The sequence below is a fragment of the Mercurialis annua genome, linkage group LG2 (assembly GCF_937616625.2).
Source record: "Mercurialis annua linkage group LG2, ddMerAnnu1.2, whole genome shotgun sequence".
Classification (NCBI taxonomy): Eukaryota; Viridiplantae; Streptophyta; class Magnoliopsida; order Malpighiales; family Euphorbiaceae; genus Mercurialis; species Mercurialis annua.
In genome coordinates, this window is record NC_065571.1 from 53,137,154 (window position 1) to 53,276,529 (window position 139,376).

General features: G+C 30.9%; 21 protein-coding genes and 3 long non-coding RNA genes across 26 annotated transcripts in view; 15 read left to right on the forward strand and 9 right to left on the reverse strand.

Annotated features, from left to right (window-relative positions):
• Window positions 1-424: 424 nt before the first annotated feature.
• Window positions 425-1,304, reverse strand: LOC126667194 (uncharacterized). Its single transcript, XM_050360157.2, has one exon. The coding sequence runs from the start codon at window positions 1,158-1,160 to the stop codon at window positions 582-584; it is 579 nt and encodes a 192-aa protein (XP_050216114.1). The 5' UTR covers window positions 1,161-1,304; the 3' UTR covers window positions 425-581.
• Window positions 1,305-12,474: 11,170 nt separating this feature from the next.
• LOC126670341 (probable flavin-containing monooxygenase 1) lies at window positions 12,475-16,637 on the forward strand. Its single transcript, XM_050364045.2, has 5 exons — window positions 12,475-12,966; window positions 13,620-13,860; window positions 15,077-15,255; window positions 15,399-15,748; window positions 15,891-16,637. The coding sequence occupies exons 1-5, from the start codon at window positions 12,523-12,525 to the stop codon at window positions 16,234-16,236; spliced, it is 1,560 nt and encodes a 519-aa protein (XP_050220002.1). The 5' UTR covers window positions 12,475-12,522; the 3' UTR covers window positions 16,237-16,637.
• On the reverse strand, window positions 16,405-18,041 carry LOC126670342 (peroxiredoxin Q, chloroplastic). Its single transcript, XM_050364046.2, has 4 exons — window positions 17,735-18,041; window positions 17,518-17,655; window positions 17,350-17,439; window positions 16,405-16,836 (listed from the first exon to the last, which is right to left on the reverse strand). The coding sequence occupies exons 1-4, from the start codon at window positions 17,930-17,932 to the stop codon at window positions 16,618-16,620; spliced, it is 645 nt and encodes a 214-aa protein (XP_050220003.1). The 5' UTR covers window positions 17,933-18,041; the 3' UTR covers window positions 16,405-16,617.
• Window positions 18,042-21,258: 3,217 nt separating this feature from the next.
• Window positions 21,259-24,922, forward strand: LOC126667933 (beta-galactosidase 15-like). Its single transcript, XM_050361086.2, has 11 exons — window positions 21,259-21,555; window positions 21,662-21,870; window positions 21,975-22,134; window positions 22,232-22,375; window positions 22,457-22,651; window positions 22,741-22,828; window positions 22,917-23,035; window positions 23,133-23,927; window positions 24,016-24,230; window positions 24,331-24,607; window positions 24,711-24,922. Exons 1-11 carry the CDS (start codon window positions 21,388-21,390, stop codon window positions 24,819-24,821), a joined length of 2,481 nt encoding a protein of 826 aa, XP_050217043.1. The 5' UTR covers window positions 21,259-21,387; the 3' UTR covers window positions 24,822-24,922.
• A 1,512-nt stretch (window positions 24,923-26,434) lies between these two features.
• Window positions 26,435-28,879, forward strand: LOC126667934 (methylthioribose-1-phosphate isomerase). The gene is made up of 9 exons (XM_050361087.2): window positions 26,435-26,690; window positions 26,801-26,856; window positions 26,934-27,092; window positions 27,200-27,299; window positions 27,405-27,547; window positions 27,640-27,745; window positions 28,046-28,184; window positions 28,265-28,533; window positions 28,611-28,879. Exons 1-9 carry the CDS (start codon window positions 26,616-26,618, stop codon window positions 28,674-28,676), a joined length of 1,113 nt encoding a protein of 370 aa, XP_050217044.1. The 5' UTR covers window positions 26,435-26,615; the 3' UTR covers window positions 28,677-28,879.
• Window positions 28,880-28,942: 63 nt separating this feature from the next.
• LOC126667936 (protein STRICTOSIDINE SYNTHASE-LIKE 4-like) lies at window positions 28,943-30,771 on the reverse strand. The gene is made up of 6 exons (XM_050361088.2): window positions 30,547-30,771; window positions 30,136-30,348; window positions 29,993-30,060; window positions 29,589-29,825; window positions 29,366-29,498; window positions 28,943-29,277 (listed from the first exon to the last, which is right to left on the reverse strand). The coding sequence occupies exons 1-6, from the start codon at window positions 30,685-30,687 to the stop codon at window positions 29,014-29,016; spliced, it is 1,056 nt and encodes a 351-aa protein (XP_050217045.1). The 5' UTR covers window positions 30,688-30,771; the 3' UTR covers window positions 28,943-29,013.
• A 5,454-nt stretch (window positions 30,772-36,225) lies between these two features.
• Window positions 36,226-37,101, forward strand: LOC126669305 (uncharacterized). Its single transcript, XM_050362748.2, has one exon. The coding sequence runs from the start codon at window positions 36,381-36,383 to the stop codon at window positions 36,855-36,857; it is 477 nt and encodes a 158-aa protein (XP_050218705.1). The 5' UTR covers window positions 36,226-36,380; the 3' UTR covers window positions 36,858-37,101.
• A 2,907-nt stretch (window positions 37,102-40,008) lies between these two features.
• Window positions 40,009-42,440, forward strand: LOC126670632 (cation/calcium exchanger 4-like). The gene has a single exon (XM_050364408.2). It carries the CDS (start codon window positions 40,426-40,428, stop codon window positions 42,310-42,312), a length of 1,887 nt encoding a protein of 628 aa, XP_050220365.1. The 5' UTR covers window positions 40,009-40,425; the 3' UTR covers window positions 42,313-42,440.
• A 981-nt stretch (window positions 42,441-43,421) lies between these two features.
• LOC126666984 (copper transporter 5) lies at window positions 43,422-44,068 on the forward strand. Its single transcript, XM_050359925.2, has one exon. It carries the CDS (start codon window positions 43,565-43,567, stop codon window positions 43,991-43,993), a length of 429 nt encoding a protein of 142 aa, XP_050215882.1. The 5' UTR covers window positions 43,422-43,564; the 3' UTR covers window positions 43,994-44,068.
• A 1,604-nt stretch (window positions 44,069-45,672) lies between these two features.
• Window positions 45,673-47,062, reverse strand: LOC126669574 (protein LURP-one-related 6). The gene is made up of 3 exons (XM_050363080.2): window positions 46,718-47,062; window positions 46,090-46,329; window positions 45,673-45,989 (listed from the first exon to the last, which is right to left on the reverse strand). The coding sequence occupies exons 1-3, from the start codon at window positions 46,943-46,945 to the stop codon at window positions 45,846-45,848; spliced, it is 612 nt and encodes a 203-aa protein (XP_050219037.1). The 5' UTR covers window positions 46,946-47,062; the 3' UTR covers window positions 45,673-45,845.
• Window positions 47,063-50,079: 3,017 nt separating this feature from the next.
• Window positions 50,080-50,902, forward strand: LOC126670059 (uncharacterized). Its single transcript, XR_007638633.2, has 2 exons — window positions 50,080-50,271; window positions 50,676-50,902. It is a non-coding gene; the product is annotated as an uncharacterized LOC126670059 (long non-coding RNA).
• A 6,694-nt stretch (window positions 50,903-57,596) lies between these two features.
• On the forward strand, window positions 57,597-58,419 carry LOC130015180 (uncharacterized). The gene is made up of 2 exons (XR_008790235.1): window positions 57,597-57,788; window positions 58,193-58,419. It is a non-coding gene; the product is annotated as an uncharacterized LOC130015180 (long non-coding RNA).
• A 2,472-nt stretch (window positions 58,420-60,891) lies between these two features.
• LOC126669878 (uncharacterized) lies at window positions 60,892-64,880 on the forward strand. 3 transcript variants are annotated; one of them, XM_050363512.2, is made up of 9 exons: window positions 60,894-61,074; window positions 61,868-62,122; window positions 62,322-62,387; window positions 62,558-62,600; window positions 62,992-63,046; window positions 63,490-63,538; window positions 63,833-63,900; window positions 64,324-64,432; window positions 64,560-64,880. In XM_050363512.2, the coding sequence occupies exons 2-9, from the start codon at window positions 61,922-61,924 to the stop codon at window positions 64,671-64,673; spliced, it is 705 nt and encodes a 234-aa protein (XP_050219469.1). In that variant the 5' UTR covers window positions 60,894-61,074; window positions 61,868-61,921; the 3' UTR covers window positions 64,674-64,880. The 3 variants fall into 3 exon arrangements, with proteins under 3 accessions (XP_050219470.1, XP_050219469.1, XP_050219471.1); XM_050363513.1 differs by lacking the exon at window positions 63,833-63,900 and having other exon boundaries at window positions 60,892-61,074; XM_050363514.2 differs by lacking the exons at window positions 60,894-61,074; window positions 61,868-62,122; window positions 62,558-62,600 and having other exon boundaries at window positions 62,316-62,387.
• Window positions 64,881-67,844: 2,964 nt separating this feature from the next.
• Window positions 67,845-70,903, forward strand: LOC126666725 (guanine nucleotide-binding protein subunit gamma 3). Its single transcript, XM_050359582.2, has 5 exons — window positions 67,845-68,781; window positions 69,501-69,553; window positions 69,715-69,759; window positions 69,861-69,905; window positions 70,290-70,903. Exons 1-5 carry the CDS (start codon window positions 68,569-68,571, stop codon window positions 70,855-70,857), a joined length of 924 nt encoding a protein of 307 aa, XP_050215539.1. The 5' UTR covers window positions 67,845-68,568; the 3' UTR covers window positions 70,858-70,903.
• Window positions 70,904-73,802: 2,899 nt separating this feature from the next.
• LOC126668074 (subtilisin-like protease SBT1.8) lies at window positions 73,803-76,789 on the reverse strand. Its single transcript, XM_050361293.2, has 2 exons — window positions 75,096-76,789; window positions 73,803-74,721 (listed from the first exon to the last, which is right to left on the reverse strand). Exons 1-2 carry the CDS (start codon window positions 76,705-76,707, stop codon window positions 74,045-74,047), a joined length of 2,289 nt encoding a protein of 762 aa, XP_050217250.1. The 5' UTR covers window positions 76,708-76,789; the 3' UTR covers window positions 73,803-74,044.
• Window positions 76,790-86,079: 9,290 nt separating this feature from the next.
• Window positions 86,080-87,993, reverse strand: LOC126667732 (RING-box protein 1a-like). The gene is made up of 5 exons (XM_050360788.2): window positions 87,792-87,993; window positions 87,649-87,699; window positions 87,516-87,575; window positions 86,592-86,663; window positions 86,080-86,460 (listed from the first exon to the last, which is right to left on the reverse strand). Exons 1-5 carry the CDS (start codon window positions 87,919-87,921, stop codon window positions 86,423-86,425), a joined length of 351 nt encoding a protein of 116 aa, XP_050216745.1. The 5' UTR covers window positions 87,922-87,993; the 3' UTR covers window positions 86,080-86,422.
• Window positions 87,994-90,023: 2,030 nt separating this feature from the next.
• Window positions 90,024-91,916, reverse strand: LOC126667731 (RING-box protein 1a-like). Its single transcript, XM_050360787.2, has 5 exons — window positions 91,730-91,916; window positions 91,589-91,639; window positions 91,446-91,505; window positions 90,456-90,527; window positions 90,024-90,322 (listed from the first exon to the last, which is right to left on the reverse strand). The coding sequence occupies exons 1-5, from the start codon at window positions 91,857-91,859 to the stop codon at window positions 90,285-90,287; spliced, it is 351 nt and encodes a 116-aa protein (XP_050216744.1). The 5' UTR covers window positions 91,860-91,916; the 3' UTR covers window positions 90,024-90,284.
• A 4,713-nt stretch (window positions 91,917-96,629) lies between these two features.
• Window positions 96,630-100,186, reverse strand: LOC126667730 (serine/threonine-protein kinase RIPK). Its single transcript, XM_050360786.2, has 5 exons — window positions 99,480-100,186; window positions 99,254-99,389; window positions 99,023-99,159; window positions 98,784-98,907; window positions 96,630-97,361 (listed from the first exon to the last, which is right to left on the reverse strand). The coding sequence occupies exons 1-5, from the start codon at window positions 99,873-99,875 to the stop codon at window positions 96,805-96,807; spliced, it is 1,350 nt and encodes a 449-aa protein (XP_050216743.1). The 5' UTR covers window positions 99,876-100,186; the 3' UTR covers window positions 96,630-96,804.
• Window positions 100,187-112,975: 12,789 nt separating this feature from the next.
• On the forward strand, window positions 112,976-115,600 carry LOC126667943 (uncharacterized). The gene is made up of 3 exons (XR_007638312.2): window positions 112,976-113,144; window positions 114,387-114,474; window positions 115,194-115,600. It is a non-coding gene; the product is annotated as an uncharacterized LOC126667943 (long non-coding RNA).
• Window positions 115,601-117,995: 2,395 nt separating this feature from the next.
• Window positions 117,996-120,767, forward strand: LOC126667942 (thiol protease aleurain-like). Its single transcript, XM_050361095.2, has 8 exons — window positions 117,996-118,284; window positions 118,352-118,473; window positions 118,563-118,678; window positions 118,894-118,967; window positions 119,073-119,337; window positions 119,748-119,879; window positions 120,140-120,275; window positions 120,460-120,767. The coding sequence occupies exons 1-8, from the start codon at window positions 118,088-118,090 to the stop codon at window positions 120,495-120,497; spliced, it is 1,080 nt and encodes a 359-aa protein (XP_050217052.1). The 5' UTR covers window positions 117,996-118,087; the 3' UTR covers window positions 120,498-120,767.
• Window positions 120,768-121,668: 901 nt separating this feature from the next.
• On the forward strand, window positions 121,669-127,321 carry LOC126670717 (protein FIP1). The gene is made up of 14 exons (XM_050364529.2): window positions 121,669-121,877; window positions 121,955-122,042; window positions 122,157-122,259; window positions 122,393-122,442; window positions 122,865-122,931; window positions 123,256-123,328; window positions 124,465-124,520; window positions 125,101-125,197; window positions 125,319-125,403; window positions 125,550-125,612; window positions 126,346-126,405; window positions 126,694-126,786; window positions 126,895-126,957; window positions 127,050-127,321. Exons 1-14 carry the CDS (start codon window positions 121,822-121,824, stop codon window positions 127,173-127,175), a joined length of 1,080 nt encoding a protein of 359 aa, XP_050220486.1. The 5' UTR covers window positions 121,669-121,821; the 3' UTR covers window positions 127,176-127,321.
• A 363-nt stretch (window positions 127,322-127,684) lies between these two features.
• On the reverse strand, window positions 127,685-133,735 carry LOC126669428 (uncharacterized). The gene is made up of 15 exons (XM_050362890.2): window positions 133,425-133,735; window positions 133,011-133,256; window positions 132,759-132,883; window positions 132,451-132,667; window positions 132,078-132,203; window positions 131,642-131,898; window positions 130,553-130,660; window positions 130,168-130,309; window positions 129,914-130,079; window positions 129,208-129,365; window positions 128,729-129,052; window positions 128,533-128,607; window positions 128,332-128,401; window positions 128,100-128,257; window positions 127,685-127,981 (listed from the first exon to the last, which is right to left on the reverse strand). The coding sequence occupies exons 1-15, from the start codon at window positions 133,701-133,703 to the stop codon at window positions 127,832-127,834; spliced, it is 2,601 nt and encodes an 866-aa protein (XP_050218847.1). The 5' UTR covers window positions 133,704-133,735; the 3' UTR covers window positions 127,685-127,831.
• A 1,910-nt stretch (window positions 133,736-135,645) lies between these two features.
• On the forward strand, window positions 135,646-137,564 carry LOC126666772 (protein OXIDATIVE STRESS 3 LIKE 2-like). Its single transcript, XM_050359633.2, has 2 exons — window positions 135,646-136,160; window positions 136,811-137,564. Exons 1-2 carry the CDS (start codon window positions 135,850-135,852, stop codon window positions 137,256-137,258), a joined length of 759 nt encoding a protein of 252 aa, XP_050215590.1. The 5' UTR covers window positions 135,646-135,849; the 3' UTR covers window positions 137,259-137,564.
• Window positions 137,565-138,662: 1,098 nt separating this feature from the next.
• Window positions 138,663-139,376, forward strand: part of LOC126670392 (uncharacterized) — a 1,315-nt gene continuing 601 nt past the window's right edge. Inside the window, exon 1 of the mRNA XM_050364105.2 lies at window positions 138,663-139,376. This exon is cut by the window's right edge and continues 601 nt beyond it. Within this exon, the coding sequence (XP_050220062.1) occupies window positions 139,120-139,376 (257 nt within the window). The 5' untranslated portion in view covers window positions 138,663-139,119.

Sequence of the window (139,376 nt, forward strand, 5' to 3'; positions counted from 1 at the left end):
TTAGCGGAAGGTTAAGTTCTAATTGCCAAAAATTTAGAAATTAACTAAGTATTCAAATATACTTAAAAAAACCCTGGCTCCTTCACTGATGTGAACCAAGACACCTAAAATAATCATCATTCAGTAGTGTGGAGATCTTCCAAATTCGGTGAGGTAACCTAAGTTGTTTTGGTTGGATTAATTTGTTTTCTAAATGACTTAAAAAGGAAAAAAAAATAAAGCACCTTATACCTTTCATAACGCAATCATTGTAAATAATGACAACAATAAATATACAAACTTCAATCTCTTACATTTAAATAAAATATTTTTATTATTAAATTAAGTCCAATTAATCTATCATTAGAATTATTTTTCTTTAGATAGAGTATAATATATGACATAAATTGTATCGATAATGAGCTGAATAAATTATACAATAAAATGAAAAATGCAACCATTTTGATTTTCAAAAGCTTTCTCTGACCCATCGTATTTACATTTTGATTAGCTTTTTAGCAATCGAGAAGCTAACAGAAAAGCTTCTTCTGTCTACAACTTATAATTTCTAAAACGTTCTCACCTAACCATAACCAAACAACTCAGCCTGAGCTGTACTTTCCCCTTCTAACGACGTCGTCCCATAATCTTACAACGTTGCCGTTAATCACCGTCAAATCCTGACACCTGTACCATCCCATTTCTCCCATTCTCATCTTCAAAACTCTCTCCGCCTCCCAACCGCCACTTCTGTATCCCCACTCCTCCACCACCGTCAACTCATCGCCGCCGCAGACGGAACCACCATCGCACTCTCTATCATCTTCATAATACATTATAAATTTATTGTTAGTCCCTTTTGTAAGATTGTCTTCTTCAAAAACTAACGGTTTTGATGATGGAGTTGGTGAACAGCTAGGTAAATCATCTATCGTCGTAGCCGGTTCATCCGGCTCCGATGTTACATCAACCGGCGGAGAACTCTCATGACCAAGGCGGCTGTCATAATTAATTGAGCAAGCGGCGGTGTTGGTGATGGTGACAGTACTTCTGATTCTCCAAAAGCTGACAGCCGCCGTGAGTAGAGCGAGCCATGTCCATAAATTATTAACCACCGTAAGAACACCGAAGTTAACGTAATTAAACGCCAAAGCTTCGACCGGAGAATCGAAGACGTTCATTTTTCGGATGAGAATGAGCTAAATGGTTTAAGTTTGGTGTAAGAAACAGAAAAAGAAAAAACAGCGGGTATATAAAAGCAAACGCAAAGAAATCTGAGCCGTTGGATTAAACAAGTTGCACGTAGGATCTGATTATAGATGCTGAGAATCGAGAACAAAAAGATGCTTTATTTGTTAAGGTAGATCCAAATTATATACCAAAATTCTGTGCTATTAAAATAATATTTAAAGTTACACGTGTAAGGTCATTAGTGGATTTAGTCTTCCCTGTCCGTATCCTTCTTGTGACGGTGACCAGTTTGCAAAGAAACGTGGCTGTGAGGTGACGGTAGTTACACGTGGTGAAATGTGGGAGTGTCTGTGAGCAATTTTACTGCGTTACGTTCACCTTTTCTTTTCTGTTTTAAGTAATGAGTATGTGGTTGAGGTTGGTTAGGGTCAATACAGCAGCATTACTGCTGTGTTTGATGAATCAAACCATAAGTTTTAATAAATTCAAGGTAATTTCAAAGGCAGAAGAAAGTGGTTTAATTTTTTAGTTTTTTGTTTTTCATTCATAAATTAGAGAGTATGCAGTTTTTGCCGTTAAATAAAATCAAATATGTTGGCAGGGATGGAGTAAATGTTTTTAATTTTAGTTCTCTTATAAATTTATAAAGGTTTAATTGTACGAAAAATAATTAATTTTAACGTCTTTTGCATATTTATCATAAATTTTTAATTTTAATAATTTGAATATAAGCTTTCATATTTTTGCAATTAAAACACCGGTTGAATTTCCGACTTCAAACTGCTTATATGGATATCGGAGCATGCCACGCGGGAACGATCTTCGCCACCCAATAAACGTACCGTTTTTGGTTTAATTGCACGAAAAATCACCAATTTTCACATATTTTATATATTTAACATGAAATTTTAATTTTGACAGTGTCGAATATGAACTTTCATATTTTTGCAATTCGAGACACCGGTTGTTGTTTTTGGATGTTGAATTATTTATTTTTATGTACTTTTATTCATTTAATCAGAAGCTTTTTTTATAGGAATGATGTTTAATTATTTAATAGATTATTTGTATGAGAGAAATAATTTAAGCAATAGACTAATAATCAAATAAATTATTTTTACTATTGACAGTATTCATTTTGTTTTTTATAATTGATTAAATTCTTCGATAAAGCACATGAAAATAGATGATCTTTTTGGTATGTACAATCAAAAATTGAAAATTATAAGTATTTATATTTATAATTTAAGAAAACAATGACACTTTCTCGCTATGTATAATTTTGGCTAAATGAACAATTATAAAAAAACGAAAGGAGTATTTGTTTTACAAGGCGGGCTGCGAACAATGCTATGATCATAATTATTCAAGCGTCTCCTTTTATGTCAGTTTATCACCAATTATTTTAATTTATTTTTATATTTTACACTTGTAACTGTTTAAAAATAATAAAAAAAATTGTGTAAAAAAGTTAATAATTCTTCTGATGAATAAAAAAATAAATATTTTTGCAATGTGAAGATAGATGATCAATTTATAATATGTGAATGAAAGAATATGAAATTGAAATTTATGCTTATATGAAGTAAATATTTTTAAAATGTGTCAATTATTTTTCTCTTAAAAGTAAGCTACTAAATAATTAAATAATATTCATGTAAAGAAAAAAAAATTCTAAAAAAGTTAAATAAATGATTAAAAGCACATAAAAAACAGCACGAATTGCAAACATATAAAAGTTCATGTCTGGCATTGCAAAATTTAAAAGTTCATGTTAAATATGTAAACTACGCTAAAGTTGGTGATGTTTTGTGCAATTAAGCAAAAATGGTGCGTTTAATAGGTGGAAAAGTGTGTTGTCACGTGGCATGCTCCGACGTCCACATAAGCGATTTGAAGTCGGAAATTCAACCGGTATTTTAATTGCAAAAATGTGAGAATTTATGTCCGATATTACTAAAAATAAAAGCTCGTGATAAATGTGTAAAAGACGTTAAAATCGGTGATTTCGTGCAATTAAGCCATTTATAAACAAATAATATTATCATTTTAATTTTTTAATTTTTTTATAATATTTATTAGGCTTATTCACCAAAAAATGTCAAACCTTTGCGTCTCGAGTCAGATTTAGCCAAATCTTTAAAAACCACCAAATTTAGCCAAACCTTATATGTTATGTGTCAATTGTAGCCATTTTTGAATCGAACCGAAATTGTTGCCCACATGTCATCCATGTCATCTTCAACTCAGCAGAATTTGCTTACATGACACATTTCAAACCACTAACCCAATTTAATCAAACCAAATAATAAACAAAAAAAAATCAAACCCAACTAAATCAAATTAATTATTAATTAATTACTAAAATTCATATTTTAATTATCTTAACATTATAATATTTTAAAAAAATTCACCGTCTACTTCGACCTTGCCGTTTTTCCTGAATCCGATACATATTTTTTTTATCGAAAATTCAGACCCACCGCCACCACTGTGGGTCTGTGAGAACAGACCCACCGGTGGTCAGTTCTCACAGACCTACCACCACGGTGGGTCTGTTCTGAACAGACCCACCTGTTTGTTCAGAACAGACCCACAGGTGGTGGGTCTGAATTTCCGATAAAAAATTTAAAAAATTTTATTTAATTTTTTCAGAAATTATGTTGAAAAATCATTTAGGCATCGGTAATTTTATATTATAACATAATTTAGGTATCAAAATTGCGTGATGTTAATTTTTTATTTATAAATAATTAATCATTTTAAATATATATAGCGGAGTCGGAAAAAATGGCGAGGTCGAAGTAGTGTGACAGTGATTTTTTTTAATATAATAATATTAAGATAATTAAAATATGGCGAGGTCGAAGTAGTTGGGTTTGATTTTTTTTAAGTTTATGATTTGGTTTGATTAAGTTGGTTTAGTGGTTTGCAATGTGCCATGTAAGCAAATTTTGCTGAGTTGGAGATGACATGGATGACATGTGGGCAATAATTTCGGTTCGATTCAAAAATGGCTACAATTGACACATAATATATAAGGTTTGGCTAAATCTGGTGGTTTTTAAAGATTTGGCTAAATCTGACTCGAGACGCAAAGGTTTGTTATTTTTTTTGGTGAATAAGCCTATTTATTAATTCAATTAAGTAGTATTTTTGTACTTATTAATTAATACACTATACATTCTACTTTAGAAATCATTTATATTTTATATACAGATTGAGAAGATATAAATTTATTTAATGTGATTTAATTTTCATCAACTATTTTTGCCTTTTGTTAAATTATTGATTTTTTAATTATTTTCTGTAGTGAAAGAACATGCGTTGCAAAATGAAAATAATTCAATATATTACTCTTCATGGTATTTGTTGTATTGAAATTTTTTCTACTTGATTATCTTCTATATTATACTGAAAATAAAAAATTAAAAGATAACAATTAATTAAAAAATTATTTAGATTTTAAAATAAAAAAATACTTTAAAAATGAGATGAAAATTAATAATATTTTTATATCTATCAAGTTCAATATAAAAAATATAAAATAATTAAATAATGAAATATCTAGTACATTTTTATGGACTAAATACAAAGCATTCAAATCACATATATTTATTTATTTTCAGCCATTTTCAGCACTTAAATCTTTGCTGGAATGACTAGGCATGTTTTATATAAGAGATTTTTCGTATTTTCAGCCACTTATTTTTGTTCATTTTTTTGTCATCCATTTTCAAAAGTCTCTGGCTTATATTGCAATTCAATTAGTGACTGTTGCACCGCGATTTAAACCACAGCTGTCAAATTAAAATTCAGCCAAAATTTAAATATTTAGTTAGTAAATCATAGAGTCAAGAACCAAATAATAAAATTCTTAATTAAAAAAAATGTGCCTAAACAAATTATATATGAAATTTCAGTTTGGGCAACCTCCGATCACCGTGGACAATTTATAACCTCTAAATACTTAACTCTAATCCCTTAGTGTAGGTTTTTTTTTTCCCAAAGTGAGAATATATTAATGAAGATGTAAATACAAACAATGAAAGTCATATCACAAGGATCTCAATATGATCTTTCAAATTTGAACAACCAACTACTAAACAACAATCCAAGATAAGCAAAAAATAATCGAAAATAAAGATAAATCTATGACATGAATCCCGATAAATTTAACACAACAAAGAACTATGTTCCCGTTGGACGGGGTACTTAGATCATCCTTTTTCCGATTTGACAAGAAATTCGCTCTATCCGACGAAGCTTAGCATTTTTGATTCATCTTCAAGAATATTCTAAAGAGATAGATTTAAAAACCTCCCCAATGTTTAGATTTACAAGAACTTGGATCTAAAGTTCGAACAAACACTAAATAGTCTTGAACGATCTACAACATCGGATCAAAGAGGTAAGAAAACAAACCATAACAATTTATTTCATAAGATAAAATTTCAAACCATAAAAAACATCTTAAAAAAAGTCTTATTCAATCAACAAAGAGTAGATCTATACTAAATAAAACTATGGGCGGAGAGAAGATGATTTTCCGGTGACCGGAAAAATCATCTTCTCCCACCCTCACCAAGAACAAGATGAAGAAGATGAACTTTGTTTAGAGAGAAGGGAGAGCAAATTTTGTTGAGAAGTCACTTTTTATCGGACAGTTTCCCTTAGTGTAGGTTTAAATATGAGCAAAGTGTCATCTGGATCTTCGAATTTGTGTTTCAGAATCAAATAAAATAATTTTAACTTTTTTAATTAATTAGATCTTAAAACTAGCGCATCCCAAAACTTGTGTTTTGGATCAAATAGCTCTAATATATATACTTTTTTTTTTTACCAAAGATAGAATTCATTGATGAAGAGTAAATTACATTGAAAAGTCATATAACAAAGTTAATATATGATTTTTCAATTTTGATCTAAAATACTAACAAACAACCCAAAATACAAGCAAAAAATAAATCGAAATTAAGCAAATCTAAACATCGATTCCGCATAAAAAGACCGAACAAGAACTTAAGAGTGAAGTTCCGTTAGAGCGGGTTTTCGATTTGTCCTTCCGATTTGACCGGAAAACCGCTTGATCCGTTGAAGCTAAGTATTTCCGATCCTCATCTTTAATGAAGTTCTAAAAAGTTAGAACAATACCCATCCAAAAAATTTAGATCTACAAAAAATTGACTATGAAGCTTGAACAATCACTTGAGATTCTTGATAGATCTAAAAACACACACCATAAAAACATAAAAACATAAACTTTCAAGCAAAAAAAACACTAAAATCCATACCGAAAAAGCTATTAAACGGATAAATTTATTGAAATAAGGCTTAAGTTTATAAAAGATTAAACTTTTATGGGCGGAGAGGAGGCGATTTCCGATTGAGATCGGAAAATCACCTCCTCCCACCCTTTAAGAGATGAAGTAGAGAAGAAATTGTTTAGAGAGAAGGGAGAGAAAATTTTTTTTAGAGAGAGTCTCTAATATATATACTTCAAACACATGATTTATTTAATCTTTAGATATAAATTTAAAAATTAATTGACTAAAAATGTAAAATGTGACTTATTTGATTTTTAAGGCACAAATTTTCAGGTCTTGTTAATTAAAAAAAGAGTTAAAACAACTTATTTGACTTTTTGACATAACTTCGAATGCCGAGTTAACCCCTTTTTCATTGGAATGTGAATAAAACTGATAAAACTACTAATCAACCAATCAATTAATACCTAATTCAGACTTAGGTTCAAAATCATTTGATCTATCTAATCAGCAATTTCTCAGTTAATTAATCAAACACAAATCATGCTTTAGGAGATCAGTCTAAAACAAGAATTACATCCAATAATTAAAACATGTAAACAAGTCATTCCATTCATTTCCAATCAAACAACGATCATAAGTTCATATCAATCCCAAAACAAAGGGATTAACTATTCATATTAACAAAACATAAACACATAAATAAGAATAAGCAATAAAGATGATTGAAACGTAATTATCCGGATGTGTCACTTTTAAATAATAACTTCAATTAATAAGATAAAACTTCATTCAATGTCAATAATCATACATAAACTTCAAGAACAATGAAGAACATAAATGCTGGAAAATATTCTAATGGAGGTTCAAAACCCCAATTTTTTTTTTCTTTAACCTAAAAATGGATAAAAGTGGCCTTATATAGTGTTAGCCAAAAGAGGAACAAAACATGCCCTAGTACAAGTCTAATAGGGACTAAAATAAAAGTGGGCCAAAACAAAGCCTTTAATTCTTATCTCAGCTCAAATGAGATTTTTAAGTCATTTTTTCGATCGAGACACTAGGATTCTCGATCGAGACCTTCACAAAATTAATGCTTCTCGTTCGCAAAGGGAGCTTTTCGATCGATCCCAGCTCTTCCTAAAGTTGTTGATTGATTTTTTCTTCATGTCTTGATCGAAATATGTGACTTTTCGATCGAAACCAATAGTTCCTCTACCATATGCTTTAAGGATTTGCCAAGTCTAAACTTAATTTTATTAACTTAAAATATGAAAATTAACCAATAATGATAGTATATATCTAAATTTAAAGATATAAAAAGTAAATATAGTAAAATAAATAAATTATTGTATGTGTAAGGGATTTGTTCATACTCATGAGCTCACAATTTTTTTATATGATAATCGCTCCCAAATATTAAATTCAATTAGTTTGAATACAAATTTTAGTCAAATTTTGTAATTTTGAACTATTTTTAAGTAGATCTCAAATTAGACTGTAATTAATAGAATATTAGTTATATAAAGGTTTAATCACCCAAAAATACCCATCTTTTTAATTTTTGTTATTTATGGCTCCATCCTTCAAAAATTTAATTTTAACGCATTTTCCATTTTTTACTTTTAATTGTAGCTAATTGTCCAAATTGAAGCGAGATAAAGACTAAATATTCTCTCCTGTTACTTCATCTTTAATATTTATTATGGTTGAAATGTAAATTAAAATAATATAAAATAATATAAACAATATATTTGATTATTTTTTTCATTTCAATTTATACAATTGACTACAATAAAGTGAAAATGGAAAATGGACTATAATTGAAGATTGTAAAAGATGTGGCCATAAATAAAAAGTAAAAGTATGAGATATAAACTGCAATTTGTCTTTAGACTGGTAGCAGTACTATAAACACTAAATTGATTTTACAAATAAAAAACACAGAAATTAGAAAAGAAAATAGAAGCTGATCGAAGTTTATAACAGCTTCGCCGTGGTAAAGGGACTGTGTATGCATTTAGGTTTGAAATTTAATTATTCAAAAGCTGCACTACTTTCTTTCATTAAGCAGTACATAATACTTTTGTAAATAAATTACTCTGTAATTAGCTAAATATATGTATTTAAGTAAAATTACGTATATTTTCTGAGTCATTTAAATCTATCACAGATTTAAAATCTAGCAAATTTTGCTGACTAGACTAATGAAAAATGGCATGGTTGAAAATTATTGTAAAAGTTAATTACATACTAAATTACTTTTTTATTTTCTTTTTCAATTTTATCACGATTTTTTTAATGAAAAGGATCAAATCTATTATAGATTTTTATATGAAACTTGCTGAATTTAAACTATGATAGATTTGAATTTTTTTTAAAAGATGGTGGTTTTATATAACGAATTTTTAAAGGTTGTGCTAAAAATAAAATAAAAATATAGTAATTTAATATATAATTAACTCTATTTCATATCAGTTTAGTACTCACGAATGATCGATTTGATAAAAGTAAATAAACATTTTATTGACATTCTATATTTTTGATATTAATTAGTAGTTTAAATTTATTTATCAAAGTTTGATGAATTAATGTTTTATTATTATCATATAATTTTTAATTGAGAATAGTTGATTTTTTTATTTTTTATTTTATATAAGTGAATTGATTATATTTTTTTGTAATTTTTTTTTATGGATTATAAAAAGGGCGAATAACTATCACTTAACCTAGAAAAATTGAGAACAAAGTAGTCGAACGACGAGTAGATTTATTAGATCTATCATTGAATAAATATATATTTGAAAAACATTATTTATAAATAATACTCTATTTGTCCTAAATTAATAGACAATTTATGATAAATACGGATGTTAATTTGTTATTATATTTTATAGATAAAATGGGTTAATTAATGTAGAAATATTACACTTGTTCTGATTTAATGCAATAGTAACTTTTATTTGTTTGTGTTTATTATTTTCTTTCAAGACATTCTACTAATTAATAATGATATATTTGACAATTACTTAATAAATAATAATTGAATGTTTATAATTTGGAATAAAAATATTTAAATATTGACTATCAATTTGGGACGGAAGGAGTATAATTTAAATAGTAATATATTTGTTGAATTTTTATTAGGTAAATACAAATACTAAAAAAGGGTATTAAATAATTGTCGAGTAAGTGTGAACTAAACATTTTTTAATTTGAGGAGAATTGTGATGATAATTTACTATATACTTTAATTTAAGAAGTGATGAATGGTTTGAATCGAAAGACATCTGACTCTTGACCAGGACTAAGATATATTTAGTAATTAAGATCTGAATCCATTTAGGGAAAGAATGACCAGCTTTTAAAATGATCAGTTTTGGTACTTAGTTTTATTTCAAGAAATTGTCAAACTTAGATTTTCATGTTTCTTTATTCAAAATTAGACATGCTGTACTTGTCTTTGATTATGACTTTTGTTTTTGATTTTTCCTTTAATTTTCTGTGATATTTCCATTATTCCTCAATGTTATTAAAAATCATTGTTTTACAATTGGTTTTACTTACTTTGCACTAATAATATATTTTATAGTAGGGGGAAACTACTAAGGCCATGTTTGGTTTATGGAATGGAATGACATGGAATAGAATCGATATTCCATGAGGAATGAAATAGCTATTCTTTACTTTTTAAGAGGAGTAGTTATTCCACAAAATCATTTCCATAGAGTTACTATTCCATGAACCAAAGTGAGGAATAACTATTCAATATAGAATAGCTATTCTATTCCGGACCTGTTTCATGAACCAAACATGGCCTAAAGGGTATTGTTTGGCTAAAAAAATGCATGATTACAAAAATTAAAGAATAATAATAATGAAAATGATTATTTATATATGTTTAGTTCAATAAATTATATATAGTAATGAGAATAAGAACTAATTTATATTATGTTTGTGAATATTATAATTAAATAAAACTTTGAATATATAAATTAAATAGTCAATTATATGATATATTAAATAATATTTTTAGAATATTATTGAAATTAATTTTTTTATTTCATATTTTTTCGTTTTTTTAAATAAAATATTTTTTTAATTATATTGTTGTTTGTAAGATATTTTAATAATTGTATCTTATTTATTAAATAGCCATATTTATTTATTGTTAATTTGATTTTCCTAAAAATGAAAAGTCAATTTTCATAAATATGAGAAGACCAAGCTGTCTTTCTCTTTTTATTTTTCAAAAACTCCGAAATCCTAATAAGCTTTTTCATTTTTATTCATTTGAAAGGAGGTCTTTAGTTATTACTAATTCAATTTTTCTAATTTATGCTTTTAATTTTGAATAAAATTTATCTCTTACAAATTTTAATATGTTCTAGAATCTAGAAGTTATTTCTATTTTCGTGTCCTAAGTAAATTAAATTTGATGTAATCTAATTTAACAATAGTTTAATTTTCATTTTTTTAAAATGAAAAAATGTCGAGTTTTGACGTGCAAGTTATCTCGATCTATTTAATAATTTAAGCCCCATTTTGAAGAAAGTAGATATATCACAAAAATATAGTTTGAAATTGTAAAAATGAAGTTAAAACTGTTAGATGTAAAAGTTGTGCAATTAAAATTTAGTTTTATCATGACAAGTTAATCTAATTTTTCATGATTCAAAGGTTGGAATGGATATCTCAACAATAACTTTTTACTTTTCAATATTATTAGTTCGATATCATATGACTATTTTAATTTAATAAAAACATGTATTTTCTTTTTATAAAAATGTTTATTGATAACGCATGACTATTTTGATTTATTTAGATGAATAAACTGGGTCCCTTTAATTATTAAATTTTATATACTAGCCGATCTTAACTTTTAATTAATAAAATTATTTTTTACTTCAATAAAAAAAAGTCAATTTCCATAGCTAATGGAAGGAATGAGTGATAATTATTACTGAAAGAATAATCACATTCAATGAATTCTTTTCGTTTAATAAAACAAACACCGACTGAAAACCTCATCGACCACCGCTTATTATTCCCATTCTTTTCTTTTTTCACCTTTCACGTAATGTGTAATGTAACTTATATTATCAAAACTTGTGATACTTTGATATGTATATCTATCATTTTTCTTAATTTATCGAGAATTTGAGAGAATTCATACGAGTCCTTTCTCAATATTTAAGGCAACTTTTTTTATATATGCCGGTCAAATATAAAATGCATGAGTTTGAATATGCAGAAAAATAAACCGACTACTAATTTTTTTTCAAATCGATAATACCGAGTGAAAATCCGGTGAAAATCGCTGAATTGACAATTGGGTAGTGACACGTTAGCGATATTTACCGGATTTTGAATCGATTTGAAATTTTTTTATAGTTGAAGTACGAAAATGACGATTTTAGACGACGTGATTAAAATAATAAAATATATAAAGTTGATAAATTTTTTGTGACATTATCATTTAAATTTAATGTATTTTTTGCATATTACACGGCCAGATTACTAATCGGATTAAAATGACCAAATTAGTAATAAATTATTAACAAACTGACCTTCTACTGGCAGGTAGCTAGAGTGGGAATTTAAACAATTAATCTACCATGGATCAATTAAAATGATAGTATAAGAATTATATCATTACATTTAAAAAATGGAAGCAAGAAACTATATATCATGCATGTTATGCAATGGTTAGGCCATTTCCTGGAAGAAATAAAAACAATATACAACATGCAAATATAATATGTTAATATATGAATTAGGGTTTGTAAGATACAGAGAAACTCACAAAAACTACATATATATCAATTATCATACATAAATTCCTCAAATTAGCTAACTGCATGAAACCATGTACTTGTAGAAATTTCCTCCTCTATATCAAACCAATTTCACACATGTATTATAATATTTCGATAAGAAATAGTCTCTTTTTTTCAAGTCCATTCACGTGCTATAAATATCACTACCCATGCAATAAATTTCCTACACAAATATTATTCCTTCAAAAAACCATTTACATATTTCTCTTCATAATCTTTGAATTAATTGAGCTAATTGATTCAAAATGGCTCGACAAAACAACCTTATAGTCTCCAAAATTGGCATTATTGGAGCTGGTGTGAGTGGTTTAGCCATGCTCAAGCAGCTGGCTCACCATAATCCACTGGTTTTTGAGGCAAGTGATTCAGTTGGTGGAGTCTGGAAAACTTGTTCTTATAATTCCACAAAACTTCAATCTTCTCGTACTGATTATGAGTTCACAGATTTCCTTTGGCCTAACAGAGATGATCCAAATTTTCCTTCTTATCTTGAGATTTTGGATTATTTGAGATCTTATGCTGAGTGTTTTGACCTAATGAAGTACATTAGGTTTAATTCTAAGGTGGTGGAACTCCGATTTGTCGGTGACCGGAAGGCTGCCGATTGTAGCGGACATTATGGAAGCCTCCTCCCTGGTCAGCATGTTTGGGAGGTGGCTGTGCAAACTAATCAAACAGACACTATTCAGGTACTTTTCTCTTTTGCTATTTTTACATATTTTCTTCCAACGTACATATAATTCATCTTATCTAGATTAATTAGCTTGCATTAAGTATTATTTAAATTTATTTTAGATCAGTTAATTCTTTTAATTATTTGATATGATATTGTATTATTTATATTTCCAACACTGTATAGAGTCACTTTAATTTATTTAATTTCTTAGAGAGCGTAGCATGCAATCACCAAATATTGAGTTAATTTTGCTTACTATCAAATTACAATGTTCTCACAGAGCAATAACCGGATTTCAATTTTTTTTTTGTTTCGGTAACTAAATATTTATTTTCTAAGTGACTTTAGGTAAATAAATAATTTGCGCGGTGATATATTACTTATGTGGACAACGGAAAAATGTGTTTCTTTCCCCCCTTTACTACGTTATTTAAAAGTTAATATCCATTTAAAATAAAATTTACAGTTTGATAATTTTAAAGTAAATAAAAATGAGGTGAATATTTTATTTACATAAATAAAAGTATATTAAAATCATTTAGTTACCATCGATTTATTTAATGGGAAATTTTAAAGCTCAATTACAATTTCGTAAAAATACTATAGTTCAATAACCGTAACTTTTTTTGTTCAGCCGATAATCATTATTTTTTTTCTTCATTTCAGTGGTACGCATTTGAATTTCTAGTGGTATGCACCGGAAAATATGGTGATATTCCGAAGATCCCTAAATTTCCAAAAAATGGAGGTCCTGAAATATTCAAAGGGCAAGTTTTGCATTCACTTGATTACTGTAAGCTGGACAAAGAAGCTGCTTCTCACCTTCTCAAAGGAAAGAAAGTTGCGGTTGTCGGCTTCAAAAAATCAGCCATTGATTTAGCTTTGGAGTGTGCTCAGGCCAACCAAGGTATACTTCCATCATTAACTATTTAATTAAAATTTTATCTGCACTAATTGTTAAGTATAATAATAAAATTATTGTAGTAGTTTCACCTAATCTTTTAATTTTTTGGCGAATGGATTATCTAACGTGGTACTTGTTTAATCTCTTATAATCTAAATATATAGGGTTTGATCTTTCCCAAACGCTCATTTAATATAATGGATTCAATATTTAAAAAAAAAGAGGTTTGTAGTTGCTAACTCGTCGCATAATAGCTTGAATTTCTAGCTAAGTTAATTATTTAACCCCATATTATGTTAAATTTTTTATTGTCAAAATATTATTCTTGGATACAATTATTATATATTTAAAAAATAAGAAAAAATATAGATATTGTAAACTTAAAATAACTAATTTCCATGTGGAATTTTTATTATGGTTGAATATAAAAGAGATGAAATATGTAAGAATTCTGTTATATAGCATGTGTTCTATGGATGGAATTTGCATGGTTTTCCTTTTTATACAAGTCAATACGACAAGAGAAATTAGTTAGCATTTTGTGGTCGAGTTTAGTAATAAACAATAAAGTTCATTTTTACGATCTGGAAGTGTCATGTTTGGACTTTCTTGACTCCTCACACACGTTTTCAAGTTTCAACTGTTTTAATTTTTACGTTATTTTGTAATTTGAATTATAACAAATTCAATTTTGACTCCGGTAGTGGTATCACATGAAACACACATGAAGAAATAAAAAGAAAAGTAAAATAAGCATGCGTCAATCATCAACAAGCTTGGTTTATATATTACCCACATTAAAGTAAGGATTTGAACTTTTATAAATTTACTACTACTTTAGTGTTTGGATTTTTCTTTTTCTAAATTAGTATTTTAACTTTTAGGAAATATAATGATAAGTATTGTTAGTCATATCAGAATCATCGAACTACTAATAAGATAAAAATCATAAATTTATTGATATGATTTGCTATTTGAATTCTATATAAAAAAATATGTACCGCTTACACACACTATTATTATTTTTTTAGCTAATACAACAACAAAATTTAAATAAATATGGAATTTTCTTTTATCGTTTTAGCACACTGATTACCAAAAAATAAACTAAAGTGTTAAATAAATCAAAAACTCAAACAGTAGGTGATTTCATTTAATTATGTTTTTTGGTTCCATTCTTCTATTTTAAATGGTTAATAATTCGGTAATTGTTTTGCAGGTGCAGATGGGCAGCAATGTACGATGGTGGTGAGGACATTACATTGGACTGTTCCTCACTATTGGATATGGGGTTTGCCATTTTTCTTGTTCTTCTCCACAAGATCTTCTCAGTTCATCCATGAAAAACCTAATCAAACCCTCCTCAACTCCCTTTTTTGCCTTCTCTTTTCTCCAATCGTAAGTTTCATGACATCCGAAACATTAAAACGGAAACGCTGAAACAGAAAATCAACATTTAAAAAAAAAAAATATATAAATATAAAATTTCGGAGTTTTACGAACAAGTTTTTTGTAATTAACTCAACTAAATTATTTTGCAGAGACATGTAGTTTCCAAATTTATAGAGTCCTACCTGCTCTATAAGCTTCCTCTGCACAAGTATGGATTAAAACCAGATCACCCTTTCATCGAAGACTACGCGTCGTGCCAGATGGCGATCATGCCGGAAAACTTTTTCTCCGAGGCTGACAAAGGCAACATTCTGTTCAAAAGAACATCAAATTGGTGCTTCACTCAGGATGGACTCCAATTTGAAGATAACACTAAACTGCAGGCTGATGTTGTGATTTTTGCAACTGGTTATAATGCAAAGAAAAAGCTTCAGAATATCATACCAGAACCTTTTTTTAGTCTGTTAGAGTATCCTTATGGTGTAATGCCCTTATACAGGTTAACCTTACTTCTCACACACTCGTACATAATAATATTATTCTATGTAGCACGGAAACATAAATATTTAAAGGGAAAACAGTCTGCGAGCAATACAGAATCATTAGACGATGCTGAGGATCTTTAATTCTTTTTCTTGCAGAGGTACAATTCATCCTTTGATTCCAAACATGGCTTTCGCCGGATTCATAGAAAGTGTTTCAAACCTTCACACTGCAGAACTGCGAAGCATATGGCTGGCAAGACTAATTGACAATAAATTTAAGCTTCCTACTGCAGAGAAGATGCTGAAACAAGTTTCTAAGGAGATTGAAGTTATGAAGAGGACAACAAGGTTCTATAAGAAAAAACATTGCATCTCTACTTTTAGCATTGACCACAGCGATGAAATCTGTGACGAAATGGGGTGGAGTTCCTGGAGGAAGAAGAACTTGTTGGCTGAAGCATTTAGCCCGTACGGCAGCCAGGACTATGAGCAGGAGGAGTAATAATAGCATAAAGCATAATTATTATCTAATTTTCATTCTTTAAATTTAAAATAGAATAAGCATACTACTTCCTTTTTCATGGTAATCAATCTTATCAAGGAAAAGTAGAAACGAAGTAGGTCAATGTAATGTAATTCTTAATGTTTTAAAGCATAGGAATATGAGAGGTCTCAAGAAATTGCAATATTCATTCAAAGAGAAATAATCAAACTTTTCTGTACTTTTTAACTACAAGAAGCTGCATTTCATTTCTTCCGAATGTATACTTATGCGAATATTAACGGGTACAATAGTAGCTACAGGGACTAAGAACAAATACACCAATATGTTGCATGCCAAGAAATGTAATATAAAATTGATACAACATACAGAATTGTAGATTCAAATGCTTTGAAGTAGTTTGAGGGTTTCATCGATATGCTTTTCGGGTTGGAACTGGTTGTTGTAGATGAGTTGAACCACACCTTTCTTGTCGAGAACATATGTTTGTCGTCCCGGTAGTGTTCCGAACAAATCTCCAGGAATTCCCCATTCTTTTCTTACTTTGTTTCCTTCATCACTCAGCAATGTGAATGGAAGTTTGTACTTTTTGGCAAATGCCTACAACCATTCAAGGTTTTTTGTCAGCTTTATGTATAATTGTCATATAAGCTCAGCCGTGTTCTAAAACAGAAATATAAACTCGATATTCCGCAAGTATGCAAGTTCACTGGCCTCAGCTCATTTGGGGACTCATAAAACGGAAACTACTAATCCCAATAGTTTACAACAAAAAATCTGATCTAATAAAAGGAAAAGGAGATTTCTTTGACTTAAGTATCAATTAAATACCGAACTTTCACATAATAGGTAATTAACATCGGAATCAACTTTTTCTTATCACTAAATCCCTTAAACTCGTCAATTTTTATCAATTAGACCAACTCAGCTGCGCTTTGGGGTTAAATGAGCTATTGGGGGCTAATTGGCTAAAATTTTGATTTAATTGATCAAAATTTGAACTAATTAATAAGTGCAGGAAATAAATTAATAGAAAATTTAATTTTGCTGTTAATTGGCTATCATGTGAAAATTCAGGAGCAAACTAAAATTAAAGTCAAATTAGTTTCAAACCTTATGAGATGCTGAATCATCACCACTAATTCCAATAACCTCAGCTCCTGCTTTCTTGAACTTCTCATAAGAATCCCTAAAAGCACAAGCCTGCAAACACATCAAATTCATTTCATATCAAACATTAAATTCTGGTGACTAAAATTAAAAATAATCTCAATTAATAACCTGTTTGGTGCAGCCAGGGGTTTCATCAGCTGGGTAGAAATAAACAACAGCAGGCTTCCCTTTAAGCTTAGAGAGGCTGAAAGGCCTCCCATCTTGATCTTTCAATGTAAAATTTGGTGGCGCCTGTCCTTTACTCACCTGAAATTAACAAAACAACAAACAGAAATCAAGAAATGAATCAGAATTCCAATTTTTTCGAGCTGGGAGCAAAATGTACCTTAGCAAGAATGGTAGTTTTGACAGAGGAAGAAGATGGGATCGAAGGTGAAGCAGAGCGAGAGAATTTGAGGCCATAAAATTGAGAGTGGGAAGAATTGGAGAGAATGGGGAGGTTTAGAGAAGGCAATTGGGGTCTGGGTTTTTGAGTGGGAAACAGAGAGGGTAGAGAGTGATTAGTTACAGAGATGGACGCCATTTGGTATATTATTGGTTTCTTTTTGGGTGCAAATATTAAAAAGGTTTTGAAATTAAGAGGGGAAGATAAGGAGAGGAGGTATACTAGAGGTTGCAAGGAGATGGGGATGGGATTGCCTTTTGGCGTGGCCAATTGTTCACCCCAACACACTCACAGCTATAATAAGGGTGTAAACTAGTCTAGCCCAGTACAATTCACACTTTAGGGAAACTTAGAAATTTACCTAAAACACAAAAATAATAGGATTTTATGTATCAACAAGGAAAAGTTAGAACAAATACATCACGGTTTTAATATTTTTATGATTTTACTCTTTATGTTTCAATATTTCTGATTTTACTCTAACACCACATGCTGTCTCTCTCTCTCTCTCCCTTTTTCTCTGGTTCTTTTTTCTCCTTTCTTATTCCTTCCTTCTTTATTATTTCTCTGCCATTGTTCCGCAATCATTCCGCCATCGCTCCGCCGTCGTATTCTGATTTTACTCTGACACCACATGCTCTCTCTCTCTCTCTCTGGTTCTTTTTTCTCCATTCTTATTCCTTCCTTCTTTATTATTTCTCTGTCATTGTTCCGCAATCATTCCGCCATCGCTCCGCCGTCGTATCAACGTCGCTCCGCCGTCGTATCACCGTCGTTTGACCGTTATTTGAGATTTAAATCATCGATTTTGTAATTTTTATGCTTTATTTTAACTTACAGATCTAAAAAAATGGATCTTACAATTTTCCAGTTTTCAAATCTAATAATCTGTCGAAAAAATGATTTTCATCAGAAAAAATAATTTTCTGCAAAAAAAAAACGATTTTCTGCCAAAAACAATGTCTGATTATCATGTTGTTATCATAACACTGCAGAAAATAAAAAAATTTCTATAGAAAATAATGCTTGATTATCATATTATTATCATAACATTATCATGACGTACTTTATCATAACAGTATACTATCATAATATTATCATAATGTACTTTATCATAACATTATCATGACTATCATAACTATATCATAACATTTTATTATACCTTATCATATTATTATCAAACGGTATTATATTATTATCATCAAATTTATCATACTGTTATCATAACGTTGTTTATCTTTTATCATAACTATATCACACTATTATCATAACTGTATCATACTATTATGATAATCGTATAATGTTATGATATTGATATGATAATCATCATACAGACATGTTAACGTTAATGATAACGAAATGATAATCAAGCACTTTTCTTGATACTATTATTATCATACTATTATCATAACTATATAATATTATGATACTAATATGATAACATTATGATACAGATATGCTAACTTTAATGATACCGATATGATAATAAAGTATTTTTTTTTGACAATTTTTTTTTGCAGTGTTATGATAATAATATGATAATGTCATAGTGATACCAGTATGATAATCAGATGCTGCTTCTGCAGTAAATCATTTTTTCTGTAAAAAAATCGTTTTTTCCATCATAAAATTGTTTTTTACAAATTTTTAGATCTGAAACTGAAAAAATTAAAGAGCAATTTTTATAAATCTGAGAATTAAAATAAATCGTAATGATCACTACGATCTAAAAAAAATCGCGAAAACTAAATATGAAAGAACGGTGGATCGATGGCGGCGTAATGGCAGATCGACGGCGGTGTGATGGCGGAGCGACGGTGGATCGATGAAGGAACAACAACGGAAACAATTGAAAAGCAGAAAAGAAAATGAAAAGGAAGAAGAAAATGGAGGAGAAGAAGAAGAAGAAGAGAGAGAGAGAGAGAGAGAGAGAGAGAGAGAGAGAGAGAGAGATCAAAGAACAAAAATAAAACTCACGTGTTAGAGTAATAAAAATATACTTAGAGTAAAAATAATAAAAAAAATAAGTATTATTATAATAAAAAAGAGTTTAGAGTAAAAAAAATAAAAGTGCTAAAAAGGTGAGGTATTTTCTCTATCTTTTACTTATTGAGGTAAACAATACTATTATTTTAAAAAATGGAGTGTTTTCTCTAATTTTCTCCACACTTTAACTCTGCTTAAATTCAATAAAAATTAAAATAATTGCTAAAGTTATTATATTATATTTTAATTTTTTTCACTATACAATACATAATTCAGTCAATTAATTTATTATACACTTAAATTAAAACACGTGAATGCTCAATGTAGTAAGAAATATTTTTATTATTTTAAGTATTTAAGATGAGCATAATTGGCACTCAAAATTAGATTTGAATAGCTCGAGCTGATCAAAATTAAATTCTAATGTAAGGACATAATTGTTATGCAGTGTTTTAAAAACCGGAAAACAGTTAAACCGAGAATTGACTAGTGGTCCAGTCTAAAACTGTAAAAACCAAATTTTTTAATTAAACCGGATTGAATTGGATTGAACCGGTAAAAATCCGAGCGTTGATCCGGTGAACCGGTAAAAAACCAGTGAGCTGGAATTTTTTTTAATTTTTTTAAAATTTATTAAACAGGTTGAACCGGTTATTGCACCGGTTGAACTGAGAACCGGTGGCCTGGTTCAGCAATCAGTTCAGTTTTTTTCAACAGTGATGATATGACTTTAAATTTAGTAAAATACATAATGTATTTGTTGGGAGATTGGTAACGACGGAATAGGAGAAAATCAATTAGGAAATCAAATTTATATTAAAATAAAAATCGAAGTAACTGAACACAAAATTTATGTGGATCGTCAAAAACTACTCAAGAAATGAATGTACGAATTTTTATTCACTAATAAATTAATATTACAAAAGAACGGTAATATTTCTAATGCCTAAAATCCAATAATAAATACATATAATGCTTTTGATTGTACTAACATGGCTTACACTTTTAACATAAAACTTGTTTATTTATAGAGTTCAAATTAGGTAAAAAGAAATAAGAAGTACTAAAGCTAATATAGCTATACTTTTCCAATACAAAGACGAATAATAACATATATAATTAATTATACAACACAAATTAGGATAAATTAAGACAATTGACCACAAACAACTGCATCAATTGCACAAATCAATAAGACCAAAAACACAGATGATATAACTTAACTAATCACAAAAAATAGGACTAAAAAAATAAAATAAAGGAATCATAAATGAGATTAGAGGGGAAAAAATAGATATATAAACTCCCTGAACTTAAAAAAACATATAAAATAAATCAAATTAAAAATTGGCTGAAGTAGGTATGTCACAAGTTGATTGAGTTGCTACTTCGTTGGGATATTCTTGAGTAGTTACTACTGGATAAATAAGAATTGGATTATTATCTATAACGTGTTTGATGTGGATAAAATTAAATATCCATAGTTTGGATTTGGATTTGATAATGATACCGAGTCCTTTTCCTAATTTGTTAATCACTTCCCTATAAATAGCCACTCTTCCTCAATTATTTTTCCTCACTCTCACACTTTATCTCTATTTTCAACAATGGAGATGGTTTCTTCAAGATGTTTAGTCGCAGTTTTAACTTGTTTTTTCATGCTTTCGTTGGTCTCTGCTACCATCGTTTCGCACAATGGCCGAGCCATAACCATCGATGGCAAACCTCGAGTTTTGCTTTCCGGTTCTATGCATTATCCCAGAAGCACACCTGGAGTACGTCAATTTTCTTTTTCTTTTTAGTTCGTTTCAGTCGTTTTATTTTTTATTTAGTTAATCTGCATGGTACTGTTTTTGCTGACATTATTTTGTATATATACAGATGTGGCCTGACTTGGTGAGGAAGGCTAAAGAAGGAGGATTAGATGCCATTGAAACATATGTGTTCTGGAACTCACATGAACCGTCTCGTCGTGAATATGATTTCAGTGGCAATCTTGATCTCGTAAGGTTCATCAAGACAGTTCAAGCCGAAGGATTATATGTTGTTCTTCGTATCGGACCTTATGTTTGTGCTGAATGGAACTATGGGTATAACTTTATATAATAAACTTTAACTTACATATATATAAATTAATATTGTTTTTGTTTAATTTGTAACTAATATGATTTGTTTAATTATGTTTTTATTTCAGAGGTTTTCCAATGTGGTTGCATAACATGCCTGGTTGTGAACTGCGTACTACAAACTCCGTATTTATGAATGAGATGCAAAATTTCACTACTAAGATTGTTGACATGATGAAAGAAGAAAACATGTTTGCCTCGCAAGGAGGTCCTATCATTCTTGCTCAGGTATATTTATATTAATTAATTGAAGTGTTTTGTTTATTTAATTATTTTTAGTAACAAAATAATTGATTTAATTATTTGATGGATTAATGAATAACAGGTTGAGAATGAGTATGGGAATGTAATGGCATCATATGGAGCAGCTGGAAAAGCTTACATAGACTGGTGTGCTAATATGGCTGAATCACTTGATGTTGGAGTTCCATGGATTATGTGCCAACAAAGTGATGCTCCTCAACCTATGGTATGAAACGACGTCGTTTTGCATTCTCTGCTTTTTTTTAAAAAATTTAGGAACAGTTTCTGATTGTTATTTAAATTACAGATCAATACATGTAATGGCTGGTACTGTGACCAATTCACTCCCAATAATGCAAATAGCCCCAAAATGTGGACTGAAAATTGGACCGGTTGGTTTAAGAGCTGGGGTGGTAAAGATCCTCATAGGACTGCTGAAGATCTTGCTTTTGCTGTTGCTAGATTTTTCCAAACTGGTGGCACTTTCCAAAATTATTACATGGTTAGTTTGTTTCTTCAATTTGATTTTATTATTAAATTCTAAATCCTTGTTATAATATTCTAATAGTTATTTTGATATTGAAATTTTAGTATCATGGTGGTACTAATTTTGGAAGAACCGCGGGTGGTCCATATATCACGACTTCTTACGATTATGATGCTCCCCTTGATGAATACGGTAACTAATTAATTTATTATTGTTTTTAATTTTTAAGCATTATCTAATTACCACTATATTCTAATCAATGTTCAAATTCTTGTAATAGGAAATTTGAATCAACCAAAATATGGACATTTGAAGCAACTTCATGATATATTGCATTCTATGGAATACACACTTACACATGGCAATATCTCCCACATTGACTATGGCAATTCTGTCACGGTAATTACATAAACTAATCATATATATATATCTACATATTCTTTAATTAATATGTGATTTGTAAATATTGAATAAAATAATTTGTTTGGTTTGACAGGCAACTATTTATGAAAATGAGCAAGGATCAGGATGCTTTTTTGGCAATGCAAATCAATCATCAGACGCAACAATTGAATACCAAGGAACCAAATATACAGTTCCTGCATGGTCTGTCAGCATTCTGCCTGATTGCAAAACTGTGGGATATAACAGTGCCAAGGTTAAAACTCAAACCACATTGCTCGTAAAGCAAATGAATCAAGCTGAAGATGAACCATCGTCTCTTACATGGTCGTGGATTCCAGAGAACACTCATAGAACTTCTCTTTTAGGAAAGGGTCATGTTCATACTCATCAACTCCTCGATCAAAAAGCTGCTGCTAATGATGCCAGTGACTATCTCTGGTACATGACCAGCGTGCACCTTAAGGAAGATGATCCAGTTCTGAGCAACGACATAAGGCTTCGAGTTAATGCTAGTGGCCAGGTTCTACATGCCTATATAAATGGAAAACACATGGGATCTCAGTTTGCCAGATATGGTGTTTCCCATTACGTGTTTGAAGAGAGTGTGAAACTAAAACCAGGAAAGAATGTGATCAGTCTACTTAGCGCTACAGTTGGACTACCCAATTATGGTCCCATGTTTGATTTGGTTCCAACTGGAATTCCTGGTCCAGTGGAGTTGATCGGACAAAAGGATGGTGACGTAGTTGTTAAAGATATATCATCGCATAGATGGTCGTACAGTGTCGGACTAGACGGGTTCAATCATGAATTATACACTTCTGATCATTCTTCCAGATGGATGGAGCAAGATCTTCCTACAGACAGGATGATGACTTGGTACAAGGTGAGGGTTGATTTTGTTTTTAAACAGAGTTGTTTTGTTCTGTTTTGTTGTTGCAAATTGGTTGATTTTTGTTTTAAAATTTTTGTAGACCACATTTAAAGCTCCATTAGGAGAAGATCCGGTGGTTTTGGATATGGAAGGTATGGGAAAAGGTTTTGCTTGGGTCAACGGCAACAATATCGGTCGATATTGGCCGACTTATCTTGCCGACGAAGAAGGTTGCAGCCTGGAACCGTGTGACTATAGAGGTTCATATGACAATAACAAGTGTGTCACTAATTGTGGCAAACCTACTCAAAGATGGTTAGTCACATTTTTTCACTTTTCGTACTTTATTCTAATTTTAATATAAACATAGTTATCACCTTATCATATGTTATAATTGATTGTAAATTTGGTGTAGGTATCATGTGCCTCGATCGTTCCTTGTTGATGGTGAAAACACACTGGTTTTATTTGAGGAATTTGGAGGGAACCCTGGTAGAGTTAATTTCCAAACTATATCAGCAGGAAAAGTTGGTATGAGTGCTGCTGAAGGTGAAGAAGTTGAGCTTTCTTGCAATGGTAAATCAATTTCTGGAATAGAATTCGCCAGCTTTGGTAATCCTCAAGGTTCAAACGGTGATTATATGGTTGGAACTTGCCAAGGATCTAATGATGCTTTATCAATTGTGCAAAAGGTAATTATTTAAATTAATTTCATTAATGAAACTTTGTGTTTGTATAAATTTAAATTAATTGGAGTAGTTAATTGATTTTTGTGTTTGTATTATGTTGTTGTAGGCATGTGTTGGGAAGGAGAGCTGCAAGATTGAAGCTTCTAAAGATTTGTTTGGATCAACAAATTGTGGAGCTGATGTTGTCAACACTCTAGCTGTGTTGGCTGTGTGTTGATTAGATTAGATCCTTAGTTTTGAGATTAGTATAGGACTTTTTTTATCTTTATTTTATGAGTTTTAGTTTCAGTTTCATGTGTAGGTTTTTCACTTCTATTTTTTTTAGGCCAAACACATATTTAAGTCCCTGCACTATAACTTTTTTTCAGAATGGGTCCCTGCATTAAAAAAGTGTAAAATTCTTCCCTACACTATCAGGAACCTCTATATTAAGTCCCTCTGTTATGTTCTGTTAGAGCGTGAGATGCACGCAATTGTCTCCGAAAGTGGTCCTATTTAATTGATTGAAAAAATTATTAAATGGCTGACACCTCAGCTAGGATTAGTAAAAATTTAAAAACAATTTGAAGGGTCATTTCTTACTTTTTTTAACATCTGTTTCCCTAACGCCATTTTATCTACAATTGCCACAAGTACACATTCGTCGGCGGCACCCCATTCTCAGTTTCTGCATCAACTTCCATTTTTATTCCTACCCTCACTTTTTATCATTTTAATTTTCAAACCCCACAAGAATTCAACGCCTCCACTATGGTTTCACCACCCAGTTCCTTCTTCTCACCATCAGCCAACCATCCTTCACTCCTTATCATCGCCCACGCCCTCAGCTCCTTCACGTCGCCTCCTCCACCCCATCAGATCCTTAACGCCTTTTCCCTCTCTGTCAAACAGTTAAAAATTAAGAAATAGTACCTGAAAGAACAAAGGAGAAGGGGGTCTGAATTTATGAGAAGCAGCGGTGAAGAAGTTGAGCCGGTTGGTCTGATTTTTAATTTGCTTATTGGGTTATGCTTAGTGGGTTATGAAAGCTAAGAAGTTCGCAAAACATGTAAAACAGAGCCGAAGTGAAAGACTAACGGAAACGTCGATGCAGCATAATTTGTTTTGTTATGTTCTTATGTGTTGATAGGGGTGGGCAGCGGATCCATGAAAAATCAAATGGAACCGAATCAAAAACTATTGGTTTGATTTATTGAATAATAAGAAATTTTTTTATTAAATTGAGCTCTTCAGGTCTAGGTGCTGCTTTTTGCCTCTTAGTATTAGACCCGCAGCAGGTCTGGTGTTGTAACCGGCGGCTGGTAGAGAAAAATTGAGGTAAGGTGAAGTCTCCAATGAGGTGAGCTCCATTTTAGTTTAGAGCGAGTTATGAGGAAGTCGGTTAAATTAGTGAATGAGAGTTTAGTTGTATTCAATTGTGAAGTTAGGGATTGTGAGAGTAAATGAGGAAGGCACTGTTGTGGCGGTTGTTGCTGGTCATGAAGTAAAGGCAGAACTGGAATTTTCAAGGAAGACGAAGTGAAGAGGACGATGTCGTTTTGAATATTGGAAGTTGTGGATTGACGTGGTTAAAGGAGAAAAATTATAGTTAATCCACGTGTATAATTTTTTGTGTTCTTAATAGACGGTGTTTGTATTCCGTTAACTTGTCTTGACATAGGGACTTAAAGTAAAGGTTTCTGAAAGTGTAGGGAAGAATTATACATTTTTTTACTATAGGGACTCATTTTGAAAAAAAGTTATAGTGTAGGGACTCAATTATGTGTTTGGCCTTTTTTTTATTATTTTAATATAAACACATTTGATTCTCCTTCCATTCACTTTAATTTATTCTTCTCCCAAACAAATAACAATTATAGTTTGCTGCAATATTCAGCTACTTTAATAAGTAATTGATATTGATTAATTAATTCTAATCTTACTTCCGGATCATTTTTCCCGAAGCCTATAAAATAAGTTCAGCAAACTGCGTCAAATACGCATATAACTGTACATAATTTAGCAGTCAAAAATGGCAGAAATAGAAGCCGACAACACTCTCCGAGCTATATGTTACAATCGTGGCTCTCTTAAGCTCCTCGACCAGGTTTTATCCTATTTCTTTTTCTGTTCAATTTGAATTGGAATTTGAATTTTTGTTGCCTATAAGTAATTCTTTTTAATACAAATCAAATTTTTTAATTGTTTGATTAACAGAGAAAACTTCCTCTCGAGACTGGATATCTTGAAATCAAAAACACATCCGATGGATGGTAATTATTTCTTTAACCGTTTGTTTTATTTTCTGGGCTGCAATTTTTTTGTGCAATTTGATTCAAATTTTGTTTAGGTCTGCTATACGAGAGATGGTGGTTCGTGGAGCACCTGCTATTGCTGTTGCCGGAGCTCTTTCTCTTGCAGTTGAAGTGTTTAACTTGGATGGTTTTAGTGGCACATCTGATGATGCTGCCTCTTATCTATTTAAAAAATTGGATTATCTTGTTTCAAGGTGATTTGTTTAATTAAAATCTTGTAATTCTGCTTATTGGCCATCTGTTTAAACTGAAATTTTAATGGGAAACAGCTGAATTTAGAATTGCTTTTCGTTTTTCGCAGCCGTCCAACAGCGGTGAATCTCGCAGATGCTGCAGTTAAACTTAAGGAAGTTATATCTAAGGCTGCTGCCACTGCTTCAGATTCCAAATCTATTTTTGAGGTAGTGTAGTTTTATGTTCCGAGTGTTAAAGTTTAGGTGTATGCGATGTCAAAAATTGTGTTGATTCTTAATTTCGTTGCAATATTTTCATTGTCTGCCTGATAGGCTTACATAGAAGCTGCTGAAATCATGCTTGAAGATGATGTTGCTTCAAATAAAGCAATTGGGTCACATGGAGCAAGTTTTATTCAGAATCGGCTGGAAAACCCTAAGAAGCTTTCTATTTTAACCCATTGCAATACTGGCAGGTTTTTCTCTCGTCAAATGTGTGTATATGTAGCTTATAGTTCTTTAAGAAAACGGCGAGGAAGTGTTTACAGTTGCGTTTTTATCTTGGCAGCCTTGCAACAGCTGGATATGGTACCGCACTTGGTGTGATACGTGCACTTCATTCTGAAGGTGTGCTGGAGAGGGCATATTGCACAGAGACGCGTCCATTCAATCAAGTTAGTATTTAGAAATCTATTGATCTAATGTATCCCATTTTCCAAATAAATTTGCAATGAATGTTCTTATCTAATTCCCATATGAGAAGCTGTAAAGACTAGCTTTCTTGTTCATCGTACAAGTTTGAATATTGAGGGTGGGATTTGATGTGTTGAAGTTATAGGTTGGATTTAGATGTGCTGTATGCTAAAGTACTTTAACTAAAGCATCTATGAAACCAATGATTAAGATTGTGAGCGGTAATGTTCAATTAATCATGCGTTTTTGTTTGTTCATGAACTTCGATAAATTTTATGCAGGGATCTAGACTCACAGCTTTTGAGCTGGTGCATGAAAAAATACCTGCTACTCTAATAGCAGATTCTGCTGCAGCTGCACTAATGAAAGATGATCGAGTGAGTGCTGTAATTGTTGGTGCTGATCGTGTGGCTTCAAATGGTAAATTATACTGAAATTTATGCATTTGCGTTTGTGTCTTAATCCGAAGAGTGTTTCACTAATGTGTGATAAAATTGCAGGAGATACTGCTAATAAAATTGGGACCTATAGCCTTGCGCTGTGTGCAATGCATCATAATATTCCTTTTTATGTTGCTGCACCTCTGACCTCCATTGATTTATCCCTTTCTTCTGGAAAACAAATTATTATAGAAGAAAGATCGCCTAAAGAATTATTAAATACTCGCGGAGGACTCGGAGAGCAAGTTGCAGCATCCGGTATCTCTGTTTGGAATCCAGCTTTTGATGTTACCCCTGCAAAATTAATCAGTGGGATCATAACAGAAAAGGTTGATTCCTGGTTCTCACTAAAGTTAAAAAAATGGTTGCATTGCTTTATATCTGATGATTTGTGTTCTCCAAGCAGGGTGTCATCACTAAGATTGATAGCAATGAATTTGACATAAAGAGTTTCGTGAAGGCCACAGCCTAGAAGTGGCATCTCGGAAGCCACGAGGTGGATGCTCACCGATGTGGTAAGCATGTTTATGGGATGGAATGTAATATAGCTGCTATCATAATTATGCGCTTTCAAACACTTGAAAATAATGCTGGATCAGCCTTCTGTAATGCCTCTGAGTGTTGATTGTATTAAAACCTTTGGCATTTTTACAAAGCTTCTGGTTTTTAAGGTTATTGATTTCACTTGCTTCTTATTTGCATAAACAATAGTTTTTAATAGGTTCCTTGTCCCATGTATGAATAATAAATTATCAAATTATTAAAGACTTTTTAGATTCTGTATTCCTGGACCTGCATATGACTAAAAACTATATTGGAAGTTTTCCGATGAAGTCTGTATACAGACTTCCTAGGTAAAGATGATCCTCGTACTCCATAGCTGATGTGACAAAAGACATCACTTTTCCGTCAGGATCATCGAACTTTCTGATAATTTTACCATCAGCTGCCACATTGACCACCATTGCTTTCTTTGTAACACCATTTACTAATCCAATCAACTTCGGAGAGGATGCTATCAAATGCTTCAATAGCTTGGAGCTATGCACAAATTCCAGTCCATCCGAAGCCACCTGCACAATGTCGATTCTATCAGTTTCAGGCTTTACTTCGAACATGAAGTATTTGTTGAATAGTATGTTAACTGCAAAATCTGTCCACCTGCAGCAAACCGATCCAGAACGAGCCGTCCGGTGCCAGATTAATATTATCAGGTCCACCGGGAAGGTTGTCAACAAAAACCTCTGTTTTCCCCTTATTCTCGCCTTTCAGCCAATGCTTAAGGCATCTAAATCTGATTATAAAGAAAGAAACATAAGAAATGTTGAACTAAATAAATAGAAAAGAGAATTTAAGAAAGTAGTGAAGGAAATTAATTAATTACTTCCAAGATTCACAAAACACCAGATAATCTTCTTCTTCTGGAAGAGCAACACCATTAGGGAAACTCAAATCATCAAGAAAAACTGTAGTCTCATTCAATGTTGGATCGTACTTTAGCATCTGCCCATGAGGCCTTGCTTCAAGAACATCTAGATACCAATTATGGTACCCAAATTTGGTGCTTGGGACACTAAAATAGATGTTACCATCCGATGCTTCAATCGCTTTATCTGCGAACCTAATGGAATAATTTATGCATTTATTAGTATAATAATGACATAAATGTGATTAACGTTTGTATAAATAAATGAATGTGCTCATGTAATGACTCGAACTCCAGATCTCCATAAACTCTCGTAGAATGAGAATACCAATCAGACCACTCTCTTGGACTTGATATGTTACCTTATTTTTGACCCATTAACGTACGATGCAAGAACCGTTACTCCATCTTCCGTAACTTTAAGCAAACCCTGAAATTTTAACAGTACAATTAAAATTCGCAAGGAGAATCCAACTTCAAGATTCTGTGTAAGAAATCATCTTACTGTCTGATCATCACAAACAATAACACCGCCATTTTTGGATGCAGTAATACCAAGTAAAGAATCACTTTCGATTTTCTTCCAGTTCTGCCAAGTTTCATTCTTATGCATTTTTTTAATCCAACCATCTCTTACTGCTGTGAAAAATACACCATTTTTATCCACACAAACATCCTCAGGACCCTGTAAAAACCCTTCTCCAAGTTTCCTCACCTCCTACATCAAGAAAAAAAAGAATAATTATACAATGCAATGGTCATGTCATTGTCATTCCTGTAACAAACCGATGAGACAGGCTAGTTGTAAAAATGAGGTGGTGCAACCGTTGTACGGAATAAACACTCATAAAACAAACTATATTTAAAAAAAAAAAAAAACTCTGATAAAATATATTAAGAAAATTTATGTATTTACCTGCAACTTCTTGTTCGTGGGAAGCGAAGAACGTGGAGGAAGACGAAGGATTTCAGGATTAGAAATGGGGGAGAACAAGTAGACTTGAAGTATAAAAGCAAGTAAAGATGCAGCCACAAAAGCTGCCAAATAATTTTTCATGGTGTGTGTAAGTTTGAGTGATGAAGAAAAAAACAAGTTGATAAATATAGATAATATTCTTGCTGAGAATCTGTGACTAAAATGGTTTCAACTTTCAAGTTCATGCTTGTTTAATTACGTAAATGTATTTTGGACTCAAACGGCATAAAACTATGAAACCATGTCATTTGCTAATTGACTTGCTTTTCTTGGACTTTTGCTATATTTTTCACCTCAAAAAAAGACTAAATTGAGTTCAAATATTAATCCTTAAATACAATTCTTATTCCTTTTACTCCATAACACTTAAAATTTCTATTTAACTCCAACTCAAGAAAATAATTAAGTTAATATTAATTAATTAAAATGAGATCAAATTGACATTTTAACTAATTAAATAAATAAAATGTGAATTAAACTGATATATGAACCAGTAAAAAAAAGAAAATGATTTGACATTTATATTTAAATAAATCAAATCAAATCTTGTTGGCTATTTATTAAAAATTGCTTGTCCTTCCGTAAAATGTGCAATATATGTTGAGTAAATTTATTACTGTTTTACTTATTTGACCTAGTCAATAGGTGGGTGTTAATATCTGATTTTGTATTCAGATATTTAGGAGTTAGTTTTTAGACATAAGGTATAAAAAAAATAAAAAATTGATGTTTTTTATTTTTTTTAGCACAATTAAATCCTTATATTTTTAAAATTGAACAATTAAACTCTCGTTGTATTAAAATCGAAAAAATAAACTTTTTTAATTTATTTTTGGGACATTTACCCTCTCAAATTTACAGTAAATATTTTAAACATTAAACTTATTTTTAAACTATTTTCCTATATAATTATGAAAGACATGTCGGCCATTAATGAATGTTTTTAATAGTGTTGTACGAAAGGGTTTATTTGTTCTATTTAAAAACAAAAAGAACTATTTCTCAAAAAAAAAAAAAACTTAATTATATCTATAAAATAAAAAAGTTGATTTATATTTTTATGAAAACTACAAAGATTTTTTTTATCATTTACCTAATTTTTATCTCAAAAGTAGTTCCTTTTTTTTTTTCCTAGCCGTTGGTGTAGTACCTGTTTAAAGGCTTAGTTTGATAAATAAACTACAACAACAATTCCTCTCAATCTATAGCTCTTATTTTATAACAATATAATCGTTTTTATAAGGCCTAATTATTTTTTAAATTCAAAATTTTATATTTTTTATCAGTTACGACCAAAAATTTTAATTTTTATAATTATGTCCAATTTGATTTTTTTTTTTTGTAATTGTAATCAAAATGTTGGGTTGTATTTTTTAAATCTAAACTTTTGCAACTTTTATCAAATACGACCAAATTCTAAAAAATCTCTAACTTCTTAAAAAAGTTAATATAAACGTTTTGTCACAATTGATTAAAAAAATATTTAGATTTAAAAAATAAAATTTAAAATATTAGTCATAATTGCAAAAAAATATATTCCAAATTGGATATAATTTTGAAAATAAAAGTTTTAGTTGTAATTGACAAAAAACACAGAGATTTGAATTTAAAAAAAAGGTTAGACCTTTTTATAATGTCATTCTTAATTTTTTAATTTTTATATTTTCATGCATGACATTAGAATTTAGTGAATATAAGTTGACGTGAAAAATTTATAATGAACACGATATATATATATATATATATATATATATATATATACGCTATATGATGGAGATAACACTTAATTAAGATCTATTTGCGAAAATTCTATTATTTTGATTTACGCGTCATCTGACATGAAATCTACGTGGATATTAAATTCAAAGTCACCTTAACCCTTCGTTAACTGAAATTTAAAATTGTGCATGAAATTATAAAACTTTAAAAGAATAAGCATGATATTATAAAAATAAAAAACAAAAGGCTTAATGTATTAGAAGACCCAAACCTTTCTCAAAAAAATTATAATTCTAATTCTAATTAAACATTCAAAATTTTACAATTTTAATTTAATTTCAAATATTTCCAAATAATTTTAGCCAATTCGCTTCAATTGAACTGAAATTGAAAAAAAAATTGAAGATTTAACTATAGAATTATAAATGCTCGAAAAGAAATTCATGAATTGTACATTTGCATAGTTTTTTTATAGTGTGAAGGTCACGTGAGACTGATCACACGCTATTAAATCTAGGCTTAATCACTTAAAAGCCCTCGACTTTTAATATTTTTTTTTCAATTGCACCCTGACGTAGGAAAATCCTCTCAGAACCCTCCCCCCCCCCCTCCTTTAGATTCTTTTTCAATTGTACCCAAAATGTTAAATTGACCTCTTTTCACATGAAAAAATATTTAAAATAATCTTTTATTTTTGATCTATATTCTAATTAAACACTAATATTATTAATAATGTAAAAAATCATTCTTTCTAAAATTATATCTAATAACTTTTTAAAATAAAAACCATAAAAATTTTCAATTTAGGGTACAATTGGAAAAATATCTAAAGGTGGGGGTATTTTGAGAGGATTTTCCTACGTTAGGGTGCAATTGGAATGAAATTTAAAGGTGTGAGGGTTTTGAGAGAGTTTTTCAATGTCAGGATGCAATTGAAAAAAAGTTTAAAGATTGAGGGCTTTTGAGTGATTAGACCATAAATCTATTAAAATGAATTGACTAACATCAATATGAACTTTTAAAATTAAGCCAAAATTGTAAGGTTTAATTAAAAACTTTTATTAGGATAGTAAAAGTCAAAAAAGTTTGAATTTTTATAGTCTAGTAGGCTCACACAAATATTTAAGTAGTAAATTCCATTAGAAGTCAGGCTTTATTTCTGTTAGGTCTAATGTTTTAAAAAATTCCGATCTTTTAGCCCCTTTTCAATCATACCCTGACGTTGAATTTGTCAATTTTACCCTATTTTGTATTTTTATGTTTCAATTGTACCCTGAAAAATTAAATTAACGTATTTTTCATTTGAAAATTTGTTTAAAACATTCTCCATGTCTAGCTTATATTAATTGTACGTTTTTAAAATTTATTTAAATTTAGTTAAATTAATTAAGAATTTAAGTTAGTGTTAATATGATTATGAGTTTTAGTTAGTTTTTAAAAATAAAGGACTTATTTGTACTTTTTTGAATAAAAAAGAATTTAATTTCATATTTAAATTTAGTTAATTGAATGATTTCATCATTTAAGTTAAAAAATTAACAAAAATTAAAAATTTGGGGTACAATTGAAAACAGAAAATTCAAAAGTGGGTAAAATTGATAAATTTTCAACGTCGGGATGGAATTGAAAAAAAAAATTAAAGGTGAGAGTTTTTTGAGTGATTAGGCCTTTATGTTAACATCCTTTTTTCTATTTTCAAATTGTTCATCTTGATTATGCATTAGAAACACTGTTTCATTATATCAAGTAGTAATTTTTGTTATATGTAACTTCATCACTATTAATGAAGATTAATTTATGTTCTTAGGCCACAAAAAAGTTCAATTAGCCAATTCTTGTTTGTATATTGTGCATGTGCTCGTATCCTTATGAACAAAACCTAGGTCACGCTCAACAGGAAGTAGGACCACAGCATTATAAGACTTTGATATTATAACATAGAAATTCCTAGATAGACTCACTCAATCACGTCATTCGTGTACTAAATCTATTACATTATGATACGTCATTAAAACAGTAATTTTATCGTAATATTATTATTTAAATGTGTATAAAAATAACAAACAAAATTACGATAGTGCCACTATTTTAATGGTGTGTCATAATATAATACGCTAATTCATAAATGACGCGATAAACTGATTTTATCTAAAAAAATATTCAACTTACAATGTCTTTAATTCAAATGTATTTATTTATTTTTGATTTATTTAAAAAAATTAGTATAACAATGTTGCAATATTTTTTTTTTTCAAATCAATTGAATTAAATTAGTCGGTTTGGTTTAATTTTTTTTCATTTAATTTATATCAAAATTTATTTTTTGAACTATTTTCTTAATTCATTTGAACGGTGGAAAAAGCGCTGAAATTTGTAAAGAAATAGATAAAAGATGGATAATGAAGAAATATTGAGAAGAGATAGTCCAGCATCAATGTCTATCTGCTTAAGTCTTGAATTGTGGACATCAGCAGGCAACAAGGGAAAGGCCCAACGCTTTCATTAGACCAGACATCCGTCATGTGTTCTTACGTTTCTCTATTCACTTCTTTGAGATTTAATTTAGAATAAATTACTCTAAAGTCCTCTACGTATATTATAATTTACAATTTGATATTTTATATTTAAAAATTAAATAATTTGGTGTCTCTGTTTTAATTTTGCAAACACTTACAATTTTATATTAAATCGTTAACAAAATTAAATATGAGGTATCAAATCATTTAAAAATGAGGTTTCAAATTGTTAACATAATAAAAAATGAGGTACAAAATCGTTTGAAAATGAGCTTAGATGGCTATGCATCTCTAAGTGCATTAAGAGATTGTGGTTTCGAACCACACATTTGACTAACAACTAACAATTGAGACTTTAAAGAATTAATTATCATCTCTGATAGAAAATAATATCAACCAGAACTAACAGAAGCCTCAAATTGCTGACATAATTAAAATTGAAATATTAAATTATTTAATTTTCAAATAAAATGTACTAAAATATAAATTATGACTAATATAAGGAGTCTTAGAATAATTTATTTTTTAATTTAATTTCCAAAAAATAAATCATATAACTCCCAAGTAGTATTTGTAATCTTTTGAGTTTTATTTTTTCTTTTTCTGTATATAATCCGTAGATCAAATGTTAAATTTAATTTAGTGTTTTTGATTTTTTGACATTTAATTTATTGCAATATACTTAGATTTTATCTTAATGTAATCAACCTTTGAAAGAAAAATAAAAAGGTAGCATTTGATAAACTAATATGATGTAACAACTATTAAATTTTATAAAATATTAAATTTAATTATTTTATCTTCATATTTTAGAAGTATACAAGATAGAAACTATTATAATTCTAATATTTGACGTATATAAATATGTATAAATATTGATAATTTTACGTGATTCACATTATTTATGTTAGATACATCCCGTACAAAATTCGACATCATGACGGTACGATGCCGTAGCTGACGCTTTTGACGTTTGTAATTTTCTCTTTGAAAATTTCGAGTCCTTCTCCATTAATTTTCATAAATCTCCAATTATTTAAACATATTGTCTCTAACATGATAGAACTCAAGATCTCTAATAGCTCTCTAATTTTTTTTTTAAAATATAGCTATAATCAATTTTAATTTATAATTTTAAATAATTATAATATATAGATTATAGAACAATATTTAAGCTGTCTTTTTTAATTTTGATTTCTGGCTACGCGGTTTATTAGATACATTACCTAATTGGATTAAAAACTCTTTAAACTTACCATAATAAACACAAATCCCAAAACCCTAATCTCACAAATTGCCATCTCCAATCCAAAACCAAACCAACAAACAAAAATATTTTTCCAATTGAATCATAGACAAAAACAAAAAACAGAGACGCCCCACATATAAAAATCACCCTTTCTGCTCAGCCCCTACACACCATAATATAAAACACAAAAACAAAAATATCCAACAAAAAATAAAACAGAGACACAGACAATTCTTGAGAGCAAAAAAGAAATTCATCAATCACTCAATCAATCCTTCAATGTTCAAGAAATGGCAATTTCAACTTCAGACACACAATTGAATCCAAACCCAACAACAATAATCAAACCCATTCAACAATTAGAAGTAGAGTCAGTCAAATGCTACTCTTGTGGCTTCACAGAGGATTGTACTTTTGCTTACATTTCCAGAGTTCGTGAGCGCTACCATGGCCGATGGATTTGCGGGTTATGCGTAGAAGCTGTGAAAGATGAAGTCTTAAGATCCGACAAGCTTATTTCTACTGAAGAAGCTTTGAACAGACATATGAGTTTCTGTAATAAGTTTAGAACTTCTTCTTGTTCTAATTCCTTGAGTGAAACAGAGCATCCTATCTCTGTTCTGGGTCGAATTCTTCGACGCAGTTTGGATTCTCCTCGACATGCTCTTCGATCAAATTCTAGCAGCGTTTTGCCTGACGTTGATAAAATTAATAACGGGTCTTCGTTGGTTCGATCTGGGAGTTGTTTTTCCGCTTTGTCTCGTTGAATAAATTTCTCGATTCGTTGGTAGTTCAAGAAAAGAACGTAACTGCAACTTTAGTAGAATACTGCTTAGCGTTTATATCATTTGAGCTGTAGCTCACTGGTAATATAGATTTTTCACTGTTTGATTCTGTGTATATACCAATTAATTAATCATGTTGATTTAGTATTTCTTGATATCTTTCAATTCTTTTTGCTGTTGTTCTTTTCTTTAGTGATATGAAATTATCAAATTCAATTTTCATGAACGGTTGAATCCAGTAATAAATGATAAATTTCTTGGCTATAAAATTCAAGAATATATAAATGAAGATGGTGGTATTAAATGGGTCCATTTAAAATTCAAAAATGGGACAGTAACTGTTGAATTGCTGATTTGGAAGGTACCCTAAATTAGGGAAATGGTTGGCAGAAAAAACAAAATTAATGGAAGAAATAAATATGGGAGAATGAAGTTGCCAAGAAAATTCCTGTAAAGAAACAAGACAATGCTGAAGAATGAATTAAGAGGAGGTTCACTGGCGGTTTTTTGCTTCAGCAAAATTTTGACTGAACGGTCAATCTTTATAAGAAAAAATTGGTAACGAATTGAATGAATGGTCGGTGCTTGGACCGACAATGAACACTTGGAAAATATCAAGAAATTTTATTTAGAATATAATTTGTTTCGCAATTAATCTTTTTATATTCCTGCAATGTTCTTTTGAAGTATGATACTTCTTGAAAGAAAATGTGAAAACTTTTAGAAGGCAAATAATGCGACAACTTTGAAAAGGCTGATACGAAAACTCTCAGATAGTTTACTAAATTTCAGCTTTACTGCATAATATATATACTACTCTTTTATGACTTCCAAAGGCTTGAAATTATGTCAATTTCATGAGTCACTAAAAGTATGTATCTTAGTACTTAGTGGTTTGATGTTATTGATAATTTTGAAATTGGTCTCACCTAACCTAATTATAAATTGATGTTCTCTTCTACTTTATGCTCATTTGCATGAATAATTTTTCCACTAATGGAAGTTCCACCCACTCATGGAGAAATAATGTCCATGTGAGCCAAGTAGGTAGAGCTTTCCTAATCCTATACTATATATTACTAGTCTGTTCTTTCTATTGTTTTTATTAATATGGTAAGGTAAACATAAAAAAAATGGTAAGGTGAAACTAATGACAAACTAATATGTTCATCATATTGTATTGAATTAATATTTTTATAATGATTTATATTAAAAATTATTTTTTAAGTTATAAATTAATTGTATATGCTCGTGAACCGGATTTGAACAAGTATGCGCCATGCGGGCCATGCTTTCGAGCCAGAGAAGAGCTTTATTTTTTACATATAAATTTTATCATTTAATATTCAATATCTCATTCTGACTCTTATATTAGATTTATGCGGGTTCAAATCAGTTTTTCGATCCTATGAAAATATAATTAATTATAAAAATCAGTTTGTGTGTGAAAACAAGGACTTATCACGGACTCGGGCCGTACTTGGTGCGAAAAATAAGTGTCCAAGTCCGATCCAAGCAGGCAGGGCTTGGACGGTGCATGCAGGTATCATGTATCTGGCCCAATGATAAGGGCTTGGACAGGGTAGACAGTTTGAAATGGATTTTGGTTAGAAAATTCAATGACATATCCAACTGATTCGCTTCGGATATGATTACATAGAATACATGCTCCTAGTGCTAAACATACAAGCAAAAAAATGTAACCTGTGCCAGGGGGGGCTAATTTACAAACTGATCCTTACAAAAGACAACAACATAAATAAAAGATTAATGTGATATATGTTCAATATTCGTAGAATTGAAGGACTAGTGTCATGAGGCACAAACCCATTTTGACTCATATCTTAAAGCAAAGAGGTAGAAATTGGAGTTTAGGAAGTTGATGTGAGTACCATTTGGAAGATAAACACAACACCACAGCACAAGTGTAAACTTTGCAGAAGGACTAATGGCATCATTTCTATGAATTATATAATCTCTAGGGTAATGACATGATCACATATAATGTAAGAAGAAAAAGAAAACAAAATAAAGAAAGATGACATTTTCTTTAATTATAAAATTGTCATGATCTAAAAAATTACAAGTTTATTTTAAATATTTTAAGGGAAAAAATAACCAAATTGGTTCGTACAAGTAAATACCTATTTAGTCGACGAAACCGAAAAAACTTTTATAGACAAAATGTTCATATCTATTCATAACTTTAGGCATTTTATTCAATATACCATATTTTTAAAGTTGTGTTATATATATTATGATTTTTTTATCTTTACTAAATATATCCAAGTTGATATGATGCGATCGATGTTATATACGCCACGTAAGATTAATTTTATGCACATAGATATACAGCATCACGCTACATCAAATTGAAACTGATTGTAAAATATATTTGACAAAAATCACAAAAATTATGATAAATATATCACGATTTAAAAACATGATAAAATTGCAGGTAAATATAAACATTTTGCCTATATTATATGTATTTTGGGGCCCTTTATTATCTTGTTCTATTATATATAAAGGCTCGCAACCCACGTTTTTAAGTTAATATTGTTCATCAATAAATTTCATGATGAAAAATTTGCTTTCTTACAAGTTCTCTACTTTTTTTATGATGTTGATTTGAATGTATAGATTATTGGTTGGATCAAGAAATTTAAAATTATTTTTTGGAATTGCATGTTGCATATTTTTGATTGATTAAGATTTGTGAAGCTTAATTAAAGATCAAATTTAACATAGAGAATTTTAATAAAGTTTTGAGGAATATGATGTTGTTTAGTTGTCTTTTATTTTCCTTTAATTAGATTTTAAAAATGTATATCTGAGATTATTTAGATGTTCTAAATAAAGTGAATATTTGAGAATTATCCCTATTCCCATTCAAAATTAAAATGAACATGAAAAATTAAATTAACAATTTTTTTGTTACAAACTAATCAAATACTTTTATGTTTTCTAACAAACAAGCCCATCTCAATTAACTTTCCAAAATCTGATATTTTACCATATTTTATTTAATTAACCTCTTTTTAAAAGCAGGTTTCTTTCCGTGTTTCCATGTTTATCAACTAATCTGAGATTATCTTATTACCCAAACAACATAGAAAAACCCAAAAACAAAAGATTAAAAACTTAAACTGTTATTTTCCATCAACAGAAAAGAAAATTAGAAATAAAACACTAACTAACCCATAAATTAACATTTAAAATAAATCACCTGAGAGGAAATTTTAGCAAATAAAATACCACAACGGCACTGCTATATGTTCGTCCATGGCAATCCGAATCACCAAAAAAAATCAAAATTATATAATCTTCATCACTGCTCGTTGCACGTACAAACCCAAAAAAGATTGGACAAGAAGCTACCGAGAAGCCACCTTTTTTGTTCTGTCGAAGGTAACCGCCACAGTTCCCGCGCTTCCTTCTTCTGTCTCATTCTATGTTCAGTTATGTTACTGTCTTTTTAACCTCCGTTTTATAAACAACCGTTAAAAAGATCAGCCTTACACTTCCCCTAACACACAGAACCAAAATTATGGTAGTACCCAGTTCCCAATTTCGTGGGATTTTTAATGGGGTTTGTTTTTCTGCTTTTCTTTTCTTGATTTGTAATCAATGGAACTCTGTTCAGAATCCATTAAGAAATTCTCATTTGGGTTCTGTCGGTTTGTTAAGCAGGAGCAGGAGAGTTTCTGAAATTAATAGTAGTGCTGTTTTTGTTAATGATGCTAGTGTGGTTCCTCATCATGATCCTAACTTATGTTCTGGGCTGCTTGATCATAAGGATTTTGATGATCCCTGTGAGTATTTGATAGCTCATCCTGAGTGCACTTCTGATGGGTTTTTTAATTACGTTAGGTTTTACTATTGTGATTGTAAAGATTATACTTTTCTGGCTTATATTGTGTTGGGTGTATGGTTAGTTGCTCTGTTTTATCTTTTGGGAAATACTGCTGCGGATTACTTTTGTTGTTCTTTGGAGAAGTTGTCGAGTCTTCTTAAGTTGCCACCTACTGTTGCTGGGGTTTCTTTGTTGCCTCTGGGGAACGGAGCTCCGGATTTGTTTGCGAGTATCGCGGCGTTTGTCGGTAAGGATGCTGGTGGAGTGGGGTTGAATAGTGTGTTGGGTGGAGCTGTGTTTATTACTTGTGTTGTTGTTGGTGTGATTTCGCTTTTGGTTTCGAAACGGAGGATTCAGATTGATAAGGCCTCATTTATTAGAGATACGTGCTTCTTTCTGTTGACTATTGTGGCGCTTGGTGTAATTTTGATTGTTGGAAAGGTGAGTGTTGGTGGTGCAATTGCATTTGTTTCGCTCTATTTAGTGTATGCATTTTCTGTTGTTGCAAATGAGATTCTGAAAAGATATGCATGTAGCTGGAGATTGAAGTCTGTGAGACCGTTACTTCCGGTTACTGAATTTTTGGGTGGAAGTAGTGACGAGGATGAATCTGTCAATGCCCCGTTGCTCGCATCCGACTCAAAAACTGAGGTGCCCCAACTCCAGGATAATCTTCCACATTGGATGTGGGGTTCGCAAGTGGCAATTTATTCAAATGATGTTTTAAAGGATATTCCAGATAGCCCAAAAGGCGAGTGGGGCTGGAATGAGGAGGAGACGGCGAAATGCCACAGTTGGAGATCATGTTCAAAACTGTTTTACTTGCTAGAAATGCCATTGACAATTCTGAGAAGATTGACAATTCCTATAATTGAGGAGGAACGATGGTCGAAGGGTTTTGCTGTTGCTAGTGCTACATTGGCGCCAATGCTGCTGGCGCTATTGTGGAATACTTGCGATAATCTCGGTTTGCTGGATCGAGAAGTTTCATATTTGATTGGTGTTTGTTGTGGTGGTGTTTTTGGTGTTCTTGCATATCGTTATACTAATACTAACGAACCGCCCCGGAAGTTTGTACTTCCGTGGGTTATCGGTGGCTTCTGTATGAGTATTATCTGGTTCTACATGATTGCGAACGAGCTCGTTGCATTGCTTGTGGGATTAGGTGAAATATTCGGAGTCAATCCGTCACTTCTGGGTTTAACTGTGTTAGCTTGGGGAAATTCAATGGGTGATTTGATGTCAAATGTAGCTTTAGCAATGCACGGAGGCGACAGTGTGCAGATAGCAATGTCAGGGTGCTATGCCGGCCCTATGTTCAACACGCTTGTTGGGCTCGGACTTTCGATGCTGTTTGGAGCCTGGACTAGTCGATCAGAATCATACAATGTACCTGAAGATACCAGTCTGTTTTATACAATGGGATTTCTTATCGCAGGCCTGATGTGGTCACTTATTGTGTTGCCACGGAACGATATGCGGCCGAACAAGATGTTAGGGATTGGCCTTATAACTATATATTCAATGTTTCTAATTTTCAGGCTGACTACGTACATGTGTGGTATGACAGTAGACGAGTAGGATTGTATTAGCTGTTTTCAAGTAGTAAATTTTGATATTTTCTCTAGTTCATCCCCTGCTTTTGTAAATTGTGATGAACTTGATAAGGTTGTTATATTGAATAGCTTATCAGAACTATCATTCCATCAGCATCAGGAAAAAATATGAATGTCAGTAGAGGAAACGATCTCATGATCCCGACATCGTATATCAAAACTCATGAACGTCTGACTCGTAGTGAATTACATTTAGGATCAATTCATATTCCCTCGTAAAAACGTATAAAATGTTTTCTCCTTGCATACTGTTTTTGGTGCAATCGAACAGGTAATTCTGTTAAGACCTAAATACAGGTAATAATTGGTGTGATCTTATTTTCTAAAAAGTCACATTTCTATTATGTTCATTGTAATTTCTGCCGCTAATACTGTATTTAGAATTAAAGCACAAACTGGTGTTTATTATTTTTGTGTCATCTTGTATGGATTGTAACAGAAAAACTGAAATGATCAGTGGTTCACCACTTGCACAGGGACCATAACTTTTCCATTAAAAGACACCTTTGGATGCTTCCTACTCAATTCTTCTTGTCTCTTGACAGTTTTGGTTCTGTTCATTTTTAACTTATTCTTCAATATGTTTACTATTTTTTTTTAATACTTGGGCAGGTTTGATACCTAGTACTTATACTATTTGAGCTATAATCATCTTATTTGATGTTTTTCTTATAAATTAAAGAAAAAAATAATATTTATAATACTTGAAAAAAATTAAATTGATAATTTTTATATTTATATATTTTTAAATTATAATCTTAACTTTTAAAAAACCAACCGAAATTTTTTTTAATACTTTTTTCAAGTGATATATAGATAAAAATATACTATCTTATGTTTACTTAAGTTTTTTTAACTAATAAACAATAGGTCGTGAATTGAATTATTCCTAAAAGCTTTCTCTCTTCCTCAATTATAAAAAAGAAAACAATATTATTAAAATTTAATTATATTTAAATTTAATTAATAATTCATAATAAAAAAAATTAAAATATGCGCTTAATGTATTTTTTAACAGTTCAATAATAATTTAAAAAAATTAGAACATAGTATAAGTTTTCCTAATTTAGCTATGAATTGATTGGATTGCACTGGATATAAGGAGGCCTTTTATTCTCAAACCAAAGACGACGACTTTACTTCTCATTCTCTCCTCTTCAACTACCCACTCTACTCACAAATTTTCTCCTTCTGCAACTCAAAAATTAGAAGAAAAGATGATGCATATGACCTTGTACTGGGGCATAAAAGTAACCCTACTATTCGATTCATGGAAAACCGATTCATGGCCGAGTTACCTCGTCTCTCTACTCGCTTGTTGCCTCTTCTCCGCTTTCTACCAATACATGGAAGATCGTCGCATCAAATTCAAAACCCTAGCCGTCGCCGTTAACAACACTCCGTCGCAAGGGGTGCCGCTTTTGGGATCCTCAAAACTACGCCGTTTCAGCTCCGCGAAATTCGCTTCTGCTATTCTGTTTGGGTTTAATTCGGCGATCGGGTATTTGTTGATGTTGGCTGTTATGTCCTTTAACGGCGGCGTTTTCTTGGCTATTGTTGCTGGGTTGTCTGTTGGGTATTTGTTGTTTCGATTCGAAGATGAGCAGCGTGTGGTTATTGTAGAGGATCCGTGCCCTTGTGCATAGTTAATTTTGTAATTTTAATTTCTCTGTATTATTATAATTTACATGATATTGAGTGAATCAGCTCTCTTTTTTTCAGATCTCAGGTCTGTAAACTTTTTTTTTTTCAGTTTTTGTGTATTGTTTATCTGAATTAAGTTTGTGTTTAAGAAAAAGATTTGATGGCGTATAAATTTGGTTGTTTTCTAAAATTGGAGTGAAGTGCATAAGCAGTGTATAGATTAGTTTCTTTTACAGGGAAGAAAGATTCTAACATGGAATTCACAACAGTTTAGCTAATAAAATTAGCTAAAATTGTCAATTATGGAAGATATAATTAATGTTCATCATGCTTTATGTAGATCAAATTCATTAGACAAACTTTCAAAATACATTTAAATAATTGCTGACTATGAATTTCAGAATCTGAGAGTGAGACGATGGAAATAAAATTGATCGTAATTGAGCTGATTATGAAATTGACCGTACTTGCCTGATCTGCCTCGGCTCGATTCGTTTATACCGATTTTGTACCCTTGTTTCTTTTTATCAGTGATGACTCGAATTCAGGACTTATCGGTTTTAAGTGAGGCGTTCTTACCACTTGAGTTAATCCATCTCGTCGCATTGGAACTATTAAAGTTTCATGTAAATCCAAAAAAAATGTTTTGACTTCGGATTAATCTAATATTTGAACTAAATTTAAATAATGTTATTAGACTTAAACTAGACCTAAGTCGGATTAAGGTTCACACTTTAAAAGTTATGTACGGTTAGATTCGGTCCAAATCCGCTAAGTGAACATGTGTACTTATAACTAATGAATAACGACTGAATCGAACTATATTTTTCATTATAGTCAATTTACATAAACCATTAATAAAAATTAAAATATTAAGTTAATTAAATTATATCTGATGTAATTTTAATTTTATTTATTTATTTTTAAATTTTTTAATTTGGTTGGATGTAGATTTTCTTGAAGCAAACACAAATAAATCCAACGGAGCACATCACAAAAGAAAGAGTTTGGATTAGCAAGCCCAAATCTCTCTTTCTTGCGGAATCCTGTTTTTTTTTTTCCTTCCTTAAATAAAGTAAACAAAATCCTTTTATGTTTTGAAGAAGCAACTATAAAACACTCACAAATCCGATTCCTGTTCGGAAAAGGAGATTTTATATACTTCTATAAAAAGGCCAATGTAATCTCAACTAATGCATCATAATATTGTTTTCAACTCTTATTAATTACTGCAGAGAAAGCATAATAATGTCGATCTTCAGTTCAATATCTTCGATTATTACTCCTGATTTCTTCGCTAATGAGTTTGGTGTTTCTCTGTCACCTTATTTTTCCGTCAACAAATCCACCATCCCTACCGGTGGTAACACCAACAATCCAGCCGCTACATCATCGGGAAAATCAAATAACGCCGCCGCAGAGATCAAAATCCCCGACTCAAAGAAAGATAACGGTAACACCAACATGTCCGTTCCACGATCCCGGCAGCAGCGTGTTGCCGGCCCAGCTTTGGCTCCCTGCTTCGATGGCTTAAACATGTTCGAGACCTTTGTTTAAATTAGCTCTAATACTAATTAGGCTAGTTAAATTTCCTATTTATCATGTAATAGTTAGTTCTGAGTTCTTATTTCTTTTTCTACATTTACAATCTCTGAATTCTCAAAGAAACTTACATTAATTATATTTATTTATTTAATCTAATTTACAAAGTATCAACACAAAAATAAACAGAAAATTACATACTTACATAAACTCCAATGAGTGAACAAAATTAATAAAAATGGACTAATTGAGTAAGTTTTTAATGTGATTTAATCTGTAATTAATTTTTTTAGTTTGTGTATAGATAAATCCTCAGCAGCTGGTAGATTCGCCGTAGATGTAATCAAGAACAGATATAATTCCAAAAACAAAAGCTTGATCAATGCCAGGTTTCACCACTACATGATACAGATCCTTGTTTTTCATAACCTGGTTTACTTCCTGCTTCACTCCAATCTTTTTCACATATAATAAAACAAACTCATTAATCAATTAATTACCACTTGATAAACTTAATTTAACAGTAATTAATGAAACTTTAATGAGATTTCCTAACCTGAGCAATAATGTTGCCAAAATAGTCAATAATACTGCAGTCTCTGTCAGGAAAATAACCTCTGATCTCAAAATCCCAGTGTTTGTTAGATGGCTCTGTAGAGACTCTGATTGCCTTGTTCCTCAAGAAACAAGACTCTTTCGGCTCCTTCAGGCTAAAAACCGGCTTCTCCGATCCTTTATAATCAAAACCGTATCCTCTCCATTTCTCGTGAATGCTCAACGCTTGAACAATTCCTCCCTACACCTCAATAACAAGCTTAATTAAGTGCGCAACCAGTAAGAAACAAGGCAAAATGTATGTATATATCTATCAACAACTATAACTCGTTTGATAAATATATCGTGATTTTATTACTCTGTTAGTTTAATCTATTATTTTTCCGAGTGCTACTATGTTCAACCTTAATTTGTAGTCGTGATCGATGTTGTGTATGTTAAGTCGGATAAGTTTTGTACGCGTGAATATAAAATATTGCTCTACGTCAAATTCTAAATGGTTTGTGCGTATATTTAGTAAAAATCGAAAAAATGATAGATCAAAATGGAATTTCTTTAATATTATGATATATTTGTCAAATGAGCTATAATTATGAGTAGATGTCCATTTTCGAAAATGTTAATTATACCTTTCGGCGAACAAGGAGCAGAGGATCACCATTGGCATCGCGAAGAATTAACTCTCCTTGTTTTCCTAAAACTCCGCACCCGTCGACTCTGAAAACAACCTTCTGGCTACAATCTGTGACAACAAACCCTCCGCCATTCACTGCCTGAGGCCTTTTCCTAACAATAAGCACTGCCTGAGAGGAGGCACAGTATAACTTGCTAACGATTGGATATTTAGCAGCAGTCATCTCTATATCGTAGCTAATGAAAAAAAAAATATTATATGAGTAATTATGAATTGGATTCTTTGTTGATGAATGTAAGAATTACTGCAAATACAAGATGCTTAAGTAAAGAGAAAAAAAATATAGTTTGCTTTAGTTGTTGCAAGATTTAAAGGGTTTGGTAATGCTTTATTGACTATGTGATTGGCGGAGAATATGGGGCATATTACTTGTTGAAAATGATTAGTAGCTTTTTTTATCCTATGATCTATATTGCACGGAAATGAAAAAATGAATCAGAAAATATTAAAGTATGCAAAAATTATTTTATTTTGTTCCTTTTTAATTATTGTTTAAACTTATGTAGACAGATTAAGAAACGTAATCAATTATGTGTATAAAATACTATACTGCACCTATAATATTAGTTCCTTCAATCAGTTGTTAATTCGTATATTTCTAAAATAATGTATGTACAAATAAGGGTATGATAAAAAAAATAGTTAAAATATATTATCAATTGAAATGCTAAATAAGTTTAAATAAAAAAACGACAATTTAAGGAACGACGATAGAACTAATATTATTTTCAACTCTGACTAAATGACATGTGATTATCTAGCCCTTTGATCTTCCAAAAATTTGAACTAAACCTTTTTCTAACTCTTGTTTTGCTACCTCCTTTTCTTAAATATTCTAGGCAACAGTCTGAATTAAAGTATATCTAAATGGATTTTTGGAAGAATAATATTATAAATATAGTAGAGTTTTGGAATTAAAGATAAGTGTAGATGCACCATTGCATATAATTGATGCATTATAGTTAAGGATAAAGGTGAGTATGCAAGTTATTTTCAATAAAGTGTTGAGAGTGATTTTTGAAACTTGGGTAGCTTATTGACTTGAAACAGAATATTTCATGGCCTAACTGTTGTATAATTTCTTCCAATTTCTTGAAGCAGGTAGGTATCTTTTTCAACTGTAAATCTGTAATTGGACCAATGCTTGTGAAACTCTAATAGTAGTACTACTTAAAACTTAAAAGATAAAATAAAAGGCTGCTTTAACATCACTTCATAATAATTAGAGTATGCTCTGCATTTTGTTGCTAATTATAAATTTACCTTTAAACAACTACAATATCGTTACAATTACTTTTAGACAATATAGTATTTGTAATAACCCGTAAAATTTTAATATTTAATTTGCGAGTTTCGAAAATACTTTGTGTCGTTACGTATTTATTATTCGTTGGTTTGATTTGGGTTAGGGTATTTTTTTGGGTTTGATTTGGCCTAGGGCCTTTTTCTTTCGGTTGGGCCTTTGATTGGCCCAACCGAAGCTTCTTTTCACAGGTCTCGTTCGAGACCTGTGAAATTTTGCTGGTCTCGAACGAGACCAGCTCTTAACGTGCAGAGGCACGATTCTCTCAACTTCAGCCCCGGATTCCTCGTGATCCTTCCTCTATTTTAAAACGTTTTGAAAACCGAAAATCTTCACCACACTACATACTACCCTAGCCTCCATCCTTTCACGAAAATATCTGAGATTAGACAGTGAGAATCATCCCCAAACTCTTGCTGCCATCGATAAACTTTTGGTTTCAAAGTTTCAGTTTTTGTTCAAATACGGCATCTCCTTTCATAGTTGATATTTCCTTCGTTACAGAACTAAATTGAATTCCGTTTGATTCCTGAGATTGTAGACTCAACCATCTACAAGTCCGAGCTTAGTTTTCGCACAACGGTACGTTATCTTTCTCGTAATTGCTGTAACCGTTGCCGCGTTTACGTAAATTCTGTTTTTGAGTTTTAAATCGACCTCTTGGAATTTCAATTCGTTTGGCAGCCGTTCGGAAGTCGAAATCAATTCCGTTTGTTTCCCGTGAAAGTAGACTCACGCATCTTCGTTTCTACACCTTTCGTTTGTTAAACGGTACGTAAACGAACCCGTAATTATCGCCGCCGTCTCACCGTATTATATTGTTTAAAACTGTGAATATTGATAAAAATAGCTACTGCCGTATGATTCTTGCTTCTTTAACTATGATTTTGTTTTCCTTTTGGGGTTATGATTATGCTAGGCTATGATCATAAGTTTTGGTGTTAGAATCATTAAACTCTTAGCAAGTGTTTATCGTTCGGTTTTAGGATTCATCGTTTTGTTTTCTCGGTTTCAAGTTTCTGTAAATGGCTTCTTTGGATTTGGTTTCTCCTAATTGTGTTGGCTTGATTTATGTGGGCTTACATTGATTCTTGTTGGAATATAAAAGGTGAGGAATTGTTGTTTTGATCAATTAATAAATTCTGAGTTTTTGCCTCTGTATATGCGTGAGGTTGAGTGAGTTAGGGGAGGAAGATGATTAGGTGGCGGGGAGTTGTTGGCCTATTTTAAATTCTTAGGGTAAAAAGTTCTTTTAAGCCATTGATTCTTTTTGCTTAAAACATATTGATTCCTAAACTTAGTTTAGTAACTATTTGATATTGATTTTTGATTTCAATTTGCGAAGTTGGTTTCGACTTATCAATAAACGTCTTAAATAATATTATTATTTATAATTTGAAATTACTTTGGGCTTTAATATTTTTAAATTTAAATTAATATTAAACTTATTATGAATTATATACGATTTGATAATTTACTATATTAAATAAGAATTTGGGGATTTTATTTTATTTCAAAGTTTATCAAATTAATTATATTATTTTTTGGCATAAAAAATAATATTTGAATATTTAAAAATTAAATTAATAATTATTATTAATTATTATTTAATTGATTAATTTGATATTTTTGGCTTAAAATGCCTTTGTGATTAAAGTTATATTTTTGCTTTGTTTGTTATTTAATTAATTGAGATAGTTGCCGGTAATATTTAATTACTTGAGTTTCAAGCTATTGAGTTCTATTTTTATATTAATTAATATTTTATTTAATATTAATTATGAACTGTGGTTTACAAACTCTGGAATTTTAGTTGGGTCGGTTTGGACTTGGGTCACCGACATGTGGGTTTAGCTTGGTAGTTTTTGAAAAACTCGGCTAACCCACTATTTGAGGAATTGATTTTATTTATCAATTAAATATTATTTTAATAATATTTTCGGATTGAATTTAAGTACGAACTCAATAGTCTTGAATTAATTACGTCATTATAATTTATTGAGAATTGTGTTCTTCTGTGATTTATCTGGTTATTTAATTGTGCTAGTCCTACGTGGTGTCTAGTGATCTTAGAGTTAGGGGTCAACGGATTTTAACCTATTTATTATTTTAGACCCGTCGACTGTTCGTGCTTCGGAGTCTACGCAGGGTTAGCTGTTTGCCAAGATCACGTGGATAAGCAAGCAGTGAGTTTGTAGTGCTATTTACCGCTTTATTAAGTACCGCATCGTATTTTAATATTATAAATGTTTGTGAACTATTTTTACGGATTATGGATCTGGATTGAAACGAGCTACTCGATAGGCTTGTATCGAGACTGTGTGCACCGGTAAGTACTCTGGGAAACGGCAGACTAAAGTCTTGCTTACGCTGGTATATTTATATGACGAGGATTTGTTCCCGTCCACTCTGGGTTTATCGGTATGCTAGGTCATACTTACGCTGGGATCATTTCAATACTGTTTTCCATAATCATAATATATTAGTATAAAAATGTTTTGATTTAAGGGTTTTTAAACTTAATAAATGTAAATAGTATTGCGAACTCATCTCAGTATATCTGACCCCGTTGATTTCCCAAATTTTCCAGGTTTATGATTTGAAAGCTGGTCCACTCCGACTCTTTGATTCCTCGGAGGTTTTTATGTTATTAAACTAGTTTCTTTTTTTTTTCGAACTCTTAGACCGCAGTAGAACTAGTTTATACATTACTTATTATTGTACTTTGGGATTGTCGATTGAGCGACTATTTATATTTGCCATGTTCACTCTGGAATATTATTTATTTATATATAAGGCATGCTGTTGAACCTTTCAGATATTTAAGTTATTTATATTATTTATTGTTTTTCCGCAAGGCTTGCTACGGGTTTTGGTACGACCATACCCATACCCTAGCGCCGGTCACAATCCACGAAATTGGGTCGTGACAAAGTTGGTATCAGAGCTTTGGTTTCAAACCAAGGCCTTATGCATGTTAACTGTTATGTGTTTTTGGCATGATAAGTTGATGTCGTGTCTTAGGAACTACTGCGGAAATAGGATTCGTGTCTTGTCTTTTTAAACGTCATCATTTGTTTTCAAACTTTCAGCCTACATCCTATAGGTGATGTCTGTCAGTCTTTATTTGATGTTGATGCAATGATTGACAATTAGTTCCACTTAGATGTTACTTGCTGTGTTTTATCTTGTTGAGGTTAATTCACTTGGGTGATTATAAATGTTTTTTATTTCTCGGGAAATCATAGGTTGGCAAATTTTTCTAAAACTCATACATGGGTATGATGTGGTTTAATAAGCCTTGGCGTTTATGCCTGAAACGATTTAGAATATATGGTATTGTTACATTTATTTTACATGATGCGTTGAATTGATTTTGCCGTATTAATAAAGTACATTTTGGCTTTGGCCTCGATTGTTGGTTTCAAATGTGATCGTATGCTGAGCGTTTGCCTTGTTTTCTATAAATTTTGGGGTTAAATTTTAAAACGTGTTTTGGTGGTCATACATTACTTTGACCACATGTCATTTTAAAATTTTCATTGAGAATAATTGTTTATCTGATTTGTGTGTAGACACAGAATCATAAGAGAAGTTTGGTTTTAAAAAAAAAAATTTAAAAAGTTGATTTTGGTTAAGTTACCAGTAAATAGAAATTCTGGTATTTTGAAATATTATGTTAGGCTTGGTGTTAACAAGCGATGATTTCAAAATGATATTTTTATGTGATGATTCATTGTTTTCATAATTTTAACGTTGAATTTATTTTACCATGTTGTGGTATATCAACATTTTAGATTTTGGGAATTTACGAAATGTAGGTGTGAGATCAAAGATTTCTCATTTGAGATTTGAGATTGCCGTGTAGTAGTTGGGTTATGTTGAACTCTCAATTTTGAAATGATAGAAATTTGATTAAAAATATTTTTCAAGTTTTACAAATATTTTGAATACGTTTTATAAACGATTGTTTTGGATTCGACTTGGGTCATCCAAATTTAGGAGTTGAGTTTGGTAGTTGTAATGACTCGACTACCTCGATGATTTTAAGAATTGAGATACTTGGGTATCCATTTTAAAGCAACTGATTAATAAAAAGAGATTTTTTTACAAATTGTGATTTTGTTTTAACCGTGGGGCTCAACAAAATTTGGAAGTTTTCGTATTGACTTTAAATTTTAAAACGAATTTTGAAGCATACTATTAAGAGACGATATAATTATAGGGTGATTTTGTAATGAGATTTCAAGGATGTGTTGTGACATATCCCGATTTGTTTTAAATATGTTTGAGTTAATTATGTTCAATGGTACGTTTACATAGGTTACGATTTTCAGATTTGTTTCATGTGAAAAATTTACGTTGTTTGACTCACTTGTCTATTGGGCTAAGTTAATTGTTTTTGTTTTGTCTCTTCGTGCGGAGTAGCGCGTGAGATGACTAAACCACGTGGTTATGATTGGTTTACCTCGATTTATAGTTTGACCTTTTAGTAAGACCTTCCTTTAGACCTTGTTTCCTTGATTCGGTTTAGGTTTGCGCGGATTTTTGCTGTTTCTGTTTTGTGGATCGAAACCATTGGTTTTTGATATCGAGGAATATGAGGGAAGAATTCCCTAGGATTGGCTGATGATATCTGATTATCCTAGATTGGATACTAGAAGACTCTAGATCGGTGTATTAATGCACTGGTGTTTCCATCAAGCCTGATGATGCGATGCGGGAGCTGGCGGTAAATTTGGTAGGAACATTTTGATGTGTTAATTCTTTGGTAATAAGTTTCAACTAGGGTTTAGGGTAGTTTGATATTTATGCGGAAGAGTTGTAACGAAATTTTAGGATGAGTTGTTTTATAGCATCGAATGTTGCTAGGTTACAAGTAAGGAATTTTGAGAAATATTTTGAGGATATCGAGTGCACATCTCACAGATTGTAACGTCTAGCAAATGTTTTATTGAGAAATGGATTTCAAAGATTGATTTGCTGAAATATTTGAAATATTTTCAACTCGTAATTGTGCCCAGACACATCATGAACATGCATTTTGAATGTCACGAATAGGTTTGCATTGAACACAGAGTATGTTCACTAAATATAAGATAGATTAAAAATTGATACATACATAATAGTACATGCATCACGTGCATAGAAATTATTAGGGTTGGATGCAACTCTTTGGGGATGAGAGATGTCATCACTCTGGCGCACAATTATGTAAAATGGATTTTATCGATAAAGTGTTTTGAGAAAGATGTTTTGAAACAAACTCGCGAGTTCCTTTGGGGTAAATGTATTTATAAAGTTGTGAAATTTTAAATAATTTTGAAACTGTTACCGGAAGGTAGCTAGACAAATACTCTGTGATGATGATGATGGTTTCTGATGTTTATGTTGTGAGTTAATGGTCGGTAGAATCAGAATCTTGTGGTTATGAGTAAGAATGATTTTGAGGTTGCGCTCGAGACATAGTTGTGCCAAATGCGGTTTATGGTTAGAGTCAGATTAAGAAGAGTTCATGATAATTTCCGATTCGTGATTTAAGGATTTGTGAATTAAGGATATTGGTTATGCTCATGTGTGTATATATACTATATTTTTGTTTTAAAAAAAAAAACTTTATCTTTCCAGATTTGAAATTTGTCCAAAGTATTTTGGTAAATTGATATAAGGAATATTTATAACCAAGGAGTTTATATTGCTGATTTTACTTTCTGAGGAAAGGGAGAAATTTTGCCAAAATTGATTTAAAAAGGGATAATAAATTTTCCGTTTAAGCGATTTCTTCAAATTGTGTTTTGTTGAGGAAATTTAGAAGCGATTTAAAATTTTGGGATGCTTGAAACATCAATATGTATTTTTAATACGGAGGATTTTGCCACTTTTGGCCTTCAAAGTATAAACTATTTAGAAAGTTTTTAACAAGTTTGAATTAATGAGAACGTAAATTTTGTCAATTGAACTGTTTTATAGATTTGCAAATGTATTGGAGAGTAAGAGGAAATTTCCGATTTAAATGTGGAGGTTTTAGAAATTTTTCAAGAGTTTGCAAAACCGATTGTTTTTCAACGGTAAAAGTCGAATGAAAAAGGAGGTGTAAGACGTAGAGTCTTTTAAACAAAGTAAAAAAAATTTTCTGTATATAAAATATTTGGTATTAAAAGATTTTATACCCACAGGAGTTGGTTTCGAGCATAACTAACTATCCAGTCGTCGAAAGCTGGTCGTTTTGATCTCTCGTTGTACACGAGGCTGTAGTCAATTGATTGAATAATTTTGAGGATTCGAGTTCGATTTGGTGATATGAGATAGTTGATTTAAAAATTGAAATCGCGGTTAATAGGTTTCTACAACCATGATTGGTTGATCGATTTTGTTATAGAGGGTATTATCGTAATGATGGATATCGTTGGGTCAGTTGTTGAACCCTTGGTAAGGGTGACAAATTTTATGTTGTCAGATGCAGTCAATGTGCAGAGTAGTCATGGCGTTATGTTTCTGAGTGATTGGAAGAATCATTATGATGGATATTGTTTATCATTGATATAGAAATTTATTTTGTTATCGTGAGAGGGGTTCGCTTTTCTCTGAATTGCGTTATGGGTTTTGGTGTTGTTGATTCACAAGTCAATAGTATTATCGAACTGGTACTAATCGTTAGGATTAGATGATTATTATAATGTTTGTTTTGGAACCGAAATATTATCTGAAGTTATTGGGTTTTGTTGTCGGTCATTTTGATATAGAGATGTTATATGTGGATGTAAGAAGTTATTTTAGAACGATAGATTTTAACAGCTATGTTGCGGTGTTATTGTTTTGATTGAGGCAAAAGAGTTTGGAATTTGGAGAACAACAGCTTAGTTAGCGCTTAATCTTATATTGGACATTGAAATTTTATAATAGATAAGTTTCGAACTGGCTTTGGAAACCACTCCGGTATAGAGTAATTGTGACTCTCGAATGAATAGTTGTGTTATGTTTAGTTGGAGCATCTAATTGCTAAAAACATAATTTGGTACATATGGGTGTTGTGATCGCTCATATTACGAACCAGTGTCAGTTTTGAGATTCGAGATTCGTTATTTCTTATCCTGAGTATATCAGCTGAGTATTGTGTAATAGAGTTTGTTTTATCTTAGTTGATCTCACCTAGAGCTGCGTTATTGCCTAGTGGAATTTGTGTCGGTACTTTGGTGACTTTTGAGTATGATCGCTATCTTTTACAACTGGAGGTTGTTTTGAGGGACAACCTGTTGAGTTTTGGTTACGCGCGTGCGTATGCCGTTGGGCATGAAATACCATCAACTACAAATGCGTTGGTTTCTTGGTTTTGATCTGTTATTTAATGACAGAGGTCGTTTGCAGTTTCGTTTATTTTGTCGTCCTGGGTTACGATAGGTATCTTGTGGATGCGTTCTCTTATCGGCTTGGTACATTTGTTCAGCTACTCGCAAAATTTTATGTTACGTGGTACGTCGATGGTTTTGTTTTAAATTCGAGGACGAATTTTTGATTAGTTGGGGAGAATGTAATAACCCGTAAAATTTTAATATTTAATTTGCGAGTTTCGAAAATACTTTGTGTCGTTACGTATTTATTATTCGTTGGTTTGATTTGGGTTAGGGTATTTTTTTGGGTTTGATTTGGCCTAGGGCCTTTTTCTTTCGGTTGGGCCTTTGATTGGCCCAACCGAAGCTTCTTTTCACAGGTCTCGTTCGAGACCTGTGAAATTTTGCTGGTCTCGAACGAGACCAGCTCTTAACGTGCAGAGGCACGATTCTCTCAACTTCAGCCCCGGATTCCTCGTGATCCTTCCTCTATTTTAAAACATTTTGAAAACCGAAAATCTTCACCACACTACATACTACCCTAGCCTCCATCCTTTCACGAAAATATCTGAGATTAGACAGTGAGAATCATCCCCAAACTCTTGCTGCCATCGATAAACTTTTGGTTTCAAAGTTTCAGTTTTTGTTCAAATACGGCATCTCCTTTCATAGTTGATATTTCCTTCGTTACAGAACTAAATTGAATTCCGTTTGATTCCTGAGATTGTAGACTCAACCATCTACAAGTCCGAGCTTAGTTTTCGCACAACGGTACGTTATCTTTCTCGTAATTGCTGTAACCGTTGCCGCGTTTACGTAAATTCTGTTTTTGAGTTTTAAATCGACCTCTTGGAATTTCAATTCGTTTGGCAGCCGTTCGGAAGTCGAAATCAATTCCGTTTGTTTCCCGTGAAAGTAGACTCACGCATCTTCGTTTCTACACCTTTCGTTTGTTAAACGGTACGTAAACGAACCCGTAATTATCGCCGCCGTCTCACCGTATTATATTGTTTAAAACTGTGAATATTGATAAAAATAGCTACTGCCGTATGATTCTTGCTTCTTTAACTATGATTTTGTTTTCCTTTTGGGGTTATGATTATGCTAGGCTATGATCATAAGTTTTGGTGTTAGAATCATTAAACTCTTAGCAAGTGTTTATCGTTCGGTTTTAGGATTCATCGTTTTGTTTTCTCGGTTTCAAGTTTCTGTAAATGGCTTCTTTGGATTTGGTTTCTCCTAATTGTGTTGGCTTGATTTATGTGGGCTTACATTGATTCTTGTTGGAATATAAAAGGTGAGGAATTGTTGTTTTGATCAATTAATAAATTCTGAGTTTTTGCCTCTGTATATGCGTGAGGTTGAGTGAGTTAGGGGAGGAAGATGATTAGGTGGCGGGGAGTTGTTGGCCTATTTTAAATTCTTAGGGTAAAAAGTTCTTTTAAGCCATTGATTCTTTTTGCTTAAAACATATTGATTCCTAAACTTAGTTTAGTAACTATTTGATATTGATTTTTGATTTCAATTTGCGAAGTTGGTTTCGACTTATCAATAAACGTCTTAAATAATATTATTATTTATAATTTGAAATTACTTTGGGCTTTAATATTTTTAAATTTAAATTAATATTAAACTTATTATGAATTATATACGATTTGATAATTTACTATATTAAATAAGAATTTGGGGATTTTATTTTATTTCAAAGTTTATCAAATTAATTATATTATTTTTTGGCATAAAAAATAATATTTGAATATTTAAAAATTAAATTAATAATTATTATTAATTATTATTTAATTGATTAATTTGATATTTTTGGCTTAAAATGCCTTTGTGATTAAAGTTATATTTTTGCTTTGTTTGTTATTTAATTAATTGAGATAGTTGCCGGCAATATTTAATTACTTGAGTTTCAAGCTATTGAGTTCTATTTTTATATTAATTAATATTTTATTTAATATTAATTATGAACTGTGGTTTACAAACTCTGGAATTTTAGTTGGGTCGGTTTGGACTTGGGTCACCGACATGTGGGTTTAGCTTGGTAGTTTTTGAAAAACTCGGCTAACCCACTATTTGAGGAATTGATTTTATTTATCAATTAAATATTATTTTAATAATATTTTCGGATTGAATTTAAGTACGAACTCAATAGTCTTGAATTAATTACGTCATTATAATTTATTGAGAATTGTGTTCTTCTGTGATTTATCTGGTTATTTAATTGTGCTAGTCCTACGTGGTGTCTAGTGATCTTAGAGTTAGGGGTCAACGGATTTTAACCTATTTATTATTTTAGACCCGTCGACTGTTCGTGCTTCGGAGTCTACGCAGGGTTAGCTGTTTGCCAAGATCACGTGGATAAGCAAGCAGTGAGTTTGTAGTGCTATTTACCGCTTTATTAAGTACCGCATCGTATTTTAATATTATAAATGTTTGTGAACTATTTTTACGGATTATGGATCTGGATTGAAACGAGCTACTCGATAGGCTTGTATCGAGACTGTGTGCACCGGTAAGTACTCTGGGAAACGGCAGACTAAAGTCTTGCTTACGCTGGTATATTTATATGACGAGGATTTGTTCCCGTCCACTCTGGGTTTATCGGTATGCTAGGTCATACTTACGCTGGGATCATTTCAATACTGTTTTCCATAATCATAATATATTAGTATAAAAATGTTTTGATTTAAGGGTTTTTAAACTTAATAAATGTAAATAGTATTGCGAACTCATCTCAGTATATCTGACCCCGTTGATTTCCCAAATTTTCCAGGTTTATGATTTGAAAGCTGGTCCACTCCGACTCTTTGATTCCTCGGAGGTTTTTATGTTATTAAACTAGTTTCTTTTTTTTTTCGAACTCTTAGACCGCAGTAGAACTAGTTTATACATTACTTATTATTGTACTTTGGGATTGTCGATTGAGCGACTATTTATATTTGCCATGTTCACTCTGGAATATTATTTATTTATATATAAGGCATGCTGTTGAACCTTTCAGATATTTAAGTTATTTATATTATTTATTGTTTTTCCGCAAGGCTTGCTACGGGTTTTGGTACGACCATACCCATACCCTAGCGCCGGTCACAATCCACGAAATTGGGTCGTGACAGTATTTGTACAATCTTTTTAGCCAACCGGTAAATTTGAGTATATTTTAATACTCCATCGGTCTCAAATTGATACCTCTCAAATTATAGACCATTTTTTATTTTGAGTAAACAATTTTGGAACTAAAAGTATCCCTTATCTCTAATACATATGCATAGTTATTTCCAAATTAATTAATAATTTCATATTCCAACATAAAATAAATAGCATTTTATGCAAAATGCACTAATAAAAAAATCAATTAAATATATTGTTTATATATCTAAAAAATTGTAAAAAAAAATAGAAAATAGAAAATTAGTCAAAATAATAAACTTCAACTGATTTAACTATATTTTTTTAATTATCATATTCATCCAAATGACCTATCATTTTAAGAACGGAAATATGCTATATATAAGTATTGTATTCATTAAAAAAAATCTTGTGTAACCACTGTTTTTGACAGGATAAAGGCCCATCATATTTATTTGCTGGAGGCCCATCCTAGAAAATAAATTGATGGATAGTGAACTCTCTAATAATTAATATATATGGTGGATTAAAAATTTATTAAATATTAGAATTATTAATTTATTAAATATTATATAGGACATAATGTTGAATTTGGTTTCTTGAAATTTTATTAATTATTAGAATTATTAATTTATTGAGTATTAACTATTAGAAAGTCTACTGTATGTTACCTTTTTATTTTATATTATATAATTAGAGTGGTAAGTGCTTGATGTACGAATATTTATAAACAAAAAAATTATTCAATACAACCGTTGTAATATGTCATTCATATAACTAATTTTGTTATGAGTTAGAATGTGAAAATTTTAATAATTAAAAAAATAAGTAATATTTATAAAAAAATTATTACAAATACTCGTTAGCTTGCTATATAAATAGAATAGGAATTCCCTCAAGTTCAAATCAACTTGAGAGGACCATATTCGCGATCTACACTGTTCATTATAAAATGAACGGTGTAAATTAAAAAAATACAATTTTAATTAAATTAATCTACACCGTTCATTTTGTAATGAGTACGGTGTAGATCGCGAACATAACCCCCTCAAATTCAAAATAAACTTGAGGAAATTCCAAATAATTATAGTATACATTAAAACTAAGAAAAAAACGACATCATTGCTAAAACGACAGAAATAACGGAATCAAACATTTTGGATTGGGGACATTTAAAATGGTTGGAAACGACATGATATTGAATTGCAGAGCCAACACTACTTTTTTTTTTTGGTCAAAGCCAACGCCTAATAAGCCAAAAGAGGGTGGAAAAATAAGATTTTAACTTCTTCTATGTATTAAAGTGATACCTCAATCCTTAAATTTTATTCTTCAACAAATTAATTACTTTTAGAAAATTAACTAAATTTTAAATTGTGAGATCTTATTAATCTATTACTATAATAAATGTATTAAACAAAATTATATTTTATACAATCATAATTATTTTATTTTGTTAATTGGGGATAGAAAAAAATATAGTAGTGGCTACAAAAAAACTAAAGTTATAAAACTATGTATATTTATTCATAAAAAAGACTGTATATTTAATTTTGAATTTTAGAAAGATATTTAATATATATATGCATACATTATGTGTATTTTAAAAATTTAAAGATATATATAATTAAAAAAAATAAAACTTCACATATATAAAATATTGCTAAATATGATATAAATATAAATGATAATTTTTTTATGACAAATAATAACCTTTTTTTATTTTTATATCTAAAACGTTATGACATAAGTTACTATTACAATAGAAGTGGTTGTGGAAAAAAAGAGTTAAAATAAACACGTGTGTGTGTATATTTATATATATTAAATGTTCATTAAAAAAAATTCTTCTCATGAATAAAAGTTCCATAAAAAAATGAGTTTTTTTTTTGAAAGAAAAATGAGTTTTCTTTAGTTAGAGTTTGTTTTATTTTTGTGAGTTTCTTTCTTTCAAAAGTTATTTTTAATCGTTTTGATTGTTAAATATTTAAAATTTAAATTAAAAGGTATTTAAACATATAAAAGAAAAATATTTGTGTCCAAAATAGTTTAATATAATATGATTCTTTAAAATATCAATAAAATTGATAAAACTGTCATCATAGTTTATAAAATTTTATTTATTTTTTAAATAATTAGAATGATTAAAAAGATTAAAAATATGTCCTAAAATATGTCAAAATATTTTTATCAAAAAAATAAATGATAAACTTAAATAATAAAATGTGATTAAGATTTGATAAATTATTATTAAATATATAACAATAATGCAACCAAATTAGTATTATCATTAAATTAATATCTCTGTTAAAAAAACAGTATAAAAACAAAATAAATTCAAAATCAAATGAAATAAATAATCACTTTCTCTCTATTTATACTTAAGATTCGTTACTTCCTCTTCGATCTGCCGCTATCGTTTGTCGCCGGCGTCGTTCACCCGTTCGCTGCCGCGCTCTGTCCTCTTCTCCGAACCGCCGCCTGCTCCTTTCCGTTACTCCGTTGCCGCAGTCTGCTCTCCGACAAGTAAGTGCTGTGGTTAAGTTTACAAACTGAATTGTTGTTGTATAGGTTTGATTTCTGATTTCTGCAATTAGGGGTATGCATCAACTATTAAAATCTCACAAAATGAACTCAAATTAGCAAAAGAAATAGTAATAATTAGAAATTTACAAAAAGATTAAATTCAGAAATAATAATCAAACCATCTCTTTACAAACTAAATCAATTCAATACGACAAGATTTATGTTTCTTATGAGATTTTTGTTTGGACTAATCAAAACTCAAAAGAATGCCAAGATGTGTAAGAGGTGGAACTCCCTAAAACCTGATTTTAGCTATGGTTTATAGATTAACTGAACTTTGTTTCCAACTCAAATGTCTTAACATCAACTCATTATTATAAAGCTGATACTAATAACCTTACGATATTGAGTTATTCCACCGGTGATGCCGTGATGGACATCAATATCGTAGATTCGTAAATGTTCTCTGACTTGTTGCCAATTTGTATTATAAACATTAATTGAAAGACACAAATGTATTATAAACAATGATTAAAATAATCCAATATTTTTCCAACCATTTCGAAACTTCGTCTGGTTCGGTTTCTGCACAGCCCTAATCTCACCAGGTGTTATAAGAAAATTTATTTTGTGGAAAAAATAATCATGCACCGTTAGAAATGGCGAATGGATTCATACGATATATGCAAATCTTAATTTTCTCATTATTAGGAGTTTTTTTTTTTGTTTCTTCGATGTATTAAATTTGATCAAATTCTTTGTAAACTTTTGGCAATTAACTGTGAATATGCAGTTTGACAAAACCTTTAGCGCAAGGCTCAAGAAGAGAGCTTTTTACTTCACAAAGATGGAGGAGAAGATGAATAGTAGTAGTACTAAAGCATCAGCGCTAGAGACTTCACGTTCTCCATCAGTATCAATTCTGCAAGCATTTTCGGTCCATCTGATCTGTGCACTTGGTTTAGCAATAGCTTTATGGGCGGTGGCTTACAATATCTACTCTATAAATCTTGTTTCTGACCCTTCACATACCCTTTTTCTTATATGGGTACTTTTGTTTATCCTGCTTTTGATTTTCTTTTCTATTTTACACATTATTTGTTAAAGTGGGAAATCCCACATTGGTTGTGTGTGTGAGTGGACATGTGTTTATATATTGGTTGGGCACTTCCACTTAACACCAATTGGTTTTAAGATGGAATCTAACATTATTGCTTCTGATTTGTTTCTTTTACTTGTTTATTTAGGTTGTGGAGACACCGATCGTTATTCTTCTTTACAGTTGGTTTCGATTGAATCCTGAACAATGCTCGGTATGTTTTTCTTTCTGTATAATTTTTAAATTTTCCTTGTTTGGTTGTTGGGAAATTGTTGGAATTCTGAGAAACGTTGAAAAAGATTAAATTTGTTGGGTCAAAGGTTACACCCTTGTACGTTTCATTGTAGTTATTAGTTAATTTGTTTTTTGAATGTGATTTTCCAGTACTTAAAAGCAGCAGCACGAGGGGTGGTTGCTATACCTGTTGGTTAGTATATATAATACTCTTCGTCGAATTAAATTCGTGATTAATGCTACATGAAACTGACATCAACTTTACAAGTATAAAAGTTTTGGAATTGATGAGTTCTTGATGGCAGTTGATTTTGATTATGCCTTGATGATATAAATCTTTCCTTTAAAGTTCTCATCGTGCTATATATATGCTATTGCTACGCCTTATCAGTCACTCCTATTCAGCTTCTTGTTTATTTTGTTGGATCAGGGCACTGATAATTAGATCAATGTTTATATGCAGCAGATTGGCATTTGTGATTCCGTCTTTATGGCAAATTTAATTCACCCCCTGCTATACATTTGTTTTATTGCTGTTTTATCTGGATTCACCAATCTTATATTCTTTGTTTTGAAATCTGTAGGAGCTCTAGTGAATGCTCTGGGAGCAATTGTTTTGGGCGCTCCTGTTGGTATCCAGTATGTGGTATAGGGATCAATGTGTTACTTCTGTTTGTTTTTTCTGAAAATGTAAATCACAGTTGAGGTTTGAACCTCGAAGTGAAGGGGTTCACAATCTCTACTCCCTTGAAAGAGTTTCATTATAGTCAGCCGTCAGGTACTTAATTCCCCTGCTTGTTTCAACTTCTTTTTATTAGTGATAAAAAAAGAAAACTTTTTTTTTGTCATTTTGTTCTGAAAGTAAGTCGATTGTAGTTGAAATTTTGCTGGGGTATTAAGTTTACATTATGGTGGTGGCTGTCCAACTCAACTATGATTTATGGTTTCAGAATAACAAAGAAGAATTATGTGTTATTTTAAAAAATTATGATGAAACGGGAACTTCATCTCTTGCCGTGATTTGTTTTGGAGTTAAAAATCTGCAGTAGGGTATTGATTTTCTTTCTTATCATTGGAGGCAGGTACTTACCAAAGACCATTAATTGGTCTCTTCTTATGTCATCATTCACAGTAAGTTCTATTAGGTTTCGCTAAGCAAGTTTACCAACTAATTTATCAATTTAGTATGACAATTCCAACTTAAAAAACCTCAGCTTTTGCATTCTATCTCACTCATTACTCTTGAATGTTCATCGTTTTTACAAAATATGCAAGTGAACTGATATTTGTTTGTTCTGTCTGCTGGGTCTGCTTAGACTAGTGTCAGTACAGATCCAAGCATTTTGAGCATGTTTACTTCCCTTGACCAGTGTTCTACATCTTAATGATAAATTAATATTAGTGAACATTCTCGTCTTTTTGCAGTTTGTGCCTGCAGCGTGTGTATTTGGTTCATCATGGTCTCATTGGCAACGCATATTTGCACATACAAAGTAATTTCTGCAACATCATATTTTCTTGGAGTATTACCGTCATACTATAATAAGTATAAGTTATAAGTAAGCTTTAAGTTGGATCATCACTTTGACCATTCGAAACAACAGTAAAGCAATCTGTAGATTTGGGGAATTTTTTTAATTGAAAATGTAGAAAATATCTGTTTACTCCTACTGTCCTACACACAGCCTTATTAAATACTTGTCGTCATAGTGATGATCCAACACACAATAATAAATACTTCTCGTCAATTCAAAGTGAGAGTTTCCATGCTAGTCTGCAGTTGGAAAAAAAACAACCAACCATACATTCTAGAACTAAGGCACATATAGTTGAAAATTTTATCTATAACTCTTGGGCTAAACCAACTCTCAAATTCTTATGGTGCTGATGTGGCACTTCATTCTTTTTCCTGTTAGGCCAATCGGATCTTTAGAGTATATGATTTGCATACCAGCACACGGGGCCATAATTGCAGCTTGGTTTGGGGCTTGGCCTATGCCACTGGACTGGGAAAGACCATGGCAGGTGCTGTTCTATTTACCTTCAGATCCTTATTTCTTGCTATCATAAGCCGTCTTTCCACTATGTTGTCGTAAACTTATATATTTTTGAGTTCCCTGATCTATATTGATAGTCTGATATAAATTTGTAGGAATGGCCAATATGTGTAACTTACGGAGCAATGACTGGTTATCTGGTTGGAATGCTAGTATCTCTCTGTTTCACACTTGCACGCGGGGGACGGCATCATCTTAAAGGGGACTAACATGCTAAATAATAATAGTATTTCTTCAAGTTTTGTAGCAGCTAGCTTATGCAATTTTAAGGACCTACTTAACATAATTGATATGCAGAATTTCTGCATTCTGGTTATAGCGACTAGTCTCACCCTTGCTTAAAGAGTGATTGCTTATAATTGTAGGAAGGATAAATGGGTCATTCTTTTAGATAATTATATGAAACTAATTTTTCACTGGCGTGAACTTTTAATCTTATGAACCGTTTTGATTTCTTGATATAGGATTGTATGTTAACGTGGTACAGTATAACTTGCAAACTATTGGATTTTTAGCAGCGGTCATCTCAATATTGTAGTTAGTGATAAATCGTAAATATGAGCAATTATGAATTGAATTCTTTTGACAATATAACTTCACATGTAGAAAAAGTATAAAAATAAAAGAAATACTAAATCAAATGAAATAAATAGCCATTTTGTCTCTATTTTCAGATCCCTACTTCCTTTTTATTTGTTTAACTATTAATTTTAAACTATAAAATAAACAAAAAAAATCAATCAAAAATCAACTACACATGCTCATGCTGCTACAGTTTTTTAATTTTTAATATCAAGAGAAAGTAAATTTTTAAAAATACAAAAGGGTACAACTTTTAGATCGCATATATAGAATAAGATTTATTGAAAAGCAAATGATAGGATTAATAATGATGTAAAGAGTAAAATCTAAAGTCAGGTAATTTGAAATATTTATGAAACAATACATTACAAAATGATGCAAAGTAACACAGTACCATCGTCCTTAATCTGCAATGATCATAATGATCATGCTTTTTTACTATACTCACATAGATATAATTGATCGGTTATACATAGGGCTGGTTCGGTTTTATTCGGTCTGAAATTGACCGAAATTGATTAAACCAAAATTTGTTTAATATCCAAACCAATCAAATTGAAGTATAGTTCGGACCGAAAATGAACCAAGCCAAATTATTTGATCGGTTTGGTTTTGTTCGTTTTAAAAAAATTTAGTTTCCATTTTGATTTTTTTCAATATATTAATTTAAGCAATTTGTCGATCGAATATAGTTTAATCTTGAATAATTACTAACGAGGTATAGATGTATGTATTTATATTAAAAATTAAAAATTATTTTAGTTATTAATTTGGTTTTTTTTTATGATATTAGTTTTGAAATTGTCCGCACCAATTTAAACTTCAAACATTTGTGACAACACCAACCGAACCTAACTATTTTTTTTTACCTCAGTAATCAAATCAATTTTATTATTTTAGTTTAGTTTGATTTTGTCTTGGTTCGGTTTGACACGCAACTATGTTTACAAATACAGCATCCCAAACAACAAAATGAATAGGGGTAAGCGTTCGGTTCAAACTGAATTAAATTGGACAATTTTTTTAAAATAAATCAAACTCGAATAAAATCAAACTAGTCGGTTCGATTTGCATTAAATTATAATTGAATCAACCACACTCTTCTTGTACACTTGGATCATATTGTTCTCAGGTTGAATTCAGCTAAATTAACCAGCCTAGAAGTTTATTTCTTTTGTTCTTTAAACAGTGCTCAACTTTTGAAAATAGCGTCTTCGACTTGTCGTTTCAATGTCGGACCCCTAAGATTTCAGGACCCCACGAGTGGGTGGCTACTCAAAGGTCAAAAATTGAAACGAGAGTTCGTACACACGCGCGATGAACCGGGCGTGTTTCTCAAAATATGGTTAGGTTTGTGGTCTGTACGGAATGTGGAGGTTCGGATGGTTTCCTTGTTTTATGAGCAGCGAGAGAAAATAAAGGTGCGGTGAAAAATAGTGTTGTTGCTTTCTTTAACCCATGACATGTCCACTTCAATTTTACTTTATCTAATTATTTTTCAATATAAATTTACTTTTTTTTTATTTTATCCTGTTTTGAAAAGTACATTCATAAATATAATTGGTTTAAAATATAAAGAGATTACTTAAAAGATTTAAAGAATTAATATCCTCTCTGATTCATTTCAACTTAAAAATTAAGTTAAACAAATTTTTTAACAAAATAAATACTATAAATCTAAAAATATAATTCTAATGAATTGAGCTATACCATTTATTTTGTAATATTTGTGTAGATTTGTTGAATTTGACCCTTAAAATTGACATAAACTCGATCCTACGAATTAAAGTGAACTTAAAAGAATTTTATTCCAACTTAAAAATCCAAATGTTTTTTCATCCCTAAGTTGAATTGAAGAATACAAAAACAATCTAAAAAAATTAAATCAATGATTGAATCGGTATTATGGTCAATGACTTCCTAACTCAATTGGTTAGGAGTGAGATTCAAGATTCTAATTTTTTTTAATAACGTAAAGTTCTCATATATTCTAAATACTACTGTATATCAAATGTTGTAAATAAATAGTATTTTTTTTTGTATATCTCTATTAAAAAAATCAGTATTAAAAAAATCAGTATTATGATTACTGATGAGTAATTTTCTTAACAGACTTTAAACTATTTTACTTCTTTTCAAACCATTTCTAAATTTCAATTTGCAATTTAATTGTTTGTAAAGTTTTATTTAATAATGCACCTTCTCATTTGATAACCATTTAATGATATATCAATCAGCTTGAATTCTACTAAACTCATAAAAAAATTTAAAATTTCGATCGGAATATTTCCACTGAATTCGATAAACTCTCTGAGATTTTAATAATAGAATTACATCTAATTAACATATCGCCAAACTGACTATTAAGAAAGTGACACATTCTAAAATATTAACAAAATTTGAAAAAATCACAATCGGAACATTCAGATTATTAAATAAACATTTAAAAATACGAATTAGAGTTAGTAGATGGTTATGAAAAAGAAAAAAGATAGTTTAGAATCAATCGGTATAAATTATCCGACTATTGATTTACTAAATAAACCGGCTCAACTAATTACACACACACACCGCATTTATATATATAAAAAAAATTCAAAAAAAAAGGTAAAATTCTAATCAATAATTTATTAGAAAACTAACAAGTAAATCATACATACTCCACATAAAATTAAAGAAATAGCAAAGATAGTAATACTAATAAGCAACTCTCACTTATTCCTCACATTGTCATTACCACTTGTGGCATTGCCTCTCAGAAATCAGACCTCCCATTTTTTTCCTTTCTTCTCTAATGAAATTCAACACCCGTATTTTTGATATTTTGCTCTTTTAATTCGTACACAAACATAATAAAAAAGTTTCTCTTTCCTACGCACCCATCACGTGTCCATCTCAGGTACTACATCGTGCTTTTCGCTTCTCCTCAGTCTGTAGCCTGCAAATCCACCAGCTCAGACTTTTTTCTCAGACTAATAATACATTTTCTCAGACAATTTCTGCCCATTTCTTTCTCATTTTACTCAAATTAACATTTTACCAACTCACAGAATAATAACTCAGCCAGAGCCAGGGGCTGAAAATACAATTTTCTTTAATACGGGCTAAATTGGACAGAGATGAAAAAAGAAGGGGTTTCATTTGAGAGACAGAGCCGTCTTTACCATTATTACCAATATCATTATTACATGACTGCACAAAGGTTATGTCTAAAAATTTCAGAAACGCACTCTCTCTTATTTTTACCTCAGTTTTTACATTCATGTACTGTCTCTGCTCTCGTTTCAGCTCTGCTTTTAATTTTTGACACTGTCTCTGGGTCACAATTATCCCTGTCAGCTCACCTAATTACTGCCCCTGCCATACTCTTCTCAAAAACCTTTTCGTATACACTAATACTAATACTAATAATACACACACCTAACTTATTGTTTTTGTCCCTTTACTATATTTCCTACTATATTGGCTCTGCTCTCTGCTCTCTGCTTCTTCTTGCATATTTTTTTCCTTGTTTTTGTAGTTATGTCAGATAGTTTTAGTGTAAATATGGTTGCTGCTGCTTCTAAAACTTCTGCTGCTGCTGGCGGCGGCGGCGGCGGCGGTGGAAGTAGTTCTTGTGTTGTGTCTTTGCCGCCGCCTTGTCCGAAGTCTCCACCGGAGTATCCTGACTTGTATGGAAAACGCAGAGAACTGGCTAAAGTTCAGATGCTTGAGAGAGAGATCGGTTTTCTTGAGGTGGGTTTGTTTGTTTACTTACTTGTTATTGAAGTTTTTTTAGTGCACAAAAACTAACAAGAAAATATTATGTTGATTAATAATAATAGCAAGATACTATTTTTAGCTTGTTTAATAGGTGAAAGGTGCAATCTTTATTTATTAATGTGGACTTAAACATGGAAAATTATTATCTGGCAATATGAAAGTATAGCTGGAAATGGAAAATTTTCTGATTGAATAGTTTTGACAAAAGGGTCTGACTTGTGACTTATTATGGCATGGTTTTCAATCTTTTTGTTCATAATTTATTGTTTAAACTTGTGAGACTTTGCAGCTTAAATTGGTGAACTTTTATATATTGTTGCATTAATTTTGAATTATAAATCCCGGGTGTTTATAGGCAATTTGTAGAATCCAAAGTTGTGTTTCAGGTGGAAATTTTTTGAGCTGTTGATTTCTTGCTGTGGTGCTATACTCTTAAGGTGGTCCTAATAGTGCACCATGTGATATCTTTCACAAATGACAGAGAATCAAACCTATTGATATCTGTTTTATGACAAAATCTGAGAAATGCAGCTGTTTGTTTGTTTCTGGCCCTTGTCTACCAATTCATATCCTGCAGATTATGCAGTAGCAAAATTCATCCTTAATCATGTTCTCTGGTTTTTCTTGTGAATTGGTATTTGATTTCTACATTCTAATTGCAATGGTTTAACTGGCAATTTCTGTTTGAGCAGGATGAAATTAAATCTGTCCAAGCCCTTCAGCCTGCATCCAAATGTTGCAAAGAGTATGTTCGTTTGTATCTTTTTGCATTTAGCTTATACTTGTTCTTGTTTGGAGTAGCGCCATTCACTATCACAGTTTTAGTGAAGGACTATTTTATTGGTACATCTGGGATAAATAGAAATCATGATCATCAATACTAAGCTATCTGTATTGATTTTGCAGGGTCAGTGAGTTTGTGTTGGCAAATTCAGATCCTCTGATACCTAGGTGAGAATGTTACTATTCGTATTTTCCGAGTTTCCTAATCTCTATATATCTTGAATGTGGACCATTAGCTCTTGTAACTTTGCTAATTTTCTTTCAAGCAGAAATCGGAAAAATCGCAAGGCTTGTCGATTCTGGAAGTGGCTGTGGTACTGTTTTCTTGTCCCTTAGTCTTATGATCTTATCTATATGCCCATCAGTGAAGTTACTATGACATGAACTTAAAATTTCAATGATTGATTGCCTTATTCCTAATCAAATTGGAAAAACTGAGCTATAGGACAAATTCATGTTAGTTTGAGTTGAGAACAGCTTTTCTATATAATGTATTTTTAAGACAGCAAAATTGCAGCTATTGTTGATGTGATTACAGCTTAAGATTATGTATATTCATGTTATGATTGTGGTCTCCATGTGACCTAAGTATTTTGATCTCATAGTAACAGTCTGCCACAAGATTATGTCTATTCATGTTATAATGCATTTTCCTGTCGTGATTTTAACTTCGCAACGATATATATTATTGCCTGCAGTGGAATACCCTGTTTCAGTTTCTCGTGGATTTGTTGTTGCTGTCGTTCAACAAGCTGTCATTGTCTGGAGTTGCCGTCCTGTTGTGGCTGCAACTGCGACTGTAATCCATGTAATTGCTTTTCATGTTTCCGTTACTCAGCACCCAAGTGCAAATGTTGCTCCGGGTGTTGCTCCTGCTCGTGTTCTTGCACTTGTCCGAAATCGAATTGCTGTCGCTGTATAAGGCAAGCATGCAGTAGTAACTGCTGCACTTGTCAACTTCCTTCGTGCTCGGATTGCTCTTGTTGCATACCGTCCTGCCCAGATTGCTCTTGCTGCATTCCATCATGCCCAGATTGCTCTTGCTGCAGACCGTCATGTCCAGATTGCTCTTGCTGCATACCGTCATGCCCAGATTGCTCTTGCTGCATACCGTCATGCCCGGATTGCTCTTGCTGCACTTGGTTATGCTGTTATCCTAAAGGAAAACACTCGACCCCTAGACGCCCCAAATCTCCGAAATGTACGAAGGTACGTCTTTGTTGTAATTGTACAAAAACTTGTAATCCATGCTGCCTTTTCTTTTAGTACACATCAAATTAAGCACAATAATGAATTCCTTTTTTCTCCATTATACCATTCATTTTCCACATATCATATTTTCCAACTTAACTATCAAGTGTAGATAATCATCATATCCATTTCGAGTTGTCGTTTCGCTTATGCAGATTAGATTAGATCAGATTTCTGGGGCTGATCTAGTTTGGCTGGTTTCTAATTAGAGTTATATGAATGGTTTTATCACTCATTAGCTTTGTTGTTTGATTATGAAAATAAATAGATAGGACCTACAAGTAATAAATTATTAGTGCAAAAATAATTGAATTGGCAGTTCATATTTTTGATATTATATGGTTGCTACTGGTGACTGGCCATAATAAGACTATCCTTTTCTGCAAAGATTATAAGCTACAGAAAACTGTCATTTCCATTCAGTTTTTGTACAATTATGGATATACACAGGCTTTATATTTGTCAAAATAATATCAATAGTGGTAATGTTAGCAAAACAATAATGTCAGAAATGTCCATGATCTGGTGGTGGTTGCTGCAATAAGCTAACTTTGGAAAAATAGTGTCAGCTGGTGGAGAATAATGCACTTACTGTAGTCATTTGGAAGTTGCAGGGTGGGGTAGATTATGCACAAACCAAGGCCTTGCTCCATGAAGAATTAAGGCCTTTCTTAGGTCATGTTACCCTATATATATGGTAACGGTCCAATAGGAAACTAAGATACTACTACTAGGATTGTCTGATTAATAAGGACTGTAAATAATTTTAAGTTCAATATGCCCCCTCAGCTTAAGTCAATTAATATAGAAATTAATTTTACTTTTAATTTGATGAGAACTTTATTTCTTATTATTAATTTGTACAGAAATATATAATTCATGCATAAGAGTGGGAAAATACCCATCAAGTTTAGGGGGGGAATTAATAATCGTTGAGAAGTTTATGACTATTTTGATGATTATGTTAATTTTTATGGTGATTGATTAACACGTATATATTTAGGAGGTAAATTTAAATTTAAATTTATGGAACTATGTTGTTATGCTTAAGTTGATGTGTGTCTCATGACAAATTCTATAATTATTTTTGGTTTCGTTATTTACTTTGTTCATTTAACCATTAAATACAAATGATGGTTGTTCATTTAATGGTGATAAATGAACAAAGTATTCTTTATTTATAAAAAATAAAGGAATAACACATTTTCATGTCCCTAAACTATATCTATTTTGTTTATCTAGTTCTTAAACTATTTTTTGTACTTATCTGGTCCTTCAATTAAGCGAAAATGCATTTTTAAGTTCCTAAATGATAAAGACGGCGTTGTTTCGTTATTTTTGAAAATGCAAATTGATACCTTCAATGGCGTCGTTTTTGGCACTTAGGGACTGGAAAATGGTTTTTCGTTAAATTGAAGGATCATATGAGAATAAAAAATAGTTTAAGGACCAGATAAACAAAACATGTATAGTTTAAGGATCTAGAAATGGGTTTTTCCAAAAATAAAATAACCATAGAAAGAATCTTCATAATTCAACTTATTATCTCCTTCATTCTAAATTGATAAACATTATTTAAAAATATTATTTCAGATTACAGCCACTAAATCATTATTTAAGTGATTAATTATCATATGTAATCTTTACTAATTATAGTATAATGTATTGAAAAGATAAAAGTAGTCATTTAAAAACAAAAAATAAATTCTTAATTAAATAAGGATAATTTGATATTTTTTATTAAATTCACTCATTTTATTTAAATAACTAACTTTTTAAAATTTATGTTAATGTCCTAAAATGCCTAAAATTGTAAGTTGATTTGAATATTCAAATTAAATTTATTAGATTATATCTAATTGTACTTGTAATATCATCTCTTTTTTCGATCCGTTTCTAGGTATTAATTCGTACCCGTTAATTGTTCCGGTTATTACATGACTGTCAAATTTAGTGATACGACGTGTCTAGTCAAATCCTATATAAACGTTTAAAATTGTAATTCTTATCGTACGGCTTCATGTGGCAAATCGAGGTGTTTATATAGGACTTTAATCGGCACATCACGTCATTAAATTTGACAACAATGGTGGTTGAGACAACGAAATTATTAAATAAGATTTTTGAGACAATTAGGATATGAATTAAAGTTTAAAAATGATTAGAAGATAGAGATTAGACATGAACAATTAGTATCAATTATTCAAATTTATTAAAAAGTAAAGTGATTTTTACATTCTCATTTATAATGAAATCACTAAATTGTAAGTTTTTCTCACCTTTATATTTTAGAATATTATTGACTATCCTTTATATTTAGATATAAATACTATATTTTCCTAATTATTTATTTGTAATTTTTAATACAGTTTTAATCTTTAAATTAAAACATTTTATTACAAAATAAATTATTTAGTGTTTAAAAGTAAGAGAAATGTTATTAATTTCAATATTAAATTTCTAGTATTTATTATATTTAATATTAAAACTAAGTGTTTAATAATTTACTATTTGGTCTTAAATTTAATCAAACATCAATTTATTAGTAAATCTTTGAGACCCAAACATGTCTATGGTAGGCATATTTAGGATAAATGGGTTCTGGCGCCTATCAAACTATGAAAGTGGTGTTAGTTTTCGGGAGTTATGGGTTCAAGAAAAATATTACTTAAGCATCTTGTTTAATTTTATTCTAATCTATTTTCTACTAGACATGTTAAAATACTTTTTTTTTTAAGCCCATCCAGTTTCCAAGGCTTCGCTCTGACTAATCCGGATCCGACCCGTGTCGTGCACCTAGCATGGTAGATGAGTCTTCCAGTGAGAATTTTCATGTTAAAATACTTTAATAAAGCATTTGACACCAAAAATATGGGCAATAATTAACTTCTAGCAATCCGAACAGCCAATGCTAGTAAATCATAAATCAAATGCACCCGTTGATTCAAATCCATCACCTATTTATGCTTAAACAAATTGACCATTTCATTAGTAAACCTTTAATTAGCATAACAATTGAATTTGCATAACAATTGAATTTGCATAACAATTGAATTTCCTAGGCCAACCTGAACCGTAAAACCACTCTAGTTTTTTCTGGTTTTCTCATTGTCATCAATGCCATTGATTTGCACTTTTTTTTTACTTGATCAAACTCTGCGCAAACAAGTGATAACCCATTTTCAACAAACAAAGAGAGAGCTTATAACAACTGTGTCCAAGCAAATGAAACCGGGCTTCTAACTTGATGCTGAGCGTTTCTCCACACTATCGAACCAAATTCGCTTCTTCCTCCACCTCTTCTACCCTTCTTCGCCACAAAAGTTACGGTGTACCTAAGCCTATCTCCAACATTTTTAAACACAAGCTTGTTAGGCTTCACCGATATACCAACCGTAGATGGTGCAGTCACTGCCACTTCATATACAGACCCTGCCTCGCCTACATTGGTCAATTCTCTAGTATACCTTACTACCCTTTTACTTGAAAAAACTACCGAGAAAGACGGGTAGTTTAGCTCACCCGGGTCTCTAAATTTCCTCGAACACGTAACATTAGGTCTCTTGACTATGACTTGAATATGATCCATAGCGTAACCAAGAGAACACAAGAATGATAGATACTCATCTGTTGAGATATCATACACTAGACCCGGAAATAAGGCTTTGTGTGGGTCGACATGGCCCGAACCGTGAGCCCATGGACTCGATAATGCACCAGGGAGAGTGCTACCAGCATCACGCAATGGGGAATGGGTATTGTCCACTACATATGCAGTGGTCATGAGAGCTGACTTGATTGCACTTGGGCTCCAGCTTGGGTAAGCAGCTTTCAGCAATGCTGCTACACCACTGATGTGTGGGCATGACATAGATGTTCCTGCACATACCAAAAATTACAATTTGGTCATAAATTGATTTTAATTTGTTAAATAAGCCCTCCCAGTCTTACCCGTATCTAACAATATCTAAGTTGCACAAAAACAGTAACATCGAAACGAGACTAATTGAAATTAAAAAACACAAAAATAGTTTATAAATATAAAGTTCAAACGTTTTTAAAGAATGAAAAATGAAATATTAAAATGTAAGATTCGATAAATTTCCGTGATATCAATAGAATTACATGCTCATCAAATATATATTTTATTTGATTAACAAGTGCAAAGTAAATTTCGCATGGCAAACCTAACAAGATTTTAAAAATACAAACACTAATTGGAAGTACTAGAAGAGAGGATTTGATTTGATTACCTGACATGATATTGAACTGAGTTTTTCTAGTGTCTTTCTCAAGACCAGTGGGTCCAACAGCTTCTGACCAAGCAGCCAAAATATTGACTCCGGGACCGATTAGATCCGGTTTCAAGATTTGTGGTGTAACCATATTCGGACCTCTTGAACTAAAAGCAGCCACCACCGGCGACGGATGCACGTCCAATTTGGTCCCACCAAACTCCAATATAGCCGTTGGATTTGAACTACCCTTCACATACTCCCTAATCTTATCACCCGCTATCCTCCCCATCGCCACCGCCGGCAACAAATGACTATCCGCCACCAGTTCCTCCCCACTCTCCGCCGTATTCGCCAGTATCATACCAACCCCACCAGCGTCGTGCACAACCACGCCCTTCTCAACACGAGCGTTAATTCCTCTATCGCAAACCACCACCTTCCCACGTACTGTTGCCGGGTCGAGCGAACCGGGCAAACACAAATTACTCGAACCGTTCCCCTTATTGTAAATCAAACCAATCGGTTTCTTACCCAGTCCTTTTCCACTGTAAAGTGACACTCCCTCGAAAGAAATTTTATTCCCCAACGTTGCAAACGCCGGAAAATCCCTATCCAAAGTTCCGGCGCCAACGGTCATAATCCAAGGAGCCACATTTGCCAGCGTCGCCTTCGCCGGTCCACTATTACCGGCGGAGCAAGACACAATGATCCCTCTCTCCACCGCGGAAAAGGCACCAATAGCAATCGTGTCACGATAATACGGAGCGGATCCGCCGCCGAGAGAAAGCGACAGCACGTCAACACCGTCGGCAATAGCTTTATCCATTCCGGCGAGAATATCCGACCCAAAACAACCAGTACTCCAACACACCTTATAACTCGCAACACGAGCGTACGTGGCCATTCCACGAGCAGTTCCACTCGCGTAACCGAGTAAACTAGCGTTACCCACTTGCGAACCGGCGGCGGTACTCGCCGTGTGAGTTCCATGGCCTTCTTGATCCCGCGGCGACTCAATCTCTTTAGATTTCTTTAAGTAATTATTACCACCAGATGCCATTCTATACCCTTTTGAAAAATAATGCGCTCCGATCAACTTTTTGTTACAAAGTTTCGGACTAAAATCCGGTGCAGACATGCATTCTCCTTTCCATTTAGAAGGAATCTCCGGCATACCCGAGTCGTCGAAACTCTTCGACTCGGGCCATACACCGGTGTCAAGTACTCCGATGATAACATCATGAGAAGCATGATCTATATCTAAAGTACTATGCCCATCGAACACGCCTAAATCTGTGTTGAGACCTAAGAACTGAGGAGTACGAGTGGTATGAAGTGAATAAACAGTGTCTTCATACACATCTAAAACGTCGTCGGATTGTCTGAGAAACTCTGCTTCTTGGGGATCCAGAGAAGCGGCGAATCCGGGGAATGCGGAGGTGTAAGAGTAGAGAAGGGAGTCAGATGGGGAAGTGGTGATGGATTGGAGATTCGAAGCGTACCATTCTTGATGGGTGGAAAATGATTGGGGTTTGGAGTGGTGTTTCATGTGAACTATGTAGGTTTGTTTTGCGGTGGCGGAGTGAGTGACGGATAGGAGGAGGAAGAAGAGGAAAATTCCGGCCATGGTGGCCGTGGAAGATTTTGATTGAAGAGAGAAATTAATGGGAGTTTGAGAGGTTGGATTGTTTATGGTTTTTTTATATTTTTTTTTTGCCAAAGTTTATGGTTTTTTTATAAGTAGATGAACTATGGAAGAGTTTGTGAACAGTCGCTTGTTGATGCGACTGAGTGTCTGAAAAGGAGTGTTGAGCATGAGAGTGGTGGACCCATGTCGGTCCTATAAACAAAATTAAATTTTGTTCTTACAGATTACGGATTCTAAGTATCATTAATTAATAGGATAATTTTGATTGATAGTCCCTCAACTTTTATCTCTTCACTGTTATAGTTCCTAAACTTTAATTTGTAATTATCGGTTCTAAATGTGACCTTAATTTGTCGTTATATTATTAAATTTTAATGAAAATATTATTGGAGCCAATGACGGATGGAGGAAGGGGCATAGAATGGCCATGGACCCTCCAACTTCTAGAAAATCTAAAAGGCCAAACCCATTTTCAGGTCCCTCTACTCTTCACTATTTTTTCAATAGGTCCTTCTACTTCAATTTGTTATTTATATGTCCCTCTACTTAAATATTTTTAGTCAGTACGTCCCTCGATGGATGGAATAGAGAGAGTGGTTCTCACTCTCTGTTATTGAGAGTGAAAAAAATTGATGACATTAAATAATGTCTAGGTGGCATAAATTAAGGGCTTATTCATTCAAAATCTTAACTTAAAAATGAAATTGTAATATTAACTAAAATTAATGGCAAAACAATAAATTTTCCATCTTCTTCCTCTTTCTATTGTTCAACTTTCCAAACCGTATCTGACCTTATCTTTTTATCAAATTTGCAGTTCAAAACCAGAATTACACAAGAAATTAATAAGAATCACTTTCTAACTTTATTAATCACACATCATTTCAATAAAAAATGAAAATTATAAAACCTAACTCTATTCCTAAAAAATCACAACCACCGCCACCCATTTTTATTTTCCGGACATCAACACTTCTTCTTCGCAGCGGTATTAACGGCGATCTGCAGCTTCCGACAAGCTATTTTGCGACTTTGTCTTCACCTGCGGCAGCTGTGGTTTCTTCTTCAACCAGCAATCTCCAACAAATGGCGGCTAATAGCTCGCCGGCAGAAGAAGCAAACTGTTCGTCATCAACAGAAATGTCTTTGTCTTTTCCGACAGCAACTCTTGTTCTTACCCAGCAGCTGCAGCTCCTTTTTATTCGCACTCGCCATTTCCGATTCAAAAGTACTGGTCGTTATCGTCTTCTCTCTTTACCATTTGGTTCAACTTACTAATTCTGGATCTACTTGCTTTAAGCCTTCAACGAGCATGTAAAATTAAAAACAAAACTATAAACCAAAAAATCTAGGAGCCACAATTGAATTTGAAGAATTTGGGATAGGGTTTATTTAGAGAAGATGATATGACATGGACTATGTGGATTTATTGAGGTGGTTAAATAACAATTTCGGTCCTTCAAATTGTTTTTTATTTTTAAAATTAATTGTGACATGTCATTAGTTAACAGAAGTTTTATTATTTAACGGAACTTTTATTAGTTAACGGAGAGTGTAGCACACTCTCTGCATTCCATCCGTGTAGGGGTATAATAACAACGAAAATGAAAGTACAGGGATACGAAAACGTCAAATTGAAATATAAGGACCTAATGAAAAAAAGATGAAGAGTAGAGGGACCCCGGAATGGGTTTGGCCAAATCTAAAATTAATACTGATTTTTTATATATATTTTATAATTTTCTTTTTTATTTTAAAAATTCAGTCCTCCGTATCGATATATTACAATTTAGCCTCTCCAATATTAAAATTCTAACTTTGTCAATGATTGGAGTAACAGTAATTGTGATATAAAATATAGAGACTAGTATGGAAGAGAGACAGAAGCTGAAGGCTCTGAATGAATTTTATCCTAATTAGTTCAGTACCATTAATGTATTACGTACTTTACTAATGAAATACTATTGGGTTGTGATTATTGAAGGAAGGTGAAGATATTGATGAAATTTGATTTATGACTTGCTTCTTTTAGATGCTTTGGGTTGTTCAGGGAAATCTTTAAAATTGCAAATGTGAGATTTTTTTTTTTTGATAATTAGGAAGGGGGAGCACTTGTGGGAAGAATCGAACCCACGACCTAGCAATTTGCTGCCTAGCGCTTGTGATAGTCTGATTGAGAGAGGAATTATGCTTGCTTACATAATTATGTTGCATATTTGGTAGGGTAACAAGGTTTTAATAATGCTATATTGATGGAAACATTAGGATAACAAGTTAATTTATAAAGAAGGTTTAGAAATAAATTTAGTGGGTCAAATTGGGACCTTTGATAGGCTGTAAAGCCAAAATGGTACGGATAAATTAGGCCTTAAATCATAAATGTTTTAATAAATTTTTCAAAATTAAATGCAGATTTTGTGATTAGCAAGTGCATCAAAATAGAATGAAGTGGAAGACAACTAAATATGCATATGCATGTAGCCTCTCATCCATTGGCAATAGCATCTCCATTGCATGTTGTATTTTTTGTGCTATTTTTAGCACAAAATAAGATAAAATGCTACATATAGCACATATTATTGAAATTCAGTCCATTGCAAAATGCTAAACTAAATGCTAAATCTATAATTTTATAAGTGATTATCATTATTGATGGCAAATCTGTAAATAATTTAGATATAATAAAATTTGGCATATGCTAAACTTTCTAACAAATTTGGCACAAAATTTAGTATATGCTAAATTTAGCACATGAAATACAAGTGCAATGGAGATGTATTTTGTATACTAAATGCTAAATTATAGCATTGTGAGGTAATTTGGCACTAGAGTGGAGATGCTCTAATGTGGGTGAATCATGTAATTTAGAGGCAAAACAAATTTTTCAATCTTTTCATTATCACACTTTTTAAAATGAATTCTTTTCATTGTTATATATCAACATTCAATCTTTATACTTTAATTTTATAGAAATTACATCTTTCCATCATAAAATTGAAAAGAGTATAATTCACGCGCCGTCGGTACGATTGTTATAAAAAAAATTGTTTGTCTTTTTGTTTTATTATTTTTAAATTAATTTTAATATTTTTAGTTTTGTGAAAATAAATCCTTATAACAGAATAATCTTATATTTTTAAAGTATAAAAACTGAATGTAAAATTATAAATTAAGAGAATAAAAAATTCTCTCCCCACTTTTTGAATTCTCTTTATTTTAAATATCCTAACAGAAATAAAAAGAAGGTGATTTTGGCTAATTAATGATTCAAAATCACCTCCTCACTCTCTAGTTTTCTCTCCAAATCTCGTATTTAGTTTACTTTGCGTTAATAATCACGGATTTAAGATCTGTTATAATATTATAATTAATGTGCTTCGTCGATAAATTTTAACAAAAAAACAAAAAAGATGAAAAGAAATCGGCTATATATTTCATTATACGTAAATAAAACAATTAAAAAAAAGTGGTTACCGCTACGGTAAAAAAAACTATTGACGACAGCCGAAGAGAAAAGAAAACTATAGACAGATGGGGTTTTTAGTTGAGAGAAAAAAGAAAGATAATTTTTATTATCTAATATTTATAAAATTAAAACATAAAATATAAATATTGACAAATCAAAAGTGTAAGAATTTAATTTTAAATATATGTGTGTGCGCGCGCGCTTATTTATACAATAATTCATACGTATGGGGGAGAAAAATATCCGACTGGTCAAATTTAACTGATTAAATCGATAATTTTTTCTTCTATTTTTTTTTATTTTAATTGTACCGATCGAATTAACATCCTATTTGGTTGGTTAAATTTTAAAATTTTAAAATTTGTTCACTTGATTCGATTTTGATTAAGGTTTCATATTCGGTTGGTTTATTTTTAAACATTCGGTTTTGAAGATTTCGGTTTAGTTTTGATATTTTTTAGAAAAAAGTTGATCGGTTTAGTTTCAATTAAAGTGTTATAGTCGATTGGTTCGGTTTTAAACATTCGATCGATTGATTAATTCGGTTTTAGAGATTTTAATTCAATTTTAGCCCAACCAACTGCATAGCCACCCCTCCCTACTCATAAGCGGGGGACTTCCCATGCTTTACGTGATGATGCAGATATGTTTTGATTAAATTTTAGAACTATTATAATATTGTTTATGACATGTGATTTACAAATACTATTCCAAGTTAAATTATGAAATTTAGTGATAAAGTTCCATATATTCAGTTAACCCGTAAACTTAAGAAATACTACAAAAGGATAAAGCAGCTCAATTAAGAGAAATTTTGTTAGAAAAAATATTGATTGTGTAATTGAATAGAGTTGGGGTATTTATTTGTACATTTTTCTTCTTTTTATAATGTAAACTGGTGCGAGATATAATCCAAGTAAAAATGGCCCACGCCGTCTTGTTTTTTGAAATGTAACGGCTACATTTTTGGTATGACTTTTTTCATTTCTTTGACTACACAGCATCACCATTGCCGTGTTCTTCCATCCCTCCTCATTATTAGACACTGCCCAAAAATTGAAGCCGAGAGACAACACCGTTTTGTTTTTAACAGAGGGATCATTATCATCTGCACAATCCACTTTACACAAAATATTGGTTAAGAATAAATTTATTTTTTGGACAAAAACAATGACAATTTTGGTTCATTTTACAATCCTTAATGAGGTAGTAAAAAATAACTAGAGTAATTGAAGTTAACGTGACAATAAGTTACTAGACTATTTGAATTTAAAAGAGTAAAAAGAAACTAAAATGTCTATTTTGAAAATATTTATATTAAGAGTGTTTTTTTCTAGAAGTGCGAGTATGAGATTATTTGATCTTTCGTTTCAAATTTAGAAGGCAAAAAAAGCTTTTATTAATTTTGTTTTATAAGGAATTTTGAAACAAATATTTTCTTCTTCTTTTACTTAATTTGTCTATACTTTTATTATTATCTTTTATATTTTTTACTCTTTTTAACTGTTTAAAAAGTGACATTCAATTTTAATATGCCTCATCAAAAAAGTAAATATTACAATTTTTCTATTATTTTATATAAAATTTTTCTTTTTAATTAGATTTTTCTTTTTAAAATTAATAACTATTACTTAATACTATATAAATTATAAGACCATGTTGACGGGATCCTTCTAAAAACAATTAGATGATGACAAACTTTTCAAAGATTGATGAGGGTAAAAAGAAAATCTTTTAATTTCTGATTGAAATTTCTTTAAAGTAATATGTTCAATGAATTTGCATCATTCACTTTAAAATGAATAATGTAGATTAAAAAAGTCCAATTTTAATTAAATGAATTTACACCATTTATTTTATAATTAATGATATAAATTGAAGAATATAATCCCTTATATTGAAGTGAACTTGAAGAAATTTTAATCTAGAAGTTATTTGTCATTTTCAAATAGAAACAAAAAAGAATTTTAGGTAAGTTTTAAATGAAGTATGAACTTATGATCAATGCATTGATAGTGGAGAAATTCAATAAACTGAATCTACCACGTTATTCGTAAACTAAGCTATTTAGAATGTAACACTTTATTAAAATGATGACAATATCATAATAATGTACAATAAATGCATCCAAATCTTAATGGTGATATTACGATATTGCCATCATTTTGATGAGATGTTGTATTATGAGTGATTTAATATACGGATGACGTGGTAGATTCGGTTTACCTAAGAATTTCTCTTGATACTGTAAGCTTTCTACCCAAAAAAAAAAAAATTATGTAAGCTAAAGCATATAACCGCAGATAATGCCGCAAATCGAGCTAGAAAGATGTATGCACGCTTCCATTTGCTTTCTTAATTTCTTTTTCTTATCCTTCCTATTATTGTCATTTTGCTTAACTAAAAAAAATATCCGCGTCTTATTTATTTATTCTTTAATAACAAAATTTAATTCTGAAATTTAATATTTAAAACTGGCTTAATTACTTAAAAAACTCTCACCTTTAATTTTGTTTTCGTTTATACCCTGACCTAGGAAATTTGTCACAAATACTCATGATCTTGTCTTTATGTTTCACCTCTACCCCAAATTTAAAAAAAAATGATTTATTGAAAATAACTAAATATAAGGGTTATTTAATACCTTTTTCTAATAAAAAAATTACAAACAAATACTTCATCTTTAAAAACGTTCAAATAAGTCCTAAAATTAATTAATTTTTTTAATTTAAATAAAATAAAATAAACAAAATATTTTCAAAAAGTAACTAACTTTTACACTTAATTTTCCTATATTACACTTAGTTTGTCCTAAAGTAATTAGTTTTATTAAAGAAGAAGGTGTTTTTGTATAATTAATAACATTGACGTGTAATTAGAATATATATTAAAAATGAAAGACTATTTCAAACTTTTTTCAAATGAAAAGAGGTAAATTTAATACCTCGAGGGTAGAGGTGAAACATGAAGACAAGGTCGTGAGTATATGTGACAATTTTCCTAAATCATGGTATAAACGAAAAAGAAGTTAAAGGTGAGGGTTTTTTAAATAATTAAGCCTTTAAAACATGATCTGATTAGTATTTTTATATGGATTGGGATTCCCTCAAGTTCATTTAAACTTGAGGGGGTCATGTTTATGATCTACACCATTCATTGTAAAATGAACAGTGTAGATTAATTTAATTAAATTTGTACTTTTTTGATCTACACCGTTCATTTTATAATGAATGGTGTAGATCGTAAACATGACCCCTCAAGTTCAAAATAAACTTGAGGGAATCTTAATCCTTTTTATATTAGAGGATTATGAAAGTTTTAGTCCATCTTTATTGATGGAAATTTATTACTTTTGTGACGACAGTAAGAAAATGAGCTATTTTTTTTATTGCGTCGGTCCATTAGATCTTCAATGGATCGAAATAAATTTAAATGTATTATGCATCTGCCATGGATGGTGAGGCTACAAAGTTTGATGAAACAAAAACTGATAATCTGTTAGTAGTATTTATTTGTTTGACCAAAGTAAAGAAAGTTTGAATTAAAGTAGAAAAATAAAGATCTGTCCAGTACTCTTCAATTAATTATCCCTTACTATTGTAGTCAAAACTTTTGTAAAATTGTATCACATGTTTGAAGAAGCTTTAATGTTAATGATTTTAACTTAGAGAATAAGATAACTCTATAATGATGATTTAATTATAAAAATGAAACCTTTTCAATTTTTTATAATTTTCTCAAAACTTTTAAAATTTACAAATATAATCCAATTGATGATTTTGTTGCAATTTTATGTAAACAAAGTTTCAGTCAATTTAATTGTTCCAATTTCGTTGAATCTTATACTAATTCATTAGTTAGTAAAATTTAATTTTTCATAATTATAAAACTTAACTTGTAATTCAAAAAAAATAATCAGAAATATTAACAAAATTCATTTTTTTATTTTCTATTTTACAATGGTTGAAGTCAAAAGATTTAAAATCGAAATGAAAAAAAAAAGCAAACATGTATTGTACTGAGGTAGATTCAATTATATCAATTAAAAAAATTGAATTGAATTTTTACGAAACTATTATTGAGATGCATTTATAAAAAAAAAGTTAGATCTATAATGATTAATATTCTAATTGTTTATCCTTATTCTGGATCGTATTTTACCAAATCTTTAACTTGCACAGTATATACTTTTTGATGAATTATCATTGCAAAACGTGATTAAAATATGAGTGTTTATCCCACACAACGGATGTGCCACGTCATTTTTACAACAAGCCAATAATCATTTGCGATAGGGAATCTTTATTTATTGCTTATTTTTTTATCATTAAACATTTGCACATGGCCAACGCCTCATTGGTTTGTTGCACGAATGACATGGCGCAACCGTTGCGTTGTATAATTATTCTTAAAATATTCGTTCTGAAATAGTGAAAGATAAAAATATAGCATTATGTTTTCTTTTTGTTTGTGTGTGATAATGTAACATTATTGAAGGAGATACCCCATTGACACTCTGCAATAAGACCTACTTTTAAATCTCTCAGTGCTACTATTTTTTTAAATGATACAGTGTTTTTTTTTTTGATAAATTAAATGATAGTGTTACAAGCACCATTACTAAATTATTAGAGTTCCAACTAGATATGTCGTCGTTTTTGTCTTCTAACTCCCAAGGCATACCATATCTTTCACTCTTAATTATTCCCAACTTCCTAAAGATTTTATTTTGTGTAATTCTTACAAAATAATGATGTCACAACAAATCGAGAGAAATAGCAGCTATCATATAAAATCGAAAAATAACTCTCGGCTATCTCTCCTTCATAATGATTATGGCCTCGAAACCGAGTGGATCACGTATAGTCAATTCCTCAAAATCTTGTTTATTCACAATAAAATATTTTGATTGTCTCATTGATTATTTTAATTTTTTTTTGAAATTTTTTATATATAAGAAATGATATGTATATTCACGGAGAACGAGAATCCACACACATCCTTCTAAAACATTAAGGATTTGCAAATCTATTGTAAAACTAAAACTAACTTAATGCTAAAAAAATTCAGATAATAGGATTGTGTAAGTAAGATAAACAAATAATAATCCATGGAAAAGCTCTTCTAAGTAAAATAAAAATTCAGTGACATGCACTAAAAACAAATAAACTTTATTTCAAAAAGCTTATGAGGAAAAGAAAAAGGGGGAAGGAATATATAGCAACAGAATGATCATAAAAAGAGAGATGAAGAGGCTGCAGATGGATGAGCATTTCAAGGCAATACAAAACTTAAAAGAACAAAATAATGTCTATCCACAAGTGTACAATTTTGTTTAAAGGGATGACTGAAAGTTAGCAACAAAATCAGAATAAAGTTCATTTCTTTTTCTGTTTTGGCAGATCGTATTTCCACACCTTAACACAACATGAATCGAAAATGTATAACACGATCACAACTAACACAACCTACTTAACCTTTGAAAACATTATAAACACATTAAATTATAATTTCAAATGTATCCATTCATACTCAAATTGTAAAATTTAATATAATGAATTTTATTGATTTGTTAGTATAATTATATATAATTTATTTACAAATTTTATTTTTATATTTTATGAAATTATAACCATTGATATCCATATTATCATAAGCAATATAATTTGTAAAAGATTCGGTGCAAGTTGACCAGATTGACACAGCCCATTTATTTTATGTCATAAAAGAATTGACATATTTCAAACTCGACCCCCCGAGAGTCAATCCGAATTGACCAATTTTACGTGTTTGGCAAATCAGATTACCGTGTCATGACCCATTGACATCTCTACATTGATAGAGCATGGATAATACATATTTCTCTCTACAAGAAGATAGCAAAATCAATCAAATAAAGCAACATTTTGGGGTAGCTTTAAATTTCTACAAATCATACAACGATAATGTTCAGCAAACATCTGAAATAGCATGTCTGGTAAAGCTCAAGCGAATGAGATTAGATCTGATAAAAGCATGTCTGTTCCAAAGAAGGAGACTGGCTAATACCAACAGACACAAACCTAACAGATCAGATATACATCATACATCTCAATTTTGTACCAAATGTTAAATCCTACACCATACAGCTAAATTGCTTCTGTAGAGCTGATGAATAAGTTTCTCTTTAGCAAATCATATAGAAGGAACGAGCAACAATTCATTAAAGAAAGTGGCATGCCACATATTCTAATGTCCGTACTTCTGGAACTCCCATTCACTATTATCTGAGAAAGGAACAAGAACACCGATAAAAAACAAGAGAAAAATCACAACATGATGTGTCCAAAGTTGAGGTTACAGATAAAAGAACATACGAGAAGAGATGAAAGAAGGGCAGCTATTGTAAGAAACATACCCAATGGACACACTTGGCGAGTCTTAAGCCATCGGCTGATGCAGTGAAAGTGAAATGCATGGTTACAAACACCTGCAGACACTATGTTTAAATATCCAGAGAAGGCAACTAAACATATTCCATACACCAGAGACAAGCGTGTCAAAATCAGGAAGACGCATATTACAGTTACACAGAAAACAAAACGCAAAACAATAAAGTTTGGTACCATGTCTCATGCTGCTTATATGATTCAATTATCAATCAGCTGGAATTTTCTTACAAGAGTATACACACAAATGTTGCTGGGAAGAGCCTTAGAACAATTTAAAATTAAAAATACCGTTATACCAACTCCGAGGTAGGCATTTCGGCTAAACTTGCAATTCCAACAATAAAGCAGACCTAAGTTTGACCAGACAACATTTTCCATATAAGCTGACAAGTTTATATGCAAGACGAAAGAAGAAAGGAGAAAGAAATCCACAATTTTCAATATAAACCTAAGCAGCTGTATTTTTAAAACCGAGTTGCAAGTAATGTGAATTGTTAGAGGGATAGTAACGCTTCATCTATAAAGCAATTAAGCAATCAGATCAAGCAAATGCAAATAGGGTAGACTAGATCATCAATAAGATTCTTTAACTAAGAAATTTTTAATGCAAGCCAAAATAAACCTTAGTTTCCATCAAAATCTGTTCATTGACTTTGGAAAACAAACTCAATGTTAATTGTCAGCAGTATACTGAGGCTTCAAGTATCAAGCAAGCAAAACTTATGTTGTTCTCACTCACGCGTTTTGGATAACAAAACTAGTGTCGGAAACAAATTAATATTCATAGCTATTCCAAGCTACAAACTAAATTAAAATCAGGATAACAAAAATCACAATAGAATAAAGCATTGCAGTTAAACATAAGCTGATAAAAAAAAAAATTGAATTACCCCAAGCAACAGTGCATTCTTCGCTGGTAGCACTAGCCTGGTTAGCTTGGCACTCAATGCCTAATTTACAAAAACAAAAATCAATTAACAAAAAATTTAACCTAATTACAAAATCAAATCAACAAATACCTACAGAGATCCATAATATGGTTACGGCAGATAGCACAATTATCAACAACAATATCTGCAATTATGATAAAAATATAAACATGATTAAAACAAAGCAATAGAAAAAAAAGATAAGGTAAGGTTCTATGAGAGATCAGGTTAAGTTACCCCATGCCCAAAGAGAGACGGCGTTCCATTTTTTAATTTCGAAACATTTACTCTTTTTTGAAGAACAAGATGCCGATGAGGAACCGTCGCCGACCGGAATCATCGGTACATCGGAATCCAGAGTCGCCATCGTTACTCTGGTGTCGATTTTGGTGCTTGTCTAAACAGTATTCACGACTTCGTTTTTCAATGCGTTTGAAAAAAAATCGTTTTATTTTTATAGTATTATTTTATTTTTATAAGGAAAAGGTACAAAATAACCCTAATATTTATGTCGTTTCTTACTTTAATACATATTATATTTGAAATCTCAAATATGGTTCTCATATTTTTAAAATATGACTTAATAGTTAATGTTAACGGACTTTATATTAGGTTTAATCATTGAAATTTTTTTCATATTTTTGAGTTTTTTGTTTATGATCCAAATTTTTAATATCATCAATTCTAGTCTATTTTTTTTATCTTATTTTCAATTTCAATTATAAGAATTTGTTTATATTGAAGTAGAAAAAAAATTAAATATGCTCTTTTATATTTGAAATTTTTAATGGTAAAAAAAATTAGAACAATATGAAAAAAAAAATTAATTTTTTTTCCACTATGATTTGAACAATGACTAGGATTAAAACTGAAAATTTTAAAATAAATTAAATTGACAATTTTAAAAATTTAAGCCATAAATAAAAAATATCAAAATGGTAGAATATTTTGAATGACTAAACTTTTATTTTATTCCGTTAACAATTCTGAAATGAGATAGTGCAGTTAAGCTTTATGGAAATCGATGTGGTGTTAGTAATATTTTTCAATTAAGATATTGTCCAAGATTCAAATAAAGAAATTCCAATAATATCTTTATAATATAATTTGTTATGGCATTTTGTGTATAACAGAGTAGTCTATAAATAATCCTGAACTTAAATTGATGTGATCTACATCTCTCTCTAGAAACTTTCCTCCTCCTCTTTAAAAGACTTCTTTTTTCTTCATCTTTTAAAGGGTGGGAGAAGGTGATTCTCCGATTTCAATCGGAAATCACCTCCACTCCATCCACAAATATTTAATATTGGATAGTTTTAGTCTTTCTTTCAATAAAACATCTCCTTATGTAGTTTTTCCGGTATGGAGCTTAACGTTTTCTTGAAGAAATTTTATGGTTTTATGTTTTAAGTTTTTGGTGGTTGTTTTCTTAGATCTCTCAAGAATCTCTAGTGATTGTTCTAACTTCATAGTCAATTTCTTATAAATTTAAAATCTTGAAGGTTTTTCGCTATCTAACTTCTAAGAATTCTATTGACAAAAATGATTGGAAATACTATTCGGGTCGAGCGTGTGTTCGGTTAATCAGAGATAAGGACAAATCGAAGTACCCGCTCCAACAAGACTTTTGCTTCTTGTTCGGTCAACCTATGCGGAATTCATGTCTAGATTTATTTCTCCGATTTTTTTATTGCTTATATCTTGCGATGTTTGTTGTATTTTCTTTGTTAGTTCAACAATTGAAAGATCATATATTAATCATGTTATATGACTTTCCTTTTGTAATAATCTTCCTCAATGATTCTAATTGCGAAAAAAATAGTTTATAAATACATCAAAAATACATCCTTGCTTGTTAAGGAAAAACATGAGGTGAGCAAAGGGTAACTATTTCCTAAATTTATAACTCAGGATCAAATAACTCACCTTTAATTATTTTGATTAATTAAGAATACAATTCTTTAATTATAGGTCAATTAAGGATAAAATTAGATTATTCGGTCCCTAAACTTATTCAAATTACATAATTTTGTCCTGTATTGGTAAAAAAAATGCATATTATTGTCCTTAACTGATCAAAATGAACGAAAATGAGTTTTCTTGACCTCAAGTCAAAAAAATTGGAACCAAATTGATTCTTTATTCCCTAGTTATTACATAACTATTTGATTTGACGGAAGGAGGATTTTTTAAGCTCTACTGAGAATGCCAAATATCTTAATAAATATTCAAACACACGTCAATTGAACTTGCTTAAAATTTACAGTTTGAGATATTTAATCTTAAAAAATCATCCTCTCCTAATAGTTTCAAGCATACCAATTCAAATTCATAACTTTTCTTAAGAGCTAAAAAATTTAAAATATAGCTGAAATTCATAGCTTCTCCTAGAACTAGAAATTTCAATACTAAGTCTTTATCCCAGCTTGATAATTAGTAGCATGCATACAAAGAGGGATCATGTCACTGTTAATCCAAGCTCAAGAGAATGAGATTAAATCTGATAAAAAGCATGCCTGCTATAAAGACGGAGACTGATTGATACCAACAGACTGATAAACCTAACATATAGATCCCCATTAGGTATCAAATGTTAATCCTAAACCATACAGCTAAATTTAATTACTTCTATAAAATTAATGGATAAGTATTTGATTTAACAAATCATATAGAAGGAAGGAGAGGTTTTCATATCTTCCCCACATAAACAAAAATGGCGTGCCGCATATTCTAATGTCCGTACTTCTGGAACTCCCATTCACTATTATCTGAGCAAGGAATAAGAAAACAATGAAAAAAACAAGAAGAGAAAATCAACAACATAACATGCCAACAGTTGAGGTTACAAAAAAGAACATAGGAGGAGAGGTGAAAGAAGGGCAACTGGTGTAAGAAACATACCCAACGGACACACTTGACGAGTCTTGAGCCATCGGCTGATGCAGTGAAAGTGAAATGCATGGTTACAAATGCCTGCAGACACCACGTTTAAATGTCTAGAGAAGGCAACTAAACAATTCTATCTTATGATTCAAATATACAATTTGTTTAGACCATAAATTCCATAGACTAGAGAAGACGAGCATGTCAAGATAGATAAGGGAAGATGTGTAATATAGTTGCACAAAAAAAATAAACCAAAACTATTAATTTTGATATTATGAGCTTGGTGCTGCTTATATGATTCAATTAACAATCAACTTGACCAGAACTTGCTAACAAGAGCATACAACCAAGGTAGGCATTTCGGCTAAACTTGCAATTTCAAAAGTCAAGCGAAACCAACCTTGAACTGACAACATTTTCCATATAAAACTGACAAGTTTATGCGAAAGGCAGCAAAATAGGAGAAATCAGCAATTTTTCACATAAACTTATGCAAATGGACTTTTAAAATTGAGTTACTCATATAATGTGAATAGGGATAGTAATGCTTACCTTACTAAGCAATTAAGCAATCAGATCAAGCAAAGCCAATTACGGTACACTAAATCATCTACAAAATTCCTTTAACTGAGAAATTTTAATGCAAGCCAGAAAAACCTCAATTTCTGTCAAAATATATGTATTAATTTTCGAAAACAAAGTTACTCCCCATGTTAATTGTCAGCAGAATACTAAAAGCTTCAACTATTTAGCAAGCAGAACACTAATGCTTCATGTTTAGAGCAAGCAGAACAAGCATTGTTCTCATTCATGCGTTACAGATAACAAAACTAGTGTCGGAAACAAATTGATGTTATAACTACTCCAATCCACAAAATAAAATCCGGATAACAAAAATCACAATTGAACATAGCATTGCAGTCAAACATAAGCTGATTAAAATATATTTACTTAGTCATTAAAACGAAAAGAAATTAAATTATACAAAAGAATGAGCAGAATTACCCCAAGCAACAGTACACTCTTCACTGGTGGCACTAGCCTGGTTGGCTTGGCACTCTATGCCTAATTTATAAAAACAATAATCAGTTTACAAAAAAACATAACCTAATTACAAAATCAAACAAAAAGAAGAGAAAAAAACCCACATAGATCCATAATATGGTTACGGCAGATAGCACAATTATCAACAACAATATCTGCAATTCGTAAAAAAACATGAGCGTGATTAAAATAAAGCAACTTAAAAAAATTTAGTTAGGGTTTTATGAAACATAAGGTTAGGTTACCCCATGCCCAAAGAGAGACGGCGTTCCACTTTTTGATTTCGAAGTGTTTCGTCTTTTTTGAACATGAAGAGGAAGATGAGGGACCATCGCCGGCCGGAATCATCGGTACATCGGGATCCAAAGTCGCCATAGTTTTTCTGGTCTGGACTTTGGTGTTTCTGTAAACACTTAACAGTACTGTTTTAATGTTTGATATCATTATTACTTTATTCTTTTAAAATATAAAATTACAGAGTTTATTTTTTTACATAATCATTTATATAATGGTTATGAATAAAATTCGTTATGATAATCTTTTTAAAAAATATTTGTTAAAATAATTTTACTGGTCTCTTATATGTACTTTTTATGACTAGTTGCTACGCATGTGGCTCGTAATGTGACTTGTCAATTTATATATTAATTAATTTCATTTAAAATATATAAATATATTTTATTTGTAATCAATATTAAATTAATTAGAATTTTTATTATAAATAAATATAATCATTCAATTTATTAATTTTTAAATTAAGAGATGTTAATAATATTTATTTATAATATTTATTTTTATTGAATTTATTTAAAAAAATTAATATATTTTATACATAATTAATATTAAGTTAATAGTCTTATCTTTTTTTCGACGTTATAATTATTTTTATTAACCCCATAAAAAGAGTACAACCATATAAATAATTAAATGTAATATAATCATGGTCTCATGGTACTATATTGTTTTTCTATTGTTCTTCTACTATTTTAACTATTAATTTATATAATCATACACTTTAATTGTCCATTTAATATTAAATTTAGCTAATCTAGAATACTAATACAATTAGAGCACTAAAATGCTACATATTTAATTGTTACACACATAGTCCAATTTTAATTAAAGACAATCTAGTAGGTACTTTAAGGGTTCCATTTTTCAAACTTTATAATGTTGTTGTTATAATCTTTTTAATGTTAATGGTTTGATGAAATATTTCGTTTACAATGAACAATATATCTAAATAGTAAAAGAATAGTGTAGTTTAGATGAGTATTTTAATTGTAGTAGTATACAATGTTTTTCCTAATAATCATATATATATATATACTATAAAATCTCAAGTTAACGTGAGATGAATGCATATTTTTGGCTATAAAATAGTATGTATAAAGTCCTTATTTTAATTTACTTCTTTCGTATTAATATATTAATTTATTTAGTAAATGACTTTAAAACCTTAACTTATATAGTTATTAGGTAATAAAATAGAAAGGGTTATTCGGTAAAAATGCATGTACCCCTTGCCTCCATCCGTGTTTTTATATATAGTATAGATAAACTAACAATATTCAATTTTCTGATTAAAAAATATTTAATATTTTTATATATTAAATATATTAACAGATGATGCTTTTTTCTATGATTATTTTATTACAGTTTACTTTATTTATTTTTCTATTAGATGAAAATTAGTATAATTCATTCAGTAATGATAAATAAATAAATTAAAATATTTTTTACAAACAAAGTAACCATATACTTGTATTTATTAGCTAATTTTATTTTATTTTGGTTAATATTTGACACTTTTAATTATGGCAAAGTCACCAAAATTTTAGACAAATACGGAAAAATTGTTACAACATCTTTTCATCTTTAAATGAGTTATCAAGTTTAAACAACTCTAAAATTTTCTTTTTTATATAGATGATGAGAAGTTGAAGTGACAATTATTTTCAATTTAATTTTCCAGTCTTTATTATATATATTTGAATGGCTCATTTGATAGCCGAAAAATCATATTAGATGATCGTTTTGTAATATCATCATTTGATTCTGATATGGGTCACTCATTGTGATTATGATGAGGAGTTGTTACTTTTTTATTGTAAATACTCTCACTTCATTTAATGAAGTTTAGCTTATAATGAAAAATAAAACTTGACATAGTATACTAACTAGTCCCTGATATTTTTCCAAAAAAACTAGTCCCTGATATTTTAAAGCATTCTTTGATTTTATTTCTCTTACATTAAAAACTATTTTTGTTAGTTTTTAATAATTTCACAATGAAAATCTAGAATAACATATATTGTAGAATAATTTAGCATAATAGAAAATATAGAGTAATTAATAGAAAATAGACTGTAATTAATTAGGGATCATTCTAGATATTGGAAAATCTTAGTATAAAATCTAAAATAAAAAAATTTTCCTATCATATTTAATTTTTACTTTTGCTTAAACACATTGACATATCACATTAATTGATATTCAATATTTTACAATATATAAAAAGACATTTTTATCAGAATATATATATATATATATATATATATATATATATATATATATATATATATATATATATATATATTAGAGGTGGCCATGGGCCGGGTCAGCCCGTGAACCGGCCCGGAACCGGCCTGGTCAAACCCGTCCGGAACCGGTCAAACCCGAAACCGGAGTAAAACCGGCCCGGAACCGTACAAAGGGCGGTTCCGGACCGGTTCCAGATTTGTTGAACCGCGAACCGGTGGTTCCGGGTCGGAACCGGCGGTTTAAGGGTCGAACCCGTTAATAAAAAATAAATATTATATATTTAAAATACATATTATAACTTTATCATACTATAATATATTTAATTTTACAATAAAATATATGTTATATTTGTTTTAGTTAAATTTTTGGTTAATATTTTAATTTTTTTCAAAAAAAATCTTTATTTTCTTATAATACTATCTACGTGAGTTATTTTATTGTTAAATTACAATTTTTAGTAATAAAATTTTAATTGTTTTTCTAAACCGTCCTAAACCGAAACCGAAACCGTCCGGTTCCGAACCGTCATGAAACCGTCGTTTAGGCGGTTCCGGGCCGGTTCCACTTTTTCTTGAACCGTGACTCGGCGGTTCCGAACCGGAACCGCCGAGTCATAAACCGTGGTCACCTCTAATATATATATATATAAACTATTAAAAAATCAACATTTTATTTAATAGACAAACTATATTACTTCGTACAAAATAAATCTCAATCTTTCAAAAAGTTTTCAAATAAACCTTTCATCACAAAAAACTTTTAAATCGAAAAACGATAAATTAATCCCTATATTTATAACAATAGACTAAATAATTAAAATTGTTATTAGTTTAGTTCAATAAATTTATTTAAAATAATAGTAAATTTACAACTTTATTATTTAGAATTTTGAAAAAAATAGATTATATTATATTATTTTCATCTAATAAACTTTTTCAAATAAAATAAAAATTTTAGTATTGTTTTTATCTTTCTGAAATACTAAGGGTTATAATTCATTCAAATTTTATCATTATATTTTTTTTATTTGAGAAAACTATAAAATTAAATTCTTAAATAAGCTCCACCACTATGATATAAACTGTGTGCATTAATATTTACTAAAGGTTATTTTCATAATATCATTTATATAATCCATTTAATTAAAGTAAATGTAACACAAATTAGTCTATGAACATGTATATACTTATTGTCATATAAAAATTAGTCTATTCAATCACCACATCTCTTTTCTTTTATTTTCATTGCAATTTTTAAAAATTGTCATATAAAAAAATTAATTTTTAAAAAACTTCAAATCTATCATAGTTAGTTTTGGTGAATTCTAAATGAAAATTCGTAATAGATTTCTATTTTTTAAAGATCGTGATAAAATTGAAAAATAGTATAAAGATGATAATTTAATATGTAATTAACTCTTACAATATATAATATTTGTCACGTCATGTTTGTATCCCAATCAGCAAGAATTCGCCGCATTTTAAAATGTAATAATTTAAAAAATAATAAATGATGGTGTTTTTATATGATAACTTTTAAAAATTATAGTAAAAATAAAATAAATATAAAAACGATAATTAAATATGAAATTTAACCTTTTCATATAAAATATTTTTTCACCGAACTTTTGCCAAATGAAATTAAGGAAATAACAACATCAACGCATAGTCACTGTCTAACTAACAGACATGACAGGGGGGTGCAGCTCATATATTGTTGTTTTGTCAATCTGTAAATAAAAAAAGAAAGGGACAGAAAACTGATTTGATAGTCTATTTCGAAACAATTAATCCTTTTTAGTAGTTTATAGATTAATCCAAATCGCACATGATATTAAGGCTGCTGTGTAATTATATATACTTTATAATATTAAATCATTATTTACAATTAGGAATTGGGTTAGTAAAAGGTTTAATCAGTAATAGCTGCATTTTTTGTTCCGCGTTATTACATACATTTCAAACTTCTTAGCTGTGTATTTCGCAACGTTGAAAACTTGGAAAAAAATTTGAATAGGTCATTAGTTTTATGCTTGATGAAAAAACTAGTAACTTTAGAAAGTTGAATGATTAATTAATACTCGTTTTATGAAAATTATGAAAGATTTCAAGTTTGATTATTCATATAACAATATTTATTTATTTTGAAAAGAGTTTATGTTTATGATTTCTATAATATGCAAAACTGTGCTACTCAAAATTGTATAACTCATTACTAACCCGTTAAATTTACGCCAAATTGAAGTGTAGCTGAAACTATTTTTTTTGTCTACCAACAAGTACAGTTGTTTTGTCATATATATAATAATATTTAAATTTTGACAGTTTGATTCATCTTTTTTTAAACTTTGTTATATATATTCACGCGTATGTCAAAGTTTACTTGTGCGATATAACATGTCATATAAGATAAATTTTGTATATAGATGTCACGGCTCGTTAACTCCAAACGAGTTGTAGGTATATCACGTCAGCTCCAAACGAACTTTAAATTTCGTGGTGTATTTGGCAAAATGAGATATACTTGTGGATAAATAAATGAATTTTGTCTTAAAAAAAAACTATATGTAATTAAATTAAAGTAATTGTATATTCCAAAGGAAGAATCAAATATGAAGTAGTGAAACAATTCCTCAAACAATAATCTTACACTTACATGCCTAATTTAACTGTCAAAATATGCAAGTTTCACCAAAAAAAAAAACACAAAAAATGGATATTTACAGTATAGGATTAATGTAAATAAATTTAATGTAATTACAGTTTCACTAATAAATCTATGCTGCTTTGGCATTTGGGTGCAAAGGCGAGTGCAACCCATGTCTATGGTTTTGACGCAAATCACCTTCCGAATGAATCGCCGGCGACCTCGGCGTTTTATGACGGCGTCTCTGGCCATTGTGAAGCGGATGTTTATGGTGATGCTGCCCGTTATTTTCTTTCTTAGGTTCACTAATATCTTTAGCATCTTCTTTATTATCAGTTTCGGTCGGAACTGTATAAACAAACGGTCCGATCGGCATATCTTCATAATCCTTGAGTGACTCAAGAGTGTTCACAACGATTCTCATAGTTGGTCTTTGCTTTGGTCTATGACTCAGACACATATAAGCTAATGTGGCGGCTTTTCTTGCTCCGGTCTCCGAGAACTGACCTTCGAGTCTTGGATCCATGATCCGGCCGAGTTTCCGGGGGTCGTTTAATACTGGTCTAGCCCACTCTGCTAACTTTTGTTCTCTTTGTGGACGACTTTTGTCAACTGATCGTCTTCCTGTAAGTAGCTCTAACAGCACTACTCCGAAACTGTAGACGTCGCTTTTTGCTGTCAGATGACCTGAAAATAATCAAAATTATGTTAATATTTACGCGAACCAGTGGCAAAACTAGGATTATGTTTTAGAGACGGATGAAATTAGTAAGTTTTTTAGGGTTTGTGTAATACAAAAATATCAGAACAATTAATAAATGGAGACGAAAATGAATAATTGCTGTTTTAACTTTTTTGATCGCTATTCATAAAAAAAAAAAAAAACTTTTTGATTGCCGGCAATTATAATTATGCTTAATTTACAGGTAACTTGATGCGACGCGATATTTTATATGTCAAATAAGATAAATTTTATAATATATTAACTTATCATATTGCATAATATCAGCTTTAAACGAGCTATGAGTATATTTGTCACTAAATTAAAAAAACAGTTGACGTACTGATAAAGTTTTAAAGTTATAGTAATATATTAAACAAACGAACTATGGTTGTTAAGTATATAAATACATTTTACCTTTTTAAAATGCAGGAGAATATATGGTAATTTGATCTAAACATGAGGGCATAATAGTAGTTATTGCTTAGAATTATCAAGGCTAATCCCCTGAAAAACCCCCCACCTTTCAATCCCCTTCATTTGCACCCTCACCATTCAAAATCTCCAATTTTACCCAAATTTCCACTTTTCATTTTCAATTGCACCCTAAAAATATTAAATTAGCACTTTTTCACTATAAAAAAGTTCAAATCGATAATTTATATTTTAATTCATAGTCTAAATAGTCATCAATGTTTAAATTTCAACAATAAAAACATATTTCCTAAAAATTTAAAAGTTAAATTTTTTTATATAAAATATAAATCAATTAAAAATATCATTAAATATGGTTTTATTGTTGAAATTTAAACATTAAGGACTATTTAGAACATGAATTAAAATATAAAGTATCGATTTCAACTTTTTTTAGTGACAAAAGTCCAATTTAATACTTTTAGGGTGCAATTGAAAATGAAAGGTGATAATTTGGATAAAATTGAAGATTTTGAAAGGTGAGGGTGCAAACGAAGTGGGATTGAAAGGTGGAGGGATTTTTAGGAGTTAAGCCAATTATCAATTGAGATGATGAGCTAATTAACAAGAGTTAATTACTCCCTCCGTCCCACTCTAATTGACAAAATATGGAGTTTTTGGTGTCCTATTCTAATTGACAAAACTAACATAACTATAATTTTATTCTTTAATTTTCCATCTTTACCCTCATTTAAAACCATGTCTTTTATAGAAAATGGTGAGTATTTAATGAAAATTTAACTAATATATACTAATAGCATTAATTAGCTCCATTATCAATAGAAGGGTATATAAATAATTTTCTATGTCATTTATTAATTTGTCTTGGTTATTGAAATATAGTTATTTTGTCAATTAGAGTGGGACGGAGGGAGTACTTGAATAATTTTTAGTGCTGGGAGGTTAATGATTACCTGTCATGATATATTCAGGAGCAGCATAGCCTTGCGTTCCCATTACCCGAGTGGAAACATGTGTATCGGACCCTTCGGGACCATCTTTTGCCAAACCAAAATCTGAAAGTTTTGCGCTATAATCCTGTACGCATTAAACACAATCTAGTATTAGTCGAACACCAACGTTAATAATGTTAATTACTATAAGTTTATCTATATATAGATTTAATTAAGATTTAATTAATTAACTTCATTACCGAGTCCAACAATATATTTGATGCTTTGAAATCCCTGTAAATAACAGGCTTTTCTAACTCATGTAGGAAAGCAAGACCCTTTGCAGCTCCAAGTGCAATTTTCATTCTCGTTGACCATGGTAGCGATACAGAATATCCTGAAAAATTAATTAGGTTAATTAGTTCTTGATCAATCTGAAATAATTAAAGATTATCATAAACTAGCTTGTCATTAATAAAAAAAAAACATACTTCTAAATAATTGGTTCTCTAAGCTGCCGCGTGGCATATATTCATAGACAAGAAGTCTATGTGCTTCTTCACAACAATAACCAATCAGCTTCACTAGGTGTGGATCTCTTAATTGCCCAAGAAATATCACTTCCGTCTGCCACAAGAAACATAAATTAATCAATTAAATTTATATAATTTTCTTATTATATATCAGAATTAGTTGAAGCAAAAAGCTATAACTCACCAACCACTCTCTATGACCTTGTAAACCGTCCAAATCCAAAAGCTTAACAGCAACAGACTGAGCCTTTATCAAACCCGGTCTAAGCTTATCATCAATAAAACCTTTATGAACCGGACCAAACCCGCCTTCACCCAGAAAGTTACTCGAAGAAAAGCTCTGGGTTATCACCTTCAGCTCTGCGAGAGTGAATACTTGAAGATTTGAGCCAGCAAGAGAAATGGAAAGATCTTCGGACAGTGAAGTACTAGGGTTACTTAGATCAGAAAATATCGAAAGTCTTGTGAATGAAGTTTGTTTCGAAACCTCTTTCTTAGGTTTTATCGCTTTCTTTTCATCGCCGTGCGGTTTAAAACAAGTGGACACCATAGATATCCATTTAGCTTTGTGCACAGTCATTTTCTTGAATCAAATATAAAGAAATCAATGGTTCTTGAAATATATTTGTTTGTTTGCGTTAGGGTTATGTTTTGAGTTCTTGAAAAAAGAATGGTGGGAGAAAGAATTTAGAATATTTGAGAGATGGTTTGGTGAGATTAGAGAGAATGAGATTAGAATGCTTAAAAAGAGAAAAAATAGGCCAAAAAGGCAAATAATATTCAAATCAAGCTCTCCAAACGCGGACATGGAGAAAGAGGTTTCCAACTCCTTTCTACCATACACTTGCTTTGATTTTTTCTATTTATTTTCTTGTGTCATTTCTTGTATTATTCTATATACTATATGGAATTATTCCAACTTTATATGCATTATTTATATATACATTTGGAATTCCAAGATTTTTATTTTTATTTGAGTGTCTTGCTTTGCAATCTATGGGTAGTGAGTCATATAAGTCTTTTGTAGTTGGTTCAAGGAAAATGACAGGGCTATCCCTTCTTTATTTTATATGATTACAAGAAATAAATCATAGAAAGAAAAATATATTATCTATTTCAAACCGAATTAATATAAATAATTTAATAGGAAATTTCAATATTGATAACTAATTAAATCACTTTGTGCGAAAAATTCTTAAATATAGTAATGTATGTCACGTTATCTGTGAATAGAGATAATAACAATATAAAAATCTTAAAATTCTAAATGTGTATATAAATAATATGGTAAATAGAGTCTATATTATTAACCGCGGTTAAAAAATGAAAACCGTGCTTTATAACTATCTATCTTGGAAGATTGTTATCCAAGTAATGATGAAAATTGACATTCATACCTTGTTTTTTGTTAGGACATCAAGCCATGTCTTATTTAATATTTATGGCAAATTGTCAACACATTTGATTAAGAGAAAGGGACTATACCTAATATTACTGGGAGAGCAATTTTGTCAAATTGATTAAAATATGTGTGATTATGGACTTTCAAAGCAAAAAAAGTAGGTATGATTGCAATATTTCATATGCTTCTAATTCTAGAGACTATGTCCTAGAAGCTTATTATTGTGTATCTCTACCAAATGACAGTACTATCCTCCATGCATGAACATATACTAAAATCTGATCTCAACCGCATGGACTGTGGACTTTTCAATTCTTGAGGATCTGATGGTCGCTAATTTCCGATGCAGTTGACCTTATAAATAAGTGAAGTGGGTCCTTAATATTGGAAGTTGAGGGGTCACCAAAAACATCTTGCTTAATCTTGCCTTCCTTTTATTTTTAGGCGAAATGTCTTAAAAAGGCCAAATCTTTCATAAAAGTTTCACAAAAGTCCCGACCTTTTAATTTTGTCGATTTTGGCCAAAAATAAATTATTTGGTTTCAATTGTGGCCAACTCTCAATTTGATTTCAATTTGCCTATGTGGAGCCTATGTGACGCTTATGTGGCATGCCAAATATTGAAAGGTCAGGACTTTTGTGAAACCAAATAATCTATTTTTGGCAAAAATCGACAAAATTGAAAGGTCGGGACTTTTGTGAAACCAAATAATCAATTTTTGGCCAAAATCGACAAAATTAAAAGGTCGGGACTTTTGCAAAACTTTTGTGAAAGGTTTGGCCTTTTTACAACATTTGGCCTTATTTTTATGTACAAGCATTAGGACATACTAAGTATAATACTAAATTAAACTCAAGTGGATATAAATTTTAATTGAAAACATATGGAACATAAATAAATAGTAATAAATACAACATTTTAAAAAAAAATAAAAAAAGTATGTGTTATTTTTAATAAAATTTACTATTTTATTTTATTTAAGATTACAATTTTATTTTATTATGTAAAAAAAAAATTAACATCTTATTCTATTAAATCTCATGTATACTAAAGTTATCCTGAATATAAAAGGTTTATGAGGTAATTAAATGGATAATAATTGGCTAGAAAATGAATTTGGACCTTCTCAAATATTATTGACGAATTTGGGATGATGCACGAGCATCTAATTAATATATAGGGGTACTTTGGTCAATGAGAAAGTAGGTGAAATGGGTCCCATTTTTCATGTTTTTCTGTTAACAAAAGTCAACAGCGTTATTGTCTTTTTTCGCAATCTAGAATTTTTCTTAAAAAATAAATAATATCGGCGGTCAACACGAAAGTCTTTTGACAGTATTGTTAAGGTAAAAACTAAAAAGCTTTAAAAATCATGCAGTTTGATCCTCGTGATTTTTTTTTATTTAATTTAATGAAATGAGTTTGAATCAATTTGTGAGGACCAATCCAATTTAAATCAGAGACTTCCATATAATTAGTTAAAAATTTAATTGTTTTGGCTCTCTTTAGTACTCCCTCCGTCCCACTATAATTTTTTCTTTTAACTTTCCATCTTTACCCTCATTTAAATTTAAACTTTTTATGGAAAAAAGGTGAATATTTAATGAGAAATTAACTAAGATACTAATAGCATTAATTAGCTCCATTATCAATAGAGGGGTATACAAGTAACTATCTATGTATATTAGTTTGTATTGGTTATTGTAATTTACTACCTCCGTTCTTTTTTAGTTGTCCATTTAGCCAATATTGCACATATCAATATAGTGCTTCTTTTGTCTCAATTTATAAAGAAAAATACTAATATAGCCCTATTAGTTAATAAATGCCTTTTAAATTAAAACATAGGGTCATTTATTAGGGATGGGTAAACTTGAAAGATAAGTAGCTAATATCACATGGAATTACTAAATGGACAACTATTTGTAGACAAATAAAATTGGCTAAATGGACAACTAAAAAAAAACGGAGGGAGTAGTTATTTTGTCAATTAGAGTGGGACGGAGGGAGTATGATTTTTTTTTTCTCATTTTTGTGTTTTGTAAATGGTCAAAAAACTAGGGATGAAAAATTCAATTAAACTCCAAAGTCCAACCACCTTACCTGAAATCTATGGCTATGTATAAATATGTGGAGTTTCACCAAACATCAAAATTGATTGTTGAAACTCATTTTACAGTAAAATTTGAATCCTCCAATCAAACATCACCATTGTTACTAAGAAATGATGAATAATTTAGGTATTTGTGTTAAACTGCTGCCACTTTATTATAAACGTGATTAAATTAAGTTCAGTTGAACTACCAATGACTATAGCGTAAGAAATGTAACCTAACCTTGATCTTAAGATAGGTAAATGTGTAAATAGAGAATAAATTATCTCATAGATGTGTCACATTATTTTACAGCACATCTCTTACATTTATAAGTATGTGTATCAACATTCAAAAAATAAATAAAATATGTGTATCATGTTTTAAATATTTTGTTGTTTTAAGAATGAAAATAAAATTTATCATTTAATCCATGTGATAATTTTTTTGATGAATAATCCATGTGGTAATTATTGACACGAAAATTCTATTGAATGAGTAATTACTTTAAGTATAGGAACAACCATTTAAAAATTGGACCAAAACCGGCCAGTTGTCTATTCCAACTGATCATAAAAATTTAAAAATTAATCTAATCAAATTGAATCTGATAGAAATTGATTTTTAGATCTAATTAATCCGACAGTCAAATCAGTGATCAACCGATGATTAAATCGTTTGTTCAACTGATTTCACAATAACTCATGATGTATAAAGCTTAACTTTTAACATATAATCTACTTAATCGGTTAAATAGACGGTTGAGCTTGTTGAATCAAAAAACCTATGGCCTTATTGATTCGTATGACAGTTTAGTTTCTACCATACTTTAAAGACAATGAATTAAGGAGAGAGGGGGTGGCATGGGTTGGCCATAGCCCCCTCCAGTTTTTAAAAATGTAAAATTAAAATTTAGTATCTAAAATTAATAAATTTCATGATTTCTTTCTTCCTAATTTTAAAAATTATTCCTTTATATAATATATACTCCCTCCGTCCCACTTTAGAAGTCCCATTTGACTTTACACACAGATTAAGAAAACATTAATTATCCTTGTCTTTTCATATTTTTTCATGTTTTGCCCCTACTAATAATAGTGGAATTTTTCATAGAACTCTTTTAAGATAACTAAAATAAGGGTAAAATAGGGTATTTAATGGAAAAAATTTCTAAAAATAGTAATGGGACTTTTTAAATGGGACATTCCAAAATGGAATATGGGACTTCTTAAACGGGACGGAGGGAGTATATATTATAATTTGGTCCCTTCAAAGTTAAAATTCTAACTTTGTCACTATTTAGAGGGAGTTTATATTCATGTGTCTTTGTATATGTATTTATGATTTAATGAGAACATTTTATATAAACTTTCTCCATTAATTTATAGACAGACCAAGTTTACAATATTACAACACTAAATGTGTAAAAATTTGACAAATTACATTACATTATTGATTTTCTTAAAATATCATTGTTTTGTCTAGGGATGACATTATATATAATGTTTATGTGAGAATTTTTCATGCGAAATTACTGGTCAATTAAGTAGTTTTATTTTTCAATAATAATATTGAATCTTTTTTGCCCAAAATAAATAGACAAATACAATGTGTACGAAATGAGTAGAAATGCACAAATTCATGACTTTGTAGAGTCAAAATCTGACCTTCACAATATATTCCGCTGAAATTTTGAGCCAATGAATCATGTCCGTCATCATCATCATGTCAGCCTAACCCTGCCATTTGGAAATTTAATTGTGGGGTTATTTTTTAAACAACTTAAATGTGTAATTTTGGACAAAAAATTTACACTCATGGTCTATTTATTTTATTAAATATTACCATATGGCTACATATATTAAGTTCAACTGAAGTATGACTTCTATTTCTTAGATTTATGGCCGCCCAAGATATATATATTGGCAATTATAATTTTGCATAATTGATTTTATTTACATAATGATATATTCAGAATTTTCCTTTCAAGACTTAATTGTAATAATACACTTGGATTTAAATTTTGGTGGCATGACACCGTAGGAATCATATTTAAATTTAGTGGAAGTTATATAATTACTCAAAGTATTACTAAAAGATAATAATTGTAGTTTTAAATTTTTTATTTTTTTCAATAATATTACTCTTTTAATGAAGAATTGTGCAAAGAAATTAAGCAGCCACTTAAATTAGACAATTTCAAATTTCTATTTATATTAATATTGATCATATTATTCTATGCTCAATTGCTCATACTCTGAAAACAATTGTCAACTCTCGAATTAAATTTTCTTTTCTTAATCAGTACAGCTGATTTATCACGCTAATTACAATTTTTTTTTGTAATTAGCAAGATGCATATTTTCAGACATTTGCTAATACTTTAAATAAAAAAATAAAACTTATCAACACATAAAATAATTATAGCATATTAACGTGATATTTATTTTTTGTCTCAGTATAATTACCCCTAGGATTGGGATTTCCTCGTTCACGATCTACACCGTATATTACAAAATGAACGACATAGATAAAAAAATACAAATTTAATCAAAATAATTTGAGGAAATTTCAATCCTTACCCCTAACTATAGAGACATAATGGATGATTTTTTAACAATAATTAAATTTGAATTTAATTGTATGTTTTCAAAATTTTCCAGTTGATTTCCAATTTAAAAGTTGATTTTAGACCTCTAGAAAGTAGTAGAGGTAAAATTGAATTTTTGTGTACCTATTTATAGATTTTCTTTAAAATTGAGATCAATTGATAATTTTATGAAGTAAATTGCAATCTTTAAAATATTGATGCGTTGATTTTGAACTATTAATGGACTTATTATTATTCAATTGATTGTTTCATTAAGTAATTATTCAATAATTTAATTAAAAAACCTGTTTATTAAAAATGGGTGATACAAGATTTTTCAACTCTAAACCCCAACATTTTAAACACCATAAATCTTAAATCCTAAACAGACATATAAATTACAATTTTAAACTTTAAACTCTTATAAACTCCTAAACTCCGAACATCAAACATTGAATCCCAAATCCAAAACCCTAAAGCAAAACCTTAAGCCTTAAACTCTAAAATTTAAAATAATAAACTGTAAATTCTCATATCTAAATATTGTAAAGTATGGTTTATATTGTTGGGTATAATGTTTATGGATCTATGGTTTTAAGGTTTAAGGTTGAGATTTAGGGAATTGAAAGTTTGAAGTTTAAAGTTTAAGATTTAGGGTTTAAATTTAGAGTTTTTAAGTTTGGGGTTTAAGTTAGATATTAGATTTAGTTTAGTTTAGAATAGTAAAAGGTATATATTGTCTTTTAAACTTTCATAAAGAACTATTTATATTTTAAAAGTCTAATTCCGTATAACATAGATTGTAAAATTATAAAATAAGAGTAAATGAATTTTACATATTAAGTTTATTTATATTTTTTTTCTTAAGAGAAGGATTAATTTATACTGATTTTATATGTTTAAGGCATGATGACACCAAATAGACTTTAGAGCATGAATTGTTTTATCAAATTTCCAAAGACATATTTACATCTTTTGCTTAAAATTAGGATTAGTTAATTTTATATTAAATCACCATCTTTATATATATTTTATACTAATCACAATTTTTAAAAGTTATCATACATAATCACCATCTTTCAAAGTTTTTCAAATCCATCACCGGTTTACAATCTAGCAAATTTTTTATGATTGGACTAACGGAAAATGACAACGCAGAAAATTGTTGTAAGTGTTAATTGCATATTAAATCACCACTTTATATTCTTTTTCAAATTTATCGCAATCTTTTTAAAAATCAAATCTATCGCGGAATTTTATTTGAAATTAGCCGGACTTAAAACTGTAATAGATTTAATTTTTTTTAAATAGTAATTCTATTTGACAACTTTTAAATATCGTGATCTAAATGAAAATAAATATAAAAATGGTAGATTTAATATGGAGTTAACCCTAAAATTTATATATATACCACTGTTTGCATTATATTTATAAGGAGTAGTGTTATAAAAATTCACCAACTCTACACATTTTGTCAATGTAATCACGCCTTTTAAAACTTGTCATAAAAATACACCAATTTTCATTTTTTTTCAAATTCATACACGGTGTTGAGGTGATACTCATTCATTGGTTAATTTGCTGATGTGAATGTCATTTTTAACCAATGAATAAATATCACATCAACCTACTGCCGTACTTCTCCAATTTAAGAATAGTCTACTAAATTTTTTAAAAAATATATTTTTTTCAATTCTCAGGCGAGGAGAAAAAAATCATCCTCCTCGCCTAAGAAGGAGTTGCTGCTCTTCTTTTTAAAGAGAAGGAGGAGCTCTGCTCGGGCTCCTCCTTGGAGGAGCAAATTTGTTCCTCCTTTCATGAAGGAGGAGCTCTTCAAGCTCTTCCTTCATGGAAGGAGGAGTAGCATCGAGCTCCTCCTTCATGGGAGGAGTAGATATGCTCTCCTTCGTGAAAGAAGGAGGAGGAGCAACTCCTTATTTCATGAATGAGGTGCTGCTCGGAGCTTATGGAAGGATGAGTGGAATCGGAAAATAATTAAATTTTATTTGAGATAACGTAAATTTTTTTTGTTTTGTGTAAATGGTATTTTTAATGATTTTCAATTTTTAAAAGTTATTTATAATTATTATTAATTAATTATTACAATTACTATTATTTGTTGAATTTTGTGAGGAAGAAGGTGTTTTTTTTACAATTAACAGCATTAACGTTTAATTAGAATATAGATTAAATATGAAGGATTATTTTGAACTTTTTTTCAAATGAAAATAGTTTAATTTAGTGTTTTAGGTAGAGGCGAAACATGGAAATCCAAATTAGGGTAAAATTGAGCTTTTTCCTAAATTAGATTATAAATACAAAAAAATTATAAGATGAGATTTTTTTAAGTAATTAGACCATTAATTTATAATAACTAAATAATTACATGCCATTTGTAGTCAATTTTAATCAACATATAAAATATCTAATTTATACTTTGAAATAAACTAACTAGAAATAGAATATATTGCATTTGGAAATTTTAGTTTAATTTATTATTAATTATATGATTTTGTTAATTTAAAATTAAATATAATTTGGAATATAAATTCTAAGTTAAAATCAAAATTGATCAATTTTTAAATTTTATTTATAATGATTTTTTTCATTATAGTTTAATGATTTTGTTCATTATAGTTTAATGATTTTGTTCATTTAGTTTAAATTTATTTAGAAATTTTAGTTTAATGATTTTGTTCATTTAGTTTAAATTTATTTGGGAATTTTAGTTTGATTTTGTTCATTTAGTTTAAATTTATTAGTATCTATAATTTTTATTTATTTAAATTATAAATTTAATAATTATGAGAAATGATATAATGTCCAACGTGGATAAATTGTAAAGCATATAAAATTTGTGACTAATTATAAAACCGCATAAATCTAGTGATTAAACTGCAAAAACAGATAAAATTAGTGGTAATTTATAGTTGTTGTTTGTTTAAAGGCAAGAAGTTGTGGGTTAATGACATATTTATTTATAAAATTAAGAATTTTTTTTAAATTAGCCCCCGATTAAGTTTTGTTCTTCATTTGTGCCATGCAGACCGCTGAACACTTAAGCGGCTTGGGGTAAACCGCGGAAGTGTTCCGCAGTCTGCACACGTGGCTCCACCTGGACGCAGGTGGAGCAAACTGCGGAACACTTCCGCGGTTTGCCACGTTGGACAAAGCAAACCGCGTAAGTGTTCCGCGGTTTGCTTTGCCCATGTGGCTCCTCCCTGATTGTCCAGCGAGGAGCCACGTAAGCCAGACCGCGGAACAGTTCCGTGGTTTACACAAACCGCGGAACAGTTCCGCGGTCTGGAAGGTACTAAATGAGAATTTATTATTTTTTGGGGGTAATTTGAGAAATAATTAGCAAATGAAGAATACAATGGTCATTAACTCAGAAGTTGAAGAATAAGATTAAAAGATTATTTTAGTTCTTGCATTTTTTTGATTAATTCTTTAATATGAATAATTAATTTTTACAAAATTAATTTTAGAAAATTGAGTATTTAACATTTAATATTAATTATATAAATAAGTTAAATCTATAATTTTATTAAAACAGAATATTGTTAATTTTATAGTTTAATTTTTTATTATAAATATAAAATTTAATATTATTAAAAAAAAATTCAAAAATAAACTTGAAAAGTTGTTGTGGTAATTTCTTAGAATACACTATTTGCTAACTTATTGACACTTTTACCTGTCAATTTTTGACTTATATTTTCTGACTTTTCTTATTTACGAAAAATATCTTTTTTTTAATTTCACGAATACCTTTTCGGTTTTGGGTTTTCACCCAATTTTGGTTTTCGAATTTTTTTGGTTCGGTTGACCAAACCGATCGAACCGACCGATTGCACTGTCCAAATTTTCAGTTTTTAATAATTTTTATAGATTTTTTCCTGAAATTCTTTTTTATTTTTTTATCGTGTTTTTATAGTGTAACAATAGTGTATATATAGTGAATTTATAGTGTTTTTATAGTGTAAAAATAGTGTATATATAGTGTATTTATGACACTTTTATAGTATTTTAGTGGTGTATACCATAAAAACACTGCAAATACACCATAAATATTGCAAATGCACCATGGATATACTAAAAAAAGTTAGAAATACAACCAAAAAATATAAATATCCCGAAAAACACAAGAAATATACTATAAATACACCAAAAATACACTATAACGTAAATATATTATAAAATCACTATAAATACACCATAAATTAATTTATTCTTTACAAAATCAGTAGTAATAAATAAATTTGTGAATAAGAAAAAGACAAAATAATTATATGAATAATAGAACAATTTTATAAACAAAAAAATTATAGATCTACAATAATTTATTTAGAAAATGTTTAAATCATCACAAAAAATCTAAAAAATATACAAATTTTAAAACGATGTCGAAAAATCCATGGCGCCAACGAAAGAGACGAACGGAAAAAGACCGGAAACGACGAGAAATCCATCAGAAGTAGACAAACGGAGGCGCGAACGGAAAAGCGCACTGAAAAGACGAACGGAAAAGCAACCGTAAGAGACAAACTGAAATTCTAATGAAAAATAAGAAGAAAAGAAGAGATAACTTTAAAAGAGAAGAGAAAGGGAAAAGAGTGATTACGTAAAAATTTAAACTAAAATGAGATAAACCTTCTATATATAGTGGGTATTTTTGTAAATAAGTTAGAAAAACAATTAGCGTAGAAAATAAGAAACAAATGACAAAAAAATATTGTAAATAAGTTTTAAAAATAGACTATTTTATAAATAATTACAAAATTGTTCAGTAGTACTAATTTAACAACGTCACTACTTGCATAGACGAAAGGATCTCAAAAGGTAAAATTTCCAAATACAAAAACTTCGAGTACTAGTATATTTTTTTTTATGGAGACCGTAAACGAAAAATTCGCCAAGTGAATTCCTTGAAATCTTAGATTAATAAATTGGTTTGCTTGTTTAAAATACATAAATGGCGTCCAGTTTCAAAACAGATTTTACCTGAAAAATAGATACCTCTTAATTTAAAGAAGCAAAACGGGAGTACAATTTTTTGCTAAAGATTGCCTTGATTAAAATAAAAAAATCAGCAGGCGATGACAAGATTTTGAAAAGGCCAAAATTCCACATCTAGCCATTACCACACAGTTGGAATCTTGAGAAATCCCCATCACCGTGATTAAAAAGACAAATTATGATTGATGTATAAGTTTTTTTATTTTAAGTTTGGTGTTTATTTTTTTTTTAAGTATATTAAAAAGTATTTTTAATTATTCTTTATTCGCCGAATTATAAATTAAATCAAAAATAATTCTTAATTTGTTGATAAGATTTGATAGGAGCAAAGGATCACTTTCACTCATGAACTTGTGTCAAAGTATCAAAAAAGTTCAAAGCTGAAAAATAGGATCACATATACCTTGTGTATTTTGGCTCAAAAACACCCCTCTCCACTCTCACCTTAGAGAATGAGGTACACTATCCGGTTTTAGATAGTGGTTTTCTTATCAAAGTGGTTTTTACAAAAAAAAAATTAAAATGGTGCTTAAATTTTTTAATTTTTTTTAATTAACATATTAAACTTTTAAATTAACATATAAAACTTTCAAATTAATAATTTAATTTAAAACTTTATTTATTTTTTTAATAATATTTAAAAATATAAAAATTTTATAGTATTTTTTACATTTTTTTTTAAATTCATATTTTTTGGGAAAAAAAAATGTTTTTCGGTGAGGAGGAGCTCCTCCTCGCCGGAATCGAGGAGCTTGCTCCTTAACTGAGGAGCAGACTCCTCGTTTTTCTGAGGAGCTTCTGCTCCTCAGATGAGGAAGAGAGCTCCTCTTTCACGAGGCGGCTCTGCTCCTCATCGAAGGAGCATATCTAGGGGTGAGCATTCGGTCGGTTCGGTCAAAACCGATCCGAAAATGGCTAAACGACCAAACCGAATGTTGTAATATTTTTGACCGAACCGACCAAACAAAGAACATTAACCGAATTTGTTTCGACCGAATTTTTTCGGTCGGTTTGGTCGGTTTGGTTAAATGGGCTATTTATGGGTTTTTATGGGTTTTTTCAATTACATATGCTTTAAAGATCAATTAATTTTTTTTTACAAATTTAAATAATTGAATTCTATGAAAATTAGAAAGAAATCAAGCATTTTCTCACAAATCCAAACAATATACCATAGCAAGAATTAAATTCAAAAAAGTTATCACCCTACTTTTCATAATAAGCATTCAAAATTGTAAGTATTCGGTCGGTTCGGTTAAAGTGTAAATTTTAAATTCTTAACCGAACCGTTAACCGATAACCGAAAATTTATATTTTTTTAACCGAACCGACCGAATGAAAATTTATCACCAAACCAAACCGACCAAAATTCACCGGTTCGATCGGTTTGGTCGGTTTTTTCAAAACTTTGCTCACCCCTAAGAATATCTACTTCTCCGATGAGGAGCAGAGATGCTCCTCGAAAAAACGAGGAGCAGCAGCTCCAAAAAAAAAAATTAAAAAATTATTTTTTGGATAAAAGTTCAAGGTCCTCAATTATTTAATGGTAAATTATAATTACTTAGTGGTTAAATATGATTAATTAGTGTTGATTATAATTAATTAGAGATTAATTATTGTAAAATATGATTAATTTAAATCTCACTCTCCAATTAAGGTGCCACGTCAGCAAAAGGGCCTTTTTGAGCCGATTTACACAAGTTCAGGGTATAAGTGATTCGGTTTTTCAGCTTTGGACATTTTTAATACTTTGACGTAAGTTCGGGGGTGAAAGTGATCCTTTATTCAATTTAATAGTTAAAGTTCATATATAAATAAACAAAGAGTCGACACACCACCTGAACTTGTTACATACGATTATTTCATTCAGTTTTTTTAGCAACTAACCCAAAACTCTTCATTTTTGGGTCAGATTACCTTAAAATTTATATTTTATTTCAAAAAATAGGTTTAGAATAATTTTATCGCAACAATTAGGAAATTTTCCAAAAAAAATTCGCATCCTTCATTTTCGATTTGTATGTCACGCGTTTTAAAAATACGATATGAAGTAATTTAACCTAAAATAAAGAGTTTTTGGATTAGTTGTTTAAAAAGAAAAATTAGATTAAGTGACTCACTATCACAGGTTCATAAGGCACGTTGATCTTTTTTTCATATATAAATATATAATTACTGTAATACCCCGTAGAATTATTAGCGTTTATTTTCGTGTGTGTCCGATTTTAATTGATTAGGACCTCGAAAATAGTGAATAAATTCACGTGATGAATTTATAAGGGTGAAAATGTGATTTGCTATGTGTTTGCCTTAAATGTGATTTTTGGCAATTTTACGTGTTAAAAGTGAATTTTGCGATTTTTCACTAAAAACCGTAAAAATAATTATTTTAAATATTTTTAAAGGCCCAAAAATATTTTAACTCAGCCCATATGATATGATTTAATGTTTTTGAGTGTTTGAGAAAGTTGAATTTATTTTGCCCCTAGAGTTCGAATTATTTACAAGAATGCCATAATGGCAAACTTGTAAATAATTGAACAACCTAATAATATCTAGATATTTTCCTACATAAACTTGGTGCCCAAGTCTTCAATTGTCTTCTTCATTTTCTTGTGGGTGCCGAATACACCATAACTCACAACACCAAGCTTTATACTTTTATTTTCTCTCAAAACTTTCTTCACGAAAATTGTCGGAAATATTGCGTAGATCGTGTGTGTGTGTTTGCATGTTCGTTTGAGGTATAATTTCAAGCTCAAAACCTTACTTTTAGTTGCTGATGTTGGTTAAGTGTTAGAAACATGCATAGGATGGTTTAAATGTGATGTTTGATGGATAATTAGTTGGTTTTAATTGCTAGTTTAATGGGTTTCGGTTTTAAAATAATTTTTCCGTGAAAATTAAATTATTTATTTAAATTTCTGGGCTGATCTATATGTTGAGATTTATATATGCTTTAAAGTGAAATTTTTGTGGATTAAAAATGTTAATTAATTCGGGTGTTGATTTAATTAGTTGGGTTTCGATTTTTAATTGTTTTAAAGCTTGAAAATAGCTTAAAAATGGTAAATAAAGGGATTTTTAATTTCTGGAAATAATTTTGTTCATGGATGAGTTATATTTGTGGTTGATGTTAATTAAATGGTTGATGGTTAATTTTTAGCGGTTTAATAATCGGGTTTAATTTTTAATAACTCTATTCGGCTAAAATTTGATGAAAAAGGGTAAAATTGTCATTTTAAATTCTGGGCAGAAAATATTTATGAAAAATTTATGAAATGTGTTTGATAATTATTTGTTGAGTTTAAATGATTTTTGTGTAGTGTTTTGACGGATTAATAATCGGTTTTGATTATTAATTGATATTTCGGTTTTAATGGTTAAAATAATGGAAAATAATTATTTTAAAAATTATGGGCTGCTGTTTTTAAAAGATAAGATTAAAAATCTGTTCAAAAATAATTTTGATGAATTTCGGTGTTAAAATGGCTTAAAATGGATTTTTAAGCGTTTTTAGCGTTTTTGAGTTTTCCGGCTAAAACCACCGGAATACGGTGACCGGAGTTTGAGTGAAGGGGATAGAGCATGTTGGCTCAGTCCTAAACTCATTTGGCAGCAGTTAGTGTCGAAATGTTTTTGGCAGAAAATAAGGGGGGCCGAGCCCCGGGTCAAAAATATTTTACGGAAAAATATTTTTGGTTATTTTTGAATTGTGATATGTTTGATGAGATTTTCTAAAAGTGTATTTTTAGAAAATTATGTGAATTGAATGTGTGATAGAATTATATGGAATTATAATTCTATGTTTATTTATTGAAATAAATAAACTATGTGGTGTATCGTATAGAAATACGATGACGCGGAAATAGATAGTCGGAATCAAATTTGGTTTGTGATTATGTGGTTATATGGTTGAGTCGGTCTAGAGTATATCCTAGAATTTAGAGTTATTACATTTATTAATGTTTTAATCTCTAAATTAGATCCAGCGAGTTTTGTCGCGGAAACCGGCGAGCAAAGGTTTTGAATATTCGACGGGTGGTATTTTTATATTTGGAATAAGCGAGTACTGTGAGTGTGTTTACAACTTATACTGCTAAATATTAGTATTAAAAATATTGTGAACTGCTTTACATGATTTGCAAATGCTTTATTTTATTTTGAATTTAAATCGCATGAACTATTCATAGTGTTGAAACCGATTTAGATTCATTGAAACGTGCTTACTATTGGGCGGCAATAGTGCTGTGTGATCACCGGTATTGCATTTAGAATGGGTTGCATGTGAATGTGCTGTGTGAATCCTGGCGACGGCCTGGAAAGTCAGGCGACGGCCTAGACTCTGTGTGAACAGATCTTCAGAGGCAACGGAATATAGACGACCAAAGGCAGTCAGCAAACTGCCGAGATCTGAGAGGTTGAACCTTTTATTAAAAAAAGTGAAATTGACGACAGTATTTATGTACTGCCGAAATCCGTTGTATTGTAAGAAGAGTCTGAGACTTTCAAATACGTAAAATAAGAATAATCAGATTTGACTGGCTAAAAGTACAAAAAGGAAAAATAAATACGGCCAAAGAAAAATAAAAGGTTAATCCGAATATGATGAAATGATGTGGAATATTTATGTTTCCTGTGTTGAAAGCATATAGGAACATGAATCATGGTTTAGAGTTTCATATGAATCGGTAATCTGGAATGCATTGCTTTCATATTAATGTTTATTAGTACATGTTGTACGCATTCACCAGTTTTTATAACTGACCCCGTTGAATTTAATATTTTTACAGGCGAGTAGTTTGACGTGTGGATTTCCAATTTCTTGTTCCGGAAATCCCTGACTTGAATAAAGTGAGAATGACTTTCCTTTATGTGTCTAGAGTTGCAGTAGCTAGAATAATGAACGGTGATACCCTAGTAGTCGTTGGACTTATTTATGCTTTATATTTTATAACGCTTAAACTCTGATATAATGTAATGTGTGAATGCTGTGCGAAAGTCCGAGCGACTGCATTTGAATAAAATGCGGCGAACGCATCTGCATAGTGAAATGCAGTTAAGTCCATTAGAGAAATGGCCTGCATAGTGAAATGCAGTAATTACCATAGTAAGATGGTATGCACATGAGATGCATGATAAACCATAGAGAAATGGTTTTGAAACTAAAATGCAATAATTAAAGAGAAAATTATGTGCATGTTTTTAAATGGTAATTTTTATGAGAACGTTTTAAACTGCGATTTTAAAATGTTCGAAAATGATTTGAATTCCGCGAAAAATTTTAAGTGATTTTAATGTATTTTTAAGGCTTGCTACGGGTTTCGGAGCAACCACTCCCATTCCCTAGCGCCGGTCTCGATGCCGAGAATCGGGTCGTGACAATTACTTTCACAGCCATCAATTTTTCTATTAGTATAGTGTATAAATTCAATAAAAGAAGTATTTTTATTTTTGAAATCAGGGAGGTATTTTTTTTTTGGTGACGAAGGAACTCCTGGCGGAGCCCGACCACTTTTTAGAGCGGAATCCGACCACTTAAGTAAACTCCCCGGAGAGGCTAGTTTCGGCATCCCACCGCCGGACCTCCCACTTAATATGGTCTTAACAACTCATTCACAAATGCTTCCAATAAGTATCATTTGTGGGATATGGTATTCGAACTTTAATTTTTTTAAGTCCCATATTTACTGTCCATCAGGGAGGTATTTTTATTTTTGAAATCAGAGAGATACTTTTATAAATTATAAATATAACCCAATTCAATTGAATTTGAGAGAATTTCAATCACCAACTAAGTCATTTTGCATAATTTCTACAGTAAAGTTGACATGCATGATACATATAGTCCAGTTTGATTGTCGTTTTTCCCATTAATAATGCATACCGAGCCAATAATCAATTATTCATGGCGAAAAATACAGCAAAACCCTCATATACTTTTCTTCTTTGATATTAACATCCAAACGTCATTTTCAGCAACAATTATAAATATCGAAAATGCTGAGTTTAATTTTAACTTCAATTACCTCGAATTATCAAAATTAAGTAACCAAAATGACAATGTCAATTGTGCCAGAACAATATGAAATCAAGGACGAAAATGACTTCTACCCTCCAAATCTTGTACAGTACGTAAGAAAACAGAACCAGATTTTGCTAATTGGAATATATCGAAATAAAATTACTAAAAATAACTATTACTTATATAGTACTAATAAAATTAAAAATCACTACTATAGTAGTAATAACTAATAACTTGTAAGTCTTTCTATATCTTTTTTCCCCTTATTATACAATTATATTATTAAATTATCATAATTAATATATTAGCCTCTCACAGAAAAAAATATCATAATTAATTAATAATATTTACTTGCTAAAACATTTATTTTACTTTTATAAATTATAGATTGAATTTTCTAAATTTGTATTAGATTTTAAATTATTATTACTGTTTATCGCCAATAAAACTGTAATAGGAGTAGATAAGCAAAGTTGTTGCTGCTACTATTGCTTATGGAGTTACAAAGGTTTAATTTAATTTAATTTTTTCTATTACGATTAGACTTTTATTGAACATCAAATTCATATTTAATTTATCTTTCCCTATTTCGTACAATTAGATTTTGTTAGGACTAAATTCTTATACTTTTAGATAATTTGTATAATTTTTTTTAGAATTAAATTTATATTTAATTTCGTAAATATTTTAGTTATTAAAAATCTATAATTAACACAAATTAATAATGTAGAAAATATATAAAATATTTTATGCCTCTGTATATGATATTGGAGAGTTGATTATGGTAAGTTAATTCCTATTATTGATTCAGTGGATGGTTTACACAAAGTATTAATCTCCTATAAGCATTCTTTTATCCAAATCAACATGAATTGGACTCTAATTCTATTAGCACGGTTAATTTTTAATTTACTATTAGAATTGTACCTAGCAAATAGTCATAGCCCAAATATAATACTATTAATTAAGTAAACAATTATTTTCTTTTCAACAAAAATCGTAGAATATCTAAAAATATCATAGACAACCCTATAAAATAGGAAAAATACTCTCTACAAAATGGGAAAATATTTTAATTGAATTAAAAATAGTTTGAATTAGCTAAGATTTAGATAGAATAATTATTGTTTAATAATAATTGAATATTTTTAAGGACAGTGACGTAAATTTGCCTGTCCCCCCCATCCGTACTTTTATATATAGTATAGATAGATATAGATATATCTCTCACACTAATATTTGATGCATTTGATTTAATTAATTTGATCTTTTAATATTTACTATATGTATCTATGTGATCAATTTTGATTTTATACTTTTTATATTAGAAATACTCCTTGGAGTATAATTTTTGTAGTATTTGCTAAAATGAGGTAGATATATTACAATTACACAATACGTACCTTTCTTCAATAAAAATATCTCTTAATAATTTCTCATAAATGTTTCTATTTTTTGGGGAAAAAGTATGTCACCGTATACGTCTGCTAACCGTATTTGTTACCACCAATGAGTGTGCGGTTTCACTATCAAACGGACCTCTTAAATGCTTACACGCAATATTCTTCTTTAAATCCCAACCAACAAACAAAACAAAACAAAACAGTAGTTCTAGCTTAGCTATAACTCTTGGACTTACAGTTAGTGGAGCAGACCAGAGACATGGCTAGCACCAGTAATCGCGTTTCATTGGTCTCTTTAGCCTTGTTCCTGCTGTTTTGCATCACAGCAGGATCCACTTTCGATGAATCTAACCCTATCCGGTCCGTCTCCGACCGTCTTCGTGAGATTGAAACCTCTGTGGTCAGAGTCGTTGGTTACAGTCGCCGCGCCCTCTCGTTCGCTCGTTTTGCTCACAGGTTCTTCTAATTTTATATTTTTTTGCGTAGTTTTTATTGAGTTTGTTTAATTTTAAATATTTGTTAGGCATGGGAAGGTGTATGAGAGTGAGGAGGAGATGAAGCTGAGGTTTGCGATATTCTCGGAGAGTTTGGATTTGATTAGATCTACTAATAAGAAGGGTCTTACTTATACTCTTGGTGTTAATGGTGAGTTTTTTTATATTTTGTTTTAAATGCGTTGACCAGCGTTTTTATTAGAATTTGTTGAAAAATTGGGTTTTATTTTGGTTTTACAGAATTTGCTGATTTGACATGGCAAGAGTTTCAAAAGCAGAAATTAGGAGCTGCTCAGAACTGTTCTGCTACTTCTAAGGGCAATCACAAGCTTACCGGAGGCGTTCTTCCCGAATATGTAATTGTCCTTACTTAAGATTTTAATAATAATCGAGATCCTCTCAAGTTGATTGAACAGTGTAGATTAACTTAATATAATTTGGACTATTTTAATCTACACCATTCGTTTTGTAAGGAATGATGTAGATTGATTGAACGTGATCTATCATGTTCTGTTATGAAAAACTATACATAGACTGTGATATTTGTTTTCTGTTTTTGTTATGATTATAGAAAGATTGGAGGGAAGCAGGCATAGTCAGCCCTGTTAAGAATCAAGGCCATTGCGGTTCTTGCTGGACTTTCAGGTTACTCTCCTGTCTAAATTTACGATCTTGCAACTTTTAAGCAAATTGGTGCTACTGAAATAATCTTAAATGTATTTGTAATCTCTTAATTTTTGTTTGTTGTAGCACCACGGGATCCCTTGAGGCAGCCTATCACCAGGCTTTTGGAAAGGAAATCAGTTTGTCGGAGCAGCAACTTGTGGATTGTGCTGGAGCTTTTAATAACTTTGGCTGCAAGGGTGGATTGCCATCACAAGCATTTGAGTATATCAAATATAATGGGGGTCTTGAAACTGAGGCGGCATATCCATACATTGGAAACGATAGTACTTGCAAATTCTCAAAAGAGAATGTTGGAGTCCAAGTGCTCAGTTCTGTCAACATTACAGAGGTACTCATTTTCTCTAGACGTGCTCAAAGTTTCATTAAGCTGAACAAGGATGGAATAAGCAACTTTTGAATGTTCTGATGTGTTTGTGTTTGCTATTAATGGCATACGCTTGGTCTAATTTTAAAATGGTGGATTAAGACTAACCTCGGATATGATACAATGTGCAGTCTAATGCGCATCATATAATACAATTTGTTCTATGGAATTTTCAGACCCCATATATTATATATATCTTGTCCATGACTCCATTATTAGATAATTATGCTGTTCTCATTGTGCTACCGGAAGACTATCCTTTTGTTTGCAGAGGACTTCATATCTTGCAATCTCGGTTTTTACCGGAGGAAATTGGTTTTAGATCAAGAGATGTATATTGTATCATGCATAATTTTCTGTGACTGCACATGCAGGGAGCTGAAGATGAATTGAAGGACGCGGTTGGACTTGTTCGTCCTGTGAGCATTGCTTTTGAGGTAGTGAAACCGTTCCGTCTTTACAAGAGTGGAGTTTTCACCAGCACCACTTGTGGCAATACTCCTCAGGTGAGTATTAAAATTAAAGAAATTTAAAACAACCTTTCACATTTTTAGGATGTTTACTTCATATTTTGTAGGTGTATCCTATGAGGGTACCTTTAATATGAAATTACTTCAGTTAATTTTATAGCAAGATTTTCATAAATTGATATATATGAATTATCAATCTAATTAGACATCTTATTGCTTATCTTAACTGTACAAATGTAAATTAATCCTCTATGATCTACGACCCCTTCTTTAACATTCTGTATGTCGTACGGCAGGATGTGAACCATGCTGTTGTTGCAGTTGGTTATGGAGTAGAAAATGGTATCCCATATTGGCTCATTAAGAACTCCTGGGGTGCAGATTGGGGTGACCATGGTTACTTTAAGATGGAGTTGGGTAAAAACATGTGCGGTAAGCTCTCAAACCCTCGTCTAATTTCACTTTCACTCCAAATCAGACAGGATACAACCGATTTTTGAACTCGAATGGGTTACTTACATCCTGCTAGAACAGATTCTACACTGCACACTAGTCCTAATACATGTCTATTAAACTCAAGATTTTGCTCATCGTGATTCCGGTGATTTTAATGTAGGTATTGCAACTTGTGCATCATACCCGGTTGTTGCATAATCGAGATGTGGAGAAGTTTGAACTCGTAGACCGGTTGTGGTGTAAGACTTTAGTTTCAATCCAGCATGAAGTTAGAAGTGTATCCAAAGGGAAAGGCTATGGTATAATGATTATTATGATGGTTCAGGTTATAGAATAAAGGGCTTCATAATCTATTGTACAAAAGAAAAGATAGAAAGAACTCCTGTAAATTCAGCATTTGATTCTTGATTTGAATGGTGGATTATGAAAATTTTACATAAATGCATAATATGAAACTGGTGTTCTGCACCATAATATCTTGAATAGTTAATTACTATCACTTGGAAATTCATTGATTTTATAAGTGTTAGGGTGGAAATGATAATTTTATGAAATATGGTAAAAAAAATAACAATTTTGACTTTTAGAATGTCTTACTTACATGGACAATATATGCATTGTGGGTTATATGACAATATTCAATATGAATATTTTAATTTAATTTTTTTACCCGTGAAGTTTATAACCCAAATCGTGCAGGAGCTAATTTATTAATATATACATATATATATTTAAAGTTATTTCACGTATTCATTGTGTCATTTCTTTCAAACAACAAACCAATAAAATGAGAGAAATATTGAGATTTTTAATTATTATTATATGTTTATTTTTATTTTACTATTTTACATAATTGTATTGGTTTATTGTAAATAACACGTGTGTGAAATAATTTCTCAATTTCGTAACAAATTTGATAATTCCTTTTTGATTCAAATAACAATTTCCCCTTTAATTTGCAATTGATGGACAATTAACATATTTTAATTTTATAGTCAATTTAGAATTAAACTTAATTTATGGGTCAATTAATCTCGTTTTTGTACATGATCCCAATGTGTGGTATTCTCACGGTAACAATTATTTTGTAAGTCGATAGAGTCAAGAGCAAAAACTGAATAAATTGACCATATGAATCGAATTTAATACTATACTAACTTTAAAATTATAAAATATGCTAATTTTTCGCCGCTCGTACATTGAGGGGGCAAATTGCTACTTAAATAATCTCTTGACTTCTTGGTTTTTATGGGCCGTTAATGGACCATTGGGAGCTACATGAGCCAACACTGATTCTGGGCTGTTTTTGTGAGATCGGCCGTCCTGGCCCAAACATTTCTTAATTATACAGTCTTACCAAACAGCATAACACAACACTGATTCTGCAACCAAAAAATTAATCAATTCTCAACCCAAAAGAAGAAGAATAATTATGCACAAAACAAAATTATGACCTCAACTACTTCAAATCATTCTTGAAAAGCAACAAAAGAAGAGTACTAATTGTCTAATTCTTAAAAAAATGTCTGCAGAGAGACACGGCAATTCGCCATCGGCATCTCTCGAAGAAAACACCATGTAATAATCTAAGTTCTTGCAAATTTCAGTTTCTCTTTGTCAATTGTTTGATTTAATTTATGTTTTAATTTCTGCAGGTTCGTTGATATACTGCACGAGGCTCCATTATGTGGTCACCGTAAACGCAGGAGTGTTTTTGGAGCTGTTGTTTACTGTGTAATACTGGTAAAATTCTCTCTAAATTTTAATTCAGTTTTTTTTCATGTTTTATTTCTTGATTAGGCATTTGGAATTGTGTTTATCTTTGATTTGATTTCATTTTTTTTAAAATAATTTTAGGCAGGTTATGCTGTTTTAGGTGCAATAGCTCCAATTTTAATTCATCACAAGCTAGTCCCTTCGTTGCTGTCCAGTTGTGACGTTGCTCTGCTTATAGTTACTGGTGTGTGTTACTTTTTCGAAGACGTCGTGCTGGAGATTAGATTATTCAATATGCTCTTTATTTGTTAAATTTAAGTCCTGCTTTAGTGTGCTGCAATTATGACAAGTTCATTTTGTTTTGTTTCTTTTTTCAGGTACTTTCCAACAATATTTTGTTTCTCAAGTCCAGAAAATTCGTCTACAGGTATCTTTAGTTATGAAAATTTGTTAATGTTGCTAATAAAAAAATGTTTGATGTGTATCAGATGTGAATTTTCACTTAGATTCAGATTATTACACTTTAGAGGCATTAGGAAATTACATGGTCTCACTTTACCACCATATGAATGGGGGCGGAACTAGGATTAGGATTTTAGGGGGGCTACTTATACAAAAATCAAAACTTGAAGGTGTTTTTTTTTTTGAAAAAAATTGTGGTGTGGCGGGGTTGCCCCTCACCCTACCACGTAGTTCTGCGGCTTTCGCCCCTGCATTTGAAATGAGCAAAATTTTGCTTGGTGGTTCTACCTAGCTCTAGTTGCAATGTGAAATCTTGTGGTTTCCAAGTTTAACTCCTCTTTTGGTGTAGAAAGTGTGACAATTGACATGCTCACTTTGTTTTCGCAGGGCTATTATAGCTTCAGCCAGAAGTTAAAGCATATAGTTCGCTTGCCGTTTGCCATTACTGCATATGGTAACTAATACTCTCTAACTTTCTTTTGTCTCTTCATCTCTTTTGTACTCATGCACAGTGTATATATCTGTTGTTGCATGACTAAGTCTCCATTGTATTACTGTTTATACTGCTTACTTGTAGATTGATATGTTAGGGTTGGAGCATTGAATATATTATTCGAGGGTAATACTATGGATGATGTAATTGGTTAAGTGGAATTCGAGTTGCTTTTGCCTCATCAATGTATTAGTTTACATACAAAAACTTCAATGTTCATTTGTGTAAGTCTGGTCTGGCTTTTCAAAGTATTGTTGTGATTTGGACTTTTTTGTACAACTGTAGGAACTGCAGCAATGCTGCTTGTCATGGTATGGAAACCTCAAATCAGATTTCTTTCTATTTCAGCATTACTAAGGTACAGATATGACAAATGTTAAATCTAAGCATCTTATTTTTGTATTGTTAAGTATATTGTCATGAAATTGATCTCTTTTTCCTCATCATGATTATTTCATGGTTTTCATTTGCTATCAAACATGGATTTAAATAAAGGCCGTTACGTAACGTAAAGGCCGTTATTTATAGGTTTTTAGGGTCTGCGTTACCGTTATCCCCGATACGTAACCTTGTTTTATTTTTTGTAAAATAACGGCCGTTATCTCCGTTACATATCGGTAAAGGCCGTTATACTGAACCGTTACCTTGAGATAACAATGGAAAGAAGATAGTTATCAGAATTTTTCAACTGAACTGTCGCCGTCACTTTAAATTTTAGGATTTGTTTTGAAAAATAAAAAGGAAGAAGATGAATGAAGTTTTAGTCACGTGATCTGTATATCCGAATAAGAAATTTGGGCATATTATCTGGGTTTTAAACTTAAAAAATCATATCTTATTTAGTGACCATTAAACTTTTTCTTATCGTAGCTATTTATTTAATTATAGATTTTCTTATTTAATTAACGTAATATATTCATACCACATAATAACAATAAATATATATTTTCGACCATATAATTCATACTACAATTTAGTTTCTAATAATAATTATATTATAATCATATAATTTAATTTGATTAAACACTCAAATATTAATTAATTAAATGATATAATGTGATATTATTTTAATTTTTTGTCAAATTAAATATAAAATGCGTAGCGAGTATGTGCAAAGTCTGGATCAAAAAAATGTTGAATAACATATCACTACTCCAATGAGTAAAAAGTATGTTTCTTTTTACAGTTCTTTTTATTTGATATTTGTATAACTAAATTTCATTTTAATTCTTTTAAAATATATTAATTCCACACACTTTACAAATTTTTTTAAAAAAATTGTGCTCCGGTAGACCGTTACGCAACGTTACGGCCGTTACTCATACGTTACCGTTATATACGGCCGCGGCCGCGACTGCGGCCGTTACCGTGATTTAAATCCATGCTATCAAATGCTGTCATCTCTTTTACGAGAGGGTAAGAATGAAACATATGGTGCTGCTTCAGATTTTCCTTTTTAAATTGTATCTCTCATTTTATTCACTGAACCTGCAGGATTATTATGTTGACTGAAGCAGTATGTGCTATATCCTTTATGAGCGTGTATATAGGTAAGCAGGTATACATAATATGAGGTGTTTAAACTTCTGCATAGCACTCTCATTTATGTGGCAATTGGCTGTTACAAGTAGAAAGTCTTGACAATTTATTATCTTAAAAGCTGGTTGTCGGATGAGTTTTCTTCCCGACCAGATCCAAAGATGAATTTAGGTTGATCTATGTTTCATGTAAATAATCTCCACGATTTGACTTTATGCTGGAGTTTCTTATCTTTAGTGAATGCATTTGAAATTTATATCTATCTCTTGGGAAGGGGACCTGTATAAGAGGATCCGGTTGAATTCAAAGAGAAGCAAATTTTATTGGATGTCCAGAGTGAAAATGTCATGCAAAATAGAACCGTTCATTTGAAGATAGATTATGTTGATGGTTATAAAATATTTTACACAAGCAATAGTATAAAGTGCACAGTTTTGAAACAACTTTTTCCTTCTGCATGAATACATAAGGCTAGATATTCTATTGATCAGGCTCACATGCTTACTCGATTTAATTTCATAAATCACTGTATTGGACATGATTTTTATTTTTTATCTTGATGTTCTTCTCCTCATCTGTTGGAACCTGCAGGTTATTTGCACCAGTACAATTCATTGGACTCTCAGCCTGATATTTTGAAGTCATTATATTCTCCACTCCAACCATCAAGTTCCTTAGAAGGTTTGAGGTAGTTGTACTTTCAGATTTAGTATAAGCGTAAGATAGGAAGAGGGACCTAAGATCATTCACTAGATAACTTCAAGTTCATTGATCAATATGTAATGCTCCATTAAAGTGTCTTTGTTCAGATATCATGATGGCGGCCGACTTTCTGATCAACAAATGGCTTTGCTTCAATATCAGCGTGAGAACCTTCATTTTATGAGTGAGGAGGTACTTATTCACTTAGTTAATGGAGCTATACCCTTAAGTTTGCTGGTTTTGAATTCATTTTTTGTTGTTTTGTTTTGGTCATACTACTACTTTTAATATTACAGTCTTTCTATTTAGCAAATCCACCTAAACATGTGTTCATGCAGATACTTCGCTTACAAGAGTGCTTAAGTAAATATGAGCGGTCTACTGACGGGAGCACACCGCAGGTAATGGTCATTCTGGCTAACCAAGACTTTCTTAAATGCAAAATTCTGGGATGTTATGAAGTGCGATATAAATGTAAAGGCCTGTATTGTTTAGGGTCCAGAATTAACTTTTTAACTTTTTAGCTTTAAATTGGTAATCCATCTTACCAATCTAGATGATCTAAGGAGATGTTGTTCTTACATTTCTTAAGAATGGGCAAAAAACACAAGTTACAAATTCTGGATTTTATGTGGACTTGATGTTCAAACATGTTATGGATTTCGAGCATATGCGTGAGTGTTAAGTCGACATGAAATCTTAAGATATTATTCATTTCTTATGACTGATTGTATCATCATTGGAATCTTTGCTAATCAAGGGAAAATCCCAGTGCTGCTTTTTTTGAAAATGGCTTCTTTATGCAATTACACAGGGTTTGCAATCTGTATTCAGTCATTCTTCTAGGATTACCAATACTGATTGTGGCCTTGTATCACGGTTTCTTCTTGTCTTCCATTCCTTCTGTGGAACTGTATATGTCAGTTTGACCTGGATTTCAATTTGTTAACAAAGTTTAGGGTGCTTTTTCTTTCTTGTTGCTTTAATGAGGTGTTTCTGGCTCATATATGAGAATATTAACTTTCTTTTTGTAATTTTCATATTTACGAAGAAATATAAAAGCACTCCTATCTGAACAAAAGTGGAGTTATCTGACAAATAGTCAACTTAATGATTACTGTTCTGCTATTCCAGGTCGACCTTGCCCATATGTTAGCTGCTCGTGAGCAAGAATTACGAACAGTATCTGCTGAGGTAATTCTTAACTTGCGATTGTATTACTTATTATCACCAAATGAGTTTTCCAGATTTGAACACCCATGCACTAGTATTACCAGACCGGTAAACTTTCATTTGTTCATTTTCTACCTTAAGGGTTTTTTTTGCTGCTGCTTATTGTAGCTTTTGATGAGTACTTTTTAAAAATTATCTTAACATTTAAACTCAACTTATCTAATTTTCTCTTTTCCCCTTTCAAACTGTGTGTGAAGATGATCATTTGTTTACTAAATTGACATTGAGATTGGCTTATTTATAGCACAGATGAATCAGTTACAGACTGAGCTTAGGCTTGCTCAATCTTTGATTGCCGAGAGGGACTCTGAGGTACAGCGAGTGCGCAATACAAACAGTCAGGTAAGCACCACCAGTATATAAATCTTAAATATACAGTTTAAAGCATTTTATTATTTTTATTTATCTGGAAGTGATTTTAAGTAATTGATAATTTTGTTGATTTTCCAGTATGTGGAAGAGAACGAAAGACTTAGAGCTATTTTAGGGGAATGGAGTACACGAGCAGCAAAGGTATTTCTTTTTTCCTTTTGCCATAAATACATGATTGGTTTCCATCATCTTCCGTTCTAAATAACTTAACCTCTAAATTTGATGTGTCGAAGCTCGAGCGGGCACTGGCAGTTGAGCGGTTATCAAATCTTGAATTGCAAAAGAAACTATCGACATCAAGGAGAAATCAGTCCCGTGGCGAATCACCTGAACAAAGAGAGTCGCATCGTGCAGCTTAGTTTGCCTGGAAATTTTCACACATAGGAAAGAAAGCACTTAGATTGCTACTGTTACAGTATATTAATTTATTTATTTATTTGTACATAACATTTCTTTTGTGAATTAGGAGAGATTCTTATTGGTTTATTTTATGTCTCTCCCGATATCCTTTTTGTGTGGCTCTGGCTGTTATATGAAAATAAGGTAATGAAGTTCTCATCGTTGATTTTACATATTTTCAGTTAAAAATATCGATTCGAATGCCATGAACAAAAAAGAAAGATGTGTTGTGCTGCCAAAAGCTAAAAACAAATAGGGCAAGAGAACTGTAAATAAAAGTCTCAATGTTTCAAAAGAAATCAAATAAGAAATATCAGTATTTTAAATTGCATAATGCACATAATTGACAGGTAAAGACTTTTTCATTACACATTTAAATGGCTTGAATTTTAAATTATAAAATGAAATAAAAGAACTCTAGCAGAAACTATGTAAAATATCAGGAATTGGGTGAAAAATACTCATGAAATCAAGCACAATATCACATCAACTTCTATTTAATCCTGCTTCTCAACCATATTAGGCTGCAGGTTCATGTTACTGTTAGCTATTTAAATAGCCTGATACTAAACACATCATCGTTGTGTCGATCACTTGACAAAATCGAGTACACTAATCACAGCGGGGTTACATTGGTAGTTTCATCCAAAAATAGACAGCCAAAGACATAATTGTAGAAATCCTGGCCTTTGATCACATCTCCAGCTCCAAACACAGATTGAGTATCATACTTGCATGCTCTTGTACAGTCTGGACAGTAGGTTACCTACACAGACAGAAAACGAAATATTACTCATAGCAACAGGAATTATAAAAATTACCTTATATTGAAGATTTCATAAATGAGCATATATTCTGACTACAAAACAATGAAAGAAACTGACCTCTAAAAGCTTTGGCTGAAAAGAGCTATCAAGCATTACATCAACACCATACATAGCCCTAGATTTCGGACTATCCATTTCTGGATGCACTAGCGCAGCTGCTTCAAAAGTAGACCGAATCATATTTGTAACTCTCCCATGAATGTCCGACCATTTAACTGCAATGTAAATAAGAATTTTATTAAAATTTCTTTCAAAGGTACTTCGGCAAATTAGGTGGTCGAGATGTTACCTTGATGCTCTTGTTCAAATTCCCTAACGAACTCCGGTGTGTGTTTGTGGTTCAATTTACCACGATAGTTCTGCGAGCCATTCAAGTTCACACATATCATATATTAGCTATATTTACAAGTTCAAGCTTGTTCTTTCTGCATTTCAATATTAATCTACATACATGTCTCCTAAAACAATATGCAAATCACTTAACACTCACCATGACTGTGAAGTGAGTCTCGTACTCAAAGAAGCTGTTTTTGTCTAGTGTGTATTGGTTATTTGCCAGTCTAACCTGTAAATGGAGATGAAGATGTAAGAGTATCTCAGTGTACAAGGGCCTTAATAGCTCGCTTAAAAATATGGTTTTCAGGTCTTTTTTATCAGGATTTTAACATAACAGAAGACCCACATACCCAGAAAACATCCGTGACAAATATTTCCAAAGGGTTCATACTGCGAAGCAGTATTATATAACGGAGATCGAATTTCTTCCCTTGAAACAATGCTGGGCGCTCAATGTACTTCTGGCATATTTTTGGACCAGTCTCCATTAGTCGGATAATAGCAGACAGATTATCAGTTACGCTTGTATCAATAGTTCGCGCCATGTTCCAAGGTTTTAAGATCCATAGATTGTTCACTCCATCTCTCTGGCGCACAAGATAATCACCAATAAATGGTGATAAATGTGTTTCTAGATTGTAAGTCGGCTGCAACCATTCGGGCGATCCATAAGCCTGTCGCATAAAAAATTTGAAGTCAGTTACCTTACCGCAAAAATTGTTGCCAAATCTAGTATTATCCTGGAATACATATAAACATAACATAATAGATCTCAAAAAATTAATGCAAATAGTTAATTCAGCGTGTAACTTTCATTTGATGTGTTTACCTTCTGAACAGTCTCTGCTAAATGATGTTTCATGACAAGGCATGCCTCAAAAGGAAATTGGTTTACATATTGCTCATCTGTAATTCCAGTAGCCTTTTTCGTTTCATCATCCACCTGCATACCAGTCCATATGATATCTGCATCCTTGGGTTCAGTTGCTGGCGGCGGAAGATCAATATTAATAAAAGTCAGACCAGGTTAAGGAATTTAAACAGATGTCTAAATTTTTCAAAATATAAGGCAAACTTTCTTCAAGAATAGCATGCACCGGAAACAAAAAAAATCGCCTCAAGTCGACTAAGATTCATATATGGATTTACTACAAAAATCCTGCAACGTCTTCGATACATATAACTGGATTTTGTAAAGGTTTAAGACTGTCTGAATACCAACTAAAATTCCTCATTTCTCTAGACTAATAATGTGTTCTGAAAACACTAGTCAGAGGTAAATAGAGAGGAAAAAGTAAACAACTAAGCAACAACACCTATCAACCTTTGCAAATCAATTATAAAATCAAACACTGAATAGCATAGGATATTAAAATTTTAGAACCATGGTATAAGATTTCAAAGATAGGACTTAGGAGAACAAAGTTCTTGAATGATTCATTAGATGCATAAATGTTTTAGGATGCAAAAACTCAAAATAAAAGATGGAACTATTGTTGTCAGACTCAAAGAAAGCAGAATGGTCTGACACATACTGATAATAAATTCATGTCGAGTTAAAAATTCTTCCACTGGAGGCATATCAGTGTAAACACGCAAAGGACGTCCATCAATGCGACACAAGCGTCTAGTCGAGAAAGACTTCACCGGCAAAGAAGTTGAAGTTTTCCGTTGCAATTTTCGATAGAATTTCTCATATTCCTGAAAGAGATTGTGTTCATTAGCATTAAACGAAGAGCATAATTTAATGCAGCACAGAAGTGAATCTACAAAATTAATAATTTAATACTTTAATAAAATAATTCTGTGGTGTATGGAAGTATGCAGTCAGCCTGGCAGAACGCTGTTTGTCTTCTCCAAAACCAAAGAGGAAATCACGAGTGCATTCATCTCCATTTTCAACACTCTGGATGGGCCATAATATGGAATAACTGCAAAATAAAGAAAGCATTCATATCCATGAGTAGGGCAACATTAACCTGCAACTTGTAGAACCCTTTGGGAATGCCTTGTTTGACGAAAGCATATGCTTGCAAGTAAAAAACAAAGGTATTCAAATGATAGAATAGAACATGAGCACATAGTTGCACATTAGAGAATCCCAAAGTTCAGTTGATAGATGATATACAAACAAATAGACGAAGCAAACCAACGAAGGGACGTTCAAGGATAACCTCACTGCAGTATCCATTTTCCCCTCTGGCATGAAGAGAAAAGGAGCTGTTCTGAAATTTGGCTCATCGCTGTGCCGTAAAGCTGAACCTAGTTCATCCATCACATACCTGCAGGGAATCACAAGACCATCACTTCACTCTTCACTATTCTGCAGAATCCACATGTATTTATGTGTGTGTGTGTGTGTGTGTGAGAGAGAGAGAGAGAGAGAGAGAGAGAGAGAGAGGGAGAGGGAGAGGGGGGATTACAATCTCAAAAGAAAACTAGTGACCTTAAGCAGAACTGAAATAATCTAGCAGCATTGGATCATATTGCTCACGTTTTTTTCGGCTCTTGAAATCTACCTTAGGTTGCCATAAGTTAATTTGTTGGCAACACAAAATGTCAGGAGAAAGGGATTCGCCATAATTGCACACCTTAAACACTATAAGATATACATATTCTACTTTTATCTCCTTTACTACTATATATATCTCCATTGTTATTCCTCTATAAGTCAAAGTAAGAAACCATGTAATCCTAATTGTTTACTATCTTAATGTTTCTCAGTGGTTCAAGAGTTCCATTTCCTAAAAATTTGTAATCAACTCAAATTTGTCAAATATTATAACCTTAACAATTCAGAAATAATATGGATTTACATCAATATCATGTGACTTCCCCACCTTGCATTAGAATTATTTTCCCACTTAGTATAAAATGGATCTACATAATAATCACTGATCTGATTCACATTCCTCCTCAAAAATATATTAGAATCATTCATCATACTTAATTTAAACTCTCTGATTTCATAAATAAATAGCATAATATGATGGGTCAATTAGACAGAAAACACATAAGCTTAAGTTTTAAGTCAACAATTTAGTAAACTCTATTCCTTCACTAGTTGTGACAAACAAAAAGCGTAAAGGTCTCTTCCAACTCAAGCTGCAGAGCACCATAAGCACTTCTGATGATCATATGCAAAAAGTATAAATACTACGTGGAATTAGATAGTTAATGATAATGACCAGGCGAAAATAATACACAAAACAGACCGGTCGACCAATTAACTATTAAGTGCAAATTAACTATTAAATGCATACCACACTGAAGTTTCGTCAAGTTTTTCGTCATCTGCAAGTCTATAAGACATTAAATATAACCACATTGCATTAATAACACGATCAGCAAGAGGTTCATCTGCTGTCCATTCTGGAAGACGAGGGTGAAGTTGTGAATCAATCACATGCTTTTCGTTCTCTAGAACTTTTGATGCTTTGACTCCATTCAACAAAAACAAATTGGTAAGAGATTCAAGAATTTCTATGGCGCTATCTCCAAGGGGACCAGGAATATCCACCTGCAATATTTTTTGAAATGAACATGACTTACTTATTTCGCTTTCCAAAGAAACAAGATGTAAAAGAGTTTTTGTACATAGAAGATATTAAGTATCACAGTATCTCTAACCTTCTTTTCCAGTGTTTATTTTATGCTTCTGTATATAACTAAATAAAACTGTGTTATAGAAAAGAATACCTCAAGAGATTGTAAGCAAGGAAACTCCTTCAACAATGCCACCAGTTCACCAACTGAATTTTGCTTCAATGGATTGCCGCGAATATTCAAATGTGAAAGTAATGGCATCTCAAGAGGAGTAAATGCCTGAAGGAAATCAAAACCATTCTAAGTTAGGAAGCATAAAACTGCACACTGATCAAGTCGTACAAGTGTACAACAAAACTTCGACAGCAGGACGGGAAAGAAGCCAGCCAATTTGGCATGTAAGACTTCCTAAACTTAGTTTTGAGAACACTGTTTACGGGAAAATTGAGTTTTGCATTTATGAACTATAGAACCAAAGGAATATAGCATGAAAATAAGATTTGGTTCAATTAGACAAAGTTCGGACCTTATTGATTAGAGAATCAATACATCTGTTTGGAAGATCAAGCGATGTCACACTCTGCAATTGAGAGTTTCCCTGATTGATGCAGCCAGGATTATCCTTGCCATACACATCTCCACAAAATCCCAACGCCCACTCGCCAAAATTACTGGTGAAACGTGAGTTGTAGATTTCTAATCTTGGACATCCGTGGACAATTGCATCCATCATATGAACATCACTGGAGCAGAACAACTGAGTTATCTCATAAAAGAAGAATAGCCAACAGTAGCTTCAAAGAAAATAATACTTTCCATGTAGAGCGAGCATACCAGTTTTTTAGAACTGGATTGTTATTCAGCCATAGAGCTTTTAAATTTTCGAACTTGGTAACTTCTTGCACGACTATTTCTACATTCTGAAGCTTGTTTCCACATAAGCTAAGAGCTATTAAATCCTACAGCAATAAAAAGATCAAAAAAATTATAGCAAACACAAAACTTAAACAAAAATCTCAAGCAATTAGAGTCAAAATAGAATCACGCCAGAAATGATAAAAACTTAAATGAGCAACTATACCGCACCGGAAATTTATTAGACAAATCAAGAGAAAGAAACACATCATCATCAATGTTAAGCTCCTCAAGCTCCAACCACCTTACAGTATCAAAACCTCTAACTTTTGCAGTATTCATTTCATTCTCAACCACATCGAACACATTCAAATTGGATTTTTCGTCTTGTCCATCTTCATTATCAGAATCATTCAAATCAATATCAACACACATCAAAGAAGCCATCCTCTGAGCCAAACCTGGAACTTCTTGTAACTGCAAAAACTCAAATAAAGATTCAAACTTTCATCACTAAAACAAGATAACACCCCTACCCAGATAAATAAACAGCTAATAACTCAATGTACAACTTTCAAAATCTAATCTTTTACCAAGAACATTTCTAACAACATTCAAAATTCGAAACTTTAGACATAATAATACCTGTTTGTAAGCATCGGAAAGGCGAAAAGTCCATGCATGATCGACAAGAAAAACATTGGATTCTTGGGGCATGGAATCGGAAGTGAGAATAAGTTGTCTCTGCCTTCCATCTTCGCAAGGCTGGACTTGGAAGTAAGCGCCGGCGTCGAATGTCTCCGACGTAAGTTTCTCGAACAGCTTGCGGTGGAGTGATCGAGGGAGTCCGGAGGCAGCTAATAGCAGACCGTGAACTTTCACAAAGTCATCGTAGGTTTCTATTCTTGCACTAGTGCCTGACATCTTATCAAGTGTTTCGAGCAGTGAAGGTTTTGGGAGGGTTTTGATGCCTGTGATAACTAGAGTAGAGTCAGGATTGCGACAAGTCGTTGGAAAATTACGTAAATGGTCTCTGAATTTTTTGAAATTTTCTTTTTAATATCTGAAATTTTATTTTATTTTGAAATTTTGAACTTTTTTTAAAATACATCAGATAAGTTCCTTTAACCTTTTTTTTGGATAACCAGTGTATAAAAAAATAAAAAAAAGTGTCATTTTTAATTAAATTTATGTATCCTATTAGTAAAAAAATGTAATTATATGTTAAATGATATAGTAGTACAAATAAAATAAGATGGTAAATTATATCGATAAATTCAAAAATTATTCTCAATTTTAATAATAGTAATTTATTGAAAAATAATTAAAAGTACTCATTTGATATGTTTTTAGAAATCTATGCATAATTTTGTCAATAAAGGAAATTTCAATTTGACCCCTTTGAATATGAAGTATTAATGGTTTATATAGGATTTTAGTTGTCGGCAAAGCAAATTGAATTGTGTAGCTAATGGCAGCCAAGATTTGATTAATTGGAGCTTCAAAAGGAAACATAGTGCTAAGTTTTGAGCTAATGTTGTCTATGTAATGGTTTTTATTGGGATTTAGAGCATCTCCATTGCATGTTGTATTTTTTATGCTATTTTTAGCATAAAATAAGATAAAATGCTACATATAGCACATATTATTAAAATTTGCTCCATTGCAAAATGCTAAACTAAATGCTAAATTTATAGTTTTATAAGTGATTATCATTATTGATGGCAAATCTGTAAATAATTTAGATATAATAAAATTTAGCATATGCTAAACTTTCTAACAAATTTGGCACAAAGTTTAGCATATGCTAAATTTAGCACATGAAATAGAAGTGCAATGGAGATGTGCTTTTTATACTAAATGCTAAATTATAGCATTGTGAGGTATTTTAGCACTAGAGTGGAGATGCTCTTATAAAGACCAAAATGTTGTACTAACAATTTGAAGATGGAAACCTGTCTTTATAAATCAACATAACATTTTCATAAAGAATGACAGACAAACAAATCATTACAGTTCTGATATAGTATTTGTTAGTTAATTTTTCAAAAAAGAAGACATATAAAATTTTCATATAAAAAGATAACCACTACAATAAAAATAATTAAAAAATAAAGTTAATTTAGTTTTAAGGATTCTTCATCTACCCTCTATTACTTGATTCATATGCATTGAGAAGTAACACAGTAGGGTATAGGTTCGGTTCCTCGTGCAAGCGCTCTCCTTTCTAATATATTAAAACCAAAATTAAAAACAAACTTTTATCAATAGTTTGCGCATAATGACATTAAACAACTAATTTAGGATTATCAAAAGTGATTATCTTTATTTTTATTTTGACGAGATGGTTTCGACTTTTTTTTTCCTATCGTACTACTATTTTTATATCAACTTGTAACTAAACTATCGTATTTTAGTTTCATAGCAATAAAATAAAATTATTAATTAATTTTTTTTTAATAATTGGAGAAGGACGAGTATTTATAGAAGATTTGAATCCACAAGTCCACGATTTAACAATTTTTTGCTCAACATTTATATCATAATTGTTAATTAAATTATGTTTTTGTGAAAACAGACTCATCACACACACATATATATCAATTAAGGTGATGATTCTGTTTATCAATATATCATATAACCTTTGTATTTCTATAAAACTGCAATTTATTTATTATAAACAAAAATTAAAAATATTAAAAAGAACATAAAACTTTCCTGGCATTTTCTTTAAATTTTGTGAAATTTAAAAAAAAAAAAAAAAAAAAAAAAGAAGAAATCACCGACTGACAAAAGCAGCACATGAGATGATAAAGACAAGTCAAAAGCAGATAACCTGGTACACACTTCATAGTCACCACCTCCCACAAATATTTAAACTCAACAGATAAACATCAACTCCTCCCGACAAACCCACCTATCCTATTTTTCTTACCAAGATAATATATTTTACTCTCTTCCATTCCCAATTCGGATAACCCTTCTCTTTTTATTCTTCTTTTTTCCCATTTCTTTCGATAAATTGCTCTCTTTTCTTGGAATTTTCAATCTGTTCTTTTGCATTTCTGTGATGTCAATTGCTTTTCAAACAACTTCTGGTGATTCTATCCACAGCTCTCGTTTTATCCGCCACCACCGTATGTCACCCTATTTTCTTACTGGGTGCGCCGGAGAACGGAGGTTTCCGGCTGCTGAAAGTGGTAGGAGGAGGAAGAAGAAGGGTTCTGATTCTGATTCTGATTTGAGCTCTTCTTCTTCTTCGTCGTCGATCGGAAAGGACAGTGATGAGGAGGAGGATTGTGGTGGAGAATTTGAGGCTCAGAGCTCGTTTAAAGGACCTTTGGATACTATGGATGCGTTGGAGGAAGTTTTGCCCATCAAGTAGGTTTTTTTTTGCTGGGTCTTTATTAAATCTTGATTGTGTTTTGAGTAATTTTTAACTGATGGTAACGAATTGTATTGATTGCAAATTGGAATGCTGAACTGCAGTAGCATCTTAAGCCTTGTTTTGCCTAAAGCTGAATGATCTGATGTGCATAAACTATGTTGCAAGAGAACTTATTGAATCCTATGTTTTGTGGCTAAGTAGCACGGACACTACATTCTATCGATGTTTTCTGTTTCGGAAACTTGGCTTTTCGAATTTAGAACTTCATTTTTAACTTAGGAAACCTTGAAATAACACTATTTCCTTGTGTCCGTATGCATTTAATGTTCGTGCTACATAGTTTTGCAGTTTTCGTTGTTAGAAACACAACTCAAACGCCATTATCCGACATTTATAACTTATTCTTGTAAAAAATGTGGTTTTGCCTTTTCTGATTTAGGAAGTTTCTTAATTCAGCATTTTCCATTTACTTCTACATAGTTTGTAAATGTAGAGAGCTGATTAATAAATTGGTCTTGCTACTTGTCATTAGGCTATTGCTAGTGTTATTTGTAACATTAGTTTTCAATTTTTTTTCTTTATCTCCCTTGTTATTACTGGTGTTTTTTAATGTCGCTGACCTTGCTATTTATGAACCTCTCAGGAAAGGTATATCGAAGTTTTATAATGGAAAATCAAAGTCATTCACAAGTCTAGCAGATGCCTCTTCTGCTCCCTCAGTCAAAGCTTTTGCTAAACCGGAAAATCCTTATAACAGGAAGCGCAAAAATGTATTAGCTCGCAATGTTGTATGCGATGACAGGAATCTCAATCACCTGTCAAAAGATAATGAAAGCTGCATGTCAAAGAGACCAACAATGTTTAATCGAGGCACATTAGCTCTCGGTTCAATAATGGACTGCCATAAAAGCTATAATAAAGAGGAGTCTCAGGCAATGTCATCTTTACCTCCACGGCATCCCCATGCAAAAACATCGCATATCCACGAACCGTGTTTGCCACCTCATCAAAGAAAATCTAATTGGCGATCTTTCTCCCTCTCTGATCTGCAATGTGCTGTCGCAGCTGCAACTTCTAATGACCGAGGATGAGACAATTCACAGTGAAGACACTGACAACTTACTATATATTGACTTATAGCCTTAGTTTTGCTTCTCAGCATGAATCTGGAAGTAGGAGATATGTCACGGAGTTGAAGTCCGTGGCATGTAATTTGATTATTCCGCCAATGGTTCTTGTAGTCTCAGGTATGTCCTGCCTGGGTTTTTTTTAAGAAGATGAATGCTTGCTGCACTGTTTCTTAAGTGCTGTCTGCTATTACTGTTAGGTTATGACTATAATATTACGGTCTTGTGTATCATATGAGTATCTAAATGTTATGTCACATGTTCGTATTAGGGAATTTTGTTTGAAATTTTGGGATTTAGATGAAAATTTTTGTGCATTTGCAAGAGAGGTGAAACCATGGTATAGGGGGACTATCTAGCATTCAGAAATTATGACTAGATCATCGAGTTGGGTGGGAGTCTGCATATGATTAAAACCGGACACATGTACAAGACAACTATACCAAAAACTGCTTGCATATTTTATGAACTCGGTTTACCACATAATATTATGAAATTTCTATTGATAGTAGGAGCTAATCAAACAGTTGAAAAACTTTTAAAATGAAATTATTGGTAGCTGTTGGGTTTAATATAACAGTTTCAACTGTTCACACTTATTGGAACAATTTCTTTAGCTCACATAGGCAACATCTGAACTTAATAGATTTCAAAGATTTTGTGAATTTTTTTAGATTAAATTATTAAAGACTATCTTTTTTCATCATGATTTCGTTCCTAGCAATACAGTGCCTTATATTATAAAGCATAAATTATTAGCAACTACTAATAATTTATGGAAAGAGAGCTTGTGATGCAGTGCTATTGCACATTTGATGTACTTCTTGTTAATTATTTCAAACTTAAACTAGTTAAACACTTAAATAAAATCATTCAGTTAATCTTCTACAAGATTGCCTATGAATCAGATGATATTCATGTTCTAATTTTGCCTCTTCTTTTTGCGGTGAATCAAACTTATCTTAAATTTATGCTACTATATAAAGCTATATACTATTTTGATAATTAAATCTGTGTATATGATGTGGATTCATAATTCACACCAGGTGCTAAATTTAAAAAAGTATTAAATTTGTACCGGAATTGATTAGTCCGAACAAAAGCTAACTTTTTGTAGTCTTAAAGTTCTGTACTTAGTAAACAAATAATATCATTTATGAATAATCGACAAAGCGGAATATTTACTAATGATTATTATACTTTCATTTACTTATAAGATTCCGAATGATTATACAATGCTGAAATTTTGGAATATATAAATAAATATTGTCATTTATGAATAACCGACAAGGCGGAATATTTACTAATGGTTATTATACTTTCATTTATTTATAAGATTCTGAATGATTATAGAAGTCCGAAATTTTGGAAAATATTAATATGATAAATTTAAAATGTGAACTACATAGCTGATTCGTTTACATTATGACAATTCATCAAAAACACACTAAAAATAAACATTTAATTCTGCTATATAATTTGAACATAATTCATTATGAATTTATCATCAAAATAAATATTAAACATTGTCCGACATTTCCGATATTCTCGGCATTTACAAGAAAATTCAGTTCAGTTAGCTAGATACAGCAATTACTCTTCTTTTTAAGTTTTCTTAACATCTGTAAGAAATTTCATGAGAGCCAGATATGCTATAACCTGAAAGTGGTAAAACTTTTGAATGAAAAATCTACTTTCATTTATTATTTCTTTTTTTCAACAAATTAACTAATTCTGGTTATGCAAACCATAGTCATATATACTATAAATTAGCTTAGACTGATAAATAATAGTATAACATCTACTTCACTGATAAAAAAAAAGTATGGCTGCTGCTGCTTCAAATTTATGGATGTCCATGGACGAATTCAAGCTGTTTCACTCGATGGATCGCGAGCTTTACTCGATCCTTGTGATGGAACTGCAGCGAGATCCACTGTTGTCGATGCAAGCAATGGCGTTATGGATATGGTTAGAGAGGATCGGCTGCAAATTTTTTATAAAGAAAATCCTTTCTCTTCCAAGCAATGTGATTAATAATCTAATTGATGAATCCATAATTTGTCTTAGTTGCATAACCAA

What these genes read in the sequence shown, in the direction of transcription:
- LOC126667194 (XM_050360157.2), bottom strand. Translation starts at nt 1,160, where the DNA reads ATGAACGTCTTCGATTCTCCGGTCGAAGCTTTGGCGTTTAATTACGTT.
- LOC126670341 (XM_050364045.2), top strand. Translation starts at nt 12,523, where the DNA reads ATGGCTCGACAAAACAACCTTATAGTCTCCAAAATTGGCATTATTGGA. An exon ending in ATCAAACAGACACTATTCAG is followed by an intron (nt 12,967 to 13,619) that starts GTACTTTTCTCT and finishes TCTTCATTTCAG; the next exon opens with TGGTACGCATTTGAATTTCT. An exon ending in GTGTGCTCAGGCCAACCAAG is followed by an intron (nt 13,861 to 15,076) that starts GTATACTTCCAT and finishes ATTGTTTTGCAG; the next exon opens with GTGCAGATGGGCAGCAATGT.
- LOC126670342 (XM_050364046.2), bottom strand. Translation starts at nt 17,932, where the DNA reads ATGGCGTCCATCTCTGTAACTAATCACTCTCTACCCTCTCTGTTTCCC. An exon ending in AAACTACCATTCTTGCTAAG is followed by an intron (nt 17,656 to 17,734) that starts GTACATTTTGCT and finishes TGTTAATTTCAG; the next exon opens with GTGAGTAAAGGACAGGCGCC. An exon ending in CCCCTGGCTGCACCAAACAG is followed by an intron (nt 17,440 to 17,517) that starts GTTATTAATTGA and finishes ATGTGTTTGCAG; the next exon opens with GCTTGTGCTTTTAGGGATTC.
- LOC126667933 (XM_050361086.2), top strand. Translation starts at nt 21,388, where the DNA reads ATGGAGATGGTTTCTTCAAGATGTTTAGTCGCAGTTTTAACTTGTTTT. An exon ending in TGCTCCCCTTGATGAATACG is followed by an intron (nt 22,829 to 22,916) that starts GTAACTAATTAA and finishes TTCTTGTAATAG; the next exon opens with GAAATTTGAATCAACCAAAA. An exon ending in ACTATGGCAATTCTGTCACG is followed by an intron (nt 23,036 to 23,132) that starts GTAATTACATAA and finishes TTGGTTTGACAG; the next exon opens with GCAACTATTTATGAAAATGA.
- LOC126667934 (XM_050361087.2), top strand. Translation starts at nt 26,616, where the DNA reads ATGGCAGAAATAGAAGCCGACAACACTCTCCGAGCTATATGTTACAAT. An exon ending in AAAAACACATCCGATGGATG is followed by an intron (nt 26,857 to 26,933) that starts GTAATTATTTCT and finishes AATTTTGTTTAG; the next exon opens with GTCTGCTATACGAGAGATGG. An exon ending in ACCCATTGCAATACTGGCAG is followed by an intron (nt 27,548 to 27,639) that starts GTTTTTCTCTCG and finishes TTATCTTGGCAG; the next exon opens with CCTTGCAACAGCTGGATATG.
- LOC126667936 (XM_050361088.2), bottom strand. Translation starts at nt 30,687, where the DNA reads ATGAAAAATTATTTGGCAGCTTTTGTGGCTGCATCTTTACTTGCTTTT. An exon ending in CCACGAACAAGAAGTTGCAG is followed by an intron (nt 30,349 to 30,546) that starts GTAAATACATAA and finishes TTCTTGATGTAG; the next exon opens with GAGGTGAGGAAACTTGGAGA. An exon ending in GTGTTTTGTGAATCTTGGAA is followed by an intron (nt 29,499 to 29,588) that starts GTAATTAATTAA and finishes CTTTATAATCAG; the next exon opens with ATTTAGATGCCTTAAGCATT.
- LOC126669305 (XM_050362748.2), top strand. Translation starts at nt 36,381, where the DNA reads ATGGCAATTTCAACTTCAGACACACAATTGAATCCAAACCCAACAACA.
- LOC126670632 (XM_050364408.2), top strand. Translation starts at nt 40,426, where the DNA reads ATGGTAGTACCCAGTTCCCAATTTCGTGGGATTTTTAATGGGGTTTGT.
- LOC126666984 (XM_050359925.2), top strand. Translation starts at nt 43,565, where the DNA reads ATGATGCATATGACCTTGTACTGGGGCATAAAAGTAACCCTACTATTC.
- LOC126669574 (XM_050363080.2), bottom strand. Translation starts at nt 46,945, where the DNA reads ATGACTGCTGCTAAATATCCAATCGTTAGCAAGTTATACTGTGCCTCC. An exon ending in TGCTCCTTGTTCGCCGAAAG is followed by an intron (nt 46,330 to 46,717) that starts GTATAATTAACA and finishes ATTGAGGTGTAG; the next exon opens with GGAGGAATTGTTCAAGCGTT. An exon ending in TTGGCAACATTATTGCTCAG is followed by an intron (nt 45,990 to 46,089) that starts GTTAGGAAATCT and finishes TATGTGAAAAAG; the next exon opens with ATTGGAGTGAAGCAGGAAGT.
- LOC126669878 (XM_050363512.2), top strand. Translation starts at nt 61,922, where the DNA reads ATGGAGGAGAAGATGAATAGTAGTAGTACTAAAGCATCAGCGCTAGAG. An exon ending in TGAATCCTGAACAATGCTCG is followed by an intron (nt 62,388 to 62,557) that starts GTATGTTTTTCT and finishes GTGATTTTCCAG; the next exon opens with TACTTAAAAGCAGCAGCACG. An exon ending in TTCTTATGTCATCATTCACA is followed by an intron (nt 63,539 to 63,832) that starts GTAAGTTCTATT and finishes GTCTTTTTGCAG; the next exon opens with TTTGTGCCTGCAGCGTGTGT.
- LOC126666725 (XM_050359582.2), top strand. Translation starts at nt 68,569, where the DNA reads ATGTCAGATAGTTTTAGTGTAAATATGGTTGCTGCTGCTTCTAAAACT. An exon ending in GAGAGATCGGTTTTCTTGAG is followed by an intron (nt 68,782 to 69,500) that starts GTGGGTTTGTTT and finishes CTGTTTGAGCAG; the next exon opens with GATGAAATTAAATCTGTCCA. An exon ending in TCAGATCCTCTGATACCTAG is followed by an intron (nt 69,760 to 69,860) that starts GTGAGAATGTTA and finishes TCTTTCAAGCAG; the next exon opens with AAATCGGAAAAATCGCAAGG.
- LOC126668074 (XM_050361293.2), bottom strand. Translation starts at nt 76,707, where the DNA reads ATGGCCGGAATTTTCCTCTTCTTCCTCCTCCTATCCGTCACTCACTCC. An exon ending in TCAGTTCAATATCATGTCAG is followed by an intron (nt 74,722 to 75,095) that starts GTAATCAAATCA and finishes TGGTATGTGCAG; the next exon opens with GAACATCTATGTCATGCCCA.
- LOC126667732 (XM_050360788.2), bottom strand. Translation starts at nt 87,921, where the DNA reads ATGGCGACTCTGGATTCCGATGTACCGATGATTCCGGTCGGCGACGGT. An exon ending in AGAATGCACTGTTGCTTGGG is followed by an intron (nt 86,664 to 87,515) that starts GTAATTCAATTT and finishes TAGTGTCTGCAG; the next exon opens with GTGTTTGTAACCATGCATTT. An exon ending in TCGCCAAGTGTGTCCATTGG is followed by an intron (nt 86,461 to 86,591) that starts GTATGTTTCTTA and finishes TTCCTTTCTCAG; the next exon opens with ATAATAGTGAATGGGAGTTC.
- LOC126667731 (XM_050360787.2), bottom strand. Translation starts at nt 91,859, where the DNA reads ATGGCGACTTTGGATCCCGATGTACCGATGATTCCGGCCGGCGATGGT. An exon ending in AGAGTGTACTGTTGCTTGGG is followed by an intron (nt 90,528 to 91,445) that starts GTAATTCTGCTC and finishes TGGTGTCTGCAG; the next exon opens with GCATTTGTAACCATGCATTT. An exon ending in TCGTCAAGTGTGTCCGTTGG is followed by an intron (nt 90,323 to 90,455) that starts GTATGTTTCTTA and finishes TTCCTTGCTCAG; the next exon opens with ATAATAGTGAATGGGAGTTC.
- LOC126667730 (XM_050360786.2), bottom strand. Translation starts at nt 99,875, where the DNA reads ATGACTGTGCACAAAGCTAAATGGATATCTATGGTGTCCACTTGTTTT. An exon ending in AGAGAACCAATTATTTAGAA is followed by an intron (nt 99,160 to 99,253) that starts GTATGTTTTTTT and finishes TTAATTTTTCAG; the next exon opens with GATATTCTGTATCGCTACCA. An exon ending in TCCTGAATATATCATGACAG is followed by an intron (nt 97,362 to 98,783) that starts GTAATCATTAAC and finishes GATTATTTTCAG; the next exon opens with GTCATCTGACAGCAAAAAGC.
- LOC126667942 (XM_050361095.2), top strand. Translation starts at nt 118,088, where the DNA reads ATGGCTAGCACCAGTAATCGCGTTTCATTGGTCTCTTTAGCCTTGTTC. An exon ending in GGTTCTTGCTGGACTTTCAG is followed by an intron (nt 118,968 to 119,072) that starts GTTACTCTCCTG and finishes TGTTTGTTGTAG; the next exon opens with CACCACGGGATCCCTTGAGG. An exon ending in GTTCTGTCAACATTACAGAG is followed by an intron (nt 119,338 to 119,747) that starts GTACTCATTTTC and finishes CTGCACATGCAG; the next exon opens with GGAGCTGAAGATGAATTGAA.
- LOC126670717 (XM_050364529.2), top strand. Translation starts at nt 121,822, where the DNA reads ATGTCTGCAGAGAGACACGGCAATTCGCCATCGGCATCTCTCGAAGAA. An exon ending in TGCTCTGCTTATAGTTACTG is followed by an intron (nt 122,260 to 122,392) that starts GTGTGTGTTACT and finishes TTCTTTTTTCAG; the next exon opens with GTACTTTCCAACAATATTTT. An exon ending in CTTTATGAGCGTGTATATAG is followed by an intron (nt 124,521 to 125,100) that starts GTAAGCAGGTAT and finishes TGGAACCTGCAG; the next exon opens with GTTATTTGCACCAGTACAAT.
- LOC126669428 (XM_050362890.2), bottom strand. Translation starts at nt 133,703, where the DNA reads ATGTCAGGCACTAGTGCAAGAATAGAAACCTACGATGACTTTGTGAAA. An exon ending in CTTGCTTACAATCTCTTGAG is followed by an intron (nt 131,899 to 132,077) that starts GTATTCTTTTCT and finishes AAAATATTGCAG; the next exon opens with GTGGATATTCCTGGTCCCCT. An exon ending in TCGACATGAATTTATTATCA is followed by an intron (nt 129,366 to 129,913) that starts GTATGTGTCAGA and finishes TTCCGCCGCCAG; the next exon opens with CAACTGAACCCAAGGATGCA.
- LOC126666772 (XM_050359633.2), top strand. Translation starts at nt 135,850, where the DNA reads ATGTCAATTGCTTTTCAAACAACTTCTGGTGATTCTATCCACAGCTCT. An exon ending in GAGGAAGTTTTGCCCATCAA is followed by an intron (nt 136,161 to 136,810) that starts GTAGGTTTTTTT and finishes TGAACCTCTCAG; the next exon opens with GAAAGGTATATCGAAGTTTT.